Source organism: Dryobates pubescens, chromosome 27 (assembly GCF_014839835.1).
Source record: "Dryobates pubescens isolate bDryPub1 chromosome 27, bDryPub1.pri, whole genome shotgun sequence".
Taxonomy (NCBI): Eukaryota; Metazoa; Chordata; class Aves; order Piciformes; family Picidae; genus Dryobates; species Dryobates pubescens.
Window position 1 is genome coordinate 486744 of NC_071638.1, and position 118538 is coordinate 605281.

At 46.6% G+C, this 118538-nt stretch overlaps 2 protein-coding genes across 2 annotated transcripts; both read left to right on the plus strand.

The window, feature by feature from the left end:
• Nucleotides 1-3401: 3401 nt before the first annotated feature.
• Nucleotides 3402-40752, plus strand: STK38L (serine/threonine kinase 38 like). Its single transcript, XM_009896104.2, has 13 exons — nt 3402-3542; nt 5698-5749; nt 10903-11025; nt 11552-11635; nt 15784-15907; nt 16407-16561; nt 17988-18090; nt 23434-23495; nt 28255-28372; nt 29163-29286; nt 33620-33715; nt 36913-37004; nt 40431-40752. The coding sequence occupies exons 1-13, from the start codon at nt 3409-3411 to the stop codon at nt 40556-40558; spliced, it is 1395 nt and encodes a 464-aa protein (XP_009894406.2). The 5' UTR covers nt 3402-3408; the 3' UTR covers nt 40559-40752.
• Nucleotides 40753-59892: 19140 nt separating this feature from the next.
• Nucleotides 59893-111218, plus strand: BMAL2 (basic helix-loop-helix ARNT like 2). The gene is made up of 17 exons (XM_009896105.2): nt 59893-60085; nt 74805-74952; nt 76946-76981; nt 84216-84254; nt 87712-87869; nt 91706-91785; nt 93232-93324; nt 95179-95296; nt 96679-96822; nt 99458-99698; nt 101446-101552; nt 102520-102670; nt 103887-103942; nt 105171-105279; nt 106315-106402; nt 107386-107494; nt 110707-111218. The coding sequence occupies exons 1-17, from the start codon at nt 60025-60027 to the stop codon at nt 110841-110843; spliced, it is 1875 nt and encodes a 624-aa protein (XP_009894407.2). The 5' UTR covers nt 59893-60024; the 3' UTR covers nt 110844-111218.
• Nucleotides 111219-118538: the final 7320 nt, after the last annotated feature.

Genomic DNA, 118538 nt, shown 5'->3' on the forward strand with positions numbered 1-118538 from the left:
AGCAGCTGCATATCTGGCAACAAATCCATTACTGTCACACCAAATCCAAGTAAAAATCAACAAGAGAAAAATGCTGTCCTGACAGAGGGCAGTAGGCAAATCCAAACCCAAGATCCTGGAGCGGAGTTAAGCAATCTGCTTGTCCTGACATGGAGGTGCAAGTTTGCTTCTGGTTGAAGGTTTTAATTGGCTCACCTTAGGGTGTACTCAGAGATCATAAACCTCAATTGGCATTTGTTTTCCTCAAGATAAAGCCTCTCCCACTGGTGAAATGGAAGGATTAGATAAAAAATCAGAAGGAGGCGTGTGTACTTCTGTGTCATTTTACAAACCAACTCCACAGCAACCCCAGGCAGAGCTACAGGCTGGGGTCAGAGTGGCTGAGAGCTGTCAAACAGAGAGGGACCTGGGGGTGCTGATTGACAGCTGGCAAAACATGAGCCTGCAGTGTGCCCAGGAGGCTAAGAGGGCCAATGGCATCCTGGCCTGCATCAGGAACAGTGTGGCCAGCAGGAGCAGGGAGGTCATTCTGCCCCTGTACTCTGCATTAGTTAGGCCAAACCTTGAGTCCTGTGTCCAGTTCTGGGCCCCTCAGTTTAGGAAGGACATGGAGACACTTGAAGGTGTCCAGAGAAGGGCAACAAGGCTGGGGAGAGGCCTTGAGCACAGCCCTGTGAGGAGAGGCTGAGGGAGCTGGGGTTGTTTAGCCTGGAGAAGAGGAGGCTCAGGGGTGACCTCATTGCCTTCTACAACTACCTGAAAGGTGGTTGTAGCCAGGAAGGGGTTGGTCTCTTCTCTCTAGCAACCAGCACCAGAACAAGAGGACACAGTCTCAAGCTGCACCAGGGGAGGTTTAGGCTGGAGGTGAGGAGAAAGTTCTTCACTGACAGAGTCGTTCGTCATTGGGATGTGCTGCCCAGGGAGGTGGTGGAGTCCCCATCCCTGGAGGTGTTCAAGAGGGGATTGGATGTGGCACTTGGTGCCATGGTCTAGTCATGAGGTCTGTGGTGACAGGTTGGACTTGATGATCTTTGAGGTCTCTTCCAACCTTGGTGGTACTGTGATACTGTAAACACAGAGACTGACATGTAGTTACTCATGGCTTCCTGCTGTGAGTCTCCCTTTCAGTGGCTCAACCCACTTCAAGGGTTGGGTTTGGAACACAGCCCTATGAGGAGAGGCTGAGGGAGCTGGGGTTGCTTAGCCTGGAGAAGAGGAGACTCAGGGGTGACCTTATTGCTCTCTACAACTACCTGAAGGGAGGTTGTAGACAGGCAGATGTTGGTCTCTTCTCCCAGGCAGCCAGCACCAGAACAAGAGGACACAGTCTCAAGCTGTGACAGGGGAGGTTTAGGCTGGAGGTTAGGAGGAAGTTCTACACAGAGAGAGTGATTGCCCATTGGAATGGGCTGCCCGGGGAGGTGGTGGAGTCACCATCACTGGAGGTGTTCAGGAGGAGACTTGATGGGGTGCTTGGTGCCATGGGTTAGTTGTTTGGGTGGTGTTGGATTGGTTGGACACGATGATCTTGAAGGTCTCTTCCAACCTGGTCTATTCTATGTATTCAAGGCTGAGCATGAGGCCTACAACAAACTATGCCTTTTGGTTTTTTAATTTCACTCCACTTCCCTAGACCAGCTGCAAAGGACTCAGGGCTGGCCTAAGATGTGGTTTTCCAGCATGAGAAGCCTTGTTCTAGTACATCCCAGTTCTTTGGGTTCAAGATGAAAGTGATCAAAGAGAGCAGCTTTTCATCTTCCCTCTTTCTTCCTGGTTTTTAAGGATTCAGTGACCATGTGCACTGACCTAGAAGTACTTTGTCTGTATGGGTAACATGTCTACAGCTGCACAAGAATATTTTGGCTGGGTGGCTGTGTCAGTCTGCTAGAGGGTAGGGAGGCTTTCCAGCAGAACCCTGACAGGTTAGACCAATGGACCAAGGTTACTTGTACAAAGTTCAACAAGGCTAAGTACCAGGTCCTGCACCTGGGTCACAACAACCCCATGGCAGTCTACAGACTTGAGAATGTGTGGTTGGAAAGCAGAGACTTGAAGAGGGACCTGGAAGTTCTGGTTGGCAGTCAATTAAATCTGAGTCAGTAGTGCCCACATGGCTAAGAAAGCCAATGGCATCCTGGCTTGGGTTAGAAACACTCTGGCCAGCAGGAACAGGGAGGTGATCATTCCCCTGTGCTCAGTGCAGGTTAAGCCACATCTTGAGTGTTGTGTTCAGTTCTGGGCCCCTCCCTAGAAGATGGGCATTGAGGTTCTGTAGCATGTTTAGAGAAGGGCAATGAGGATTTTGAAGGGCCTGGAGCACATGGCCTATGAGAAGTATCTAAGGGAGCTGGTGTTCTTCAGTCTTGAGAAGAGTCTGAGAGGAGACCTGAAGGGAGGTTGGAGTGAGGAAGGGGCAACCTCTTCTTGGTGTCAAGTGATAGGACCAGAGGAAATGGTTTCAAGCTGCCCTGGGGGAGGTTCAGGCTGGGTGCTTGGAGATACTTCTTCACAGAGAGGGTTATGAGACGTTGAAACAGGCTGCCCAGGGCACTGGTCAAGTCACCAGCCCTGGAGATGCTTAAGCAGAGTGTGGACCTGGCACTTAGGGATGTGATTTAGTGTTGACGCTTCGGTGTTTGATCAAAGGTTGGACTGGATGATCTTTGAGTTCTCCTCCAACCAGATGTTTTCTGTGATTCCCACTGCCCCAAATTTGAGAATCCAATCACAGAGAGCTCTGTAACAAACAGCTGTTCCAGAAAACACTCTGTTCCATAGCAGTGTGGCACAGAGGTGGTTGTGTAATAGCCTTGTGGTGGGGAAGGGTTTTCTATTCTTGGTGGTTGATTATTGCTTTAAAAAAAAAAAAGCAACTGAACAGGGAAAAGCAACAGAAGCTTTCCACTTAAAATATGGCAATTACAATATTTCATTTTCATGTGGTGATTATCAGAAATCTCCCCAACTGCCCCCATGTGATTTAACTGCGTGGCTTTAAATTGCAGAGAAGTTTGATGGCTGTCATCCGTCCTTGCAATAGTTTGCCCTCTGGGTTGGATTAGGGGTTTTGTCCATTTACTTTTTCATTTTATCTTGTCCTTTGGGCAGCATCTAGAATTTCTGGAGTCTGACACTGCCATTGAGTTGTGACATATCCAGCTGTGGGAGCTGTCTGGGCCTCTTGTTGCTTCCCCCGTTTCCTTTCCACAGGCTGCCAAAGGTACATTCCCCTCGTTTAGGGACAAGCGCTGCTGGATGAGCTGCCCACAGCCTGCATAGCTCTTTCCTGTGATTCACCCCTTGTTCTGCCAGTTTGCTGGCAGAAAACCCCACCCAAAATACAACCAAATCTCTTTTAATTTGCCAGTGAATGATGATGTGATATGCTCTGTTTCAGTACATGTTACCATGGCGATGACTGCAGGGACTACAACTTCCTTTCCCATGAGTAACCACACCCGGGAGAGAGTGACGGTGGCCAAACTTACGCTGGAGAACTTCTACAGTAACCTAATTATACAGCATGAAGAGAGAGAAACCAGGTACCAGCTCTGCTGCCTCTTCCCCATCTTGAGCCTGTCTCAGCTTTTGGCAGTCTTTGCTCAAGGACACTTGGATCCCTGTGCACGAAGCAGTTTTCAGATGCTTTTCTTAACAGCAAAGGCCTAATCCCCAAAGGGCACAAGCTACCTTTCAGCTGCTGGCTGTGCTGGTAGACCTGTGAACATTCCCTGCTACTGCACAAGGAAGTCAGGGAGTGACTGAGGACCTCTGCTTTTAACTTCTCATATGATTTACCTTCTCATCAGATTATTACTACCTTGTTGAAACTGCTCTGTGCAGGGTCTTGCTCTGTAGCACATGAGGTTCATGACCTCTGATTCCTCCTATGTGTGACAAGGAGTAAAATCTACAGAGGAAGATGCTGCATAGCTGCTTATAGGAATTAACTTGGTTTTCTGGAAGGCAGTGTCTCGTGGTGTCTGTTGGTCCTTTGTAGCATGGAGCTCGTGCCAAGACTCATAAACCCTGTGGAAGGGAGCATATAGGAGGTAGGGAAGATGACATAGATGAGGTGTTAAATGTGATGATGGAGTAAGGAGAGGAGGCAGAGAGATGGTGGTGGTAGAAATAAGGAGCAGTAAAGAGCATAGGGCTGGTGATCATAGAATAGTTTTGGTTGGAAAAGTCCTTCAAGATAATTAGGTCTGATCATTCTCTAACTACCAAGTCTGCTGCTAAACCATGTCCCTCAGCACCACATCTGCATCAACACCTGTAGGGATCGGGATTCAACCACCTCCCTGGGGAGCCTGTTTGAACCTCCTTTCAAGGAGATGAAGAGAGAAATCTCAGTCTCATTTTCACCCCAGTTCCCTCAGCCACAAGTCACCAGACCTGTTTTCATGGCCCTTGACTATCTTTCCAGGCCTTCTCTGGATGTGCTTCAGCACTTCAGTGTCTTCCTTGTAGTGAAGGCCCCAAATCTGAACACAGTACTGAAGGTGATGAAAAGTTTGAGAGGTTCTTGGGTGGGCAGAATGTATTTTGAGGATAATGCAATACCCACCTCTAAATGATCTCTGAATGATGCTGACTGGTACTTTGAGTATGTGTTGATCATCTCCATTTTAACTTTTCTCATCAGTTCTCAGTTCTGCCTGTGATGTGGCCAAGTGCTACTTGAATTAAGTGCTAAGGCATCCAGCATTTGATTGTAATGAATGTTGTTTCAAATTGTCATCAGCATGTGAAATTATCATTGCACTGATAATATGTTTTTAATGAGGGGTTTTCTGTTGGGCAGCAGGGTTTCTCTCTTCATCATGTTTAGTTGTTACTCCATATAATTGAGTTGCTTCTAGTTAGAAGAATGGACTGTCTACCAAGGGCCTTTAATTTAGGGGATCCTGCTGTACTTCCTGGTACAAGAAGACACCAAGAGCCTGGCACCCAGCCTTCCAACTCTTGTCTTCTGCTAGTGGGTAACCAGCATTCTGAAAGCAGCACCCTGACAGTCATGAAGAAGCATCCTAGGGATGGAGAAAGAGAGGTCTAGTGGATGGGTTGCCATGTGCTGACCCTGCGTGCTCTGTGGGGTACTCTCAGGCTTCACTCAGGCCTTTCCAGCCTGGCAAGGCAACAACTGGAGGAGCCTTGGGACTGGTGAGCCTTACTTCACAAACACTGGTAGAAGATGGTGATGAATCCAGGGAGGGTGGAGCTAGTTGGTATGAGAGTAAAGGGAGCAGGACCAAGTGCGTGACCAAGGAGAGGTCAGCAAGGCTAGGACTGGGAGTGAAAGGTGGAGCTGGTGGAGGTGTAGGAGGTAGAAATGAGATTAAAATAGTGAAAAATAACAAAAGCTTGCTCTGATTCATTATCCTAATTGATAAAAAAAGCCTTGCTTCAGCTAGGTTGTAAGAAGAAATACAAGTCATTAGAGTGATTATACATTTGGAGCTGTAATGCCTAGTTTTGCAAAGATGGGTGCTTACATTTGCTTGTTTGCAACAGCTTGGGTCACTTTTATAAATGAGTAAATGGAGGGGAGTGCACAGGAAGTCCTCAAATGTCTGTCTCAGGCAAATTCTCCCACATCTGGAAAACATGAAGTAAAGGTATTGTCTTGCTGGAGTGTTAAATTTGGGTTTAATAGTAAAACCAAAATTGGTCTCCTGTTTCTTCCCTTTGCAGGCAGAAGAAGCTAGAAGTGGCTATGGAAGAGGAAGGCCTTGCAGATGAGGAGGTAAATACTCCTTAACCTCTAAAGACACTACTGTGCTTTGCACCCCTTCAAACTGGCATTTGAGGAGCTTACAGAAGGAGTTAGCATGACATGAAGTTTTAGTTTGTAAATGAATGCTAAATAACTTGTTTATTAGGGAATATACTTCAATGGTACTGGAAGTAGCTAAGGCTTTTCATTTTCTCTTGGTCCTTTGAGACATATGGCAGCAGCAAGTATATAGATCAAAATCGTTTGCCATGGTATTTGGCAAGGAAAAAAGGTGAGATATTACTGGAAGAAGTGGTTAGAAAGCAAAATGCTGAACCATTCTGTCTTGATTTGAACAACAAACTGGGCAGACCTGTGCTCCCTGTGGAAGTGATGAGGATGTGGTGATCTCTACCTGAGTGGCATCTCTCAGAACTGTAGTCAGTAAATTGCATTTCTGAAGTCCATCACACTGGGACTGCCTGTACTGCCTTCAAAACCACAGAGTGTGAAGAACTGTCCCTGAAGAATTGCTGTGAACCAGTCAAAAGCTGGTGGATAAGAATTAGAGACCAAGGCAGCAAAGGGAACCTTGTGGCTGGTGTCTGCTACAGACTACCTGATTAGGGGGAGCCCACTGGTGGAGCCTTCCTACTCCAGCTAGATGTGGTTTCATGCTTGCAGGCTCTTGTCCTGCTGGGGGACTTCAAGTGCACCAACTTCTGCTGGAAAAATATCAGAGCAAGCTGTAGGCAATCAAGGAGACTCCTGCAGTGCCTCGATGATAGCTTCCTGAGCCAGATACTGGACAGCCCTACCCGATGGAATGCAATACTGGGCCTGGCAGTCACAAATGCAAGTGAAGAACTCATCACTGATGTCAAGATTGGGCTGCAGTGATCATGCACTGGTGGAATTTGCAGTCCTAAGGGATACAGGACAGACAGGGAGTGTAGTCAGGACTCTGAATTATAGGAAGGCAAGCTTCCGGCTCCTTAGGGAGTTGGACCCCGAAGGACCCCCTGGGAAAGGATCCTCAGGGACAAGGGAGCAGAGCAGAGCTGGCAGATCTTTAAGGGCATTATCCTTGGAGAGTAAGAGCTCTTGATGCCTGTGTGTAAGTTTAGCGACGACGGAGAATGGAGTCAATACATCTGATCAATATGATCTAGTATTGTCCTTTATTGCTTCAGTATTGCAGGCCTATGGCTCAGGCCTATGGTGAAAGCATAGAATACATAGAATAAACCAGGTTGGAAGAGACCTTCAAGATCATCGCGTCCAACCCATCAACCAATCCAACACCGCCCAAACAACTAACCCATGGCACCAAGCACCCCATCAAGTCTCCTCCTGAACACCTCCAGTGATGGTGACTCCACCACCTCCCCAGGCAGCCCATTCCAATGTGCAATCACTCTTTCTGTATAGAACTTTTTTCTAACATCCAGCCTGAACCTCCCCTGGCGCAGCCTGAGACTGTGTCCTCTAGAAAGCATGGTACAGAGCAGACAGTAGGGCTGACAGGCTCGTAAGAAGCATGGAGGAAAGTGCGCAGTAAGAAAACTCTTAGAACTTACATCAACTCGGAGGGCATTGCTGGCATGGCTTCATTGGCCCCTCACGAGTGACCACACACTATTACTATAGATTATTGGTTAAACCAGTAATAACAGGCAAGACTGTTGATGCAGGTGTGTGTCCTGTTATTCTGAGATAACTCTCTGTGTTTATAGGTACCGGTGTCCTGCTTTGGTTACACAGTGCAGGCACAGCACTATTCTGCTATGCTGCTGGCTACTTCTGCACCCATGCTGGGCACGGCCTACCACCGTGTCAGGCTCTAGGCCTACACTGCCGGATTGCTCACACTGCTTATTGCAACCATTACCACATGTAAGAAGTTGGGCAAGGAAGGAAAGGGACCAGCATGGCTGAATAACCTGCTGGTGAAAATGAAGAGTAAGAGGGACCTGCACACACAGTGGAAGTAGGGACAGGAAACTTAGGAGGAGTGTAGGAACACCCGTTTACGAAAGCAATGAGGTCAGGGAGGCTAAGGCACACCTAGAGCTGAACCTGGCAAGGGATGCTAAGAAGAGGGCTTCTGTAGGCGAGAGACCTGGTGTCAACAGATGAGAAGGCTGAGGTACTGAAAACCATTTTTGCCTCAAGCCTTCACTGGCAATTTTGTTCCATCCCTGTCCTGAGTTGATGGACCACTAAGTGCAGACCAGTGAGGTAAAGCCCCTTCCACTGTAAGGGAAGATCAAGTTCAGGATCACCTGAGGAACCTCAACATACATAAATCTTTGGGACCTGATGAAATGCATCCCAAAGAGCTGAAGGAATTGGCTGATGTAGTTTCAGGGCCATTCTCCATAATCTTTGAAAAGTTCTGGCAGTCAGGTGAAGTCCTTGGAGGCTGGGAGAAGAGAAACATTGCACCCAGTTTTAAAAAGGGTTAAAAACCAAGATCCTGGAAATGACTGACCTGTCAGCCTCACCTCTATGCCTGGGAAGATCATGGAGCAGATCCTGTTGGACCAGGTGGAGGACAGGGAGGGTGATTTGAGACAGCCAGCATAGCTTCACCAAGGGCATGTCCTGTGTGACCAACCTATTACCTTTCTACAATGGAGTGACTACATCAGTGGATAAGGGATGACCTGTGGATGTCATCTATCTGGACTTTTATAAAGCCTTTGACTCTCTTTAAGCTGGAGAAATACAGATTTGATGGCCAACCTGTCCAGTGGATAAGGAATTGTCTGGATGATTGCATACAAAGGGTAGAGCTCAATGTCCAGATGAAGACAGGTGGCAAGTGATGTCCCTCAAGGGTTTGGAGCAGGGTAGATTTAGGTTGGACATAGAGAGGAAATTCTTTACAATTAGAGTGGTAAAATCCTAGAAGAGCGTGCCCAGTGATGTGGTTGAGGCCTTTGTCCCTGGAGACATTCAAGGTCAGACTTGATGTAGCCCTGGACAGCTCAATCTGTTTGGAGGCACCCCTGATGACTGCAGGGAAGTTGGGCAAGATGACCTTTGAGGGTTCCTTCCAACCCAATGCAATCTGTGTACAGCATTTCATTCATTCCAGGAAACCACCAACAGAACAAGAAGACACAGTCTCAAGCTGCACCAGGGAAGGTTTAGGCTGGCTGTTAGGAAGAAGTTCTTCACAAAAAGAGTGATTTGCCATTGGAATGTGCTGCCCAGGGAGGTGGTGGAGTCACCATCACTTTTAGTGTTCAAGAAAAGACTGGATGAGGTACTTGGTGCCATGCTTTAGTTGATTAGATGGTGTTGGGTGATGGGTTGGACTTGATGGTCTCTAAGGTCTTTTCCAACCTGGTTAATTCTATTCTGTTTCTGAGTTTGTGTCACTGCCATAATTTCTAGAAAGAACAAAAAGTGAGTGTGGGCACATAATGCCATCTTGTGGCTGCAAACCCATCATCCTAGTACCAAATCTGGTAGATGCCTAATGGATGGCTCTCCTTTAGCAGGCACTTAGATCTCAGTGTCTTTGGCAGCAGAGGTTGGTGTTTTTGTCTGCTCTCTAGGTGAGGCCCATTGATGTTCTTGTAGAGCAAAATATATGACAGTGTCTGAACAGGTTTTTTCCAAACACAGGTGTTTGTGTGCCAAAAGGCAAGTTGAATATCTGCTGCTTGTTAGGCTCCATGTGGCCTGTCTTTGCTTTTTTCATGGGGTACAAATTTAAGCTTTTATTGATCCTTCTCACTGCCCAGAAATAGAAGTGTTTGTCTCAATGACTTTGCCCCTAAGACCAATGTGCTGGGAGCCAGCATGATTTTTTGTTTCTTCATTATTTTTTATCACTGGCTTTTTATAACTCTTGTAGCAAACAAACAAAACTCCAAAAAAGTGAAACTAGACCTGAGGCCTCTGTATAAAACACCATCCTACTGTATAAAACACCATCCTGCTGGATTAAACTTTGAATAGAATAGAATTAACCATGTTGGAAAAGACCTTCCAGCCTAAACCTCCCCTGGTGCAGCTTGAGACTGTGTCCTCTTGTTCTGGTGCTGGCTGCCTGGGAGAAGAGACCAACCCCTTCCTGGCTATAACCTCCCTTCAGGTTGTTGCAGACATTAGTAAGGTCACCCCAGAGCCTCCTCTTCTCCAGGCTAAGCAACCCCAGCTCCCTCAGCCTCTCCCCACAGGGCTGTGCTCCAAACCCCTCACCAACTTTGTTGCCCTTCTCTGGACACATTCCAGCAAGTCAACCTCCTTCCTAAACTGAGGGGCCCAGAACTGGACACAGGACTCAAGGTGTGGCCTAACCAGTGCAGTGTACAGGGGCACAATGACCTCCCTGCTCCTCCTGGCCACGCTATTCCTGATGCAAGCCAGGATGCCATTGGCCCTCTTGGCTGCCTGGGCACACTGCAGGCTCATGTTCAGCCTACCATTGACCAGCACCCCCAGGTCCCTCTCTGCCTGGCTGCTCTCAGCCACTCTGACCCCAGCCTGTAGCACTGCATGGGGTTGCTGTGGCCAATGCGCAGAACCTGGCACTTGGATGTGTTCAGTCTCCTGCCCTTGGACTCTGCCCATCTGTCCAGCCTGTCAAGGTCTTTGTACAGAGCTCTCCTACCCTCTAACAGATCAACATCTGCCCCCAGCTTAGTGTTCTCTGAAAATTTACTGCTGATGGACTCAACCCCCTCATCCAGATCATCAATAAGGATGTTAAAGAGTATGGGGCCCAGCACTGATCCCTGGGGCACACCACTGGTGCCTGGCTGCCAGCTGGCTGTGGCACCATTCACCACCACTCTCTGGGCTCAGCCTCCAGCCAGTTCCTAACCCAGCACCTTACATTGCCCAGTGACAGGACCAGGAGCAATGGGTGGAAGTTGAGGCATAGGAAGTCCCATGTAAACACAAGGAACAATTTTTTCCCTGTGAGGGTGACAACAGTGGAGCAGGCTGCCCTGGGATGTTGTGGGGTCTCCTCCTCTGGAGGTACTCAAAGCCCACCTGGGTGCATTCCTATGTGATCTGGTATCGGTGAGCCTGCTCTGGCAGCGGGATGGACTCTGGATGATCTTTTGAGGTCCCTTTCAACCCCTAACGTTCTGTGATTGTCTGTGGACTTTCTACTGTCAAATGACTTACAATTTTTTTTCCTCTGTGTGTCTCCTTAGAAAAAATTGCGCAGGTCACAACACGCTCGCAAGGAAACAGAGTTTCTGCGACTGAAGAGGACTAGACTTGGCTTGGATGATTTTGAGTCTTTGAAAGTTATAGGAAGAGGAGCATTTGGGGAGGTTTGTCATTTTCTTGCTTGAACAGGATACTAAAATTTGTCTTGAATGTTAAAATGGAATATTTAATTACAGGCAAAAAGTTCCAGCTAGAGATCTTGATGGCAGAAGAATAGCCGTTTGACTTTCCTCCCGTGGAAAGGCCTTTAGTTTCCCCCTGGCTTCCCAAACTAATGTTGCTCATGTGAGTCCCTGAAATAACGGACTGGCAGTTGTGCAGCTCCTCTCCATAAGCCTTCTGCCTGCCCTGTGTCACACCACAGTTGGATCTGCTTCTGCATTTTGGAGTACACAATCTCCCAGCTACCTGGAACGTGCCTGCCTAACCTAAGGACTGTTTCAAAATACCTGTTCATCATTAGTATTAGTGCTGTGTTCTGGAGAAATATTCCTGTTCTGTGTTTGTTTGGGTTTTTTTAAGTGTTTAAAAACTTTTCCATGCCCAGCAATTTTGAGCCTTCCAGTAGATTCCATGCTTGGGTCTTGTTTCTGAGGTAGAGAAGACTGATAGGGTTGTTTCTCGTTGTAGGTACGCCTTGTTCAGAAGAAGGATACAGGTCATATTTATGCAATGAAGATACTGAGAAAAGCAGATATGCTGGAGAAAGAGCAGGTTTGTGCTTGTCTAAGTGCCCAAGATTTCAAACTTACGCTGTCTAGAAGATTGCAGTAGATACTACTCGGTCATATTCTCCCTGTTGAAAGTCCCAATCTCACAGATCAGAGTAGCTACACAAAGAACAAGGAGAAGTTAGGAAATAAGGTCATGACCCTATTTTAACCATGTATTTTATTTACAGTTGATTTGTAAAAGTTTTACTTACTGATTTTTAATTTCTTTTTTATTATAGATTCATAGAATAGGTTAGGATAGATCATCTAGCTCCAATCCCCCTGCCATGGGCAGGGACGCCTCCCACTGGACCAGGTTGTTCAAGGCCTCATCCAACCTGTCCCTGAACACTTCCAGGGAGGGAACATCCACAACCTACCTGGGCAACCTGTTCCAGTGTCTCACCACCCTCACTGAAGAATTTCTTCCTAATCTCCAGTCTAAATCTGCCCTCTTCCAGGTCAGAGCCATTGCCCCTTGTTCTATCTGCCTCTTGTCCTATTTCTGCCCCTCTGCCCTGGACCGCGTTTGTGAGGAGGAGGCAGGTGATTTAACAGGCACACTTTCCTGTTTGTATCAGGTGTTTTGAAAGAAAAATACTGGAAAGAGGGGAAAGAGCCAAAACTTCCTTGTGTTTAGATTTGTGCAATGTCCTCTGCCATGATTAGTGCTAAAACCAGGTTTACTATGCTTCTTCCCTCCTTTATCAATGCAGATACAGTACTTCATCTGTCCAACTGCTGCTCAAAAAGTAGAACTATGCCAAAGTTTAAAACAAAACCATCTTTGGATGGCTCCACACCAACAGAGGGCACATCGTTCAGGGGCTTTGTTTCCTTTATTTTTCTCTTTAGTAGGGTCCTGTGTTGTTTTGGTTTTCTTTGTGTTTGTTAGTTTGGTTGTAATGTTTAGTTCCCAATTCAGTGTGAATGCTGAAAGGACGCAGCAAGTACTTCAGCACAACTCCAGAAATCCAGTGTGGCTGTCTCAAGCGAAAGGGCAGACTAAAGGGGACTTTTCCTCACCTGTTCAAACCTTACCCATTGTTTCCTTTTGTATTACACTGCCCTGCAGTGATCCTCTATTTTTTTTGTTTTCTCTTCAAGCCCTAAATTGTAGGGAGCCAGAGAAGCAACATGTTCTGCCAAGCACCCAGAGGGTGTATGGCCCCGTGTTTGAAGCCCTGCCACATTTTATGACCCGATAGAACAGGCACTGGTTAGGCCACACCTCGAGTCCTGTGTCCAGTTCTGGGCCCCTCAGTTTAGGAAGGAGGTTGACTTGCTGGAGCGTGTCCAGAGAAGGGCAACGAAGTTGGTGAGGGGTTTGGAACACTGCCCTGTGAGGAGAGGCTGAGGGAGCTGGGGTTGCTTAGCCTGGAGAAGAGGAGGCTCAGGGGAGACCTTACTGATGTCTACAACTACCTGAAGGGAGGTTGTAGCCAGGACGGGGTTGGTCTCTTCTCTCAGGCAACCACTAACAGAACAAGAGGACACAGTCTCAGGCTGCACCAGGGGAGGTGTAGGTTGGATGTTAGGAAGAAGTTCTCCACAGAGAGAGTGATTGCCCATTGGAATGGGCTGCCTGGGGAGGTGGTGGAGTCCCCATCACTGGAGGTGTTCAGGAGGAGACTTGATGGGGTGCTTGGTGCCATGGGTTAGTTGATTAGGTGGTGTTGGATGATAGGTTGGACGCGATGATCTTGAAGGTCTCTTCCAACCTGGTTTATTCTGTTCTATTCTACAGCCCATGCAGCAGAGGTAGCTCAGACTCTCAGTTTTTTCTGTCGCAGCAATCTTCCCTGGAGAGTATTTATCTGCTGTCATTTTATTCCCTGGTTTGTTCAGTAGAAAGCAACCCAGAACATCAATGCAACAAACGTAAGGTGCTTTTCTCAGTGTGTTTTTTTATTGTCTGTTTTTTCCTCCCTGAAGCTTGATGGCACTGGAAAACATCCTATCTGTTTTTAAACAAGGTTTTAATACTCTAGTTTATAGCTACATTGAAGAGTGGAGGGTGGAAAGAAGTCTTTTCTAACAGGAACAGATAGAGTAGGGATATTATTTGGACTTGATGATCCCAAGGGTCTTTTCCAACCTGAATATTTCTGTGATTCTGTAATTAAATTGAAGTTGGAGTGCCTGATGCAGAGAGAAGACCCATTGCCCTGTGGTGAAGGTGCTGTTGGCCAGCAGAACAGAAGAGATGGACTCTGCTTGAGGGAATTAGTCCTTAAAACTAGGATAGCCATAATTTATTTATTTTTTTTCCCCAGAATTTGCTTTCTGCTACATGAATAATGGAAATCTTACAGCTGTCAAGAAATACAATCACAGAATCACCAAGGTTGGAAAAGACCTTAGAGATCAAGTCCAACCTATCACCCAACACTATCTAATCAACTAAACCATGGCACCAAGTGCACGTGTCTGAACTTGCAGTAGGCTCTGTGACTGTCAGCTCTGTATGCTTTGCCTTCCCCCCCCCCCCCATCCCCCAAGCTTTGTTCTTCCCAAAAAAGGCCTCAGCTTCATAAGCTGTGCTTTGTGTTTATGGAGATGTGCTTCTGTAAAACTGTGTGAGTGGATATTGGGTTGACTTTTCTCTGGGTTTCTAGGGGATATTTTTGGGAGGCCTTTGTAGGATTTGGTAAAAAAGTTCTAGAATCATAGAATCATTTGGGTTGGAAAGGACCTTTAAGATCGAGGCAGAATTAAACAATGGTTTAGAATAGAATAAACCAGGTTGGAAGAGACCTTCAAGATCATCGTGTCCAACCCATCAACCAATCCAACCCATCTAAACAACTAACCCATGGCACCAAGCACCCCATCAAGTCTCCTCCTGAACACCTCCAATGATGGTGACTCCACCACCTCCCTGGGCAGCCCATTCCAATGGGCAATCACTCTCTCTGTGGAGAACTTCTTCCTAACCTCCAGCCTAAACCTCCCCTGGTGCAGCCTGAGACTGTGTCCTCTTGTTCTGGTGCTGGCTGCCTGGGAGAAGAGACCAACCTCTGCCTGTCTACAACCTCCCTTCAGGTTGTTGTAGAGAGCAATAAGGTCACCGCTGAGTCTCCTCTTCTCCAGGCTAAGCAACCCCAGCTCCCTCAGCCTCTCCTCACAGGGCTGTGTTCCAAACCCCTCACCAACTTTGTTGCCCTTCTCTGGACACCTTCCAGCAAGTCAACCTCCTTCCTAAACTGAGGGGCCCAGAACTGGACACAGGACTCGAGGTGTGGCCTAACCAGTGCAGTGTACAGGGGCAGAATGACCTCCCTGCTCCTGCTGGCCACACTGTTCCTGATGCAGGCCAGGATGCCACTGGCCCTCTTGGCTGCCTGGGCACACTGCAGGCTCATGTTCAGCCTACCATCAACCAGCACCCCCAGGTCCCTCTCTACCTGGCTGCTCTCCAGCCACTCTGACCCCAGCCTGTAACTCTGCATGGGGTTGCTGTGGCCAATGTGCAGAACTTGGTACTTGGATGTGTTAAATACTGGGTTGACTTTTCTCTGGGTTTCTAGGGGATATTTTTGGGAGGCCTTTGTAGGATTTGGTAAAAAATTCTAGAATCATTTGGGTTGAAAAGACCTTTAAGGACCTTTAAGATCGAGGCAGAATTAGACAATGGTTTGACAAGTCTGGTGCTAAACCATGTCCCTCAGCACCACCTTCCTGCCTCTTTTAAACATCTCCAGTGATGGAGATTCAACCACATCCCTGAGGAGCCTGTTTCAGTATTTGAGAACCCTCTCAGTGAAGTTTCTTCCAATATCCAACATAAATCTCCCCTGGTGCAATTTGAGGCTGTTTCTTTTCCTATCACTTGCTACTGGGGAGAAGAGACTGACACACACCTGGCTCCAACCTCCTTTCAGGGAGTTGTAGAAAGCCATGAGTTCTCCCTTCAGCCTCCTTTTCTCCAGACTAAAAATCCTAGTTTCCTCAGCTGCTCCTCAGAAGAGCTGTTCTCCAGACCCTTCACCATTATGAAAAACATGATTTCTGAACAGAGTGTGAAAAGTAGTTTGTTTGCTAAAGAAGATGGAAATACATTGTAGGACTGGGAACATCATACAGTGCTCCTTGTTGAAGTGTTGAAATTGCCCTTTTAATAATAAGTACTTTAAATATGCATTTTAGGTAGCCCATATCCGAGCAGAAAGAGATATTTTGGTTGAAGCAGATGGAGCCTGGGTGGTGAAAATGTTTTACAGCTTTCAGGATAAAAGAAATCTTTACCTGATCATGGAGTTCTTACCTGGAGGTAAGCTGTTTGCTGTGGTGTGGGGTGATACGAGTACTGTGTGATTTGGGATAACAAAAAAACCCCATTGTTTGAAAACTCAGTCACAGGGATGTAACCCTTCCTGATTTGTTTTGGGGGTTTTTTGGGCAAGGAGAGAAAGGTTATTTGGATTAAATAATAATAATTCTATTCCAGTGTTCTGCTTTTTTTTACTACTAAAGTTATTAACACAAACCCCGAGTTGTTAAAACAGTTTATTTGTGCATGACACATCTTGAGTGTTAAAAGTCACAGTACCTCCCTGGGCTATCCAATTACAGTTTCTGCTTATGGTTTTCAAGTTTTAAATCCAGTTTGCTCAAAAAGTGTTGCTGGGTTTGTAGGTCCTTGCAGTAACAGTTTTCTAATGAGTAGCTCTAAGGCCCAGCTACAAGGTTAAGTTGGGGGTTTCACATAGAATTAGTCTCATGATTCACATGTTCTGGTTTCAAAGCTGTATGTTCTTCTCTTTGATTAGGTGACATGATGACTTTGCTAATGAAGAAAGATACCTTATCAGAAGAGGAGACACAGTTTTACATTTCTGAAACTGTGTTGGCCATAGATGCTATTCACCAGCTGGGGTTCATCCACAGGGATATTAAGCCAGATAACCTTCTACTGGATGCTAAGGTGTGTAGTGTGCATGTAAACTGCCTATGCTTTAAACATCAGTCTGCAGATAATGCCATTTATAGTGGTGCTAATCAGTGAGAACCAGTAGTGACACAAGAGTGACTGATTTACACTAGCTAGAGTGAAGGGCAGAAAACTGTCACTATCTTTTTTCCTTCTAGCACACCAATATACTTAAAGCAAAACCACCCTTGTCATTTGTTGGAAAGCCTTTCAAGTGAGAAGATCCACTTAGGAGGTCCAGATGCTGATATTCATCACAGTATCACTAAGGTTGGAAGAGACCTCGAGGATCATCAAGTCCAACCTGTCTCCACAGACCTCATGACTAGACCATGGCACCAAGTGCCACATCCAATCTCCCCTTGAACACCTCCAGGGACGGTGACTCCACCACCTCCCTGGGCAGCACATTCCAATGGCGAACATTAGAAGTTTATATAGTTAGTTGCTTCAAGACAAATGAAAGCATGAAACACTCAGACAACACTAATAATCACTTCAATTCCTGCAGTTGTCTAATTTTTTTATTGCCCACTCATGGGTGGAAACTGTTAAGTTGACTGTAGCAAGCCATGAAAAGGACCCAGTAAGCATTATACACAAGTCTGTAAGACTATCTAGCACTGATGTCTGGAAACCTGATTGAAACCTGGTTACCATTCAAGAAGAACAAGGGAATTCTGCCCTGGAAGCATCCTCAGTCTCATAGTATACTTTTGGTAGGAAAAGATCTTTAAGATTACTGAGTCCAACTATTACCTAATTCTGCCAGGTCTGGTGCTAAACCATGTCCCTCAGCACTACATACATCTGTCTCTTGTAGACACCTGCAGGGATGGGGCTTCAGCCACCTCTCTGTCTTTCAGAACCTTTTCAGTGGAGAGACTTTTTCATATAGCCACCCTAAACTTCCCCTGGTGCAACTTGGAGCCATTTCCTTTTTTCCTATCCCCTGTTACTAGGGAGAAGAGACTGACCCCCACCCGGCTCCAACCTCCTTTCAGGGAGCTGTATGGATCAAGGAGGTCTTCCCTCAGTCTCCTTTCCTCCAGACTAAGCAGCCTCAGTTCCCTCAGCTGCTTCTCATAAGACCTGTTCCCCAGCTTCTTTGCTCTTCTCTGGACCTGCTTAATGTCTTGCAGTGAGGGATGTCTCAGTGATATCCACTTCACAGCACAATCAAACTAACTGCCCTCAGCTGTTGCTGAATTCTAGCTGTAACCATTTCCAGTTTCCTCACAGTATAACAACATTCAGGCATTATTTGCCTCCTTGCCCTGGACTAAGTAGTTCTGTCCAAGTCTGCCATGGCCTGGGAAGACATGTGCAGTTATTAAACCCTTTTGTCAATCATAATCTTTCTAAATTGTTTTCTTTGATTTTTTTTTTCTTTTTGTTCCTTTTAATTTTTGTTTTTTAGGGTCATGTAAAACTGTCTGATTTTGGGCTATGCACAGGTTTAAAGAAAGCTCACAGAACTGAGTTCTACAGGAATCTCACACACAACCCACCAAGTGACTTCTGTGAGTATAAGCTGTTCTCATTCAACATTGAAATCGTTCGGAGTTGAAGCTAGGCCACATCACAACTCCTTTCTGCTGTGGCAAACAAGATTGGTCAGGCTGATTGCATTGAATGGGAAACTGGAAATGCACCTTCCCTTCCCCCACTCATGGAAGCATTTAATGGGAAAGAAATCATTAATTTTTGGTAACATGAGTGTGGTTTTGCTCATTTGTACATGGACACAAATACACTACCATTGTAACAATCTTAGTGAGGTTACAGGAACACTTGCAGAAGCGACATGGTTTTCATGTGCTGACTCAGTGAAGCTGGTAACAGTCTCATGATGCTTTTCATAAGAGTTAAGTTGCTCATCAGTGTGCCTCCATGTGACTGTGTTATAGAATAACAGAATTGGTTTGGTTGGAAAAGACCTTTAAGATTCTGGAGTCCAACAGTTAACAACCTCTACCGAGCCTCATGCCAATCTGTGTTCTTCAGCACTACATCTTTTCGTCTTTTAAACACCTGCAGGGATGGGGATTCAACCACTTCCCTGGGGAACCTATTCCAGCATTTGAGAACCCTTTCAGTGAAGAAGCTTCTTCTACTAGCCAACCTAAACATCCCCTGATACAGCTTGAGTCCATTTCCTTCCATCCTGTCTCTTTTTGATAGGGAGAAGAAACCAATCCCTACCTGGCTCCAGTTCCTTTCAGATAGTTGTGGAGAATGAGAAGGTCTCCCCTCAGCCTTCTTTTCTCCAGACTAAAGAACCCCACTTCCCTCAGCCACTCCTCACCAGACCTATTCTCCAGTCCCTTCACCAGCTTTGTTGCTCTTCTCTGCATCCCCTCCAGGACCTTGTCCCGGGTTGGAAGGCCAGCTCCTCTCTTACCTCCCACCGGGGCAGAAAAAAGAGAGACTCTCACAAGTGGATTGCAGAAGTGATGGAAAATTTAAATGGGAAAGCAGTAAAGTGTTTTACAGAACCTACAAGCATAGTGACAAAGATCCCAAAGCATACAAAGTCCCTCACAGCATACCCAGAAGCCTCCCAGCACTCCCCTGCTCCCTACCTGACGGTATACCCAAAACCCCCAGGGCTGTTTCTTCCCCTGCTCTCCACTGTTAGGCTAATCTCAGCTGGCCAGATCTGAGATTGCCCTTCCCCCTTCTCATTCTGGCATTAGGCCTAGCCAGGCCCAAGAGGCCTTGAGATACCTCCCCTTCCATTACCAGATAGTGCTCCCAAGGGAGCAGCGAGGGAAGAAAGAGGAAGTGTGAGACCTTGCTGATAGATTTATAGGGATCGGGACATTATGGGCATGAAAGACACTCTTTCCTGTGTCCACCCACTGGGCTGGACAGTCAGGGCACCAGAGGTGTATCTTGTGTGGCAGCAGCAGGAGGCACCCAGCCTAAACTGCCACAGACCTCAATGTCTTTCTTGTAGTGAGTGGCCCAAACCTGGACTCAGTACTCAAGGTGTGGCTTCATCAGTGCTGAGTACAAGGGGACAGTCACCTCCCCGGTCCTGCTGGTCAGGTATAGTGGTAGGTGGGATGGGCCAGGATGCTGTTGGTTTTCTTGGCCACCTGGGCACACTGCTTACTCATATCCAGCCTGCTGTTGATTTAGTCTACAAATGTGAAGTGCCTTTGCAGTTCTGCTTGGATTCTTCACTTGTTGCTTGAAAAACCCATCACCAATATCTGAATATATGCTGCCAGCTGCAACAAGTAGTGCTGCTGATCTCACATCAGTCTGCAGAACCTTTCTAGCAAGTTTGAATTTAGAATTGCTTGTGTTCTACTTACAAGAGTTTCAGCTGCAATTTGGCCTCTAGTTACTCATTATCATTTCCCATCTCCAGTTATAATTGTTGTAGTTTGAGCTGGGTGCCCCCCTGGTGCATTCACTTCCTGTGTCCAGAAGTCCAGCCCAGAGGGATGGACACAGGAAATTGTGTATTTCCTACCATAATTCTTTGCACCACTATAAGATCCAGTGCGGAGTCTGGCACTTCCTCTTTCCTTCCCTCTCCGAGACTTGGTAACTGGGGGAGAGATCTCCCGGCCATGGGCCTGATTGGGCCCAAGGCCACAGGGGGATGGGCAGTCTCAGGCCTGGCCAGCTGAGACTAGCCCAGCAGAGGGAGGGGGAAGAAGGAGCCCTGGGGGTTTTTGCATGCACCCTCAGGTGGGGATGGGATCTTTCTTTGTCACTGCGCTTTGGGTTTGCTGTAACGTTCACTGCTTTCTATTTAAACTTTCATCACTTTTGCAATCCGTTTGCCTGAGTCGTTATTTCTGCCTGTGGTGGGGAGGGGATCTGCCCCAACCCATTACAATAATCTTATGCCTGCTTGTGACACACAGTGGGGCAGCACAGCAGGAGCAGAGGGATGGAGTACTAGTAAGGCCTCTCAATGTGTTGCCCTGAGGCAAGACAGGAACAATGCACCAAGACAGCCCAAGAGAATCAAGGGGGATTTTGCCTGAGAGGGTGGCAAGGCCAGCCTAGCTGAAGTGCCTCTATGTGAATACACACAGCTTCGGCAATAAACAGGATGAATTAAGGGCCACTGTGCTGCTGGAAAGCCATGACAGAGTGCCTATTACTGAAACTTGATGGGGTGATTCCCATGATGGGAACATAGATGGGAGCAAGCTCTTCAGGAAGGACACACAGGGTAGGAGGGAAGGAGGTGTTGTGCTCTACATCAGTGACCATCTGGAATCATTGGAGCTCCACCTGGGAAAGGAGCTGGTTGAGAGCATCTCAGTGAAGATTAAAGGGAAGACAGGGGAAGGTGATGTTACTGTAGGGGTCTGCTACAGGCCACCTGACCAGCAGAACCAAGTAGATGAGGCCCTCCACAGGCAAACAGAAATGGCTTCGTGTTCACAGGCCCTGGCCCTCATGGGGGATTTCAGTCACCCTCACATCTGCTGAAGGGACAACACAGCAAACTGGTGGGTTGGAAATTCTATCACACAAGGCACCAGCAATTCAAGATGTTCCTGGAATGCGTAGATGACAACTTCCTCTTCCAAATGGTGGAGGAACCAACAAGAAAAGATGCTATGCTGGACTTTGTTCTTGCTGACAGGGAAGGGCTGGTGACCAATGTGAGGCTCAAGGACACCCTTGGCTACAGTGACCATGAAGCAAAAGAATTTAAGATCCTCAAGACAACTAGGGCGGGCATATTCTAAGCTTGCAACCCTGTACTTCAGGCGTGCAGACTTGGATCACTTCAGGGATCTGCTGGCCAAAGTATTGTGGGACAAAGCCTTAGAGGGAAGAGGGGCCCAGGACAGCTGGTCAGTGTTCAAGGATCACCTCCTCCATGCCCAGGAGCAAAGTATACCCACAAAGAGGAAAGCAGGAAAGAATGCTAGGAGCCCTGCCTGGATAAGCAAGGAGCTCCTGGACATGCTGTCACACAAAAAGAAACTCTACAAGGAGTGGAAGAAAGGACAGCCAGAATGGGGGAGCATATAAGGAAGCTGTCTAAGCAGTGAGTGACCTGGTTAGAAAAGCCAAATCTCAGTTAGAATTAAATCTAGCCTGGGAGTTCAAGGGGAATAGCAAACGTTTCTCTAGGTACATTAATGGCAAAAGGAAGACTAAGGAAGGTGTGGGCCCCCTCAGAAAGAAGTGGGAGACCTGGTGACTTCTTCGCCTCAGTCTTCACTGGCAAGGGCTCCAGCCACACTCCTGAAATCACAGAAGATAATGGCAGGAGCTGGAAGAAGGATCTTGTGAGTGAAGATCAGGTTTGTGACCATCTGAAGAACTTGAGAGTGTACAAGTCCATGGGAGCTGATGGGTGCACCCACAGGTGCTGAGGGAACGGGCAGACAGGGTCACTAAACTGCTCTCTATTATATTCCAAAAGTCCTGGCAGTCCAGGGAAGTCCTCACTGACTAGAAAAGGGCAAACATACCCCCCCATTGTCAAAAAGGGAAAGAAGGATGATCCAGGGAACTGTAGGCCACTCAGATCCTCCTGGAGGTACTGCTGAGGCAAAAGAATAACGAAGAGGTGATTGGGCACAATCGGCACAGCATCACCAAGGGCAAATCCTGCCTGACAAACCTGGTGGCTTTCTATGACAAGGTCACAACATCAATAGACAAGGGGAGAGCAGCTCATGTCATTTATCTGGACCTGGGCAAAGCCTTTGACTCTGTCCCATACAACATCCTGGTCTCCAAGCTGGTGAAATATGGGTTTGATGGATGGACCACTCTGGATAAAGAACTGGTTTGATGGCTGCTCCCAAGGAGTGGCTGTCTGTGGGTCCGTGTCCAAGTGAAGGCCAGTGAGAAGTGGAGTCCCTCAGGGATCAGTCCTGGGACCAGGCTTGTTCAACATCTTTGGCAACATGGACAGTGGCATTGAGTGCACCCTCAGTGAGGTTGCTGATGACTCCAAACTGTGTGGTGCAGCAGACACACTGGAGGGAAGGGAACCATCCAGAGGCATCTGGACAGGCTGGAGGGCTGGGTCCTCTATCTGGGTTGGGGCAGTCCCATGCACCCATATAGGCTGGGCAGTGGCTGGCTTAAGAGCAGCCCTGAAGAAAAGGACTTGGGGGTGCTGGTGGATGAGAAGCTCAATATGAGCCACCAGTGTGCACTTGCAGCCCTGAGAGCCAGCCAGATCCTGGGCTTCATCAAGAGAAGTGTGGCCAGCAGATCAAGGGACATGATTCTCCCCTTCTACACTGCTCTCATGAGTGGTGCATCCAGTTTTGGAGCCCCTATTATAAGAAGGATCTGGATGTGTTGGAACGTGCCCAGAGAAGGGACACAAGAATGATCAGAGGGCTGGAGCACCTCTCCTATGAAGACAGGCTGAGAGAGTTGGGATTGTTCAGTTTGGAGAAGAGAAGGCTCTAAGGAGACCTTGTAGGCCCCCGTTCAGATATTGGAAGGACACAATAAGAAAGCTGGAGCGGGACTCGTGGGGTGTCATGTAGTGATAAGACATGGGGGAATGGAGCCAAGCTAGAGGAGGGGAGGTTTAGATTAGACATTAGGAAGAAGCTCTTCACTGTGAGGGTAGTGAGACACTGGAACAGGATGCACAGAGAGCGAGTGGAAGCCTCATCCCTGGAAGTTTTTTAGGCCAGGGTGGATGTGGCTCTGGGCACCCTGATCTAGCAGGAGGATTGGAACTGGCTGGTCCTGGGGGTCCCTTCCAACCTTGACAGTTCTGTGGTTCTATGATTTCTTTCTAGACTAAAGCATTCTAAAGACACAAACCAGTTAGTCTTTGTGAACAGACTGTCGACCTTTTACTGTTAAAAATGCATTTATTACCTAATAAATATTTTGTACATTAGCATTTCAGAACATGAACTCCAAGAGAAAAGCAGAAACGTGGAAGAAAAACAGGCGACAGCTGGTGAGTTCATAAAACCTTCTTCTTTTTTAGTTTTTTGTGCTTCTGTTTGTGGAAAATGTGGAATAAAAACTCAACACTGCTGCTGCTGGTTTGTACAAACTATGAGGTCCTCATCCTTTACAGATGCCACTCCCTTCAGGTTTTCAAAATGGCTAATAACTGGAAAGAAGGGGGTCCAGTGATTCCAGTAGTAGGATAGCGTGAGATCAGGCTTTCTTTGTTTGCTTCCAGAGCTGTGGCTAGCAAGACCTTGCTCTTCTCCATGCCTTTGTTTCCCTTACAAGCATCTGGGCTAAGCTCAGGTGTCGTGGTTTGGGAGACCAATTCTCCCCCCACAGGCAAAAATAACGACTCGGACAAACGGATTGCAAAAAATGGTGGAGAGTTTCAATGGAGAAACAGGAAAACAACAATGAAAGTTTTACAGAGAGCCACAAGCACTGTGACAAAAGAGAGATCCCAGAACATACCCAAGAACATCCCATCCCCACCTGCAGGTACACCCAAAACCCCCAGGGCTCTTTCTCCTCCCCGCCCCCAGCCTTGGGCCTGGGCAGGCCCAAGGGAGGCAGCTCAGCCATTGTACCTAGGCAGCAGCGGGGGACAAAAAGAGGAAGTAAGGACCCCGCGTGGGTGTTTTATAGAGCAAAGGATTGTGGGTGAAATACCTGGTTTGCTGTGACCACCCAGTGGGCTGGACCCTTTTGGGACCTCCCAGGTGTGGTCTGTGCAGTGGCATCCGGGCCAGCACCCAGCCTAAACCACCACGTCAGGTTAGTCAGCAAACACTTAGCTAAGCTGTATCTTGAGTTTGCCTCCTAGGCTGACCTAGTATTGACAGTGTGTTTAAGCTCCTGGTGTTCAGATTTGATTTGATTTCATTCCTCCAGTTCAGTATCACAAGATGCATAGCCATTTGTTTCTTAGCTGTTTGGCTCTTTTTTCAGGGAACTGTGAGGAAAACTTGTTTGCCCTTCTGCTGTAGAGTTAGGTAGTGGTTGGACTTGGTGATCTTAAAGGTCTTTTCCAACCCAAGCCGTTCTGTGGGAGTGTCTGTTGGCCACGAAATATTAGAATTCTAGCCCTGTAGCAAAAAAAAAATTGCAATTCTCAAATTCTGGGACTTTTCACACTTTGTTTTAATGAGATTTGCTGCACTATTCCCATAAAGCTTTTGGGTTGTCCTTTCTTTCCTCATGAGACATAATGAGATTACATTGGAGTCAGGTTGCCTGGCAGGGGCTGTTTTGCACACCCTTACTCCTGCTTGGAGTTAGATCCCCACAACGAGTGCACCAGCAAAGACTGATATGGCAGAGCTATGTGGTGAAGCTAGGCCAAAGAATGAGACAGTTCATCAGTGTAGTAGGTTGAGAGACCAATTCTCCCACCACGGGCACAAGAAAAGCCTCAGACAAACGGATGGCAAAAAATGGTGGAAAGTTTAAATGGAAAAACAATGACAGTTTTACAGAGAACCACAAGCACTGTGACAAAAGAGAGAGATCCCAAAACATACCCAAGAACATCCCACCCTCAGCTGGGGGTACACCCAAAACCCCCAGGGCTTTCTCCCCCACCAACCCGGCCTTGTCCCTAGCCAGGCTCAAGAGAGGCAGCTCACCCCATTACCCAGGCAGCAGTGAGGGAAGAAAGAGGAAGAGAGGACCCCCTGCTGATGATAGGGGAGCAGGGCATTATGGGATGAAATACTTGGCTTCCTGTGCCCACCCACTGGACTGGATCCTTTTGGGACGTGCCTGAACCACCACACGCCACCCCGTATTCTATACCATAATCCCTGCACCCAAAACGTATCAAATGAGAACTCTTCTGATGATGTGTCTAGCAGAAGTCCATGTCTTTGTCTGGGCATCCTTCCACACAGTCTCTAATTCAGGCTCAAGTATTAGTCCATTCCAGTTCTTCCTCATCTGGTGGAACCTCCCAGGGACGCAGAGTCATTCTTCTGCAGTGTGAATTCTTCATGGACTCACTGGACATCCTGGTCACCTGGAAGAACCTCACAACTTCTCAGCCAAACCTGTATTTGCATCTACATTTCCTCAGGGGCTTTTTTCCACCCCAGGGGCAAGCCAGTCGGGACAGTCGGGCTCCACGACTGCTCTTTCTCCATCCCTCCAGGGAGCCACGCGTTGAGCCTCGCATAAACCTGCACAGGCCTATCCCAAGCCCAGCGCCGACCGCTTCCAGCCACCATCTGAGGCTATACAAATGCACATCGCAGGTACACCGCCCCCCACTGGGCGTTCACGTACCGAGGCATGACAGCATCCGGTTACACTGCCCTCCCCTGGAAGAGGGAGCAGCTGCACCATAACCCACTGAGAAGAGAGGAGGAGGAGCCAGGTGCTAGGTGCTATTTTCGGAGCATATCCAAAAACCAGGGAAGAGATCTACAGCAGCTGCTGCCACCTGAATACAGCATGGCATGGGCAGGACCGCCACCGCCACTCGGTACATGACACGGCACAGGCAGAGCCACTGCTGCCGCTCGGTACCTGGCAGGGCTCCCGCCATCTCTATCGCTGCAATGCAGAATCAAAGTCACCTCCACCCCTTAGGGCACTCAAACAGCTTTTCCAGCCAAAGCCATGAACGCGTTCCCAGAGCCTTTGAGAACAGCTTTCCAGCTGAAGTCTCCACTCACCTTCTCGGGTTTCGGGAGCGATCGCTCGTCCACTCGCCACGGGTGGCCCCCCCCGCAGCGACAACGGGCCTGACTCCGGTCTGCTTGCTGCTGGCCCTCCTCCTCTGCGCTCCCTGCCGCCTGCCGCTCCGCAGAGAGCAAGGGGGGAAAAGCAGGTCTCGCATTCTCAAGCTGCCCCGTGCCCATGGCCACCGCAAGAACCACCCCTCGCTGTTTACAAACAACAGGAGGGATTTCCGTGCCATCGGCCTCTCGCCAGGTGTCCCCCTGCAATCCACAAGAAGCTCACACAGTTGCCCCAGCAAGAAAACTTGGGCCAGATCTGACTTTAAACTCTCCATCTTTTGCAATCCAATCTGCAGTGTGCCACAACAACCCTAACTCCTGCCTGGCTACGCCATTAATGTGGTAGGTTGAGAGACCAAATCTCCCACCGCGGACAAAAGAAAAGCCTCAGACAAACAGACTGCAAAAATGGTGGAAAGTTTACATGGAAAAACAATGACAGTTCTACAGAGAACCACAAGCACTGTGACAAAAGAGAGAGATCCCAAAACATACCCCAAAGCATCCCACCCCCACCTGCGGGTACACCCCAAACCCCCAGGGCTCTTTCTCCCCCCCCAACCCGGCCTTGGGCCTAGCCAAGCCCAGGAGAGGCAGCTCACCCCATTACCCAGGCTGCGGTGAGGGAAGAAAGAGGAAGAAAGGACACCCTGCTGATGTTTTATAGGGCAGCAGGGCATTATGGGATGAAATACCTGGCTTCCTGTGACCACCCACTGGGCTGGACCCTTTTGGAATGTGCCTGAACCACCACAATCAGAGAGAAGAAAAAGTTCAAGTGACAAGTTGTCTCGGTACTGTTTGAAAAGCAGCCTTATTCTTGCCTTTCCACTTGGTCCAAAATGAAACATTTGTTTGTTAAAATGAAGTATTTTTGTTTCTAGTCAGGCAAATCACAGAATCAGAGAATGGCTTGGGTTGGAAGGGACATTAAAGATCATCTAGTTCCAACCCCCTGCCATGGGTAGGGACACCTCCTACAAGACCAGGTTGCTGAAGGCCCCATCCAGACTGCCCCTTAACACTGCAAGGGCTGGAGCCTACACAGCTCCCCTGGGCAACCTGTTCCAGTGCCTCACCACCCTCATGGAGTACAGGTTCTTCCTAATGTTTAATCTAAATCAATCGTCTTCCAGTTTGAAGCCATTACCACTCATCCCTACATGCCATGGTAAACAGACCCTCTCCATCTTTCCTCTAGGCCCCTTTTAAGTACTGGAAGGCTGCTCTAAGGCCTTCCTGGACCCTTCTTGTCTCCATATTGAACAACCCCCACTCTCTCAGCCTGTGTTCATAGGAGAGGTGCTCCAGCACTCTGATCATCTTCGTGGCCCTCTGCTGTCCCTGCTTTAACAGTTTCATGTCATTCCTTGTGTTGGGAGCTCCAGAGATCACAGTATCACAGTAACTAAGGTTGGAAGACACCCCAAGGATCATCAAGTCCAACCTGTTCCAACAGACCTCACAACTAGACCATGGCACCAAGTGCCACGTCCAATCTCCCCTTGAACACCTCCAGGGACGGCGACTCCACCACCTCCCTGGGCAGCACATTCCAATGACGAATGACTCGCTCAGTGAAGAACTTTTTCCTCACCTCGAGTCTAAACCTCCCCTGGCACAGCTTGAGACTGTGTCCCCTTGTTCTGGTGCTGGTTGCCTGGGAGAAGAGACCAACCCCCTCCTGTCTACAACCACTTTTCAGGTAGTTGATGAAGATGACTATCCCTCTAGCATAACAAAGCCATACTCAAAATACCAATCACCATTTCCATGCTGGCAAAACTGATGTTGCAATGGGGATATTCTGTGATTTTACCACATTTAGGAGGATGATTTCCATTTACTTTCAAGGTTCTCTGTGGTTTTTGTGTAAAGGGGAAAAAAAATGGTCTTGGGATTTTAGATAGTGTGAATTCTCAATTTAAGCATTCCCATCCATCCCAAAACCAAGATCCAATATGTGAATCCCCAGGAAAGGGCTTTGCAAAGTATAAAAATATTTCTTCTTCTTTTTTCCAGGCATATTCTACTGTTGGAACTCCAGACTATATTGCACCAGAAGTATTCATGCAGACTGGGTACAACAAGCTGTGTGACTGGTGGTCTTTGGGAGTGATTATGTATGAAATGCTAATAGGTATGTTAAAGACCTCAACTTAAGAAACATTTAAAGGCTTCAAAGATAACAGGGTCCAGTAGTTCACCAAGTCTGATCTCCCCTGCATAGTGGAAGTACCAGAATTTCATTCAGTTCTACTTGAAGAAAGCCTCAAATTCAGCTTCTAGAGAACTCTTAAAGCCCTCCCACCTTTCCAGGGAGACACTACAAGATAATATCTCAGCTGTTTCAGTAATTATTTCAGTTCATTATTAGATGGTTTTGAGACTCATTAATTGGAAGTAACAAAACAACCTTGAATGTTGCATTGCCATAGAGAAAACTTCTGGCTAGTACTAATTGTTGGCTTTGGGAGCCATCATAATAATAATAAACCAGGTTGGAAGAGACCTTCAAGATCATCGTGTCCAACCCATCAACCAATCCAACACCACCTAAACAACTAACCCATGGCACCAAGCACCCCATCAAGCCTCCTCCTGAACACTTCCAGTGATGGTGACTCCACCACCTCCCCAGGCAGCCCATTCCAATGGGCAATCACTCTCTCTGTGGAGAACTTCTTCCTAACCTCCAGCCTAAACCTCCCCTGGCACAGCCTGAGACTGTGTCCTCTTGTTCTGGTACTGGCTGCCTGGGAGAAGAGACCAACCTCTGCCTGTCTACAACCTCCCTTCAGGTAGTTGTAGAGAGCAATAAGGTCACCCCTGAGCCTCCTCTTCTCCAGGCTAAGCAACCCCAGCTCCCTCAGCCTCTCCTCGCAAAAGGAGAGGCACAGCTCACTTTGCTCTTCTATTTTTTTGTGCAGGGTATCCACCTTTCTGCTCAGAAACACCACAGGAGACTTACAGAAAAGTTATGAACTGGAAAGAAACATTGGTGTTTCCTCCAGAGGTGCCCATTTCAGAGAAAGCAAAGGATTTAATTCTAAGGTCAGTAATGAAAGCCCCCTTCTGACACTCATCCAGACAGTCATCTTCCAATAGGTTAACTTTCTGTTCTGCAGGAGGGAAGATTGAGGTTGAAAAGAAAGTTGTTTTCCTTTGTGTTGCCATTCTTGATTGGATGATTATTTGTTTTATTTTTTAAGTTATTTTTCCTTTTGCCATTTGTTTAGCATGAAGGAGGAAGCTGTCATGATCAGATTGTACCATCTGTCAGGAGAAAGGGAGAAGACTAGGGAAAAAAAAGCAAAAGCAGAAGAGGGGGAAAAGTGGTGAACACTTTTCTGTTTTCTTTGTTCTTGAAGGGAATTAGAAAATGGCTACTTGCCAGCATTTAATGCTCTGAACAGAAACCTTTGGATGGTTTGAATGTACTCAAAATGTCATTTCTCACAATGACAACTTCTAATCCATCCAGTTTTGCAGCGAAGTCTTTGCAACAAGCTTTGGTGTCGCTGTCAGGCAGAGAGGCTCTCACAGTATCACTAAGGTCAGAAGAGACCTCAAGGATCATCGAGTCCAACCTGTCACCACAGACCTCATGCCTAGACCATGGCACCAAGTGCCACATCCAATCCCCTCTTGAACACCTCCAGGGATGGTGACTCCACCACCTCCCTGGGCAGCACATCCCAATGATGAATGACTCGCTCAGTGAAGAACTTTCTCCTCACCTCGAGCTTAAACTTCCTGTGGTGCAGCTTGAGACTGTGTCCCCTTGCCCTGGGATTTTTGGAAGGACTTGTTGCTTTTGGATTTGGTTTTTATTTTGTCACCCCAAAATATGACAAGGTTACATAGATGATCTGTTACAGGCAAAAAACAAAAGGAACATTTTTCCTAGGCAGAGCAGAGAACTAGGCTTTATTCCAAGCAGTGTTTCAGTAGCATACAACAAACAGCTCTTAATCAGTTACTGCAATAGTAACAGTTCAAATTATTTAATTCTAGCTAATCCTCATTAATAACTTTGTCTAACAGTTTTATGCTATCTTCAGTGTCCATTTCTGTAGTGTGCTGCTTAACCTTTTCTTGTGTGTTGTCAGCATCCTGAGTTCTTTTCTGCAAAGAACACATTGATGCTGCTGAGTGAGGACTCCTTCCTCAGTCTTGCCTGTGTTTGGGGCATTTTTAGCTACTTCAGGCAGTTTCTTTGTTCATATGCAATGACTACTTGAAGTCATTAGCTTGTCTCCATTTATGAACTTTTTTGTTACAGTTTAGTAACAGAAACACTTTGCCCCTCACAGCTTAGACAGCTTAGGCAACATATATTTCATCTTAAAAGAAGTTGCAGATTAAGTTTCTTTATTTTAATGGAAACAAATCAAAGCAATAAAGATTAAGTTCAGAAAAAGCCTGAGCCTTGTCTTGGCTAAACATTGTTACAAGGTTTGAGGTCTATTAGTACTCAGCATCAACCAACTGTCTGGGCTGCAGTAGGAATATAAACAGGTTTGGTGTGGTTTGGTTTGTTGTTTGGGTTTTTTTCCCCCCTAAGTGACAGTCACCTACAAGTAAAAGATCACTCCAAGCTGTAACTGGAGACAGTTTATAGCCTAACTTGCTGTATTACTGAATTTCCTGCTGAAGTGTCCCTACCCTCCCCCCATTTTTTTTTTTAATATCAGTGTGTTGATATAAAATAGAATAGAATAGAATAGACCAGACCAGGTTGGAAGAGACCTTCAAGATCATCGTGTCCAACCCATCAACCAATCCAACACCACCTAAACAACTAACCCATGGCACCAAGCACCCCATCAAGTCTCCTCCTGAACACCTCCAATGATGGTGACTCCACCACCTCCCCAGGCAGCCCATTCCAATGGGCAATCACTCTCTCTGTGGAGAACTTCTTCCTAACCTCCAGCCTAAACCTCCCCTGGCACAGCCTGAGACTGTGTCCTCTTGTTCTGGTGCTGGTTGCCTGGGAGAAGAGACCAACCTCTGCCTGTCTACAACCTCTCTTCAGGGAGTTGTGGAGAGCAATAAGGTCACCCCTGAGTCTCCTCTTCTCCAGGCTAAGCAACCCCAGCTCCCTCAGCCTCTCCTCATAGGGCTGTGTTCCAAGCCCCTCACCAACTTTGTTGCTCTTCTCTGGACACGCTCCAGCAAGTCAACCTCCTTCCTAAACTGAGGGGCCCAGAACTAGACACAGGACTCGAGGTGTGGCCTAACCAGTGCAGTGTACAGGGGCAGAATGACCTCCCTGCTCCTGCTGGCCACACTGTTCCTGATGCAGGCCAGGATGCCATTGGCCCTCTTGGCTGCCTGGGCACACTGCAGGCTCATGTTCAGCCTACCATCGACCAGCACCCCCAGGTCCCTCTGTACCTGGCTGCTCTCAGCCACTCTGACCCCAGCCTGTAGCACTGCATGGGGTTGCTGTGGCCAATGTGCAGAACCCAGCACTTGGATGTGTTCAGTCTCATGCTGTTGGATTCTTCCCACCTGAAAACTGCCTGGCAAATCTGAATGATGTGATTGTGTGGAGAGATTGAGTTCAGGATAACTAAATTGACAACCAGAGATTGTGTTCACCTAGGCAGACAGGATTTCATTTAACAAAGGCCAGGTGCCTTTTAGAGCAACAGCCCACGTTCCCCTGCTACCAAGTACCACCCCTCAGATGATTCCACATCTGGAAGGACCAAGCTTTTTGTTTGACTTGGGCATATTTTTTGTCCTGTTTTGTAAACCTTCCTCTTTGTGTCACTGTTGACACATTTTGCTACCCTCAAAGAGACTGCAAGGACAGTGTAAAAAAATACAATGCAGTTATAGCTTTGCTAGCTAGGATCTAGTGAACTCCTAGGCCAAGTATCACTGTATTCACCAGGCTCCTTGATAGGATGCTTCAGCAGTTTTTCTAGCCAGGCCCAGACTGGCATCAGTCCAGGGGAGAAGGGAATTGCCCAGAATAAATGCTTGACTTGCTGTCAGAATAAATCCTTAACTGGCTTTCACTTCCCTGTTTTGATCATGTAGGATTTTATAGTTTTCCTTCTTGGTGTTTTTCCTCCAGGCTACTTCAGCATGTAAGTCCCCATGTCAACAATCCTATCACTGTCTCTCAGACTTACCTTTTTCTTCCACTCCACAGATTTTTTTTAGAGCTGTTTCTCATAAATTGGTAATTTCTTCTGGAGTCTGACCCAAGGTTATGCAGCTGGGTTTTATCAGAAGCAGGCCTTGGGTCTTGGTACCACCGTCACCTGGACCCCTAAGGAGAGGGAAGAGTAGAGTGATAGGCAGAACAGGCATGTTTTGAATGTCTGGCTCATTGTAGTTCCAAACTGCTACACTTGTGAGCAGTCCTGTTTGACTGAGTGTATCTGTTCCTATCAGCTCAACTTTGAAACATGGATTTTAGATAATGGTGAACAGGTAGAGGGATGTTCAGTGTTAAGGATTTAAGCTTCCCTTCCAAACTAATCTTACAGGGCTAGAACTTGCAGCAGCTTTTCACAAATGTGGTGAATTGAGAGAAGGCCTAGCTCTCCCTCCCCCACAGAGAAAGAAACCACAGCCAACTCAGTTGGAGAAGCAAAGCTATATTTATAAGCATATATGGAATGCAGGTTATATATAACACAATATATACAGTATTTACAATATATACAGAAATATACAGCAAAGGAAAATAACACAACAAAATTCCCTCCTCCAGACAGAGGAGCATTTCCCCCCCTGTACCCTCCTCTCTCCCCCTACCTCCCTTTTTCCCCAAAAAGGGGTTAGAGAGAGAAAGAAAGGCAGTTATTAAGGAAGAGAGTTCTTATTAGGCTTCAAAGCACATGCAGGGATTAGTTTTGCTTATCTCAAGGTCATTCTGGCTAGTTTGCTGAGAAGCAGACAGGCTGGAAAGGCAGAACAGGCTGGAACTGAGAAAAATTCCCACTGCACTAAAACTTAAAGCTGCATTCTGCCAATCTACCAATGAAATTCATTTAGAATATCTGAGTGTTTTCATTCTACACCAAAGCATTCAGCCAGAGTGTCCCAGCACTGTCCCATTCTTAAGGGCACAGCCTCAAATGGTCACAACAAACCTTGAAGACAGGGCTTCAGCAGTTGGAGCAAAGTGTAAGTTACTGTCATCATAGCTGCTTTGGTTTGGGACTCTTGATCACATTCTGCTTCTACTCTCTCTCTTCTCTCCTAGATGCAACAGGCTGCTTTTATGTCATGCCAAGTGATGGAACAATTTGAAAGGACTTGCTCAGATTCCCACAGCAGCTCTATTTGCTGTTGCTTCTGTCTGCATTTATTGTAACACTTCCTTTGCTCTCCCCCCACCCCCCTCTCGCTTTTTCAGGTTTTGTATCGACTCGGAGAATAGAATTGGTAGTAATGGAGTAGAGGAAATAAAGAGTCATCCCTTTTTTGAAGGAGTAGACTGGGGGCATATCAGGTGTGTATATATATACATATGCATACTTCATAGAGAGAATAAAAGCCACTAAAGCAAGAATTTCATGCACTCTGATGTCAAGGATAATTATTTCAATGTATCTTTGATGTTGAAAGGCAGCTCCTGGCAGTAGGTGGATGACAGAAGATTCTTAGGCTTCACTGACATTCATCGATCTGTTTAACTCTCTTGAGATGCCTCTGATGGCCCCAGAGTGCCCAAGAAAGAAAGAAGCTGTGGTCAAGTGATCATGTTATTCCTGATCTATGCTCTGATCTCAGCAGAGACCACCTCTTCCCATAGTAATGGGCTCTGCAGCTATTGCTTTCATTGACTTTTTTGTAATGGGAGCACAAGAAAAGCAAACACTGTTCCAAAAAATGCAGGGGAAGTAGATGAATGAAGAGAGACAGCAAGTAGGAGAACACAGGGGTATGACTTTATTGCATGCTGCAGATACTACACCCATGTTTGCAGAGTGCTGGGCAGAGGTACTGACTTGCCTCAGTTGCAGCCTCTGTGGCCAAATCCTTCTGGGCCAGGCCTGAGTAAAGGGCCTGGCTGAGGCAGCCAAACCAGCTCCAGCCTGAGCTTGTGCCTGCAGATGCTGAGCTACCTTTCACAGAATTATTAAGACTGGAAAAGACCTCTGAGATCATCAAGTCCAGCTTATGACCTGACACTGTGACATCAGCTAAACCATGCCACATCCAATCTTTTCCTAAAGACCTCCAGTGATGGCAACTCCACCACCACCCTGGGCCGTCCATTCCAGTGCCTAATCAGCTGTTGCAGGGACCCACAGTGGTAACACCTTTAGAGCAGACTTTGAGTTGAGATGATGGCTGCTGTTCAGCCTCTTTTTAAGGTAGGCTGCTGTTTCAGTGGTTCTGTAGTTCTCTACATGAAAATCCATCCTGTGGGCATCTGATTGTCTAGCTCTTAATTTCCTCCAGTGCAGAAAATCTGCTTTAACTTACCTTTCAGTGTGGGAGGCATTAATAAGCCCCGAGAGCAGTAACAGATCTGTTCATGCCACATTTGGCAACCTGGCAAAATGGTTTCCCTCTTCCACCCCTAAGTGGATTTAATTGTAATAATGACACTTGTAACAAATTACACAAGTGTAAATGAATGACTTTCCCACAGTGCCATATTCCAGTTTGAAGGCTTTTGTGGGAGAAATTACTTAAGCCACTTTGAATGCCACCTTAACATTTCTTAAAGGGCTGCCTAATTGTTGAGCTGCAGGGGTCACAACCCCAGACAATGCACTGGGCTTGGAGAAGAGTGGCTGGGAAGCTGCCCAGCAGAGCAAGACCTGGGGGTGTTGGTTGGCAGCTGTTTGGATATGAGCCAGCACTGTGTTCAGGCGTCCAAGAGAGCCAATGATGTCCTGACTTGTATCAGAGTGTAACAAGCAGGACTGAGTACAGTCCGTGGATACACTGGTGAGGCCACACCTTGAGTACTGGCTCCAGTTTTGCAGCTTTCACTACAGGAAAGAAATTGAGGTTAATACATAGAATAGACCAGGCTGGAAGAGACCTTCAAGATCATTGCCTACAACCCATCAACCAATCCAACACCACCTAAACAACTAACCCATGGCACCAAGCACCCCATCAAGTCTCCTCCTGAACACCTCCAGTGATGGTGACTCCACCATCTCCCCGGGCAGCCCATTCCAATGGGCAATCACTCTCTCTGTGGAGAACTTCTTCCTAACCTCCAGCCTAAACCTCCCCTGGCACAGCCTGAGACTGTGTCCTCTTGTTCTGGTGCTGGCTGCCCAGGAGAAGAGACCAACCTCTGCCTGTCTACAACCTCCCTTCAGGTAGTTGCAGAGAGCAATAATGTCACCCCTGAGTCTCCTCTTCTCCAGGCTAAGCAACCCCAGCTCCCTCAGCCTCTCCTCACAGGGCTGTGTTCCAAACCCCTCACCAACTTTGTTGCTCTTCTCTGGACTCATTCCAGCAAGTCAACCTCCTTCCTAAACTGAGGGGCCCAGAACTGGACACAGCACTCAAGGTGTGGCCTAACCAGTGCAGTGTACAGGGGCAGAATGACCTCCCTGCTCCTGCTGGCCACACTGCTCCTGATGCAGGCCAGGATGCCATTGGCCCTCTTGGCTGCCTGGGCACACTGCAGGCTCATGTTCAGCTTACCATTGACCAGCACCCCCAGGTCCCTCTCTACCTGGCCGCTCTGTGGCCACTCTGACCCCAGCCTGTAGCTCTGCATGGGGAGCAGGTCCAGAGAAGAGTGATTAAGCTGGCAAAAGGTCTGAAGAACAGGTCTGGCGAGGAGCAGCTGAGGGAGCTGGTGTTTAGTCTGGAGAAAAGAAGGCCAAGGGGAGACCTTCTCATTCTCCACAACTACATCACAGAAGGTTGGTGTGAGGTGGGTCATGGTCTATTCTTCCTAGTAACAAGTTATAGGATGAGATGAAATGGCCTCAAGTTGCACAACAGAAGGTTTAGATTGGATATTAGAAGAAGCTTCTTCACAGAAAAGGTTCTCAAACCCTGGAACAGGCTCCCCAGGAAGGTGGTTGAATCCCCACCCCTGGAGATGTGGTGCTAAGGGACACGGTTTAGCTTGATAGTTTGGTAACGGTTGGACTCAATAATCTTAAAGGTCTTTTCCAACTGAAAGAATTCTGTGATTCTATTTTATGGTTCTACAGCAGAGCCATGTCAAAGCCAACCAGTTTGGGATGAGAGAGACTGGTGAGCAAGTGTCAGAAAAAGGAGCTACAGTTGAAAGGTATTTGGCTGAGGTCCAGGCTGCTGAGCACTGGAATGGTAAAGCAATACCTCTGATGGCTCTAGATGCAAGTAGAATCCTGCTCAGCAGGGTAGGCTGGGTTTATGAAGCAAGGCAACCACAGTGGTTTTCAGTGACAACCATGATCACAGTGATACCTCCATGGCAGGTAAGTGTGGGTTGCTGTTTCAGTTAATGGGGAAATTGTTTGCCCCAAGTTTCCCAAGATACTGATGCTAGATAGGAAACCAGTAACTCTCCCAATGATGTCAACAAACCAGGCAAGTCAGATGCATCTCTGATGGACTCAGTGGAACTTCTGTGCTTCAAAGGGGTGTTTTAACTGTAAAAAGCTGAGTTAAGCAAAACTGGAACTTAATGTCACTCTTGCTAGTTTTCACTGTTCTGGCATTTGTTTCCCTTTGCAGAGAAAGACCAGCTGCCATTCCTATCGAAATCAAAAGTATTGATGATACTTCAAACTTCGATGAATTTCCTGAATCAGATATTTTACAGCCAGGTGAGACTGTGTGGCAGTTTGGGGTGGGTGCCTCCTGCTGCTGCCACACGGGGTGCACCTCTGGTGCCCCAGGTGTGCAGCCCAGTGGGTGGACACAGGAAGCTCTGTATTTCATACCCATAATGTCCTGCTCCCTATAAATCCCTCTGCAAGGTCTCACACTTCCTCTTTCTTCCCTCGCCATTCCTGTGGGAGATGCTCCCTATCTGGTAATGGAAGGGGAGGTATCTCAAGGCCTCTTGGGCCTGGCTAGGCCTAATGCCAGGATGAGAGGGGGAAAGGGCAATCTCAGATCTGACCAGCTGAGATTAGCCTAACAGTGGAGAAGAGGGGAAGAAAGAGCCCTGGGGGTTTTGGGTATACCCTCAGGTAGGGAGAAGGGAAATGCTGGGAGGCTTCTGGGTATGCTATAAGGGACTCTGTATGCTTTGGGATCCTTTTGGTCACTGTGCTTATAGTTCTCTGTAGAACACTCACTGCTTGTCCAGTTAAACTTCCCAGCACTTCTGCAATCCATTTGTCTGAGTCTCATTTCTTTTCCTGCCCCAGTGGGAGGCAAGAGAGGATCTGCCTCAAACTGGGACAGACTGCCACTGAAATTTGGAATTTACAATTGGTGACATGTCACAGTACTCCACAGATGCTGCTTCTTGTTGTTCAGTTACATTTTTCTGATACCATAACCAGGGTAACACACAAACTTGATCCAGAGACTGACTTTCAGAGTCATAGAATCATTTTGGTCAGAAAAGACCTTTAAGGTCATCAGGTCCAACTGTTCTCTAACTCTGGTGCTAATACCAATGTAAGCCTATAGTGTCTTATAGATGCTATATCCTTGTAGTGGTTTGAGCCTGAGCTGGGAGTTAAAAGCCCAGATGGGGGAAAGGCTGAGAATCTCTCCCCCACTCCTCCCTCCTCCTCCCAAACAGAGAGGGGAAAAAAAACAGTAAGGAGCAAATCCACTAAACGATAATCTGGAGTCGGCTTGGAAGTAGAGAGGTGAAGAATTTTCTTTAAACAATATATATATATAACAATAACAGGAAAGGTTCACAAGGGCAAGGAACAAGGATGGATGGGAGGGGGACAAGAAAGAGTAATACAAAACCAGTCTCTCTCTGAGGAGGTGCAGAGGCAGCAGGGAGAAGGATCAGGTCCGGCCACATGGCTGAGGAGCAGGAGGGCAGCTGCAGCAGCTCTCACCCAGCAGAGGCAGGAGCCAAAAGGAAGGCCAACAGCTACGATGTCCTGCTTTTGATACCCTAGCTGGGCAGGGAGGGGGGAGTGGAGCAGACTCAGCTTCCTAGGGGAAAATGCCCTGAAGGGAGGGCAAAGTGCCCTCAAGCCCTCCCCCCTGCTTTGGTTTTTTTGTTTTCAGACAAGGGCGTTAACCCACCACAATCCTTAAAACTTAGGAGGGGGAGAAAAACTGTTAAAATCTTGGTGCTTTAGGAAAAAATAAATAAGTCTACTTTTAAGAAAGGTTTGGCTATATAGGGATGCCAGAAAACAGCACATTTCTTCTAACTAAATTCTAGTTGAACTCGCACTGATTTGCTTTGGGTACTTAAGAGTGCTTTGTTTCTTGCCAAGCGTAGATGTTCACACGTTGGTGGGCAGGAAGTTTTGGAGTGGTGATTGTTTCACATGGTGATTTATGAACTTCAGTGGTTCTGCAAGTATTTAAGGTTCACACCTGGAGTATTGTGTTCAGTTCTGGACCCCTCACTACACAGGAAGGACACTGAGCTTCTATAGTGTGTCCAGAGAAGGGCAACGAGGCTGGAGAGGACCCCTGAGGAGCCTCTGAGGGAGATGGGGTTGTTCAGTCTGGAGAAGAGGAGGCTGAAGGGAGACCTCATTGCTCTCTACAAGTACCTGAAGGGAGGTTGAAGCGAGGAGGGGGCAGCCTCTTCTCCTTGGTGGCAAGCGACCTGAGTAGAGGAAGTGGTTTCAGGCTGCACCAGGGCAGGGTTAGGCTGGATGCTAGGAAATACTTCTCCACAGAGAGGGTTCTCAGACATTGGAATGGTCTTTCCAGGGCAGTGGTGCAGTCACTGTCCCTGGAGGTGTGGACCTGGGGCTTAGGGACATGGTTTAGTGTTGACCCTTCAGTGCTGGGTTGAAGGTTGGACTGGATGATCTGAGGTCTCTTTCAACCAGATATTTTCTGTGATTCTGTTGTGGTTTAAATTTTTATTGGCAAGTAGCAGGAAATTGTAATACCTTCCAAAGGCTTGATTCTCTGACATGGCAATTTCTCTGAGCCCACACTGGTTTCAATTGATTATTAATGGCTTAAAGACAGGGGCACCATCCCTGGAAGTGTTTAAGCCCAGGCTGGACGAGGCTCTGGCCAGCCTGATCTAGTGTGGGGTGTCCCTGCCCATGGCAGGGGGGCTGGAACTAGATGATCCTTGTGGTCCCTTCCAACCCTGACTATGATACCCTATACTATGATACCCTATACTATGATACATATGTTCAAATGATGAGTTGATACATCTAGATGTGCTAACACCCATAGAAATATCAAGATGCTGGGTTTGGCCATTGTTTGGGTTTTATTTTTTCCTGCAATGGCTTTTATTTAATGGCAAGGAAATGTTGTCCCTTTAATGCAAGAGTAGTCAGTCTCCAGTGCCGAAGGTAAGCCGTTTAAGTCCACATTTAGATTATGCCACCTACGTTTGTATTGCTTTTAGCATTTCAGGCTTGCTGGAAATGTTACTGTGTCTCTACATGCCTAAATACAAAATTTTCTGTCAGTGTGTTTTGCATCTTGAGTTGAAAATACTGCTCTAGATCTCTAAAAGCAGCAGATGGAGAGCTCAGTAGAGAAGGCCACTGCAGTGAGGATCCATGTGCAGCGTGGCCGGCTTGTTTGGTCCTCCGTAAAACAAAAGGAGGCTGTAGAAGCCTCACGGAGGCTACAAGCAGGGAGGGAGGCCTAGGAGAGTACTGTGTAGCCATCTGTAGTTGTCTTGGAATAATTTGGATATATCTTCTTTTTCTGTCTATGGGGAGGATTATACCATGTGTACCCAGGAATTTGTGCATGGAGCATTCTACATGTTACATTCTTCATAGCTCTCTGGGTGTTTCAGAGCTTCCTGCCAAGGTATGGAAGCCTGCTGTGTGCAGACATGCTAAGAAAAAAAGAAGAGGGGGGGTGGGGGGGAAAGTTCCACTTCAGACATGTGCTGAAATGATAACTCTTTGTTCATGGAGAGGGGGTGAGGAAATTTCAACCCACCACAAGACCATTGCCAAAAGGTAGCTGACAGGATGCCTTCAAGGAGCTTCTGCTGCTTAGGGAAATAAGATCTCGGTGCTGTCTATATAGGTGTTCTGTGAAAAGCCCCTCTCAGAAGCAGCACCAGTTGTAACTGGTTCGGTGTTCCTGTTGTTTCTGAATTGCAGTGCCAAACACAACGGAACCTGACTACAAATCCAAAGACTGGGTTTTCCTCAATTACACCTACAAGAGGTTCGAAGGGCTGACACAGCGTGGCTCCATCCCTTCCTACATGAAAGCTGGGAAGTTGTGAGGCAAGCACACAAACCCACGGAGGAAATAACAATACAAACCTCAGGTAGCTGCATCACCAGACCTGCTTGGTGTTACTAATCACTTCACTGACTCTGCACATCAATTTCACAAGGAAATTCTACAGGATTAGGATTTCTGAGACTACTACAGGAATTAGTTGGCAGTGCCAGCTGGCTTTTCTTTTGGTTTTTTTGCTTTTTTTTTATATTTGAATATTTTTGTTAACTTTATTATACCAAGGTACTGGAATAAAAGGAGAGTACATCCCTGGAGTTGCACTGCCTGTGTGTGTGTAACGGTTAATTATGCCTCTCTGTACTGTGGCTTTGTTTGTACTGTAAACCATCTCATCCACCCGGGAGTAAAACATGCCATGTTATGCAGCATTGGTATTACACTGCTTACCTGCTGGGTTACTTAACAACAAAACCAAACAAAACCAAACAAAAATACCAACTCCAAAGCGTTGCCCACATTGGCAGAATTCTCTGAGCAGCTGCTCAGTGGTGTTCCAGCTGTGGTCTGCTGACAGCCCCTGACAGCACTGAGTTACTTAAAGCAGCAGTGTCCTGTGGCCCTGATTGTACTCTGCCTACCAATTCCTCTCTACACTGGGGAGCTTTATCCTGATCACTCCTTCTCCTCTTCCATTTTCCACTCTGTTTGGTGGTGAGTGACTCTGTCATCTCTTAGTGGTATTTCTGCTTTAAATGCTAGCTGGGTGGATATTACTGTTTGAAATGATGATGCCTTCTGGCAGCTTTGGAAATCAAAAGGAATCTGAATAGAAGATTATTTTTTTTTAACAGAATGGAAACTTTTTAATAAGGAAACTTTCTAATGCCAAGTCCTGAAGAGATGTCAGTTTCCAGGACTGCATTCCTAGCTTTGCTGTAAAGCAAGGAGATCTTTTTGCTCCTAGTAATTCAAACAGCCTTTTCTCTGTGCGAAATGTATTCTAGAGAAGGGATCAAATTGCTGCTCTTTCTTTGTCTCCCAAGAACTTGTAGGCAGAGGGGATCCTGCTCTAGCCTTTTTTGGGGTTTTTTTCCCCTCCCTGAATAAGCACAGCAGCCTCTGCCAGGCTAGAGTAACGGAGCCCTCCATTAGACTGAGGCTCTTCTGTGGGCTCCAGCCTCTAGTATCTCCATCTAACGCAGACCATGGGATTACCGAGTCTGCATCCCGGTTTACAAGCATCACAACCATCTAGGACTGAATTGGGCTGTTCTCCCCAGTCTGAACAGTGCTGACAAACTGACAGCACAGGCAGGTCATGTTTCTCCTAGGGCAGGGAAATCAAAGCAGAAATCCCTCCATATCTCTTCCATGCTGTTTTGCTGCTCAGCCCAGCAGTGGTTTGGGACTGAACCATACTCCTTGAACACTTTGCAATTACCTGACTGCAGTCAAGTTTATCTGTAGCTTTGCTTGTCCTGGCATATTATTTACAGTAACTTGAATCTGTCACAATAGAGACTTCTGTAACCAAAAAATGGCATCAAAGATTTAGAGTGATGAAGGCTTCCCCAGTAACTGAAAAAGCAGCGCAAGTATAAAAGCATTACAGAAATATTTCTTGTTTTCAGTGCCGTGGTATCAGCTGTCCAGAATGATTTATATGCTTTAAAAACACACTGGGGTGTTCAGCTACTGCACAGACCACCTGCAGGATTTCTGTTTATCAATAACTGACCCAATAACTGTTAGGCTTCTGAAGGGCTTCAGTGATATCTTTCTTCCAATACTTGGTCTCGAAGCATTTAGCATTTGTTACTTATGCTGCACTTCTACAAAGAATTCTAGTCTGCAGCTCCTCAAAGAGGAGCAGCCAGTGCCTCAGAGCCCATCCATCATCTGCAGTGTTATATCAGAAGAAAATGGCCATGCTAACATTCTGCCTAAATGCTGGACTTCTGTAGGAACAGCTCATTGCTCTCCCAGTTTTCCTTTGCAGACCTCACACTAATTATCATCTCTTTACTGCCACTGAGGCCAGATCCCTCACTCTCCAGTCTTGCTCCTAGCATTGTCATCGTAGTGAAGCTCAAGCTGTATCCATCCTGCGACTGTCCAAAAGCAACCATCACTTCAATCCACCTTTATGCTTTCAGCCTTCATTCTGCCAGTGCTCTGGCAGCTTCTGAGGCTTCTCAGGAAAGGGAATTCCTTTTTTTAAGGCATTCACTCCAGGCTACTGCGACAGAGGAACTTGGGCAGAAAATCTCTGAGATGCAAACTGGGCCTCAAAAGACACTGCTAGTCAAAAGAGAATTATTTGTCCTGATTCCCAATCTTATTCATGGGGCACTCTGTGCACCAGGAGTGGAATTCCTGCAAACGCCACATTTCAAAAGGCCACAGTGATGCTATTTGTGTCACAGTCCAAAGAAACCTTTGCTTGAACGTGCTGAGGCAGGTTTCATGGAAACCACCAATACTCAGTCATATTTGTGATTATTTGTGTTTGCTGTAGGATTTGGGGAAGGAGAGATAAAGACAGACTTAATGTAAAGCTGTCTCTTAATCTGTACATCACACTGACTGGCTTACAAACCTGGGGAAAAGCTCACCCTTTATATTTGTGGCACTAAAGACAATACTCATTTAAATAAGCACAGATGATTTATCATATGTGTGCTCACAGAGGAGGTATATCCAGAGGGAAGCAGCCTGCAGTCTATTTAGCACAAACTCCTGTATTGTGGTAGTGGATTTGGTTGGTTTTATTTGTTTTGGGGTTTTTTTTAATAGAGCATTCTTTTACTTAGCAAGTCAAGTTAAAATATTAACCAATGCTTTCAAGAAGGTTTTTTGGGGGGAGGGGTTGTTTTGGTGGGGTTTCTTTGAGGTAAAGCTGTGACGCTGTAATGAATTAAAGAGGACAGGAGGTTAACCTACACTGGCTTTTGAAAAAGAGGAAGTTTCAACATATCTTGTTTGGGGTTTGTCTCATTCCTTTGGATGGTTTTGTGTTTTCCCTTTGGTGATGTTTGCCACTGTGCCATTTATTTTTTCTTATTGTTGGTGTACCAAAGATCCTGAAATGGCTTGATGAGTGCAACCATGTGAAAATTTATTCCCTGGAAGGATGCTTTGTTACCTTTAGTTAAAATGTGGACTGAGGTATGCAAATTGTTATCAAGGCTTGCTGGGAAGTTAGCCTATTCCAGCAGGGAAAACTTGAGTGCATCAAGGGCAGTGGTGATCCTGAAGCCAAATTTGAGCTGAACGCCCTGAAACTGGGCAGGTAGCATGGACTGGGAAACAGCTGAGCTTCTGCACTTTTGTTCTAACTCCAAGCAGCATGAATGAGTGGCCTTAGGTACAGGACATCAACAGAGGTGGCTGCATGTGCAAAAGGAGTTAAAAAAAATTGCCAGCATTCAGAAATCAAATCTTGTTGATACTGCATTTGCACTGTTAACTTTGCCTTGCTGGAGAGTTATAGAAGTGTTATTTTTATAGGTCAATTGTTGAACACCTGAGCTGCTGGATACAGTATGGAATAACAGCATCTGTCATGGGTGGATTCACCTCAGTGCAAAGGGGCTTGGCCAGAGCTCTCCACACTACTTGGATAACTGGGCATAAGCAGTACCAAGGGTATTGGGTTGGCTCCTTGTGAAAAGGTGACAGCAAGCAGGGAGTACTGCAGTTGCTCCTGGTTATACTCAAACACTGAAGTGCTCTCGCTTTCCCAGTAACACAAGCAATTACAAGCATTGTAACATACTGTACCTTGTCATTTTAACGTGGATATGTTCCAGCAGCTCCTTCTCAGAGTCAAAATGGCAACTGCTCTATTTTGTTTTATTTTTCCTTGACTCTTTCATTAGTTGTGGTTGGGAAAGTTACCTAGAGAAGCATTATAAAAATTTATATGAGGCTTTTTACAGCACTTGAAAATAAAAGTAGCATTCTTTTTGTAAAGTTGCTGGGTTTATTTTTTCCCATCAGTGGACTGGATTTGTTTAGCTCCTGGAACAGGAGATATCAAAGGAATTGAGACACTATTTTGTGTGTGCTCATCTTGAATTCCAAGGACAACGGAAACCCCCGCTCTCGCCACTCTCAGTCAGAAAGTGGAGACTACAGGCTTATGAAAAGCTTTTTCTAACTGGCTGTTGCTCTTCACAAGACACTTCTTTCCTCTAGACCATCATTTACTCAAGAAAGGCCTCCCTGAGCAGTCGTGTGCTTCGATCCGTTGTAGAAACAACTAGAGAAACCACGAGCCCGCTGTGTGCCCCCACGTCCAAGAAGGCAAACTATTCTGGGGTGCATTAAGATGAATGTGGCCTGACCTCTGCAGGTTCAGGGATGTTCTCCTTCACCTCCAGTTTGCCTTGGCAAGGCCTCATCCGGAATGCTGTGTCCAGTTGTAAGCTCCCTAGATGGAAGAAAGGCAAGGAACCGCTTGAAAGAGTCCAGCAGAGAGCCACTAAGGTAATCTGGGGACCAAACATCTACCTTCGGTGAAAGGGCTGAGAGACCTGGGGCTGTTAGCCTGCAGGAGAATGAGAGGGGATTTCATTAATGCTCATCAGTAGCTAAAGGGTAAGTGTCAGCAGGATGTAGCCAGACTCAGTAGTATCCAGTGACAGGACAAGGGGGAGTGAACACAAACTAGAACACAGGAGGTTCCACATAAACAGAAGGAAAGCATTCCTCACTTTGAGAGCGCGCTGGGACAGGCTGCTCTGAGCACAGAGCTTGCGTTTCTCTGGAAATGGGGTATGTAGGCTTGAGCCTTCTGATGTTAAGAAGGGATATTAGCCCAGGTTTCTCATTTCCCAATCAAGTCAGAGCTCTTCTAGGAACAGTTTGTTTCTGATCTGAACTGACCCTCAATGCCGTATCTTGTTTCCATATCAGCTGCTTTAATCTGTTTCTAGGGAGCCACCATCTGCTGCTGCTTACACCCTCTGTGGGATGCACATGCTCTGTGTGTGCTGTCCCTGGGCACCCCACCTCCAACTGGTAGCAGTTCCTTTCCCCCAAGGTGTCTCTGCACATCCTCTGACCTCCAAGAATAAAATCTGCCCTTGCCTTTGCATTTCCTGCTCAGGGAACAAAATGATACTGAGAGGACAGATAGCTCCTCATCAGAGTAAGCACTGTGACCTTGAAGCTGATTGTGTAAAAGCGTAAGGACAGCCTCTGCTCTACCTTTTGGAACAGAGGTGGCAGCTCCAGATAGCAAGAGTTAGATACACACTTGTGTGACACCTTGTTTGCTTTCAGGGCTGCAGGCGCAATCTGCCCCTAAGGGACCGGAGATGGGGACTGGAATACAAAGAGGGTGATAGAGCCCTCAGCAGAAGCAGGTTCCAAGACCTTCCCCTGGGAGATTCTTGTGCACATGTGGCCATCCTTAAAATTCTGAGATTTGAAATAGGAGAACTGATTTGAATTTTCATCTCAAAAACTGGAGGGCTCTGCTGGTCTTGAACACTTGATTTCCCTACAGATTCTGCGCCTGACTCCAATGTACCTTTTCAATAACAACAAATCGTTAGGTAAGAACATCAGTGGCTTTTGGATCATGATGGAGTGAGTCACTGGTAGAACTCCAGACTTCAATCCAGCAGGCTGATGTTAGCAGAAGATCCCTATCTAAAGCCCACAGAATCCAGTGAACAGGTAGAGTATCAAAAGCAAGCTCTCTGCCAAGGCTGTGCTTCTCCATTCTTCACCAATGAGATTCTTCTATAAATACAAGTCAGTTCACCAAAAAGCAGGACATGGAAGAGGTGATGTCTTTTGGCTTCAAATAAAATGGTAAGAAACTTGCATAAGACTTCTGCTGTTCCAGAAGAAAATAGTATTTCCCATTTTCTAATAAACAAAGGGAATGTCTCAAGGAAACTTTGCAGAATGCCCTTTTCTCCAATGGCAGAATACACAATTGGGCCCCAGCATGGACTGGGTGTACTCCAGGCAGCAGCCAGATCAGCAAGACTTCTGGATTTTTGGAGTTCACAGGCAGTGAACAATGAAGGGATGTTTTCAATTAGCAGCATTTTGCTGAGTAAGGGTAGGCAGACATATGGGCCCAACTCTGCAACAGTCACTGGGTTCCTCTTTGCCCTTATTTCTGCCTTGACTCAGTGGCACAGAAGTGGGGTTGTTTAGTCTGGAGAAAAGGAGGCTGAAGGGACTCGTCCCACACTCTACAACTCCCTGAAAGGAGGTAGGAGTGGTCTGGGGTTCACTCTTCTCGCTGGTGGCAGGATGGGAGGAAATGGCCTCAAGTTGCACCAGGGAAATTTAGGTTGGGTACTAGAAGAAAATTTTTCCCTGAAAAGGTTCTCAGACACTGGAACAAGCTCCCCATCCCTTGAAGTGTTTAAGAGGTGTGGTGCTGAGAGACATGGTTTAGCAGCAGACTTGGTAGAGGTAGGTTAACAGTTGGACTCGATGACCTTAGAGTTCTTCTCCAACTGAAACCATTGTGTGATTGAAGGTGGTTCACATTTCTGTATCTTTGCAGCATTCCTATACCAGCTGCTTCATACCAAAATGTTAACACCTGAAAAGATCAGGAATGTGTATCACAACTGGCAAGTCTGCCTTAACAGTTCCAAATAGTGATGTAATCTGTTGTCAGGACCTTTGCAAGCAAGAGGGCTGGGACGATAGCAGCTTGGAGGTTCACAGACTGGTTATATGAAGACCCAAGAAAAGGTGCTTTGTCCTCAGAGATAGATAACAAAAGCAGATTTGAGGGCAGCCTATTAGCCACAGCTGAAAAGGCAGGGGGTAGAATCTTGCTGATCCTAGAGAGGCAGGACTCATCTTGAGGGATGCCACTTGTGTACCGCGGGCAGGTTTCAATTGCTTTCCAACAGACCTTCCTCCTAAGCAGCTTTATTGACTCCTGTGTGGGGATCTGTAAGAGCAATACTGGCTTTCAGAAACATTAAGCTCTTGGTAGGTGCTCAGAAACCAGCAGTTTCTGCCAGGGATGAAAAGGCTATTTAAAAACTGCAGATTATTTTAGTTTTAGATTGGAAGTGGCACCACCAAACTGAGAGACTGTTAGGTAGGAGATTGGCAAGCAAGTTAATGACTTTGTGGGCACAAACCTCCCCAGCCAGGACTCCCAAATGAAGAGGTCACTTTGGAAAATGCCCAGCTTTTTGACTTGATTTGATTTGGTTAGAAAACCACAAAGTGGCTGGAATCCCGAGTTTAGAGAAGGAGAGCAAGTAGGATTTTAGCCTCTCGAGTTCAACTTGTTTCATCACATAAGGAATCTGTCTGTAGATTCACTGATCACAGATATATCCCAGTCCAGTCTGACAGATGTCCTGCATAACATAAAGAGATGCACTGTCACTCACTGTACTGTGCCAGCATAGCACAGCTCCTGGCTGACAGAGCCTTAATTCTTTTCTGCAGGCCTTCTTTGAAGGGCTTCTGTATCAATTATGAAGTAGAAAACTTTAAAGAGCCTAATTTTCTTACTGCCTGATTTCAGCAGAGTTATGCTATTTAGATGCATTTTTGGAAGCAAAAGATTCTCTGATTTGGGGGAGAGCTTTTCCTTTAAGATGATAGCAGACTTTACTAATGACTTTATAGAAAAGTCAACAAGTTGCTTGTGGTGCCCTTAACAGTAATCCAATGGCTTTCAAGCACAAAGCACAGGATACCAGACTTAATTGTTTTAAATAGTAGTGGTTCCTCAGCTATCCTGTTCACATCTGCTCTGTAAAAATTCACTGGATTCTAGACAGGTGTGGTTTTCCTTCCATTCTTTTGAGCTGTGTAATAACCACGATCTGAGGGGAGACTATAATAAACACTGCAAACAAACCTGTATTGAGAGGTCTGCTGAGTGACCTCAGTTTACTGCTATTAGGTTTCAGTAGAGAAAATTTAGTTAGGTCACTGTAACTATCTTTTTATGTGAAGCAATACAAGTGATTAATAGGATGTAGTGGCTTGGTGTTCCTTCAGAGGAGACTGCTTTGGTTCAGTCACTGTCAGCTTCTGAAACAGGTCTCTGGAGCATGGTGTGTATGGAGCTAACTTGGCCTCTTCACATACACAAAGGAAATCTGCATCCTCTTCAGGATGGTATCTCAGAGACCTGCTGAGCAGATGCTCCTCATGTCCTGTGTAACCTCTAAGACAAACTACACTTTGAATGTCATGAATCATTTACAGAAAAGGAAAGTGAGTACTAATACAGACACCTTTCTTTAAGTGTTTAGTCTTAGGCTGTTATTTAACTGCTCTGAGGTTTGAAGGATTGGGGTTTTTTAACCCCTTTAGCATGTTGTTGTGTAAGTTGTTTGGGAAAAAAAGAGGCTGCCCATTGCTTACATAAAGCATTCTCTTCTCTATTTTATAGCTGAAAGCTGCTCAAGAGGAATTGCTCACATAAAAATGGGGCAAGCATGTGGGGCAAGCATGGCCTAGGCGAGACCAGTGCCTTACATAAACTGGGATCCCACTCTGGCAATTCTCAAAGCTAGCTCTATTCCATGAACAGCAGTTTCTGCGATGTATACAATGTAGGAAATGCTCAGTGAAGATATCACTCATCACTCTGAATAATAGAATACATTAACTATAAAACCTGTGTTAATGAAACTGCAGCAAACTGCTGGCTAAGCTGTCAGCTCGTGGCTCGGACAGCAGCACTCTGTGCTGGGTTAGGACCTGGCTGGAGGCTGAGCCCAGAGAGTGGTGGTGAATGGTGCCATAGCCAGCTAGCAGCCAGGCACCAGTGGTATCCCCCAGGGATCAGTGCTGGCCCTGTGCTCTTTAATATCTTCACTGATGATCTGGATGAGGGGGTTGAGTCAGTCATCAGCAAGTTTGCAGATGACACCAAGTTGGGAGCAGATGTTGGTCAGTTAGAGGGCAGAAAGGATCTGCAGAGGGATCTCGACCGACTGGACAGATGGGCAGAGTCCAACAGGATGGCATTCAACAAATCCAAGTGCCAGGTGCTGCACTTTGGCCACAGCAACCCCATGCAGAGCTACAGGCTGGGGTCAGAGTGGCTGGAGAGCTCCCAAACAGAGAGGGACCTGGGGGTGCTGATTGACAGCCACCTGAACATGAGCCAGCAGTGTGCCCAAGTGGCCTAGAAGGCCAATGGCATCCTGGCCTGCATTAGGAATAGTGTGGCCAGCAGGAGCAGGGAGGTCATTGTGCCCCTGGACTCTGCACTGGTTAGGCCACACCTTGAGTCCTGTGTCCAGTTCTGGGCCCCTCAGTTTAAGAAGGACATTGAGACACTTGAAGGTGTCCAGAGAAGGGCAACAAGGCTGGGGAGGGGCCTTGAGCACAGCCCTGTGAGGAGAGGCTGAGGGAGCTGGGGTTGTTTAGCCTGGAGAAGAGGAGGCTCAGGGGAGACCTCATTGGCCTCTACAACTGGTCTCTTCCAGCCTTAGTGATACTGTGAAATGGTAGCACATTTATAAGCACTCTCTTACTGCCCAGAGATGTGACATTGATTGTGGATGAGAAATATGCAGAAGTTTTTTTGAGACTGATTTGGTGACCTGGACATATCATAAAGTGCCAAAAATGTCTAGATCAGTCTGCAAGGAATTCTGTTGTTGCACTAAAAATAGCGTAAATGCAAGGTGAATCAGGCACATTGGCTCCGTTTCTAGTGAACCAGGCTAAAAAATACTCAGTATCACAGGATCACAGTATCACCAAGGCTGGAAGAGACCTCCCAGATCATCGTGTCCAACCTGTCACCACAGACCTCATGCCTAGACCATGGCACCAAGTGCCACATCCAATCCCCTCTTGAACACCTCCAGGGATGGTGATTCCACCACCTCCCTGGGCAGCACATTCCAATGGTGAATGACTCTCTCAGTGAAGAACTTTCTCCTCACCTTGAGCCTAAACTCCCCCTAGTGCAGCTTGAGACTGTGTCCCCTACTTTTTTGAAGTCACCCCTGAGCCTCCTCTTCCCCAGGCTAAACAACCCCAGCTCCCTCAGCCTCTCCTCACAGGGCTGTGCTCAAGGCCTCTCCCCAGCCTCGTTGCCCTTCTCTGGACACATTCAAGTGTCTCGATGTCCTTCCTAAACTGAGGGGCCCAGAACTGGACACAGGACTCAAGGTGTGGCCTAACCAGTGCAGAGTCCAGGGGCACAATGACCTCCCTGCTCCTGCTGGCCACACTATTCCTAATGCAGGCCAGGATGCCGTTGGCCCTCTTGGCCACCTGGGCACACTGCAGGCTCATGTTTAGGCAGCTGTCAATCAGCCTACTCAACCTGTTCCATTTTGAATGTCCTCACTGAACGTTACCATATGTCCAGAGTTCGAAGTTAAGAGCTGTTAAGCTGTTAAGTTTGTTCACACAGCTGTCTGGGACCATTCAGGTCCTGAGCTCCTTGAGCTTTAGAACAGCCACCGTCAGGTTCCTGTGGTTCCGAGGCTCGGCGCTGCTTTCAGGCAACACGTGACTCATTCTGCTGAACGCTGCTCAACATTTGACTGTCCACTGATGATGCAAACCTGGAGGTGTGAGCTTCGAGCTTCAAAACTGGGGCAGAAGAGTACTTTTGCAGAGCCAAACGTGACATCTGTGCATTAGTAGCAAGCATTTTTCCAAGGTGGCAACACTAACTCCTGCTTTTTATCTCTTCCTACTGCTTTTTATTTCATTTAGAATCACAGAATTGTTTTGGTTGGAAAAGACTTCTGAGACCATTGACTCTGTCTGTTATTAACTCTGCCAAGACTGGCGCTAAACCATGTCCCTTAGCACCCTAAGATCTGTTAAACACCTCCAGGGATGGTGATTCAGCCACCTCCCAGGGGAGCCTATTCCAGGGTTTGACAACCCTTTAAGTGAAAATGTTTCTTCTCCTGGCCAATCCAAACCTCCCCTGCTGCAACTTGAGGCCATTTCCTCCTGTCCTGCCACTTGTTACTAGGAGAAGAGCCCAACGCCCACCTCACTGCAACCCCCTTTTCCAAGGAGTTGTAGAGAGCAAGAAGGGGTCAACATCAGCCTCCTTTTACCTAGACACAACTCACCAGACCTGTTCACCAGACCCTTCACCAGCTTTGCTGCCCTTCTCTGGGTCTGCTCCAGGACCTTGATGTCTTTCCTGTAGTGAGGGCCCCAAAACTGAACCCACTACTAAAGATGTGTCCTCATCAGTGCTGAGTACAGGGGCATGGTCATTTGTTTGGTCCTGCCTGTCACACTGTTCCCAGTACAGCACTGGATGCAATTGGCCACCTGGGCAATTCGGGGCAGAAGTGATTTGTAATTGCTTTTGTCTGATAGAGATTCTGCCAGCTCAGCTGAAGCCAGCGTGGTGGGACATTGCAACAGCCATCTCATGACACCAGCCATGGGGGGACTACACTTACCTGAAAATTCGAGGGTGAAAAGTTGGATTTCCAAGAAAATAAAAACACCTCATGAATGATTGTTCATTGAGACTGTCAGCTGGTGCTGAAGGCATTTCTTCAGCAACATGCCCAGCTAGAACCCTTTGATTCCCCAGCCAGGGAGCCTCTAGTAGAGCCATGGACCCACTCAGACCCATGCTCAGTCTAACCCTCAGTCTTACCTATGTGCAAGAGGCTAAGCTACCACCTCCCACACAGCTGGGAGTGTTTCCAAGTGGACTGTGAAACATGCTAGAAGCTTCAGAGTAGAAAAGAGCATGAATGGAGTTCAGGACTGCATCTGATTAACCCTTTCACTAGAATGTAGTGTGGCATTTCGGCAAGTAAACTCTACCTAAATATCCCAAGGCCATGAATGAATGACAGCCTTGGGTTTGTAGGGGTTTTCCCCAGCTGTCATTGACTGGGCAAGCTGCTAATCCCCTACCACATTACATGAAGCTCAGAGGTGTTCAAATGGATTTGGCCCATGACATTTGACAAGGATTTACTTTCTCAGGGTCTAAGAATCACACAACTAAAGCATCATATAGGTTGGGAAAAGATCCTTAAGGCCATCAAGTCAAACCATTAACCTAGCACTGCCATGTCCACCACTAAAAGCAGCCCTGAGGAGAGAGACTTGGGGGTGCTGGGGGAGGAGAAGCTCACCAGGAGCTCTCAGTATGCACTTGCAGCCCAGAAAGCCAATCAGATCCTGGGCTGCAGCAAGAGAAGTGTGGCCAGAGGGCAAGGGAGGGGATTCTGCCCCTCTGCTCAGCTCTGCTGAGACCCCACCTGGAGTACTGCCTCCAGTTCTGGAGCCCCTATTACAAGAGGGATCTGGAGGTGCTGGAGGGTGTCCAGAGAAGGGCCAGGAGGATGATCAGAGGGCTGGAGCACCTCTCCTGTGAGGGCAGACTGAAGGAGTTGGGGCTGTTCAGTCTGGAGAAGAGAAGGCTCTGAGGGGACCTCATTGTGGCCTTCCAGTATCTGGAGGGGGCTACAAGAAGGCTGGGGAGGGACTGCTCAGGATCTCAGGGAGTGATAGGACTGGGGGGAATGGAATGAAGCTGGAGGTGGGGAGATTCAGGCTGGAGGTGAGGAGGAAGTTCTTCCCCATGAGAGTGGTGAAGCCCTGGAATGGGTTGTCCAGGGAGGTGGTTGGGGCCCTGTCCCTGGAGGTGTTTAAGCCCAGGCTGGATGAGGCTGTGGCCAGGCTGATCTAGTGTGGGGTGTCCCTGCCCATGGCAGGGGGGTTGGAACTAGATGATTCTTGTGGTCCCTTCCAACCCTGACTGATTATATGTCCCCGAGCATCACCCCTACCTGTCTTTTAAACACAGAATCACAGAAGGGCAGTGGTTGGAAAGACCTCTGGAAATCATCTAGTCCAACCCCCTACTAAAGCAAGTTTGCCTAGATCAGGCTGCCCATGTCCAAGCAGGTTTTGAAAGTCTCTGGAGAAAGCAACTCCACAACCTCACTGGGCAGACTGTCCCAGTGTTTGGCAACCCTTTCAGCAAAGAAATTTTTCCTAATATCCAGCCTAAGCTTCCCCTGGAGCAACGTGAGGCCATTCCCTCTTCTCCTATCACTTGTTACTTAGAAGAAGAGACCAACACCCACCTCACTACAACCTCCTTTCAGGTAGCTGTAAAAGGTTTTCTGTCAAGCAGAAGTGTTTACATACAATTAAAATGAAGACAACACTGAACTGCTGTCCAAGATGGGATGATGGAAGCAGAGAAGCAAAGATTTGATGAGACTTCTGTTTCAGTGTGTTAGTTTTCCCAAGAGGAAATAGGAACTTTCCTACACATGGGGGGGAGGGGGGAAAGGAAAAAAAAAAGGGGGGGAGGGGAATATAAATGGCTATTTTAAACTTCCCCCCCCAAGTATCTCAAGCTATAGTAAGAATCTTTAGTAGGGCTCTTTTCTTTAAGAGAGTCAACAGGCATCAGCCTCTTCTAATTGTATAAATAACCATAATCACCTGCAGGCTTGCCACCAGTGCTGAGAGCCTCAAAGACATCACTACAGAGTGCCTCTACATTGCTTCCACAGCTCCAGCCTCATTGTTGGGTTGCATGTGACTATTCTTTTGAACACAGGAGCCTTTCAGAAAGCTAGCTTTCAAGCAATTTATTGCTGCAAGACCAATTTCATAACCCATAGTTCAGCTTAACCCTTTGCATGCCTGCTGCTTCCAAGAGCCAAGAGGGCCAATGGCATCCTGGCCTGCATCAGGAACAGTGTGGCCAGCAGGAGCAGGGAGGTCATTCTGCCCCTGTACACTGCACTGGTTAGGCCACACCTCGAGTCCTGTGTCCAGTTCTGGGCCCCTCAGTTTAGGAAGGAGGTTGACTTGCTGGAACGAGTCCAGAGAAGGGCAACAAAGTTGGTGAAGGGTTTGGAACACAGCCCTGTGAGGAGAGGCTGAGGGAGCTGGGGTTGCTTAGCCTGGAGAAGAGGAGGCTCAGGGGTGACCTTATTGCTGTCTACAGGTACCTGAAGGGAGGTTATGGACAGGCAGAGGTTGGTCTCTTCTCCTGGGCAGCCAGCACCAGAACAAGAGGACACAGTCTCCGGCTGTGCCAGGGGAGGTTTAGGCTGGAAGTTAGGAGGAAGTTCTCCACAGAGAGAGTGATTGCCCATTGGAATGGGCTGCCTGGAGAGGTGGTGGAGTCACCATCATTGGAGGTGTTCAGGAGGAGACTTGATGGGGTGCTTGGTGCCATGGGTTAGTTGTTTGGGTGGTGTTGGATTGGTTGATGGGTTGGACGTGATGATCTTGAAGGTCTCTTCCAGCCTGGTCTATTCTATTCTATTCCTTTGATCTGGACTGATATTCACATACATATACCTCCCCTCAGCATAATGTAGGCAATGAAAATACTTACTTACATATTCTTGCTTTTATTGAAACCACGCAGCTCTTTCTTGTGTATTTAGCCTCACTTCCTTTTGCACTTTCAGCATAGGATCTTTTTGTTCTTTTTGTCTGAAGAGTAATTTTATCATACCTCCAGATCTGAAAATACAATTACTTGTCTGCAGGTCAAAGAAATAAATCTTAACAACTCAGACACAGAACCATAGAATTGTTAAGGGTTGGAAGGGACCTCAAGGATCAGCTAGTTCCAGCCCCGCTGCCAGGGGCAGGGACACCTCACACTACATCAGGTTGCTCAGAGCCATATCCAGCTTGGCCTTAAACACCTCCAGGGATGAGACTGCTACCACCTCCCTGGGCAACCTGTGCCAGTGTCTCACCACCTAAATAGTGAAGAATTTATTCCTAACATCCAGTCTGAATCTACTCATTTCTATTTTTGTTCCATTCCCCCTAGTCCTATCATTACCTGGCACCCTAAAAAGGCTCTCACCAGCTTTCTTGTATGCCCCTTTAAGATACTGGAAGGCCACAATAAGGGCTCCTCATTAACGAGTAGAACATTAATCAGATGATGAAAGAACACAACCTGCACTGTGAAATATGTTACCTACTTTTGTTAGCTCCAAAGGACCCCCATTACTAGTTACAGTTCGAGGGTAGAAAGGCCCTGCAGAGGGACCTCGACCGACTGGACAGATGGGCAGAGGATGGGCAGATGGACAGGATGGCATTCAACAAGTCCAAGTGCCAGGGGCTGCACTTTGGCCACAGCAACCCCATGCAGAGCTACAGGCTGGGGTCAGAGTGGCTGAGAGCTGCCAAACAGAGAGGGACCTTGGGGTGATGATTGACAGCTGCTTAAACATGAGCCAGCAGTGTGCCCAGGGGGCCAAGAGGGCCAATGGCATCCTGGCCTGCATTAGGAACAGTGTGGCCAGCAGGAGCAGGGAGGTCATTGTGCCCCTGGACTCTGCATTGGTTAGGCCACACCTTGAGTCCTGTGTCCAGTTCTGGGCCCCTCAGTTTAAGAAGGACATTGAGACACTTGAAGGTGTCCAGAGAAGGGCAACAAGGCTGGGGAGAGGCCTTGAGCACAGCCCTGTGAGGAGAGGCTGAGGGAGCTGGGGTTGTTTAGCCTGGAGAAGAGGAGGCTCAGGGGTGACCTCATTGCCCTCTACAACTACCTGAAGGGTGGTTGTAGCCAGGAAGGGGTTGGTCTCTTCTCCCAAGCAACCAGCACCAGAACAAGAGGACACAGTCTCAAGCTGCACCAGGGGAGGTTTAGGCTGGAGGTGAGGAGAAAGTTCTTCACTGAGCGAGTCGTTCGTCATTGGAATGTGCTGCCCAGGGAGGTGGTGGAGTCACCGTCCCTGGAGGTGTTCAAGGGGAGATTGGATGTGGCACTTGGTGCCATGGTCTAGTCGTGAGGTCTACCAAGACAGGTTGGACTTGATGATCCTTGGGGTCTCTTCCAACCTTAGTGATACTGTGAGACTGTGATACTGTAACATACAGACACTCTGAAAGCCCACTGAACAGAACACCTGCAGAAGGAGCATTCTTCATATGTCACCCATCATCCAGCTCCAGCCACACTGGGAAGTGAAAGCAGCTGCACTGTACATATAAGTTCCTTCATACCCAGGCTTTACAGACAGAAGCAGGCACTTGTGCAGCCCATGAGGATAGCAGAGGAAAGCACACACCAGTCTAGGCAGCAGCCTACCTGCCACACCTCCAACTGGAACTGAGCAGGCACATCGTCCGTAAGCAGGATACCCACACTCTGTGTCGTAGAGGTTTCATTTTAGACTAGCACTAGTGGAGTCCACTGGAGTGAATGCCTGCTGGCAGCTGGATGCACATCAAGCTCCTCTCAGTGTATCTGGAAGCCTTTGTACAAAAGGAATACACTTCACACACACTGAGCCCACTCCAGGGTGTGAACCAAAGCATGGTGAGAATGGTGGATTCACTTCAGAAGTGCACTCCTGGTACTAGCAAAAACCACAGCTACAGGCCCTAGCATAACCCAGGTCTGCTAATACCATTTAATACACTGTTAAAAATTAACTCTATTTTTATGCTACTTTGTATTAATCTATATGGCCGTTGCCCTGCTCTGACCATACAACTGGACCAGATGACCCAAAGAGGACTCTGCTAAGATCCCTATTCTTCATCAGACAAGGTGTCTCTTAAGTGAAGTGGGGGGAAATTTAGTAAGAGATGAACCCCCTTGCATTCTGAGTCCTCAGAGATTAGAGGGGCTAGGGGCAGCTGGATTTATGTCTTAATAAGGATGCCAGTTTAGGGTGAGTTGTTACAGGTATGACACCAGACACACTGAAAGCCCAGGTTTGCTGTGGTCTTGTTGCAGTCAGACACATGAATAACATGGTTTGTTTACACTTGCAACATATGCAGCAATCTTCATGATTGCTGGAGATAGGAACTTAACTGCAGAACTTGCTCTGCATCTTTAAGAACATACAGTTGCAATTACACATCTAATAACTCAGGGCAAAATACAGCCAGCAGTGCCAAGGACACAGCTTACCCATCAAAGTGTCCCCAGGGCTGTTTCTTGCCGAATTCTCATCCACACATTGGTTTCCAAAGGGGCTGATATTTACACCTCAGTTTGCTATTGTGTAATGTCTGGGGGTGGGACTGTAGCCCTATCACTGAGTGAGCTTTTTGGCTGCACAAAGTATTGAGTTTGGCTGAGCTGGAGTTAATTCTCCCCAGAGCATCTTTCCAGTGCTGAGTTTTGCAGTGCTGTAGTTGGGTGTTGATAGCACAGCAGTGTTTTGGCTGCTGCTGAATTAGCACCCAGGCTGTGCTTTTGCAACATTTCCCTGCCCCAAAGGTACGCTGAGGGGAAGGCAAGATCTGGGGAGGGGACACAGGCAGGCCAGCTGACCCAAACTGACCAAAAGGGTGCTCCATGCCATATGACATCAGCTAAGATATATAAACTAAGTGAAAGAAGGAGGTGTGGGGACATTCTTTGATGGCATCTGTCCTCTGGATCAAATGCTATGTGTGTCAGGCCCTGCTTCCCGGGAGTGACCCAACACCATCTGCCGATGGGCAGTAGAGGATAACATCTCTGTTTGCTTTGGCTTCTGCACGTGGCCTTTGCGTGGCCTTTGCTTTTGCTTTGCATTATTGAAATTGCTTCTCTCTTATCCCAGGCCTTTTGTTCTATTTCCCCTCTCCCCTGTCCATCTAAGAAGGGCAGTCTAGGGCAGCTTTGCTGAGTATTTGGTCCCCAGCCAGGGCCAAATCCCCACAGACAAAGATTTCTTCACAGCTTTCAAACTTGATGCCTTCTCGGGGCAGGGGAGGGAGGCAGGCATCTTCCACCAGGAAGAGTTAACTGCTGTGCTAAGAAAGACATGGGAATGCCAGGGCCACGCCTGCCTTCAGCAAACATCCCTCTTTCGATCTCACCACCAAACATGGATAGCTGGGCTTTCATCCAGCAGCAGAGCTGGGCTTTCACTCAGTAACAGTACCTGGTTGAGATGTACATGCTGAGCAGCAAGTTACACTTTCCTATTTCCAATACTTGTGCTTCAAACAGGTGTCCTCTCTACAGCACCCTGAAAATGTTAACAGATGAACAGGAAAAGCAATGTGTGGATTTCTCCCCATACTGCAAATGTTGGAAGGGCCCACGACTACCCTGCATCTCCAGCGTGCCCTAAATAAGTAGGTCATTCCCATTATACATCCCACATGCTCTGTCTATGGAATCAGAGAATCATTTCAGCTGGAAAAGACCTTTAAGACCACTGAGTCCAAACATTATCTAACAAGACTGGTGCTAAACCTGATCTATCCCCCAGCACCAGATCTCCGTGTCCTTTATACATCTCCAGGGGTGGGGATTCAACCACCTCCCTGGGGAGCCTATTCCAGGGTTTGAGAACCCTCTCAGTGAAGAAGTTTCTTCTCATAGCCAACCTAAACTTCCCCTGCTGCAACTTGAGGCCATTTCCTCTCATCCTGTCACTCGTTACTAGGGAAAAGAGACCAACTGCCATCTAGCTCCAACCTCTCTTCAGGAAATTGTGGATACTGAGAAGGTCTCCCCTCAGCTTCCTTTACTTCGGCTGATAAAGATCAGCTCTGTGCCTCCAGACTTTAGCTGGCATCTTCAGACCAGAAGTTCCTGTGTTTGCTTGGAGAACTCAGCCCTCCACTAATTAAGAATTCAAGCAGCAGTAAGCACTCAGCAGGGGTGTAAGTGGAGCTCTGCAATGGAGAGGGCTCTCTCCACACAGCTGCAGCCGGGCAGTCAGATCTCCCCCCTCAGACTGTGACTCCATCTAAGGAGTCATCTCCGTGCTTCTTAGTGAACCTATGTATTTGGGGTACTTCTTGGGAGATTTTCCTTTTCTGAGTGTGTCCACATTTTCATTCACCTCTCCCTAGATAGTTTACCCGGTTGTGCAGCAGTGTATGTCCAACTGATTTTAGTTTTACTGTGCCAGCAGAGTAGATTAATAAATCCACGCTTTCCAGGTGGCTGCTGCTCTCTTTTGTGGGTGCGTCTCCAACAGCCCCGTTCTCCAGACCCTTTACCACCTTCACTGCTGCTGCCTGGACCTGGTCGCGCACCTCAGTATCTTCCTTGTAGTGAGTGCCTCAAAACTGAACCCAGTACTCAAGGCGTGACCTCATCAGTGAGTCCAGGGGAACAACCACTGCCCGAGCCCTGCTTGCCACACTACTCCTCGCTCAGGCCAGGATGCCGTCGGCCACGTCTAGCTGCCACGACTACCCTGGCGGGTCACAAAACTCAGGTAAGGCCGGTGCGGGTGTCGCCAGCCGTCACCCGCCTCTCGCTCCCAGCCATCCTCCGCCTGAGGAGGCCGGAGGTGCCCCCGCAAAGCGCAGCTCCCCGACACGGGCAGCGCGCCGCCGCCGCTCAGCAGCGAGGGCGGAAACGTCGCGAGAAGTGCGGTGCCCGCGGCCGGGCGGGGCGGCGGCGGCGCTGCTGGGGCGGAGCCAGTGCGTGTCGGGGGAGGTCGGGTTGGCGGGGCGGCGGGGAGCCCTCCTCCGGTCCCGGCGGGTCGGCCTGTTTTCCCTCACCTTATTTCACCTCCTGCATGCCGCCGCTGCCGGGGGCGCTGTGGAGCGGAGCCCGGGCCGCCCGCCATGGCCGAGGCAGGAGCGGGAACTGCCGAGGGGGTGGAAGAGGAGCGGCGGGCCACTGAAGGTGAGGGCGAAGGGAGGGGGTCGTTTGCGGGGGGGAGAGGGAGCAGACCCCAGACCGTGGCAGTGGGTGGTGCGTTTGTACTGCGCGTGGGACGATCGCGGCTATGGACTGGGGGAGAATCTGCTCGGCTCTCGGTCTGTCAGCCTCCGTGAAGTAGGACGAGCCAAGCCTGCGGTGTTGTTGGCAAGTCGGTGCGGAACCAGGGGTGCGTGTCGCCAGGCTGTATGCGGGCTGCAGCCCTTCTGCGAGGGCACTTGGCCTGAGTCCTGTTCCAAATATCGCTCTGTGGTGGTGGGCTCGGTGTTGGTTGTTTAATTGAAGCTGTCCTGCACACGCTGACCCAAAGCGTGACCTGGCCGCTGCTAACTCCTTGCTTCCGCTGGAAACTCAGTGGAGGTACGCGGCGGGATGCAGTGGCTTTACGTTGTGCACTGGCAGAGAAAGCCCTGCTTCCCTAGGTCACTCTGCCTCTCTTTATTGCTGTTAACGATGTGCCGTGGGTTTAGGTTTGGGGCTTTCTGCTGTGTTTGTTTCGGGTTTTTTTGGGGGGGGGTTAGGGGGTTTTGTGTGTGTTTTGTTATTTTGTTTTAAACTTACCGTGTGTACTTGACAGTTTCCCATACACAGTTAGCCTAATACCACGGACGCACAGAAGGGCAGGGGTTGGAAGGGACATCTCAAAACCGTCTAGTCAGCCCTCCCGCTGGAGCCGAATCCCTTATATGCTAGTATGAATTTTTAATATACTTTTTTGAATGGAACTGTAATTTGGTGGCTTAGGTACGGTGATTGTTGGCTTCTCTATGTGTGTGTGTGTGTGCGTGCGAGCGCCCGCTCGCATGGTGACCACGGCTTGATGTTCCTTCCTTGTTCCTAATCAGTAGTTTCTGGGATTAAAGCAAGGTTAGTTTAAACCAGTAGCCGCTGCCTGTGCTTTCCCTGCTTTTGAGCGAGTGTGTCGCTTCCCCTCTCCGAGGAGAAGGAGGTATTTTGGGAAATAGAAATGAGCAAATCTCTCCTAAGGCATCGTTGCAGATCTGTTTATCACTATTCTTAAAGGTGTCGTTTTCTGAACGTCTGTTGTGTCGTGTGTATTCTAATCTGCATGAGGATCCTGGTTGTCTAGGATAATTGGTAGGTATGCTTTTACCACTGCTAATTTTACAGCAAGTAATCTAGTGTTGGAAAACAAAGTGAAGGGTTTGGCCCTGGGGGATTTTAGAGTTTTTGCTGTCTCTTAAGTTATGCCTACAACAAGGATTTGCTGTTTCCATGTCATGCACATAGTGTAAGGAGAGGAACAAGTCAAAAGAAAGGAAGTCTCAAATATGCAGAGCTATTTCCATTTACAATAGATTTAGGAAAGCAGTGAACCATAGGTGTTCGTGTTTTATTGGGGAAAGAACCCCCCCCTGCCTAGGTTTCTTTTGTTACCCATATGGATGTTGAAGAAATGTTGGTTTGGGGTTTTTGCCCTATTTTTAAAAAAAACATTTCCTTTCTGTGGGCTGGATCCACAGTAAGGTGAGCTGCTCAATATTGGTTGTTTTCACTTCAGTGTACATGTTATTGTTGAGATACTTGCACATTAGGAAATCCAAACTGTAAACTGGACAGTTCACATCAACTGAGAATCAAACTGCTTGTAAAATTGTTCAAAATAATTGGGTGGCTCATTGTGGGAAGTGAATCATAGTGAGCACTCTGCTCAAAATCCCCTGTCTAGATTCCAGGAAGTTTTGCAGGTGGATTGATGGCAATCATCATTTTACAATGAGTCAAAAAGTTAGAAGAGTGCTGGGCCCCATCCTCTTTAATATCTTCACTGATGATCTGGATGAGGGCATTGAGTCAGTTATCAGCAAGTTTGCAGATGACACCAAGTTGGGAGCAGATGTTGGTCAGTTAGAGGGCAGAAGGGCTCTGCAGAGGGACCTCGACCAACTGGACAGATGGGCACAGTCCAACAATGACATTCAACAAGTCCAAGTGCCAGGTGCTGCACTTTGGCCACAGCAACCCCAGGCAGGGCTACAGGCTGGGGTCAGTGTGCCTGGAGAGCTGCCAAACAGAGAGGGACCTGGGGGTGCTGATTGACAGCTGCCTAAACATGAGCCAGCAGTGTGCCCAGGGGGCCAAGAGGGCCAATGGCATCCTGGCCTGCATTAGGAATAGTGTGGCCAGCAGGAGCAGGGAGGTCATTGTGCCCCTGGACTCTGCATTGGTTAGGCCACACCTTGAGTCCTGTGTCCAGTTCTGGGCCCCTCAGTTTAAGAAGGACATGGAGACACTTGAAGGTGTCCAGAGAAGGGCAACAAGGCTGGGGAGAGGCCTTGAGCACAGCCCTGTGAGGAGAGGCTGAGGGAGCTGGGGTTGTTTAGCCTGGGGAAGAGGAGGTTCAGGGATGGCCTCATTGCTCTCTACAACTACCTGAAGGGTGGTTGTAGCCAGGAAGGGGTTGGTCTCTTCTCCCAAGCAACCAGCACCAGAACAAGAGGACACAGTCTCAAGCTGCACCAGGGGAGGTTTAGGCTGGAGGTGAGGAGAAAGTTCTTCACCGAGCGAGTCGTTCGTCATTGGGATGTGCTGCCCAGGGAGGTGGTGGAGTCACCGTCCCTGGAGGTGTTCAAGAGGGGATTGGATGTGGCACTTGGTGCCATGGTCTAGGCATGAGGTCTGTGGTGACAGGTTGGACTTGATGATCCTTGGGGTCTCTTCCAGCCTTGGTGATACTGTGAAGAAAGCAGCTCTGCTCAGTCCCTGTAGCAGTATCTGATCAGAGAGGCCTTTAGTTGGCTCTGTGTGTTGGGCGGGTTTGGGTGTTCTTCAGTGACCAGCTTTGATGCACGAGACTCTCGATAGCTGTCGGTGACCTGGTTTGAGCTTGAACGTGACTGCAGAGGCAGTTGTACAAGAATAGTTTGGTCAGGTATTTGGTGTTGGAAATGTGTTAAGTAAATGTGTTATTTAATTCTGAAGTTGTGATTATTGACTACCTAAAGTGGGGAGATTAAGTAAAATAGAGACAGAAAGTAGTTGGTTGCCTGTGTTGTAGTTCATTAAATGTCTACAATTTGGCACGCTGTAATTTTCCCTTGAATCATTTTGTGGGGTTAAGAACAAACCCAGTGTTAACTGTAAGAGGTTAAAGTGTCAGAGCTTATTGTCTGCCTAGTGTTGTTCATAACATGGTTTCATTACTAAGGTCTCTGTGTCTCGTTCCTGCCTTGTGCTTTCTTACAGAAGTGGTGAAAAATCCCTGGTTTAGACGGTGCATTTCTCCTGTTTTCACTAACTCAAAACCTCTTGGACCTGGCTTTCAGGACCTGAAAGTACACAGAATACACAGAATGTCAGGGGTTGGAAGGGATCTCAAAAGATCATCTAGTCCGACCCTCCTGCCAGAGAAAGATCACCTAGAGACACATCCAGGCAGGTTTTCAATGTCTCCAGTGGACTCCACAGACTCTCCAAGCAGCCCAATCCAGTGGTTAGTCACCCTCACAATGAAAAAAAATCTTCATCTGTTCAGGTGGAACCTCCTGTGCTCCAGCTTGCACCCACTGCCTCTTGTCCTGTCATTGGACATCACTGAGAAGAGCCTAGCTCCTTCCTCCCAGCACTCGCCCTTCACATATTTATGAACATTAATGAGGTCAGCCCTTAGTCTCCTCCAGGCTAAGAGCCCCAGCTCCCTCAGCCCTTCTTCATAAGGGAGATGTTCCACTCCATCATCTGGCCTCTTTCAAGCAGTTCCTTGTCCTTGACCTGAGGGGCCTGGAACGGGACACATTCCAGGGCAAAGCAGAGGGGTAGCAGAGCCTACTAGCCACACCCCTTCTAATGCACCCCAGGATACCGTTGGCCTTCTTGGCCACAAGGGCACATTGCTGGCTCGTTGTCACCCTTCTATCCACCAGAGCTGCCCCAGCTCCTTCTCCAACCTGTACTGGTCTATGGGGTTGTTCTTTCCCTGATGCAAGACTCTACACCTGGCCTTGTTGAATGTGATTGAATTTCTCCCTGCCTAACTCTCCAGCCTGTCTTGGTCCCCCTCTGAATGGCAGCACTAAGTAGAGTCTTTGCCAGGGAAGCTTGCAGGAATATAATACTTCCTTTAAAAGCACAATAGCATTCCTCAACTACATATAGCCTCTATTTTAGTTACATTTAACATCTCAAACCTCAGAGCAGAGGCAATTCCTGAAGACTGGCATTCAAAAGGAAAGTTAAGTCATATTTTTCCAGTGAAGGAGTGAAGCAGATATTTTCAAGGTTTGCATATCACAGCACCTATAACTTTCTTCCACACACAGTACTGTGTGTACGTAGGCTACAGACACAGACTGCCCATTCTCTGATGAAAATCTTGCATAAGAGTTAATAGAAATAATTTTAGGAAAATAAATCCCCTTTCCATGGCAGTGATTTGGAATTACTTGTCCCTACAGCTTGGCTGCGTGTGCTGCAGGTGTGGGTAGATGGCTGTAATTGCTTAGGCAATTGGAGTCAAGTTATCCAAAACAAAACTACCATGTCTCTTGTGACTGAACTGAAGACTCCAACTTGATGTCTTGAGTAGTGGGAAGGGCAGGTCCTGCCTGACCAACCTGATCTCCTTCTATGATCAGGTGACTGCCTGGTGGATGTGGGGAGGCTGTGGATATGGTCTACCTGGACTTCAGCAAGGCCTTTGACACCGTCCCCCACAGTAAACTGCTGGCTAAGCTGTCAGCTCGTGGCTTGGACAGCAGCACTCTGTGCTGGGTTAAGAACTGGCTGGAGGCTGAGCCCAGAGAGTGGTGGTGAATGGTGCCACAGCCAGCTGGCAGCCAGGCACCAGTGGTGTGCCCCAGGGATCAGTGCTGGGCCCCATCCTCTTTAACATCTTCATTGATGATCTGGATGAGGGGATTGAGTCAGTCATCAGCAAGTTTGCAGATGACACCAAGTTAGGAGCAGATGTTGGTCAGTTAGAGGGCAGAAAGGATCTGCAGAGGGACCTTGACCGACTGGACAGATGGGCAGAGTCCAACAGGATGGCATTCAACAAGTCCAAGTGCCAGGTGCTGCACTTTGGCCACAGCAACCCCATGCAGAGCTACAGGCTGGGGTCAGAGTGGCTGGAGAGCTCCCAAACAGAGAGGGACCTGGGGGTGCTGATTGACAGCTGGCTAAACATGAGCCAGCAGTGTGCCCAGGGGGCCAAGAGGGCCAATGGCATCCTGGCCTGCATTAGGAACAGTGTGGCCAGCAGGAGCAGGGAGGTCATTGTGCCCCTGGACTCTGCATTGGTTAGGCCACACCTTGAGTCCTGTGTCCAGTTCTGGGCCCCTCAGTTTCAGAAGGACATTGAGACACTTGAAGGTGTCCAGAGAAGGGCAACAAGGCTGGGGAGAGGCCTTGAGCACAGCCCTGTGAGGAGAGGCTGAGGGAGCTGGGATTGTTTAGCCTGGAGAAGAGGAGGCTCAGGGGAGACCTCATTGCTCTCTACAACTACCTGAAAGGTGGTTGTAGCCAGGTGGGGGTTGGTCTCTTCTCCCAGGCAACCAGCACCAGAACAAGGGGACACAGTCTCAAGCTGTGCCAGGGGAGGTTTAGGCTGGAGGTGAGGTGAAAGTTTTTCACTGAGCGAGTCGTTCGCCATTGGAATGTGCTGCCCAGGGAGGTGGTGGAGTCACCGTCCCTGGAGGGGTTCAGGAGGGGATTGGACGTGGCACTTGGTGCCATGGTCTAGTTGTGAGGTCTGTGGTGACAGGTTGGACTTGATGATCCTCGAGGTCTCTTCCAACCTTGGTGATACTGTGAGACTGTGATCTCAGAGAGTTTAGGCTGCCTAGACTTGTGTGTATGTATTTGTCTTTCCATCTATGACTGCACTCCTAAGGACTTTAGATTGAGACCCTTGAAGTCAAGCAAGTAGTGGAAGGCTGGGTGCACATGAGCAGTAGCATTGGTTTGAATGGAATTCCATCATCCCCACTGACTGCTGGTTGGTTTGGTTTGCAAGGCATTTGTGGTATGAATAAACTGGGCTCCTTTAGGAGGAACCTGAACTACAGTTTTACTGTAGCAAGGTTAGTGCTACCCTGGGCAGGTGCCAAACACACTGCAGCTCCAGACATAAGGGTCTGAACCAGTGATTTGTTCTCAGGTGGCTGGAACACACATGCATTGTAAGGATTTTTGGCCCAGTGAGCCACTTAAAAATTAGAAACAGGCCTCTTCCCCAGCTGCTTCTCTCTCCTGACCTGTTGCTGGTAGAACATTGTATTTACTCCTGTCAGAAGAGCCTAATGGCCTGTGTGAGACTTTCAAATGTAGTAACTCCTCTAGTCAGACTGAGGAACACCAATGTGACACTTCAGCTGTGGTCCCTTCCAACATCTTTTTTACTTGCTTCAACTTCTCAGAACTTGGTTTTGTGCCTGCCAGGAGCATACATTTGGAAAATACACATGTTAATAGTCTGTGGCATCTGTGGTCTTAAGAAATTTCAATTCAAAACAGCTTCTTCCTTCTGCCAGAAAATGTTTCAAAGCAGAAATCCTGGAATGGCTTGAGTTGTATGGGACCTTAAAGTCATCCAGTCCCAAGCCTCCTGCTATGGGCAGGGACTCCTTTCCCAGACCAGGTTGCTCAAAGCCATGTCTGGCCTGGTCTTCCAGGGGTAAAGGATCCACAACTTCTCTGGGCAATCCATTCCAGTGTCTCACCAATCCTCAATGTAAAGAACTTCTTCCTAATGTCTGATCTAAGTCTACCCTGCTGCAGTTTAAAACCATTGCCTCTTGTCCTATCACCACATGCCTTTATAAAAAGCCCCTCTCCAGCTTTCCTGTAAGCCCCCTTCAGGTACTGGAAGGCTGCTATAAGATCTCCCCTGAGCCTTCTCTTCTGCAGGCTGAACAGACACAATTTCCTTAGCCTGTCTTTGCAGCAGAAGTGCTCTAATCACCTCTGTGGCCCTCCTCTGGATGCTCTCCAACAGATCCATGTCCTTCTTGCACTGGAGGCTCCAGAGCTGGATGCTGTATTCCATGTGGAGTCTCAGCAGAACAGAGTAGAGGGGCAGAATCACCTCCCTCCTCCCTTGACCTGCTGGCCACACATCTTTTGATGCAACCCAGGATATGGTTGGGCTTTTGGGCTGCCAGCAGCACACACTGGTGTATGTCAAGTGCTTCATCAGCCATCACCCCAAGTTCTCTTCCTCACTGTACTCATTACCCAGTGTCTATTTGTGCTTGGGATTACTCTGGCCCAGAATGTTGTACTTTGCCTCATTGAACTTCATGAGGTTAGCACAGGCCCATCTCTCCAACCTGTCAAGGTCTCTCTGGGTGGCATCCCTTCCCTCCACTGTGTTGACAACACCACGTAGCTGAGGGTGCCCTCAGTGCTGCTGTCCCTGTCACTGGCAAGAACATTAAACAGCACTGGTCCTAGTACTGATCCCTGAAGTACTTTGCTCATCACAGGCCTCCATTTGGACACTGAGCCATTGATAGCACCTCTTTGAGAGCAGCTGTCTAGCCAGCTCCTTATCCATTGAGTGGTCCATCCATCAAATCCATGTCCTTCCAATGTAGATACCAGGATGTCATATGGCACAGTGTTAAACCTTTTACACAGGTCCAGAAAGGTGATGTCATTTGCTCTTCCTTTAGCCAGCAGTGCTGTGACCCTGTGATAAAAAGCCACCAAATTTGTCAGGCAGGATATGCCCTTGGTGAAGCCATGCTGGTTACCACCAGCCACCTCCTTGTTTTCCATGTCTCCTAGCAGAGCCTTCAGGAGGATCTACTCCCTTACCTTGCCAGGCACCGAGACGAGGCTGACTGGCCTGTAGTTCCCTGTGTGTTCCCTATCTCCCTGTATCAGAATGGGAGTTATGTTTCCCCTTTTCCAGTCAGTGGGAACTTCACCAGACCACCATGACTTTTCAATTATGATGGGAAATGGCTTTGCAACTTCATCAGCTAGTTTTCCCAGGTCCCATGGATGGATTTCATCAGGTCCCACAGATTTGTGCACCCTCAGGTTCATTAGATGGTCTCAGACCTGGCCATCTTTTGCAGAGGGCAGACCTTCATTCTCCCAGTTCTTGTCCTTGCCTTCTTCAGCTTGGATGGGGTGTGGGTAGGGCCCTTAGCATTGAAGACTGAGGCAAAAATATTGTTGAGTACCTCAGCTTTCTCCATGTCCCGTGTGACCAGGTCTTTGGTTTCCTTTCAGAGAAGGGCCCACATTTTCCCTGTGCTTTCTTTTGTCCCTTACGCACTTAAAACTTTTCTGTTACCCTTGATGTCCCTAGCCAGCTGTAATTCTGTCTGGGCCTTGCCTTTCCTAACTGATCCCTGGCTGCTTGAACAACTTCTTAGTATTCCTCACCAGGTTACTTGTGCCTGTTTCTACTTTTTGCAGCTCCCAGTGTCCAGGAGCTCCCTGTTCATCCATGCAGGCCTCCTGGAACACTTGCCCACCTTTGTCTTTGTCAGGATGCATTTCTCCTGGGCTTGGAGGAGGTGATCCTTGAATATTATCCAGCTTGTTTTGGCCTTCCAGGGCCCATGGTACCCTAGAGAGCAGGTCCTTAAGGAACTCCAAATCTGTTGTCCTAAAGTCCAGGCTGGAGAGCTTGGCATTATGCATCACTTACAGAAAGCATCTCAGGGTTTCACATTGCCATTCTACCTCTGAGAGCCAGGTTGGTCTACCTGAATACAATTCTTCACCTGTGCTTGAAAAGCAAAGCCCAGATGAGGAGATCTGAGTGAATAAGTGCAGACATGTGAAGCATGGTAGAGAAAGAAAACTATTTTTGAAAAAGAAAGAAGATGGAACAAAATCACTAAGAAAAAGGCATTGTGCTAAGGGTCATGAATTGGACCCTGCCATGGTCCCTTGCAGCCCAGGGTGCCAGGAGCTTCACATTGCTCACCAGGCCCTGCTTGGTGGTAAGAACAAGGTCCAGCCTAGCGCCTTTCCTCCTTGGCTCCTCTGCCACTTGGCAGGAGGAAATTCTTATCAATGCATTCCAGGAACCTTCTGGACTGCTGGTGCCTTGCTGTGTCAAGGAAGCTGTGTTCCTCGTTCTTAGAAAGGTTGTGGCAATATTGGCATTGTTGACTGGAGCAGTTGCAGAGCTGCAGCACGGCTCCGAGCCTGGGGGGGGGGTGTTGTTCACAGGCTGTGAAGAGTGCTGCTCTTCTGTCACAGAATGGTTGGGGATGGAAGGGACTTTTAAAGATCATTTAGTTCCAACTCCCTCACAATGGGCAGTGATACCTTCCACTAGACCAGGTTGGTCAAGGCTTCATCCAGCCTAGCCTTTGGGGAGAGGGCACCCACAACTTGCCTGGGCACCCTCTTCCAGTGTCTCATTCTGTCCCATTGCAATTCCTGCACCAGAGTGACAGCTCCAGCAGTGGGAGCTCCCCAGCCACTTACACAGTCACAGAATCAATAAGGTTGGAAGAGACTTCAAAGATCATCAAGTCCAACCTGTCACCACAGACCTCATGCCTAGACCATGGCACCAAGTGCCACATCCAATCCCCTCTTGAACACCTCCAGGGACGGTGACTCCACCACCTCCCTGGGCAGCACATCCCAATGACGAACGACTCTCTCAGTGAAGAACTTTCTCCTCACCTCCAGCCTAAACTTCCCCTGGTGCAGCTTGAGACTGTGTCCTCTTGTTCTGGTGCTGGCTGCCTGGGAGAAGAGACCAACCCCTTCCTGGCTACAGTCACCTTTCAGGTAGCTGTAGAGAGCAATGAGGTCTCCCCTGAGCCTCCTCTTCTCCAGGCTAAGCAACCCCAGCTCCCTCAGCCTCTCCTCACGGGGCTGTGCTCAAGGCCTCTCCCCAGCCTTGTTGCCCTTCTCTGGACACCTTCAAGTGTCTCAATGTCCTTCTTAAACTGAGGGGCCCAGAACTGGACACAGGACTCAAGGTGTGGCCTAACCAATGCAGAGTCCAGGGGCACAATGACCTCCCTGCTCCTGCTGGCCACACTATTCCTAATGCAGGCCAGGATGCCGTTGGCCTTCTTGGCCACCCTGAGATCCTTGAGTCCAAGCTCCCTGGCAGAGCAGGACCATAGAATCCAGCACAGGTCATGCAGGAGTGCATCAAGATGGGTCTTGAAAGTCTCCAGAGAAGGAAACTCCACAACCTCTCCAGGGAGTCCATTCCTCACAGTGAAGTTCCTCCTCATGTTGAGGTGGAGCTTCCTGTGCTGTAGTTTATATCCATTGCCCCTTGTCCTCTCACAGGGTGCAACTGAGCCTGTCCCTTCCATCTTGGCACCCAGCCCTCAGGCACTTATAAATATTTATTAAATCCCCTCTCAGTCTGCTCTTCTCCAGCCTAAACAGCCCCAGCTCTCCCAGCCTCTCCTCACAGGGCTGTGTTCCAGTCCCTTGATCATCCTCATAGCCCTCTGTTGGACTTTCTTGACTAGGCCCCTGTCCCTCTGGAGCTGGGGAGCCCAGAGCTGGAGGCAGATGTGGCATGCATTTAGAAAATAATCCAGTAGTGGCAAACCCCTCATTCCTTAGTGCCCTGCATGTGATTTGCACAGAACCTGCTGTGAAGAGCAGTAGGCTGGGTGTTGTGTGTCCTTCCTTCACGTGCCGCTCCTAGTCAGCAGTGTCATGGAGCTCACTGGCAGTTGTTCACTTCCTTCTCAACGCCCTTGGGGACTGTAATAACATTTTTTGGGTGTGTTTTTCCTTGGAGAAAAGCACAGGAGAGGTTGTAGCTGAGCAGGGTACGGTCTTGTATGTTGAAGTGATGAGAGCTGTATATATGGAGAAGCATTCTTTAAATGCTTTGTTCAGCTGATTATGAAATATAGCAAAGTAAGTGTTGAAATGGTTTGCAGTGGGGTGTTTCTGGTGTGGTTGTGGGGGTTTTGTGGGGGGTTTTAATTTCTGCTGCACTTCCTGGGATTGAGCTGCTTTCCTTACACTGCAATGTTTGGATGACCTTTGCTTTTTCACAGATAGAATGATTACAGTGGGGTGTTGGATTTTTTCCTGTGGTTGGTTGGTTGTTTTTTTTCCCCCAGTATTACTTCATCTGTCCTAATGTACATCATATGTTTTTAAACTACTTTAATATAGATAAGCATAGGTGCTTAATGTTGAGACCCAAGCACAGATCCTAAATAGACAAGTGTATTCAAGGAAATATTCAAGGAAATATTCATTTACCATTGAAATTCAGCTCTCAGTATGCCAAGGCATTAGGAAGACTTTGAAATTAACAGTAATAATTCTGATTTTTAAAAGCATAAAGTTTTGGGCCCTTCAGTTTAGGAAGGACATTGAGACACTTGAAGGTGTCCAGAGAAGGGCAACAAGGCTGGGGAGAGGCCTTGAGCACAGCCCTGTGAGGAGAGGCTGAGGGAGCTGGGGTTGTTTAGCCTGGAGAAGAGAAGGCTCAGGGGTGACCTCATTGCCCTCTACAGCTACCTGAAAGGTGGTTGTAGCCAGGAAGGGGTTGGTCTCTTCTCCCAGGCAACCAGCACCAGAACAAGAGGACACAGTCTCAAGCTGTGCCAGGGGAAGTTTGGACTGGAGGTGAGGAGAAAGTTCTTCACTGAGCGAGTCGTTCGTCATTGGGATGTGCTGCCCAGGGAGGTGGTGGAGTCACCGTCCCTGGAGGTGTTCAAGAGGGGATTGGATGTGGCACTTGGTGCCATGGTCTAGTCGTGAGGTCTGTGGTGACAGGTTGGACTTGATGATCTTTGAGGTCTCTTCCAGCCTCAGTGATACTGTGATAACTTCTCCATTGGGATTTTATTTGACTTGCAAACCAGAGTAGTGTAAGAAACAGCCTCAGGGGTGGGGAAACAAAATATCTTTAGTTGAATTAAGCTGTTTCTAGTAGTTTTAAAATGATTTAATGGACATAGTTTCTCAGGAAAATAAGCTTTTAATAAAGAATGGTCTTTCTGGATACTGTTTGCCATGAAGTAAGAGTGCTGTGAAATTGGGACACATTTAGTTTTGCTTTACATGCTCTTAAGAGTGTTTGGGTTTGATGTTAATGGCATGAAAGCATTCAGAGAAATTGATGTATGGTGTGCAATTGACAGGTAATAATCCTCCTCATGGAAGCACGCCCTAGTTATTGGGGTGAATTCCAACTCCTCTTCTTTTTGAGCACAGAGGTTTTTAAAGCCTTGGTGCAGCTTTTCCAAAGTGGGATAACTGAAGACTAACAAAGTCTTTCATCCGAATACAGGAGGTTAAGGTGCTCTTTAGAGAGGGAATAAGTACCTTGGAATCATAAAAGAGTGTTGTTAGGAAATGCAGAGGAGATAAGTGCAGCATTCAGAATTTACTGCCTGTGTGTGAGAGGGGGGAAAAAAATCATTATTTTGGTACTATGAAGGATAAACTGGAAAAAGCTGCAAACAGAGTCAGAGCCCGATGCATTAGATTTTGTTTCTTAGGAGGAAATTGATTTAGAAAGCAGGCTAGCCATCTGTCTGCAAAGGAGTATTTAGGTCAGTGGGTCTGTCCTGGCCTGCTTTGTTTCAGGATGAAAGGCTCTGTGGTGCTGTAGGCATTCTTGTCTCCCCAAGTAGGTTTCTGTTTAGGAAGTGTTCTTTCCTGAATAGTCATGAAGTATCATTATGCTTCAATAACTTAACTGAGTAATTATAGGCACCTATGACCTAAGTGAATTAAAGCTGCTCTTGATAAGTGAAGAGTTCATTTGGAATTTAGGGGGGGAGGGGTTGTGTTGTTTGGTAGTTACGTGGATCTGCAGCAGAAACACAAACTGAGACTCTTAGGAGGAACACCATAAAAACAAGCCTCTGCTCTTTGTGCCCTTGTAGTGTTTATGAAGGCATAGAAAAAAAACGTTTTTAATCTCCCTAACTTGAATGTGTTGTCTATTTGAAGGTAAGCAAATTTCCTTGCTGTTGCAGATGCCTAAAGCTGTTCCTGTCAAGCCTTCACTGATTGTTGGAGTTTACTCCTCTTTCTTTCTTGGAACTCCTTGCATGACCTAAGGCGTTAAAGAGCTTCCTAAAATAAAACAGGGGCTGACTCTGTGTAGTCTGACTCGGTAGAGAGAGGATTAGTGGAAGACCAGGCAAGCTGTTTTTCAAGTATTAGCCTATTTTCATTTAACTCTCCAGAGTCATTTTCCAGCAATAGGGGAAAAAAAAAAAGAGACCCTAAAAGGTATTCTTTGTGGTGCAAGATGTGTTTACACCTAAGAGGGAAAAAACACCTGTGGATAGTTTTCCTTACACCTTTTTGCCTACCACTTGCAGACAGCACAGGTGCTAAAGTAAAGCAAGCTTGCAGTAAAGTATCCAGGTATTTTTCCTGCTGTGTTTTGAGAGCACTGACCTTGGGTTTTACCTCCTGCTAGAAGCAGGAGATGCTCACTTCTCTAAATGTTGTCTTTCAGTCTGTTGCTTCTGGTAGCCTAAAGGAATGCCTGCCTGCATTTGCTGAAACATGAGTTAATTCTGATCCATTACCTGGACATGAACGGGGTGATAGCTTTGCATTGAGACAGAAATAGTGCTTAGATTCCTTGGGAAGGTTTTCCTTTCCCAGTAAGTTGCAATGATTTTGTCTCCTGACTTCTCTTCTGTCCCTCTCTGAAACAAAGCAGTTTTCCTTGAGTGAAGGGAGCTTTGAGGTAGAACTTGACAAGCTCTCAAGACTCTTCCAGGTTACATGACCAGCATTACGTGTGCTTGTAGGCAATTTTATGTCAGAAACAGTTATGTCAAGCTTCCATCTTTTGTATGTCCATCTTGTTTAGAAGACATCTTTAATGTAGTGGAATTCATAGTATCACAGTATCAGTCAGGGTTGGAAGGGACCACAAGGATCATCTAGTTCCAACCCCCCTGCCATGGGCAGGGACACCCCACACTAGATCAGGCTGCCCAGAGCCTCATCCAGTCTGGGCTTAAACACCTCCAGGGACAGGGCCCCAACCACCTCCCTGGACAACCCATTCCAGGCCTTCACCACTCTCATGGGGAAGAGCTTCCTCCTCACCTCCAGCCTGAATCTCCCCACCTCCAGCTTCATTCCATTCCCCCCAGTCCTATCACTCCCTGAGATCCTGAGCAGTCCTTCCCCAGCCTACTTGTAGCCCCCTTCAGATACTGGAAGGCCACAATGAGGTCACCTGGGAGCCTTCTCTTCTCCAGACTGAACAGCCCCAACTCCTTCAGTCTGTCCTCATAGGAGAGGTGCTCCAGCCCTCTGCTCATCCTCATGGCCCTTCTCTGTACACCTTCCAGCACTTCCATATCCCTCTTGTAATAGGGGCTCCAGAACTGGAGGCAATACTCCGGGGGGGGGGGGGTCTCCCCAGAGCTGAGTTGCAGTGTTTTGATCTGCTGGCTAGTGGCACCTCTTGTGATTTTGCAGCAGGGTGTGTGAGGTGCTGGAGAATTCAAGTGTGGTCTGCTCAGATTGTTTAAGGAGGGGAATGGGTTTCTTTTATCTTGTGTTGGTGTGTAGATTGGGTTGATGTGATGCTTACAAGACTGTGAGAAGACAGCACACTTCTCTCTGTAACTTAGGTTGTCGCAGAGCAACCTTTGTGTTTTTTGTGTCAGAGGCATACAAGCTGCCCACAGACTATTTATCGTTTTTCCCAAATGAAAATCAGAATGGACACACCTCTTAGGGGACCCTGAGCCTTTTTTCTCATTCACAGATAACTTCTCAATAGATGGCAACTCGTGCATCTCGTCTGGAGTGCCCAGCCTCACCAACCCGATAACGAAGCCTGCTGCCACCACGCCTTTCAATGCTTGCACGGCTGAGACTCCAAGGAAGCGCAAAGGAAGTGATTCTGATAACCAGTAAGTGTATGGATTCTCTATGTACCCCAACAGAAATTTGAGTATGTGTAGACTTCTTTAATGCTGTTTCCTTGCCTGAAGTGTCTGGGTAATGTGCCTCTGATTCAGTCCTGAGTAATTTGGTTTTCACTTCCTCTTCTTCACCTGCAGCTGAAGTTCTCTTTGCGGCACGATGATCTCGACTTGCTTAACGTCTCACAGGTGCACACAGAGTATCACCTTAAAGCTTGTAACAAGATTATACCTCTTAAAAGTTCTTTGATCTAGAACTGTAGAATCAGAACTGTTCTTCAGCAACCAGGGCAGTCCTATACTTAAATACCTAGACAGAGATGTGACTTAAAAATGAGGGCTGTCCTACAATGATTCTCAGTCTTTTTAAGTGGGTTGTACTTGACTACTGAGATCACAGTGTTAACTGGTTCTCCTTTCTTCTAACAGAGGCCAGTTCACCAAATAATCATTTAGCTGGAATGATTTTTTAATTAACTTATTCTAAGCTACATTAATCAGCTGAAAGGGGCACAAGTCAGCCTGCAGATCTAGTGCATTAGAATAGAATAAACCAGGTTGGAAGAGACCTTCAAGATCATCGTGTCCAACCTACCATCCAACACCACCTAAACAACTAACCCATGGCACCAAGCACCCCATCAAGTCTCCTCCTGAACACCTCCAGTGATGGTGACTCCACCACCTCCTCAGGCAGCCCATTCCAATGGGCAATCACTCTCTCAGTGTAGAACTTCTTCCTAACCTCCAGCCTAAACCTCCCCTGGTGCAGCCGGAGACTGTGTCCACTTGTTCTGGTGCTGGCTGCCTGGGAGAAGAGACCAACCTCTGCCTGTCTACAGCCTCCCTTCAGGTAGTTGTAGAGAGCAATAAGGTCACCCCTGAGTCTCCTCCTCTCCAGGCTAAGCAACCCCAGCTCCCTCAGCCTCTCCTCACAGGGCTGTGTTCCAAGCCCCTCACCAACTTCGTTGCCCTTCTCTGGATTCATTCCAGCAAGTCAACCTCCTTCCTAAACTGAGGGGCCCAGAGCTGGACACAGGACTCAAGGTGTGGCCTAACCAGTGCAGTGTACAGGGGCAGAATGACCTCCCTGCTCCTGCTGGCCATACTGTTCCTGATGCAGGCCAGGATGCCATTGGCCCTCTTGGCTGCCTGGGCACACTGCAGGCTCATGTTCAGCCTACATTAGGGTACCTCCAGACTAGTGTGGAAAATCCACATCTGAGAAAAGGGAAAGGAGGTAGGATTTGACACAGATTTGTGATTATTGCAGCATGAAGAGGGACTTCCTCACTGTGAGGGTCACAGAGCCCTGGAACAGGCTCCCCGGAGTGGTTGTGGAGTCTCCTTTTCAGGAGACTCTCAAGGCCCATCTGGATGCATTCCTGTGCGACCTGCACTAGATTCTATGCTCCTACTGTGGCACAGGGTTGGACTCAGTGATCTCTAGAGGTCCCTTCCAACCCCCTAACCTCTGGTGATTCTCTTTAATCACTGCTTCTTCCATAGGTAGTCCATTGCTCTGCAGTATGGAGCCATACTGTGGATGTTGATTTCATTGTCAGCTGGGACGTTCCAGTGAACCCTGCAGATCCCTGCAATCCCCAGAAGCACCTCAGTCTCTCAGAGTGAAGGCTCTGTTCTTTTTCAGTATAACTTGTTGATTCTTACCTGTTCAGTAAAAGTGCTTCAGTAGGGTTTCTCTGAAGTTTGGATGTCTTCTGATTTCATGACACCTCAGTCATGGAGGGGGAAAAACAGAAGAGTCACGTCTGAGTCAAAATACTCATTGAAAAAGCAGTATTTCAGAACAACCACTTTCTGAAGAAAGAGTTACTGAAGCACAATGGTTTTGCTGAAAACAACTAATCCAGTGGGAGTTTCCACTAAAATGTTTCTGTGACATTTTCCATTGGATGTATCAAGGTATCTTTTTGTGCTTGGAATTGCATTTTGCTTACTGTGTTATCTGTCTCTGCAGGGATACAGCTGAAGCTGATGGTGATCCTCAGAAAAGGTACAGTTGTGCAGAGGAATCCATTTCTATTTTTGGTGCTATTAACTTGTCACATTGCCCTGTTTGGCCTGTGTGCTTTGCCCTAAGGAATGCTTTGTCTAAGGGCAGGCCTCTGTACAGCACAAGGTGATAAACTCACAGGTATTTAACAGAATGGAGAAGGCCATCCAATGTTAAGGGTTTGTGAGCCTGCTTTGTGCCCAGGCAGCCAACAGGGCCAATGGCATCCTGGCCTGCATCAGGAACAGTGTGGCCAGCAGGAGCAGGGAGGTCATTCTGCCCCTGTACACTGCACTGGTTAGGCCACACCTTGAGTCCTGTGTCCAGTTCTGGGCCCCTCAGTTTAGGAAGGAGGTTGACTTGCTGGAAGGTGTCCAGAGAAGAGCAACAAAGTTGGTGAGGGGTTTGGAACACAGTCCTGTGAGGAGAGGCTGAGGGAGCTGGGGTTGCTTAGCCTGGAGAGGAGGAGACTCAGGGGTGACCTTATTGCTCTCTACAACTACCTGAAGGGAGGTTGTAGACAGGCAGAGGTTGGTCTCTTCTCCCAGGCAGCCAGCACCAGAACAAGAGGACACAGTCTCAGGCTGTGCCAGGGGAGGTTTAGGCTGGAGGTTAGGAGGAAGTTTTACCCAGAGAGAGTGATTGCTCATTGGAATGGGCTGCCCGGGGAGGTGATGGAGTCACCATCACTGGAGGTGTTCAGGAGGAGACTTGATGGGGTGCTTGGTGCCATGGGTTAGTTGTTTAGGTGGTGTTGGATGGTAGGTTGGACAGGATGACCTTGAAGGTCTCTTCCAACCTGGTCTATTCTATTCTATATTTCTTTTTTAAGGAGACACTCCAGTTTACTTACAGCTTTGCAAGACTTATTGGTATTGAAGTTAAGGTAAGAATGGGAGCAAATAATAAGTAACAACTGAATAAGGCTAACGGGGTCAGAGTATCAACCACCTCTCTGCAAAGCCTGTTCCAGTGTTTAACCACCCTCTCAGTAAAACAAAGTTTCCCAGGGTCCAGTCTAAACCTCTCCTGGCACAGCTTTGAACTTCCCATGTATCTTATCACTGGATACCACGGAGAGGAGCTTAGCACCTCTGTCTCCCCTTTCCCTCCTCAGAACGCTCTGGAAAGCAATGAGGTCACCCCTCAGCCTTCTTTTCTCCAAGCTAGACAAACCTAGTCCATAACCACTCCTCAGAGGATGTTCCTTCTAGCTCCTTCAGCAGCTTTGTTGCCCTCCTCTGGATGCATTCAAGGACTTTCACATCCTTCTTAACTTGTGGGGTCTGAAGTGCAGACAGTATTGAAGGTGAGGCTGCTCCAACACTAAGTGCAGCAGGACCATCACCTCTTTGGATTGGCTGGTTTCACTGTGTTTGACGCACCCCAGGGAATGATGTGTCCTTTTGGCTGCCAGGACTCACTTCTGACTCATATGAAGTCCCTTTCTGCAGGGTAATCAGTGGCTTCCTGGGATAGTATAAAAAAGTCTTACTTTAGGGGTAAATTGGTTGTTGTTTGTAGATACTGTTTTTTCCATGATGGTGGATCCCTGTTACAGAAATGGGGAAGTACCTTTAATAAACCAGTTGAGAAATTAGAGGAGAAGGTGGTATTTATCTTTTTTCCCTGGTGAATACAGATGCCATTCCTTCTAGTACCAATCAATTCTATTTACATTGTAGCCATGAGGAGGAATTTCACCTTATCATAGTATCAGTCAGGGTTGGAAGGGACCACAAGGATCATCTAGTTCCAACCCCCCTGCCATGGGCAGGGACACCCCACACTAGATCAGGCTGGCCAGAGCCTCGTCCAGCCTGGGCTTAAACACCTCCAGGGACGGGGCCCCAACCACCTCCCTGGACAACCCATTCCAGGGCTTCACCACTCTCATGGGGAAGAACTTCCTCCCCACCTCCAGCTTCATTCCATTCCCCCTAGTCCTATCACTCCCTGAGATCCTGAGCAGTCCCTCCCCAGCCTTCTTGTAGCCCCCTTCAGATACTGGAAGGCCACAATGAGGTCACCTTGGAGCCTTCTCTTCTCCAGACTGAACAGCCCCAACTCCTTCAGTCTGTCCTCACAGGAGAGGTGCTCCAGCCCTCTGCTCATCCTTGTGGCCCTTCTCTGGACACCCTCCAGCACCTCCAGATCCCTCTTGTAATAGGGGCTCCAGAACTGGAGGCAGTACTCCAGGTGGGGTCTCAGCAGAGCTGAGCAGAGGGGGAGAATCCCCTCCCTGGCCCTGCTGGCCACACTTCTCTTGCTGCAGGTAACTTTAATCTAGCTCCTTACATGAGTAACCACCCAGCTATTAGGACAGAGACTATACAAATCCATTGAAGGCTGTGACTAATTGTGTAATTTGTTCTAGATTCTTCCCCAAGCAGAGCTCCTGAGAGAAAAGGAGGAATGATTGCTAGGTCACAGGCTGCACTGCAGTTGGTCTGGCTTCCCCTTACCTCTTCTGTTACAGTCAGCCAATGTAACTTCTGTTGGATTTCATAGTACATGCTCCTTTCTGGTAAAAAATTATTTTCAAATGAAAGAAAAAGATGAGTTATTGCCAATTCTGAAGCAGCATGATTGTGTGCCCAGCCTACACCTGTGCTTGGGCTCATTGAACTGTCTAGAAGATTCCCAAGTTCCCATGAGATCTCAGGTTGCAGAGCAGGATCTCTGAATCACGTGTTGTCTCTGGCTGCTTGGTCCCTGCAGGGCTCAGTGCTGAGTTACAGGTGGAAGCAGCTTTGGGGATCTTTCCTGAACTTGTAATCTCGTCCTGAGAGGCTTGTAGATGCCCCTTCCCTGGAGATGTGTAATGGGTTGGGGCAGACCCCCTCCCCACCACGGGCAGAGATAACAACTCAGACAAACGGATTGCAAAAGGCATGGAAAGTTTAAATAGAAACCTGAGAGTGTGTGCAGAGAGCCAGAAACACAGGGACAGACCCCAGAACAGACCCCAGCATGGCCCAGCCCCACCTGGGGGCAGCACAATATCACTAAGGCTGGAAGAGACCTCAAGGATCATCGAGTCCAACCTGTCCCCACAGACCTCACGACTAGACCATGGCACCAAGTGCCACATCCAATCCCCTCTTGAACACCTCCAGGGACGGTGACTCCACCACATCCCTGGGCAGCACATCCCAATGACGAACGACTCGCTCAGTGAAGAACTTTCTCCTCGCCTCCAGCCTAAACCTCCCCTGGCACAGCTTGAGACTGTGTCCTCTTGTTCTGGTGCTGGTTGTCTGGGAGAAGAGACCAACCCCTTCCTGGCCACAATCACCTTTCAGGTAGTTGTAGAGGGCAATGAGGTCTCCCCTGAGCCTCCTCTTCTCCAGGCTAAACAGCCCCAGCTCCCTCAGCCTCTCCTCACAGGGCTGTGCTCAAGGCCTCTCCCCAGCCTTGTTGCCCTTCTCTGGACACCTTCAAGTGTCTCAATGTCCTTCCTAAACTGAGGGGCCCAGAACTGGACACAGGACTCAAGGTGTGGCCTAACCAGTGCAGAGTCCAGGGGCACAATGACCTCCCTGCTCCTGCTGGCCACACTGTTCCTAATGCAGGCCAGGATGCCATTGGCCCTCTTGGCCACCTGGGCACACTGCTGGCTCATGTTTAGGCAGCTGTCAATCAGCACCCCCAGGTCCCTCTCTGTTTGGCAGCTCTCAGCCACTCTGACCCCAGCCTGTAGCTCTGCCTGGGGTTGCTGTGGCCAAAGTGCAGCCCCTGGCACTTGGACTTGTTGAATGCCATCCTGTTGGGCTCTGCCCATCTGTCCAGTCGGTCGAGGTCCCTCTGCAGAGCCTTTCCACCCTCTAACTGACCAACTTCTGGGTACACCCAAACCCCCCAGGGTTCTCTCCCCCCTCCCCCAACCCAGCCCTGGGCCTGGGCAGGCCCAAGGGAGGCGGCTCAGCCATGTTACCTAGGCAGTAGCAGGGGATGAAAGAGGAAGTGAAGACCCCGCATGGATGTTTTATAGAGGAGCAGAGAATTATGGGTGAAATACCTGGTTTGCTGTGACCACCCAGTGGGCTGGACCCTTTTGGGACCTCCCAGGTGTGGTCTGTGCAGTGGCATCTGGGCCAGCACCCAGCCTAAACCACCACATGATGTTCAAGGCCAGGTTGGGTGGGGCCTTGAGTAACCTGGTCTAGTTAAGAGGTGGCCCTGGCCATGGCAGGGAGGTTGGATTAGATGATCTCTAAGGTCTCTTCCAGCCTAGGCCATTCTATGATCTCCAGCTGTCCTTCCACTTCCTGCTTCCATTTCCTCATAGGAAAGAGCTGCCGACTGATGAGTTTGTCTCCTCACAAACAAATGTGGTGCAACGTATGCCTTGGCATAGGCTAGCAGGTCTGTGCCCTGGAATGGAGTTGAGTACTGCATGAAATGTTCCCACTGCTGAATTAAAAAAAAGCTGAAGAACTGCTGTAAAAAGAGTTGTGTCAATTTGTCCTTCAAAGAAAATGGTAGACAGTATTTAGAATAGAATAAACCAGGTTGGAAGAGACCTTCAAGATCATCGCGTCCAACCCATCAACCAATCCAACACCACCTAAACAACTAACCCATGGCACCAAGCACCCCATCAAGTCTCCTCCTGAACACCTCCAGGGATGGTGACTCCACCACCTCCCCAGGCAGCCCATTCCAATGGGCAATCACTCTCTCTGTGGAGAACTTCTTCCTAACCTCCAGCCTAAACCTCCCCTGGCACAGCCTGAGACTGTGTCCTCTTGTTCTGGTGCTGGCTGCCCAGGAGAAGAGACCAACCTCTGCCTGTCTACAACCTCCCTTCAGGTAGTTGCAGAGAGCAATAATGTCACCCCTGAGTCTCCTCTTCTCCAGGCTAAGCAACCCCAGCTCCCTCAGCCTCTCCTCACAGGGCTGTGTTCCAAACCCCTCACCAACTTCGTTGCCCTTCTCTGGACTCGTTCCAGCAAGTCAACCTCCTTCCTAAACTGAGGGGCCCAGAACTGGACACAGGACTCGAGGTGTGGCCTAACCAGTGCAGTGTACAGGGGCAGAATGACCTCCCTGCTCCTGCTGGCCACACTGTTCCTGATGCAGGCCAGGATGCCATTGGCCCTCTTGGCTGCCTGGGCACACTGCAGGCTCATGTTCAGCCTACCATCAACCAGCACCCCCAGGTCCCTCTCTGCCTGGCTGCTCTCCAGCCAGTCTGACCCCAGCCTGTAGCTCTGCATGGGGTTGTTGTGGCCAATGTGCAGAACCTGGCACTTGGATGTGTCCAATCTCCTGCCCTTGGACTCTGCCCATCTGTCCAGCCTGTCCAGGTCCCTCTGCAGAGCCTCTCTACCCTCCAGCAGATCAACTCCTGCCCCCAGCTTGGTGTCATCTGCAAATTTACTGATGATGGACTCAATGCCCTCATCCAGATCATCAATGAAGTTGTTAAAGAGCACAGGGCCCAGCACTGATCCCTGGGGCACACCACTGGTGCCTGGCTGCCAGCTGGCTGTGGCACCATTCACCACCACTCTCTGGGCTCAGCCTCCAGCCAGTTCCTAACCCATCGCAGTGTGCTCCCATCCAAGCCATGGGCTGACAGCTTGGCCAGGAGTTTGCTGTGGGGGACAGTGTCAAAGGCCTTGCTGAGGTCCAGGCAGGCTACATCCACAGCCTGCCCCACATCCACCAGGCAGTCACCTGATCATAGAAGGAGATCAGGTTGGTCAGGCAGGACCTGCCCTTCCTAAATCCATGCTGGCTGGGCCTGGTCCCTTGGCCATCCTCTAAGTGCTGTGTGATGGCACTCAAGATGACCTGTTCCATAGTCTTGCCTGGCACTGAGGTCAGGAACTGCCTCTCCAAGTGCCAAAGCACTTGTACTGAATGAGCAAGGTAACTATTAGGCCATGTTCTGAAATTGTTAGTAGATGATGGATGAAGAATATCTGTTTGAATCATCCTTCATATTTTCCTGCTGCTGGGTATTTATTGGGATACCGATGCTCTGGTTGTCTTTTGGTTGCAGTTATATCACATGGAGTTTCCAGTCACTGCTGTATAATGTGGGAAAATACTTATTTTTCTTGTTCTTCTGACCATGAGCAATTACTCTAAGATGTTCTTGCTTTTTTTCATTACTTGACTCAAGTTTTCAGAAAGGAAAACTTTAAGAGCACAGAGGAATGAGACTCCAAACTCTGACAGGGGGAGATGCCTCCTGGGGACACACATGCTGCTGCTCACTCCCTGTTCCATGCTGCTTTGAAACCATCTTCACAGGCAATTAGAACCTGAGGCCAGGGTACTGAAACGTGGGACATCAGCTCATGGGTTCAGGGAATGCTCTGGGTGGGAAAGGACCTGGAACATCATCCAGTTCTAATCCCCCTGCCATGGGCAGAGACACCTCCCACCAGCCCAGCTTGCTCAAGGCCTCATCCAGCCTGGCCTGGAACACCTCCAGGGAGGAGACAGCCACAGCCTCCCTGGGCAACCTGTGCCAGAGTCTCCCCAGCCTCACTGGAAAGAATTTCTTCCTCCTCTCCAGTCTCAATCTGCCCTCCTCAAGCTTCAATCCATTCCCTCTCATCCTATCACTCCCAGCCCTCCTCAGAAGTCCCTTCCTGGCTTTCTTGTAGCTCCCTTCAGGTCCTGGCAGGCTACTCTGCGGTCTCCCTGGAGCCTTCTCTTCTCCAGGCTGAACAGCCCCAACTCTCTCAGCCTGTCCCCACAGGGGAGGTTCTGCAGCCCTCTGAGCATCTTGGTGGCCTCCTCTGGACCCCCTCCAGCAGCTCCAGGTCCTTCAGACATCTCTGAGACACCAGAGGAGAAAAAAAAAACACACAGAATTTATTGGTTTTTTTCTCACTGTCTCAATGTCCAAACTTTCAGGCTGCCCTTCTCAGCATGCTGCCAGGCTCAGGGAACATGTCCTGTTAAAATGCAGATTAAGAAGCTCCTTCAGAAAGAGCAGCTCCTCTGGAAGATAAGATCCTGCTCACTGACAAGCACTCCTCTGCTACTGTTCATTTCATTTCCTGCTTCTGGACCGGAGTTGTGTCTTGGTCTCTTTCAGTTGTGCCCCACTTGCTAGATCAGATTTTGGTTTAGGAGCTTTTGTGGATTTGCTTTTGTTTATGCCATAGCAGCTTTGTAGTATTTGCTGTATCTTCTTGAATTCATGGGTGGAAAGAAATGCCTAGCATTTAATGTGTGATATAAACCTCTTGTATCTTGTTTTCTCTAGGAGTGAAGACGAAGAGCATGTTAAAATCAAAGATTTCAGGTATTCATTTACAATCAAAGTGCATTTTGCTAGTAAAAGCTAAGATTTACAACAGTGGAATGAGAGCTTGTGGGCAGTGTTCATTAGGACTGCCAAAAATGTAAGAGTAAACTTTTCCTTTTCCCCTCTGAATTCTTAGAGCCTCCTTGAGGATTTCAGTCTTTATTTAATGAAAGTTGTGTTGCAGGATTTTCAAGGTGAGAATTAAACACAGTGAGCTCAAGTCCTGGATAAAGGGGGGAGCTGACCCTGTGTGTATGAAGTCAAGGATTGTTTTTGCTAGATTTGCCTGCAGTTGGAGCTATTGAAAATGTATCCCACATGAAAATGGATTCAAGGAAAACATGAGAGAGTTCTTGTTCTGGAGCAAGTTTGCACAGAGTGAATGATTGAAGGGTTGCCATTGCATTTATCCTGAATCCAAACAAATTCCCATGGAGCACTTGGGGCAGGTCACATCCAGTGTGACTGTCACAGTATCACTAAGGCTGGAAGAGACCTCAAAATCATCGAGTCCAACCTGTCCCCACAGACCTCATGACTAGACCATGGCACCAAGTGCCACATCCAATCCCCTCTTGAACACCTCCAGGGATGGTGACTCCACCACCTCCCTGGGCAGCACATTCCAATGGTGAATGACTATCTCAGTGAAGAACTTTCTCCTCACCTCCAGCTTAAACTTCCCCTGGCACAGCTTGAGACTGTGTCCTCTTGTTCTGGTGCTGGTTGCCTGGGAGAAGAGACCAACCCCTTCCTGGCTACAACCACCTTTCAGGTAGCTGTAGAGAGCAATGAGGTCACCCCTGAGCCTCCTCTTCTCCAGGCTAAACAATCCCAGCTCCCTCAGCCTCTCCTCACAGGGCTGTGCTCAAGGCCTCTCCCCAGCCTTGTTGCCCTTCTCTGGACACCTTCAAGTATTCTATGTCCTTCCTAAACTGAGGGGCCCAGAACTGGACACAGGACTCAAGGTGTGGCCTAACCAATGCAGAGTCCAGGGGCACAATGACTTCCCTGCTCCTGCTGGCCACACTATTCCTAATGCAGGCCAGGATGCCATTGGCCCTCTTAGCCACCTGGGCACGCTGCTGGCTCATGTTTAGGCAGCTGTCAATCAGCACCCCCAGGTCCCTCTCTGTTTGGGAGCTCTCCAGCCACTCTGACCCCAGCCTGTAGCTCTGCATGGGGTTGCTGTGGCCAAAGTGCAGGCATTCATGAGCCATTCAAACAACTACTTTAAACTATAAAGCTTGTTTATAAGGTGGTTCTAAAGACAAAAGGGCCTTCCATTTTTTCCCTGTGAGCAGAGATGTCAAAGCAGAAATACATAATGCACTCTGCTATAGAGTGCTATTCATGCAGTATGCTAACTAATAATGATGAAGTGTTCCTGTAATTTAAATAAAATGGAAGCAGTCAAAGTCCTTCTAAAGGTCTTTCCTTTTTTCCACTCCAAAATCCAGCTTTCTTTGCCAACCTTCCCATAATGGTGTATGAGATGCACATTGCTTTAACTTTCATGTTGTTTTGTAATTCGTTTTTTTCCTTAAGTTTTGAGTTGTTATTCTGGGGGCAAAAAATACTGGAAGACTCTTTGCAGGTTTGCTGAACAGTTGTCTCCCTCCAGTGCTTTTTCTCTCAAGCTTAATGGAGAGCTTGCTTTTCTCCTTTCCCCTTTGTAACTGGGGAGTGTGACAGAGGCTTTTTGAATCATCCAGTCATCACCTGAGTTTCTACTTCCACCCTTTCAGGTTTCTATGACTTCTTATTGACTCTTAGAGATGTGGCAGATTGTTCTCTTTCCCCAGATGCTTGTGTTTGTCTTCCTTGGGTTCACAATTCAAGAAGCATATAGCCTGTATTTCTTGATTGTTCCTGCTAGGTATGGCAGAAAAGTTCAGCGCACCTGTACAGCTCAGGGTAACTGGTAACATCCCAAAAGGCTTTGGAGAGGGAAAAGGTTAGAAAAGGTTAGGAAAGGCCTTTATGATTAAGTAACCTGACTACCAAGACCACTAAAGTATATCCTGCAGCACCACATCATACACACCTCATCAACACCTAATTGTTTGTATGAATGGCACAGAATTATTTCTGTGGAGAAGGGACTTTTCTTCTTCATTGGAGAAATAAAAACAGTAGAGGACTATGTCTTTAAAACTGTGCTTTGTTCTCCTCAGGTCAGGAGTAGTTGAGTTCATAACTTTTGATACCTTCTGTTAGAATGTGCCTGACAGATTTTTGGAGTCAGCTAACTAAAACTTCTTGTCCCTCAGTTTTGCTGCCTCCCACTGTGTCTGGCCTTAATCAGACAGGGAAATAAAGCCTAATTTAATAATTGAGTGGCTAGGTTGTCTTTTGGGCAAGGGGGGAATAGAATGAATTATCAATGTGCTGGAGTATGTTAAAGGGCAGGAGATCAGCTAGAAAAGCCAATGTACTCCAGTAGAAAGAGTTAAAGAAAAGGTGACCTGAGATGTATTTGTGATGTACACTGTCATGTTCCTTAGGAGAGGCTATCTGATTGAAAACTCTGCAAGAGAATCTCTCTTTTCTTGGACAGAGGCTTACCAAGAGGTGAAATCTGCCACACAGGTTTTCAAAGGCTGAAACTTTTTCTATCACCTTACCAGGTGAAAATACATCTGGTGACATTGCCTGAGGCATAGCTTTTGCTTTGTTTTCACTCTCTCTTGTATAAGTGCTTATTACCGTGCTTGTTATTGCTGTACAGTTTATCAGTGGTTGTGTTTGTGTCTTTGTTCCATCTGGGTGATTTTTAAGGTAGTGAGATAAGAAGACATTGCTCATCTTGGGTTATTGTGAGTCTGCATAAAATAATTCAGAGATGCTTTAGTAAAGGGCCAAGAGCATTCTTCTTTCTTTGTTTCTTGGTTGGTTGGTTGGTTTGTTTTCTGTTCTTTTTCCTTCTCTTCTGTTTTTTTTTCCCTCCTGGTTTTTCCCTTCCCCTTCCCCCCCCACTTTTTACTTTTCCCTTCCCTCTTTAAGAAAAAAAAAGTTGCAGAATGAATGTAACATATTAGTTACACAGACCAGGTGTAGATAGGGCCAAGGAACAGAAGTGTCTTGCAGTGATTACTAATGAGATCAAAAGCTGTCTGGTATGCAAGGAGGTGTCAGGGCGTTCACTCGGACATCAAGGCTCACAAGAAGCATTTAACTTTAAGTCCTCATAGATTTTTGTTCCTTCCACATATAATGAAGCTGTTGCTAGTGAAATACTGAGGGGAAGAATATCACACCATTGTTGTGACCACTTCTGCTTTGTTCAAGTGAATCCAATTCAACTGATGTATATGTAGTGCAAGAGAAACAGTTTCAGCTCAGCAGTACCTCTGGTAGTATGTTCCATTTCCAAAACTGAGCTGATGAATGTTGTTGAGGAAAATCATGTGTTCTGTGCTTTTGCTTAGTATTTTTCCCCTCCCCCCACCAGGGAGGCTCACAGTCAAACAGAGAAACGAAGAAGAGACAAGATGAATAATCTGATAGAGGAGCTGTCTGCTATGATACCTCAGTGCAATCCCGTGGCACGAAAACTGGACAAGCTGACGGTGTTACGGATGGCTGTGCAGCACTTAAAATCCTTAAAAGGTGGGGTTTGGGAAACTAACCCTGAAAGGCTTTATCCTAGCAGGAATTAGGCTGTGTATCTTCTTGGATGCTAAACAAAGACATTATTATTGATTTTGCACTTCCTTGCTGAATTCAGTTCTGAGTTTGTTCTCCATTTAAATCTGTTTGTAGCGTCCAGAACTTCCATTTTTACTTTTTGCTTAGATTGGCAGGAAAAGAAAAAAGCCACCCTTCAGTGTCTGATATTTTATAAGTGTTTGCATGGCAATGGAGTCACTCCTTGTTTCTTCTAAAAAGTTACAACTATCAAGCATGTGTCATTATTTTCCAGCCTCCAAATTAAATCCTGTGTTCCGTGATCTCTCCACTGATGTGACCTAATAGTGGAGAGATCACAGAGCTCTGCGCCTGCTAATAGAGAAGCAAATGGTCTTCATACTCTTATTCCTAGGGTTATGATTGAATTTACCTCTTGTTTGGGAGTTTCATGTGCATTTGTTGACTTTAAAATTTGCAACATGATGGTAAGATGTGGTGGATTGAGAGAAGGCCTAGCTCTCCCTCCCCACAGCTAACTCAGTCGGAGAAGCAAGCTATATTTACAAGCGTATATGGAAAAGCGGGTTATATATAACACAATATATACAGTATTTACAATATATACAGATATATACAGCAAAGGAAAATAACACAACAAAATTCCCTCCTCCAGACAGAGGAGCATTTCCCCCCCTGTACCCCCCTCTCTCCCCCTACCTCCCTTTTTCCCCAAAAAGGGGTTAGAGAGAGAAAGAAAGGCAGTTACTAAGGAAGAGAGTTCTTATTAGGCTTCAAAGCACATGCAGGGATTAGTTTTGCTTATCTCAAGGTCATTCTGGCTAGTTTGCTGAGAAGCAGACAGGCTGGAAAGGCAGAACAGGCTGGAACTGAGAAAAATTCCCACTGCACTAAAACTTAAAGCTGCATTCTACCAATCTACCAATGAAATTCGTTTAGAATATCTGAATGTTTTGATTTTGATACCAAAACATTCAGCCAGAGTGTGTCAACAGTGTCCCTTTCTTAAAGGCACAGCCTCAAACGTCACAGAAGACTATTAAAAAAACCCTCAAAATCAACCAACCACAGCAACAACAACAACACCACCCAGGAGAATAACACAGTCAAAAAAATCAGCTACAGCTTGGTAAGACTTTTAAGGTGATGGCCAAGTCATTTGTAAACCACCAAATACTTCTGATGAGGTTTGTCCAGTGTGAGATGAGGAAGAGAGTTTCCTCCACCTGAAGAAACTGATGTAAGTAGTTGCAGTGGTAGGGAGCACAGAAGTTTCACTCCAGTAACAGATGAAGTCTTCCACAGTCTAACTTCATAATACTAAAGACAAAAGTATGATTAGACATAGTCATCTTTCAATCCTTGGTTTTGCCTGCAAGAACAGTCAAAAGGAATAATAATAATAATAAACCAGGTTGGAAGAGACCTTCAAGGTCATTGTGTCCAACCCCTCAACCAATCCAACCCACCTAAACAACTAACCCGTGGCACCAAGCACCCCATCAAGTCTCCTCCTGAACACCTCCAGTGATGGTGACTCCACCGCCTCCCCAGGCAGCCCATTCCAATGGGCAATCACTCTCTCTGTGGAGAACTTCTTCCTAACCTCCAGCCTAAACCTCCCCTGGCACAGCCTGAGACTGTGTCCTCTTGTTCTGGTGCTGGTTGCCTGGGAGAAGAGACCAACCTCTGCCTGTCTACAACCTCCCTTCAGGTAGTTGTAGAGAGCAATAAGGTCACCCCTGAGCCTCCTCTTCTTCAGACTAAGCAACCCCAGCTCCCTCAGCCTCTCCCCACAGGGCTGTGCTCCAAACCCCTCACCAACTTCGTTGCCCTTCTCTGGACTCGTTCCAGCAAGTCAACCTCCTTCCTAAACTGAGGGGCCCAGAACTGGACACAGGACTCGAGGTGTGGCCTAATCAGTGCAATGTTGCAAGACAAAGAATGGCTGATGACTCTGATTACATTAAGCCTTAAACACCTTGACATTTTAGACTACCAAGAAAAATAGTTATCAAAAATAGTCAGGTAGCAAAATTAATCATGGATCTCAGTGAATGGTTCAGTGTTGGAATCAAACCAGAATACAGTCTATCTTCTCCTTTTGCTGGGTTTGGAGAGGGGATTTTTCTGCTGCTCAACTGTATCAGTGTACAAGTTGTATATTGCATGGCCCATCAGCAGCACACAAGATTTCAGGGTTTTAGCAGTGAAGTTTCAGGATAATTGGTAAGCAAATATCAAAACACTGCCTTGCAAAAAAAACCCAAGACATTCTAACAGTCTCTAGTAAGAACCCCAACAGTCATAGTCAAAGGAGAGTAATAAAAGGAGTAATAAAATCACAGAATAATGTAGGTTGAAAGGGTTTTCTGGAGGCCCATTTTACAACATGAAATAATGTGACAAGTTATCAGGGCACAAATTGCACTTGCAGTTTTAAGATGCCTCTAGAAGAAGTCTTCAGCTCAAAAATTTGTATTTTAATAATAGGGTATGAAAACTGAACTCTATCCAGCAGTTATTAGAAGTACCTTCAAAAGCTTTAAGAAAGTCCAAGGCACTATGTAGAATTACAGTGACTGTTGGAATTTGCTGGAAGGTTCAACCTCAAAAAATGTCCAGGAAAAAGCTGTGAAAATGCTTGGAATGGCTGAAAATTACTTTAAAGTCCTTGCCACAGGTGTTAAACTAATGAATGTACTGAGTCTCTTAAGTGAGGCTTTATCAACTAGAGTAGAGTGGCTTCTGGACTGTTGGATATATAATACTAATGAAGCATTGTTCATGCCAGTCTCACAGTATCACTAAGGTTGGAAGAGACCTCAAAGATCATCGAGTCCAACCTGTCACCACAGACCTCACGACTAGACCATGGCACCAAGTGCCACATCCAATCCCCTCTTGAACACCTCCAGGGACAGTGACTCCACCACCTCCCTGGGCAGCACATTCCAATGACGAACGACTCGCTCAGTGAAGAACTTTCTCCTCACCTCCAGCCTAAACTTCCCCTGGCACAGCTTGAGACTGTGTCCTCTTGTTCTGGTGCTGGTTGCCTGGGAGAAGAGACCCACCCCTTCCTGGCTACAACCACCTTTCAGGTAGTTGTAGAGAGCAATGAGGTCACCCCTGAGCCTCCTCTTCTCCAGGCTAAGCAACCCCAGCTCCCTCAGCCTCTCCTCACAGGGCTGTGCTCAAGGCCTCTCCCCAGCCCTGTTGCCCTTCTCTGGACACGTTCAAGTGTCTCAATGTCCTTCCTAAACTGAGGGGCCCAGAACTGGACACAGGACTCAAGGTGTGGCCTAACCATTGCAGAGTCCAGGGGCACAATGACTTCCCTGCTCCTGCTGGCCACACTGTTCCTAATGCAGACCAGGATGCCGTTTGCTGTTGCCAAAAGACAGTTGATAAATTTGGAATTGCTCAGATTCAGCAAATATTAAAGATTCTGAAATAAGCCTACAAAATATTTCTAGAGATTCAGTTTTCATAATCCTGCTTCTCTAGCAGCACCTTGAAGGTATCTAAAGATAAGTTTGTTTCTTTTTCCATGAGTAAAGGACAAGAAAAGCCATTTTCTGGGCCATTATTCATTACCACTGTAAGTTTAGGAAGGGGCGGGGGGGGGAGTTTAGTTTTAAATGTTTTTAGGATGTTTACATTATTTGCTTTTTAAAGTCAGGTGCTGTGCTTGCAAAGAAAACTTATAAAATAGAAACCAGTTATATTTCTGTTAAAAGTCAGTTTACAATGTAACTTTTGACATTGTTGTCTACAAATGATCTCTTCTACAGGTTCAACCAGCTCCTACTCAGAGGTCCGGTATAAACCTTCGTTTTTAAAGGATGATGAGCTCCGACAGTTAATCCTTAGGGTGAGTGGTAGGAAGTTGTCAGTTAAGTAGTACCCCTTGTTAAAGCTTGCCATTAACTTGAGCTTTCAGTTGAACAGTGCTTTTTCTCCCATCTTTTCCTTCAAGCAGGTGCTTTGATGTACTTGCTAAGTCCTGGGCTTTAAACTGTACACTCCACAGGCTTTTTCACAAAGGGATGCAGAAGATTTGTGAGTGTGGCAGACAGCAGCCCCTGCAGTTGTAATAAATCTGTGTACAATCTGCAGGTTTAATACTTTTTTTTAATGTGGACATCAAAGTCTGCATGCTGAGCCAGCAGGGTGTCCAGATGGCCAAAAAGGCTAACAGCATCCTGGCCTCTATCAGGAATAGTGTGACCGGCAGGACCTGGGACATGACTGCCTGAACTCAGCACTAGAGGAGTCAAGGTGTGCCCTCACTAGTATGAGGAGTCCCTGCCCATGGCAGGGGGGTTGGAACTAGATGACCCTTGAGGTCCCTTCCAACCCTAACAATTCTATGATTCTATGACTAGGGGGGTCAGTTTTGGGGCCCTCACTACAAGAAAAACTTTGAGGTGCTGGAATGTTTCCAGTGAAGGGCAGTGAATCTGGTGAAGGATCCGGAGAGCAGGTCTTGCAAAGAGCAGCTGAGGGAGGAGCAGTGAGGAGAAAAGGAGGCTGGAGACCTCCTTGCCCTCTACAACTCTGTGAAAGGAGGTTGTAATGAAGTGGGTGTTGGTCTCTTTTTCCCTAGTAACAAGTGATAGGATGAGAGGAAATGCCCTCAGCTTGCATCAGGGGACGTTTAGGTTGGCTATTAGATGAAACCTCTTCATGGAAAAGGTTCTCAAACTCTGGAATAGGTTCCCCAGGGAGGGGGTTGAATCCCCATCCCTGGAGGTGGTTGAAAGAGGCAGAGATATGGTGCTGAGTGACATGGTTTAGCACCAGTTTTGGCAGAGTTAGGTAATGGTTGGACTTGATGCTCTTAAAGGTCTTTTCCAGTTGAAAAAATTCTGTGGTTCTATGCAAGTATCAAGAATAGTTTTCTTTACTCATAAATAAACCTGCAGTTGTTCGCTGTCCTTCAGTCACATTTTTAAAGATCTGCTTGAAAAACAGATGTACACCCCAAAACAACAAAAAACCAAGCACACACCTTTACCCTCTCTTATTTGCAACTGTTTTTCTTTGCTGCAGTAGGGGACTTTGCCAAGATCTTTAAGAGTAGTCCCAAGTTAAGCTGTTTAGTGGCTACCATTTCTTTTCCCCAAGCTATGTTTAGCTCTCTGTAAGTGATGGTCTGATTTGGTCCTTGCACTCTCAAATGCTTTTTGGTGTGATTAATAGCTTATTTACTTAAAAAAAACCAACCCAGATTTAAATGTGTGCTTACTTGCAGTCATCAATATCCATGGTATATTTTATGTATGTGTTTTTAAAGCTAATGTCTTTATATTTGCAGGCTGCAGATGGATTCTTGTTTGTGGTTGGATGCAACAGAGGAAAAATTTTGTTTGTCTCGGAATCAGTTTGTAAAATACTGAATTATGACCAGGTGGTTACAGCTGAGTCTCTTGGTTTGCTTCTACTTTGTATTTTCTTAAGTTTCTAAACTTTGACAATCCATGTTACTAAAAGACAGTCTTTGCCTAGTATTTCTTGGGTTTTCTTTGATTTAATCTGCTTCAGAGTGAGGCTGAATATCCTGGTACAAAGTATTTGCAAGTAAAGTCAGTTTTCCTGACCTGAGTAATTACACCAGACTTCAGTTAGCTGTGCCTAAGAAAATTACTAGTCTAAGAGGAAGAGATCATTTGAAGGTGTTCTAATTTCTCTCTCCATGATATCTTCTTTTTAAATGGTGAAGGGAGTTTGGGTGGTGTTTTTTTTTAGGCCAGTATAAATTGGTAGTTCAGCAATGGAAATTAATTAAAGGTTTCCTTTTACTCTCAGATGCACTACATGCATACACCTCACCCACAGTAACGATCCATGTGCATGCTCTTAATTTGAAGGGAGCTGAGATAGTGTCAGTTAGCTTAGCCTTTAGAATAAGAGAAATAGAGAAACTGGAAGCACCTTTCTTTAATTGACATTTGGCATCATGGACAATTGCCACAAATGGGACCTGCTAACTTGGTCATGAATCTGTGACTTCTGTTCCAAAAACTGAACCCAGTCCAGTGCTTCCATCTGTCTACTTCTCTCACTTTGAAGCCATTTGTGCTTAGTTAGTTTTCTTCATAAACAGAAGGGTAATTAAAGAACCCCCAAACTCTCTTTAAATAAAACATTTAAAATAATCTTATGATTATATTTTATTAATATATATGACATGCATTATATTATGATCAAGCATGAAGTATGGGAAGGGGTGGTGTTTCTCTTTTTCTTTTAAAAAACTTCTACACTGAATTTACTGAAGGACTAAGTAATACCTTTGGGAGTCTCTCACATCATCACACATACCTACTTCCAGACTCCTAGATCTTCACTATTCCAGCCAAAGAGTGTCAGAGAGCATGACTGACTTAAGCCATGAATTTGTGAGCTTATTTGGGAATCATCCTGCATTGTGAATCCCATCTTGCAGCCTAATCCATTTGTTACAGCCATTATTGGCCTTTCTCAGTGGCACTCAGGTTTTTGACATCTGCATTAGGGTTAGGTGGGGGCCAGGCTGGTGAAAGAGGCTGCATGTTTATGCTGCTTTCTTACAAGCTTTTCATTAAACCCATTACTGACTCTGGCTTATTGGAAAAGTGCAGTGATCACGTAGCAAGTGGCCTGGGTCTAAAACGAGGTTGCACTTGACTCTACAATACTTGTCAAAATAGCTGCTTTCAACATACTCTTGTGATCTGCTGTGGTGAAGCCAAGCAATGAAAAAACCCAGACTAGCCCACTTCTCTAAGAACTCCTTCCTGTTTCAAAGGTAGTTCTGCCTGCAGTAGTGCAGCAGGCCAGTTGCTCTGAATCAGCAGATTGAATGAGTCCCAGCTAGATAGATTGCTGTAAAAATGCCCTAGTAAGGATTGCTGAAGTGAGCTGCTTCTAGGCAGCCCCATGGCTTAGTGGTGCCATTTTGTGGAAGCAGATTTGAGCTCAGAATCATTAGGTATTATGAACATTTCTATTTCCTTACTCTAACCTCCTCCTCCCCCCAGTAATGTGCGAGTAGAGTTACTTTGTGCATGACCTTCTTTGGCTGGGATCAGGAATCATGTTATGTACATCAATAGAACATGGGTTTGCAGGAACTCTTTAATATCCAACTAAAACTGCTATTTTTTAAGAGGCATAGAAAGTGTTTTTTCTGACATAAGTAATGCGTGGTGTGCTGTTCTGAAATGATGTGGTTCTTACTTCTTTGGGGTTTTCTCTTCATTGTTTGTTTGTTTTTAAACAGGCCAGTTTAATTGGACAAAGTTTGTTTGATTACTTGCATCCAAAGGATGTTGCAAAAGTGAAGGAGCAACTTTCTTCTTCAGATATCTCTCCTAGGGAGAAGCTCATAGATGGGAAAAGTAAGTTAGATTTGCATGTGGGTTGTTTTGGTTTTGCTTTTAAACAGATGTTATTAAATGATCAGAATCGCACTGCTGTAGTATGGTAAGTGGGGTAATGCATACTGACCACAGTAGCTGGTGTGATATATAGACTGAGAGACTGGGTAAGGATTTGAGATGTTGAAGCTTTGAGCAATGCAGATGGTCAGTGGTGCAAATCAGTCTATAATGCAGGAGAGCCTGGAAAATGGATAGAATTGCATAATCATATGAGGTGAAGATAGGTAGACTCTTACTGCTCCTTTCCAATAGGATGAATGATTCAGGGTGGGAAATTGGATCCTTTTGTCAACATATTGAATTCATTGTTGGGCAGTATGTGCATTTGTGTATCAAGATGCGCCAGGGAAGGTTTAGGCTGGATGTTAGGATGAAGTTCTTCATAGATAGTGATTGGCCATTGGAATGGGCTGCCCAGGGAGGTGGTGGAATCACCATCACTGGAGGTGTTTAGGAAGAGACTGGATGGGGTGCTTGGTACCATGGTTTAGTTGATTAGATAGTATTGGATGATAGGTTGGACTCGATGATCTCAAAGGTCTCTTCCAGCCTGCTTAATTCCATTCTAAATGTAGTTGTTATGCAGGACATACTCAGGTTCTTATGTGTGTATGCACTTGAGGCATAACTTTTTGAACCAAACATTAGAATGCTTCTCATCTGCTTAAAGTGCACTTAGAGTTTAAAAGCTAGCCCAGAAAAGAGAATAATTTGTTTTAGATAATAAGAATTGCTGCAATTTGCGTTGTTTTGCATTTACCAAGATGTGGTCTGACGTTCTTCCTACCAGGCATACTACTTTTTTTTCTTGTATTTGCTAGGTCTTGTCAGTACAAAAGACCTGATGTAGTCGAACATGGGATAAAATACTTCAATATCAAGAATCCCTGTCTTCTCTGAAAATGCTAAGTGTCAATCCTAATTTAACCGAATCGCCTTTGCTTTACAGTTAGTGCTAATACGGAAAGCATTATGTACTGTGCAGCTCATGACTGTTTCCTAGCTGGTTTTGATAAGGATCTTTGCAGTTCTTTCTTGTACCCAATAGGATTTGAAAGCTTTATAAAGTATATTTGTTAAAATAACCCTTCAAAATACCAGGAAGAGTTTCAAAAGTAGTTTGGTAGCTCCTTGTAGCTTTGGGATCTGTGTGACAGTTTGTTGCCTTTGCCCTGTTTAAGTTATTAGACTTCTTTTAATTGGAGGGACAAACTTCAGGCAACTAAACAGGAAGGAGAATGTACTGAAGCAAAAAATAAAATGAAGAAAAGGCCTTCTATTCTGAAGTTTTCTTACTGGAATTTTGATTTTTTTTAACTACTTCACTAAATTTTTGTAAGCTGGCTTGCAAGTCCACACAGATTTTCAAGCTGGACCAGCTCGACTGAATTCTGGCGCTCGCCGTTCCTTCTTCTGCCGGATAAAATGCAGTAGGAACACGGTCAAAGAAGAAAAGGAGTGCTTGCCCAACCCAAAGAAGAAAGGTATTCAAATGGTGGAGATGACCTGGGGGCTTTCTGGTTTGAAACTTGATGTATTTTAAGTTCTGAGTTGAAACTTGATGTCATACTGTGATACTGTGATTGTAAGTTCTGAGTCAGTAACGTGACCCACGTAGCTATCACTGCCTTCACAAAGTAGCAGTAGAGCAAGGATAAATATGTCCTGGAGGTGCATGTTGTGAAACAGTCTAAATTGTACTTTTTATCCCCTCTGCTCACTCCTGGGGAAAAAAAAGGGAGGTAGGAACCCACCTGAGTTACAGTGACTGTTTTAGGAGTCCATCATTTATTGGAGTAAAATTTTTAGAAGCCTCACAGGTCGTTTTGAAAGAACTGGAGCAGATCAAAAGAATGAAACTTCTGATAAGGCATCCCTAAATGTTTCAAGGCATACATGAATGATGTGAAAATGCTGTGCAGATAGCAGTATGAATAAGACCTGCAAAATCCACTGTTTTGAAAGGGGGGAAAAAGCCAAGCAGACCTTTTTTTAAAGCTCCAGTGTACTTACACGGATGGATTTTGCTTTCCTTTTTCCTTCTTAAATACTAACTTACCAGTTAGTTTTTCCTCTCATTTTAATATGGTTAATATTTTGGTGTGCCTGCACAGCACTCCACTCTTTTCACGTTTTCTAACAGTTAAAAATGTCATCTCCAGCTTCTGTTTTAATACCTGAACATTGATTAATTATTTTTTTTTCCAGATGTGTGTTGAAACTGACCCCAGGAAAAAAAAAATAATCATGAAACTTAAAAAGTTGAATCTGTTATTGTTGAGAGATACCATAAACCAGGAACTAGTTGTAAAAGTTATTAATTGCAAGAAAATAGAATTCAGTCTTCCTTGATGTCCCAAATAATGTAGTGAGAGAAGGATTTAACTGACATGGATGTTTCTTAGGAAAGCAGTGTTGAAGGAAGGCACCTGACCAGTCTCAGAAAACTGACAAAGTCACACCAGGTTACACATTCTTTTCATTCTACGGAGTTGATACATGTTTTGTGTAGTTGCTAGACAGTCAAAGCCTATCAAGCATAATTTGTTCAGGACACAAGATAACAAGAATGCTTAAGCAGTTCTGTGGTGGTGAGAGAAAGTTCAGTTCTCCCCCACACACAGAGAAAGCACTGCTAACTCAGTCAGAGAAGCAGAGATGAATTAAAGCTATATTTACAAGCAGGATGAGGTGCAGTGAATGTATACACAATATACAGTATTTACATTATATACAGAACTGTACAGCAAAGAATGTAGTACAGCACAAAACTCCCTCCTCCAGCCAGGAGGGTCCCCCTGCCCTGTGCCCCCTCTCTCCCCCTATCTCCCTTTTCTCCCAAAAAGAGTTAGAGAGAGAAAAGGTAATTATTAAGGAGGAAATTCTGTTAGCTCAAAGTGTATGCAAGAATTATTCTTATCTGTTAGTTCAAGGTTAACTCCATCCAGCAGCTGTTGCTCAGAGAGAGACGGAGGCAGACAGGCTGAAAAGACAGAACAGAACTGACTGAGGCTCAACCAGAACTAAAACTTAAAGTTGCATTCTACCAATGGAATTCATTTAGAATACCTTGTGAGTAAAAAGTGGCTCAGTGGGTAGCGTGTAAGACCCTTCATGGGAGAGTCATGAGTTCAAGCCTGCAGTGGGCAGTAGTGTCCTCCCTACTCTAGTCATGAGGTCTGTGGTGACAGGTTGGACTCGATGATCTCTTCCAACCTTAGTGATACTGAATCTTTGTTTTTCCAAACATTCAGCCAGAGTGTTCCAGCAGCTGTCCCTTTCTTAAAGGCACAGCCTGACTTGGGCACAAGTTCTTTGAAAGATGCACAGTAACAGTAAGACGCAGCAATGTCATCTCTGTGCCCTGATGCTTGTGGGGGTATTTGCATGTTATAGAGACATCAAAAAGACTACCAGCTGTTGGAATAAATGACAGTGCATAATGAAGGAGATTTGTGTGAGAAATTCACAGACCTCAGATGAAAAAAAAAATAGGCTGGCTTGTTTTGGGTTGTCATCTCCATTGATATTCCCAGCAGTTGTATAGAGTGACTGACTGACTGAATCACCTGGTTGGAAAAGACCTTAAGATCATCAAGTCCAACCAAAGCTAACATCTCCCTGTACACAACTGCTGGGTCCTCCATAATTTATTTGCTTTCCCAACTGATTTCTGTTCCCCTCCACGCACAGACAAGAGCAAGGATTTAGTACTAATGGGAATAAAACAGTGTCTGATGTGAAGGGCCACAAGGGTGAGCAGGGGGCTGGAGAGTCTCCACCCGTTGAGATTAATTGTGTTTGCGAGAAGTGAATCGATTTAGAAGATACAGAGTGCATCTCCAGTTTCATTTCTAATACATATGCAACCATACAATGATCTGTGGGTTCCTGGTCTGTTGATTTACTTTGTGTTTACATAGGGTTAGAAGTGCTCTCCCAGGTAAGCCAACATTAAGTAAGACAACATGAATTAATAAACACCCCGTGAAATGATCGGTAGCCTCGTAGCGGTGTTGTAGGTAAGCATGAAAATCTTGTTGCTGGTCTCATGGCAAACAGGTCATTCAGTTTACTCTTTGAACTTTAACTGCTGCTTATTTCATTTCTTTTTATTAGATCACAGAAAATACTGTACCATTCACTGTACTGGGTATATGAAGAACTGGCCTCCTAATGAGGTGGGAGTAGAAGAGGAAAATGATGTAGAAAAGGACAGTAGTAACTTTAACTGTCTTGTTGCAATTGGGAGGTTACACCCTTACATTGTTCCACAAAAGAGTGGAGAGATAAAAGTCAAAGCAACAGAATTTGTTACACGGTTTGCCATGGATGGAAAATTTGTTTATGTAGATCAGCGGTAAGCCTTTTGTTCTTTAATGAAGAGAAAACGCAAATCACACCACTACTTACATTTCCTAATGCCTTCTGTCAGAACTGCCCTTTCTCCAGCAGGTTACATTTCCTCGGGGCTGTATGCAGGAAGCAGCAATTCATTCAGAATCGATGATTTTTTGCATGTGATGTGCAACAGTGAAGTGTATTGTTCAGCAGGAAAAGCTGAGCAAGCACCATGGAAATGTGCCGTAAAACGCACCCTATGAGGAGAGGCTGAGGGAGCTGGGGTTGCTTAGCCTGGAGAAGAGGAGACTCAGGGGTGACCTTATTGCTCTCCACAACTACCTGAAGGGAGGTTGTAGACAGGCAGAGGTTGGTCTCTTCTCCCAGGCAGCCAGCACCAGAACAAGAGGACACAGTCTCAGGCTGTGCCAGGGGAGGTTTAGGCTGGAGGTTAGGAGGAAGTTTTACCCAGAGAGAGTGATTGCCGATTGGAATGGGCTGCCTGGGGAGGTGGTGGAGTCACCATCACTGGAGGTGTTCAGGAGGAGACTTGATGGGGTGCTTGGTGCCATGGTTTAGTTGATTCGGTGGTGTTGGTTGCTAGGTTGGACACGATGACCTTGAAGGTCTCTTCCAACCTGTTTTATTCTATTCTATTCACTTGTATGCTTACTCCTAAAGAAACATCTCCAGTTAGATGCTAATGCATATGACATAGGTGATAAATATTTAACCAAGACAATAGTATCACAGTATCACCAAGGTTGGAAGATCATCACGTCCAACCTGTCACCACAGACCTCATGACTAGACCATGGCACCAAGTGCCATGTCCAATCCCCTCTTGAACACCTCCAGGGACTGTGACTCCACCACCTCCCTGGGCAGCACATTCCACAAATGACTCTCTCAGTGAAGAACTTTCTCCTCACCTCCAGCCTAAACTTCCGCTGGCACAGCTTGAGACTGTGTCCTCTTGTTCTGGTGCTGGTTGCCTGGGAGAAGAGACTAACTCCCTCCTGGCTACAACCCCCTTTCAGGTAGTTGTAGAGAGAAATAAGGTCTCCCCTGAGCCTCCTCTTCTCCAGACTAAACAATCCCAGCTCCCTCAGCCTCTCCTCATAGGGCTTGTGCTCAAGGCCTCATTGCCCTTCTCTGGACACATTCAAGTACTTAAAATCTTAGCATGTGGATCAAATTTGCTATTATCTAAATGAAATACCAAATGGTTTCATTAGAAGGAAAAGCTAAGTTCCTATTTTTCTGCATTTTTCCAAAACCCAAGTTTTTGTTCACTACAGAGACAAGTTAGCCCTTTGTATTTTAAAATGTCATTGTGGTCACCCAAAGTATTTTATTGGTTTGGGTTGCCTTGTCTTTCACCTACAAGTGAGTTTAAGCCTATTCCTTAGAGCTGCAGAGCAGAAGTCAATGACAGAGGTATATATTTTTTTAATGACTCCTTATATGTGACCAATGCCTGGACTGGCTAGTGGCAATACCTAATGATAATCAGTGTCTTGCATCTATGTGTGGCTTGCACATTTAAACACTGTTGGTTTTCCTCTGAGTTACCATTCATTGCAAGGGAATCATTTGCAGCAAATACTGCCTTTTGGTTTAGAGCTATAGTAATGCTTTTTCCTCAACTCTGAACACAAGCATCTCTTTCTTTAAATACTGATTCCCTGCTGTATTGGATAGTGAATCAAATGAGCTTTGCAAGTGTTTGAATCCGCTGTAGTTCATGTTTTTATTTCTAACAGTGCCACAGCAATTTTAGGGTATCTGCCACAAGAGCTTCTGGGAACTTCTTGTTATGAGTACTGCCATCAAGATGATCACAATCATCTAGCTGAAAAACATAAAGAAGGTACAAAATAATTGGTCCTCCTAGACTGCTTACAGCTATGTGTCACTGCTGTGTGGTAACACTACCCATAAAAGTATCAGCAGCAGAGAGAAAATAGGCAATGCTAGGATTGCTTAGTTTGGTTTGTGCATCTGCAGTAAGGCAGGCCCACGGGGTGCTTGTAACAGAAGCAGGGAGAAACTTCTGTGATCTTGGATCCTAGTACGGTGCTTTAATTGCAAGGGAATAATGTTAATGCTTCTTTCAACCCTCTGCGAGGAGTCTCATGAGGAAGGAATCCTGAAGAGCAAATCAGTGCCTAATCATATCATTGAGGACTCTGATTAGGAAAGTTCACCAAGTCAGGAGTCTCCCTACTTGTGGTTTGCAGAAACTTAGTACTGGGGGGTTAATTCATGATTTAAAACACTGCTGAAGCTATAGTCTGATGTTTAATAGAGGTCCTGTCTGTCATTGAGGAGTTGGGGCTGTTCAGTCTGGAGAAGAGAAGGCTCCCAGGTGACCTAAGTGTTGCCTTCCAGTATCTGAAGGGGGCCTACAAGAAGGCTGGGGAGGGACTGCTGAGGATCTCAGGTAGTGATAGGACTGGGGGGAATGGAATGAAGCTGGAGGTGGGGAGATTCAGGCTGGAGGTGAGGAGGAAGTTCTTCCCCATGAGAGTGGTGAAGCCCTGGAATGGGTTGTCCAGGGAGGTGGTTGAGGCCCCATCCCTGGAGGTGTTTAAGCCCAGGCTGGATGAGGCTCTGGGCAGCCTGATCTAGTGTGGGGTGTCCCTGCCCATGGCAGGGGGGTTGGAACTAGATGATCCTTGTGGTCCCTTCCAACCCTGACTGGTACTATGATTGAATTTGTATTTTTGGCCATCAAAAACATTTTAGTTTCATGATGCTATGAAACACATGATTTTTTTTGAGCTTTATTTTTTTAAGTATAAATACAGTGATTGCAACTTTCCTTTCTCCTCCAGTGTTACAGAATAAAGAAAAAGTCTTTACAGACTCCTACAAATTTAGAGCAAAGGATGGGACTTTCATTACATTAAAGAGCCAGTGGTTTAGTTTCATGAATCCGTGGACCAAAGAACTGGAATACATCGTGTCAAACAACACTGTGGTATTGTAAGTAATTCTTATAAATACCCAGGTGATTTTTTTTTGTCTGAACTACAGTCAGCATTAACAGAAAGCAACCTATTTAAGAAAGAGGACAAGGCTAGAAAGTATCAACACTGCACAAAAAGGGGTTGAGTAAGCTGGCAAACCTTTGTTGTTGTTTGCCAGTTATTTTCTTGGGGGAGGCTTTGACTCTGAAAACTCTGCTATTTCTTAGTAGAGGGAAAAAAAAGATGTGAAAGAGGTTCTTATTAAAGGAGGAAGGAAAGGATCTTTTAAGAAAAGTAGGTATGAATAAATGGAAATGTGAAGTTAGCTCTGCTTTTCCTTCTGAGCTTTACAAGACAGCATGTGCCAGCTGACCTTATTTTGTGTGCTGCCCAGCCTACCATCTGTCAGACCGTGGAGAAGCGTAGCTGATAGATGGTAGAAGTGCATGGCAGGACAAAAAGATGCTCTCCAAACTGACTGCAAGGGAGGAGCTTGTGAGACAGCAAATGTGTGTTTAATTCTTCTTTTCTTCTTTTTCATGATTTTTCTTTTCTCCATCCTTACAATGGAGCTTTAACTCTGATTGTTCCAGTGATGCCAAGGGTCTATGATAGTGACTGGGGTTTTGAGAGGGGGGAATGAAGGGGATTTTATTCCTCTTAAACCCAAGCTGTCAAGGGGGCCTTTTACCCCATTCTATACCTGGTTCATGTCTGAAGTCAACATCACCCACCTATTGTACCCATGTCCTTTTTCCTCAAGTAGACAGTGAAGAACAGTCAGGCAGCAGCTATAGCTGCCCAGCAACAAAGGCCACTTTTCCCTCCCCTGGAGACCTAGGCATCTGCAGATGTCTGGAGGAGGGCAGGAAGGCAGCAGCTGCTGGCAAAAGATAGCCACTGACCTGTCCTTGTAGCAGTTGCTTCTGGTCTCCCTCCTAGTAGTAAAAATGGAAGCTTTGTTCTGTAGAACATAGACAACTCTATTGGCCTTGCTTTTTTATTTGGAGAGCAAGGAGAAATTGGTATTTCACCCAGTGCTTCACCAGCACTACAAAGGGTTGAGCACTGACAGTTTTTTACTGCTTTGAGGATGTTAGTTTTTACTACTTTGAGGATGTTAGTTTTTGCTGTTTGTTGAAGTCAAACATAAATTTGCTGGGCTTTGCCTTTTGAGAGCAATTGCTGACTTGTTTGGTGTTTCTGTTTTTTAAAACCTGTTTGAATGTCAGAGGTCATCATGAGTCAGCTGAAGCACAGGTCCTCTACAGCTCCCAGCCTGCAGAAGGTAAGTGCCTCTTCTTGCAATTACCATAGGTGCATCTCCTGATTAACCACTACAATTTTAGCTTTATTCAATCCAGGGATTGTTTTTTTCACTCTGGATGGTTGTGCAAGAAAGGATTACTTTGTTTGTGAAGCTAATTCTGGTGGCAGTTTCTAGTTACAGCATTGTAATTCATGTAATGTGCACAACTGTAATCAGAAAGGCTTACAGCATGTCTTTTCCTTGCAGCAGCCTCTGCTGTAGGCAGGATTTTCATATGCTGCCTGGTTTTCTGAAGCAAGGCAATTGCACTCTAGGAGTTTACCCCTAGCACATAGGGTAATACTGATAGTGAGCTATATTCTGGTAATATTTTTCAGCTAATCACAATCAGGTTGTGATTTCTACATGGTTTATAATCTTGCTAGAAAGTTGGGTTTCTTTTTTTGCCTTTGAAATTTTTCTGTTGAATAATTCAGTTTGAAAAAAATCCAAGGGTTGTATTTTTTTTTCCCCCCTCATGTGTTTTGTGTTGTCTGTAGGAGAGACTGTAGGTGGTAATGATTAAAGATGATTTCCCCACTGGAAATCAGTAATCTTCACAAATGTATTATTGACTTGACTACATATTTCCAATGGGACTTCCAACCCTCTCCCCTCTGAGTTAAGTGTTTCAAAGAATGTCAGTTCTGAAAATAAGAGATACAGGGGGGGAAAAACTGCTTTAAAATGAATCCTTGAGATGATGGTTTTTCCTGAAGTTGGTGAGGGGTTTGGAACACAGCCCTGTGAGGAGAGGCTGAGGGAGCACGGGTTGCTTAGTCTGAAGAAGAGGAGGCTCAGGGGTGACCTTATTGCTCTCCACAACTACCTGAAGGGAGGTTGTAGACAGGCAGAGGTTGGTCTCTTCTCCCAGGCAGCCAGCACCAGAACAAGAGGACACAGTCTCAGGCTGTGCCAGGGGAGGTTTAGGCTGGAGGTTAGGAAGAAGTTCTCCACAGAGAGAGTGATTGCCCATTGGAATGGGCTGCCTGGGGAGGTGGTGGAGTCACCATCACTGGAGGTGTTCAGGAGGAGACTTGATGGGGTGCTTGGTGCCATGGGTTAGTTGATTAGGTGGCTTGGATTGGTTGATGGGTTGGAGGCGATGATCTTGAAGGTCTCTTCCAACCTGGTCTATTCTGTGTATTCTATGTAATGAAACTGCTACAAACTTAAGGTCTGATTTTGTTTTGTTTTTAACTATTAGATGCTGTAAAGCAGCCTTTAGTAAGTGTACCTGGAATGTCCTCTGGAACAGTTCTTGGTGCTGGAAGTATAGGAACTGAAATTGCAAATGAAATACTAGAATTGCAAAGGTAATAACCACTTGACATCATTCACTATGCTTTTAAGTAAAGATATGGGAGAGTTGTACATAATGATGTGAGGATTATTGAAGTTTCATTTTTATTGTTATATGTATAAAAGGTTCAGCCAGTGGCATTATGAGGTACCAGTTACACCCTGACGTTAGTCTTGTGTGTGGCAGAACACATCACTGGTCTTGATAAATGGTTTTGTTCTGGGCATGCAGTTTCCATAAACCTGTTCAAAGTGGAGTTTCTGTCCTGGCTTTTAGACTTGGCAGTACTGCTTATCAAGTGGTGCATTGGATATTGGGATGTAGGGAACTTATATTCCATGCAAATAACTCAATTTCCTGAAGATAGGTCATTTCTTCACCCATCTTCTCTCTTTCCTTCAATTCCTTATCACATTTTGGATCTGAGGCAGAATCCAGAATGGCTCAGTTCTTCTGTAGCCTTGTCCTTTGGGAGCTGGGAAGAGTAGGGGGCTATGAGAACAAGCTGTCCAAAGGACCCTGGTTCTGGTATTTTCACTGTAAGTTTCATATCTGGCATGTTTGGTGAGGGAGGAAGAGCATCTCAGAGAATTCCAGTAAGAAACAAGGAGTCCTTATTTTTAATTGGAGTTTCATGAACTTTTGGGAAAGACAGGTAAAATAACAGCACAGGGAGCACTAGAAGGATGTGTCCTTTCCCCTGCCACGTTTAGCAGAGCTTCCTTATGTTGTGTGTGTTCTGTGTGTATTTGAAATGTAGCCATTTGTCTCAGTGTGCTTAATTCTGAAACCTGTTACTCTTTGGTCTGTCATTGTTTGGTGATTCAACAGAAAGATGGAAGTGTGCTGAAGTGATTATGACCCATGGTCTTTATTGATCTCTGCTGCTTTATCTAGTGTGAGAACTTGCAGCAGGAGAATTAAGACATCGCCTCAGATTAGCTGGCACGTGCATGTGAGAGGGGCCTGGTGGGTTCTGCAACATAGGCTGTTTTCCAGCTTGTGATTGATGTGAGTCAGTAAATCAATTAAACATGTACTATTTTAGGTTGCATTCTTCACCGTCTGGGGAGCTAAGTCCATCACATCTCCTGAGAAAGTCACCTTCTCCAGCTTTGACTATAAACTGCAGCAACGTGAGTAGCTCACTGCCTGTAAAAGTCCATTTAAACCTTCCATTACTCTCCAATCCATTTGTGTGAGAATTACTCTTTTGCCCCTTTTGGAGCAATAGAGCAATCTGTCCTGCTCTAGACTAGGACAGTTTGATGTTCTTGCCTTTTTTTAGGATCAGTTCTCCCCTGCCTTACCGCAGGTCACTCTCTGTAAGAGCTGCTTGACTTGTATATATTGAGCTCTAAATCATGCAGCATCTCATCATAAGGGTAACAGAGCTGTATTAATGGAAGGGTTTTCTTTTTGTTTTGTGATGTGATTTGGTATCCCATTTGTTGCTAAAATGCTTTGTTAAAGCATTTCAGCTTTATTAGTTCCCTGGTAGAATGTACACGAGTCAGGCAACAGGAAACAAACAGGAGGTAAAAAATGTTTGGGTTACTGTGACTTCAGTCTTTAGTGTTGCTAACCTCCTTTTTGGGAAGTGCAAGAAGTAATTTAAAACTGCTTAGATGATTTTTTTTTTGCTTATCATCATTATGCTAACAAGATGCAAAGGAATAGAGAAGAGATCTGCTTAGAATGCACATAGAACACGAGAGCTATGAGGGGCTTTGTACCTTTTAGCTGGAATATGTCAACACTGACAAACATGATGTCACTGGGAATTTATAGTTGATGGTACTAGACAGGGAAAGTGTATGCCAGTACAGTTTGTTGTGCTACATTTCTTTGCTGAGCCCATAAGAGGCCTTCAGTAAAGCAGATACCATTACTGTGACAGATGTGTAAGTAAGAGCTTTTATTTAAGCCAAGTCCAATACCATGTGAACTTACAAAATGAATTATTTCTAAGTGCAGTAGATCTGCCTGCTGAATCATGGTTTTGATTTACTCTTTTTAGTTAATACTTTGACAGCAATGCATAATGTTTCTGTAACACAATAGTTCTGACTAAACTGAGAATTGAATTCTGTCCCTTTTACTACTACTGCTCTTTCAGGTGCCAAATAAAGATTTGATTCAATTATGCCCTTTGGAAACAGAAGGCCTAGAGACTTCAGAACAAACCCAGGGTGCTATTCCATTTCCCAGTAATGAACCTCTCCTCAGTAAGTTGTGGGGTTTTTGGTGGGTTTGTTTGGGTTTTTGTTCTTCTCATGTGGATATTTTGAGGCTTGCAGGGGAAGACATTCCTGATAAATGGTGTCATTTTTGAGTGCTCCACTTTACAGTCAGGTTGGACTTGATGATCCTTGGGGTCTCTTCCAACCTTAGTTACTGTGATACTGTGATACTGTATAAGTTGTAGTCAGATCTGTCTTGCCTGCCTGAAGAGGAGAGGTCTAAAGCAGATGTGTTATCATGGGAAGGCAAAAAGCAATATTTAATCAGTGATTTAATCCCATGACAAAACTAATGTCCTGTAACAGAACCACAGAATGACAGAGGTTGGAAGGGGTCTCTGGAGATGCTCTAGTCCAATCCTCCAGCCAGAGCAGGTTGCACAGGAGAACACAGAAACATTCAGCTTGGAAAAGACCCTCAGGATCCCCAAGTCCAACCATTAACCCTACTCTACAAGGTTCACCCCGAAATCATGTTCCCAAGCACCACATCCAAATGACCTTTAAACACATCCAGGGTTGGTGACTCAACCACCTCCCTAGGCAGCACATTCCAATGCCTGACCACTCCTGCTGTGAAAAATGTTTTCCTAATGTCCAGCCTAAACCTACCCATTTGCAGCTTGAGGCTATTCCCTCTTATCACTAATCACCTGTGAGAAGAGACCAGCACCAGCCCCTCCACAATGTCCTTTCAGGTAGTTGTGGAGACACGTTTACTCTTGCATTCTTGCATGCCACAGTTTTAATTAGGTGCTTGTTAGTTCACTCTCCAGAATAGAGAGGTGGGTAAGGAGGAGTATTTCAGGACAGTGTAAAGGAGCTGGTTGTATTTTGTGAACAATTGTCCTTTTAGCACTTTTATCTCCTTCTTAACTGCAAGCTGAAAGAAAATGCTGGTTTTTTCCTCACTCCAGCCTGCACTGAGGCAGCACTTTGTCAGGATTTAGCCTGGAGAAGAGAAGGATCAGGGGTGACCTCATTGCCCTCTACAACTACCTGAAGGGTGGTTGTAGCCATGAAGAGGTTGGTCTCTTCTCCCAGGCAACCAGCACCAGAACAAGAGGACACAGTCTCAAGCTGTGCCAGGGGAGGTTTAGACTCGAGGTGAGGAGAAAGTTCTTCACTGAGCGAGTCGTTCGTCATTGGGATGTGCTGCCCAGGGAGGTGGTGGAGTCACCGTCCCTGGAGGTGTTCAAGAGGGGATTGGATGTGGCACTTGGTGCCATGGTCTAGTCATGAGGTCTGTTGGGACAGGTTGGACTTGATGATCCTTGGGGTCTCTTCCAACCTTAGTGATACTGTGATACTGTGACTTGGGGGTACTGGTTGACGGCAGCTGAGGGAGGTGGTGGAGTCACCATCCCTGGAGGTGTTCAGGAGGGGATTGGATGTGGCACTTGGTGCCATGGTTTAGTAGTCATGTGGTCTTGGGTGATAGGTTGGACTTGATGATCTTTGAGGTCTTTTCCAACCTTATTGATTGTATGATTGTATGATTTAAGATTCCCTGGCCCTGGAAGAGGAGAGTGCCATTGTATTTTTTCAACATAAAAGGCAAAGTGCCATAACAGCAATCTTTATGCTTATCCTGTCTTTAGCTCTTGGAAGCTTTTCTGTCTCCCTCTTTTGTTTCAGTTAAGATCATAGTATCAGTCAGGGTTACTATAGCTTTATAGAAATTAAAAAAAACCCCACCACCGTCACAACATCAACAACAACCAAAAAACCCAACCCACCAGGAAAAAACCAACACCCACTAAAGAAATAAAAAGCTCACCCTTTAAATAAGGGTTTGAAAAACACCCAATCAACCAGTAAAGTGTCTCAGATGAGAATGGAGGTCCGTGGTTGTTTCCCAGTAAAGTAGAAAGCAGTTTTCTGCTGTAGTGCCATGAACTCTGGAAGGATCCAAGAGTTATTAGCTAGCAGTTGAAGGCAGTCCAGTAGGTTGGCCAGATGAAAGTTTGCTTCTTAAATCAAATTATGTATGTGCTCAGAACTGTGTCTGCTATTATTTCTATTGTGTGATTAGATTAGCATTGAAAGGTAAACATTTACCTTGACTTCCAAGGAAAGAAAGGTGCTGGTTAAAAATAAATATGTTTTGGAAGTTACCATAAGCTAAAATATCTCACCATGAGACATGGAAAAATCGATGTGGGTGTTTCTGTATGACTTGCACTGTTCTGTATGCATCCTGACCTCTATCAGGAATAGTGTGACCAGCAGCACCAGGAAAGTGATTGTCCCCCTGCACTCAGCACTGATGAGGCCACACCTTGAGTACTGGGTTCACTTTTGGGGCCCTCACTGTAAGCAAGACATGGAGGTGCTGGAGTGTGTCCAGAGAAAGGCAACAGATCTGGTGAAGGGTCTGGAGGACAGGGCTGGCGAGTTGTGGCTGAGGGAACTGGGGTCGCTTGGGCTGGAGAAAATGGCCAAGCACTCTATGTTAGGAAGAAGTTCTTCACAGAGAGATTGCCCATTGGAATGTGCTGCCCAGGGAGGTGGTGGAGTCACCATCACTGGAGATGTTTAGGAAGAGCCTGGAGGGGGTGCTTGGTGCCATGGTTTAGTTGATCAGATGGTGTTGGGTGGTAGGTTGGACTCGATGATCTCAAAGGTCTTGTCCAACCTGGTTAATTCTATTCTATTCTTCCACATACAATAATCCCTGGTACTGGGTTCAGTTTTAATCTGTTGTTACAAGGAAGACATTGAGGTGTTGGAGCAGGTCCAGAGAAGGGCAATAAAGCTGGTCAAGGTTCTGGAGAACAGGGAACTGGGCTTGTTTAGTCTGGAGAAAAGGAGGCTGAGGGGAAACCTCCCTCTCTACAACTCCCTGAATGGAGGTTGTAGTAAGATGGGGGTTGGTTTCTTCTCCCTAGTAACAAGTGAAAGAATGAGAGGAAATGGCCTCAAGTTGCACCAGGGGAGGTTTAGGTTCGCTGTTAGATTAGAAGAAAATTCTTCACTGAAAGGGTTGCCAAACCCTGGAACAGACAGCCCATCCCTGGAGGTGTTTGAAAGAGGCAGAGCATTGTGGTGCTGAGCGACATACTTCAGCACCAGAGCTGGTAGAATGAGGTAATGGTTGGACTCCATCCTGAAGGTCTTGCCATCTGAAACAATTGAACAACTCTGTATTTGTCATGCTTTATAGGGCTTACATTAATGTTTCCATCATGTTACAGGTGGTAATTCTCATCTGGACTTCGATGCCATCTGTGAAAATGAAGACACTGCTATGACAGCTCTTATGAATTACCTGGAGGCTGATGGAGGCCTTGGGGACCCGGCTGAGCTCAGTGATATCCAATGGGCTCTCTAGGTTTGCTTTCCCTCCAGGAGCAAGACTGCAAAGTCCGTACTGCACAACCACCATACACCCTCAGTACTGTATTATATTTTTGTAAGATGTCATTTGAATTTGTATTTACTGTCTACCTATTTTTAGAGACCGAAACCTTGTTCAGAGAGAGAGAGAGACATTTTCTGCTGCACCTCTGGGAAAATGCAATATTTTTTTCATGATGGGGGAACCTTGAAATTTTAATATGGAACCATCTGTAACTGGAATGCTTAAAGCATATTCCTCTATTTTTGCTAAGAAGCTTTAACCAAAAGGTACTATATCATGTACAGCAGTGGGGGTTTTTGTTTGGTTTTCTTAGTTTTCTTCAACTGCTATTTATTTGGTGTCACATGGTAGAATACGGATTAACCACCTTGCTTGCTGCAGAACCTCCCATACTTCCATGCAGCTTAAGAGCATTTGCAACTGCTAAATTGCGTTGCAATGACGATTTGCACACACAGCAGTCACAAAGCAACATCTTGTAAATCTGAAGTGATGCCATTGGTGATTCCTTCCCCTGTTCAGAAGCACAGCTGGGGGAGTCAGAAGGGAAAACAGAGCGTACGGTTTGGGCAGCAAGGGTTTGAACTGGATCTCCATAACAGTCAGAAGAGAATATCTGGAGACAAATAATCACTTCTCCAGTATGCAAGCAAAATCTTAATTCCAGGTTTGTTTTATCTGTGATGTGAGACTAGAGGGGCAGTGCCTGGAAGCTAGGAAGAGCAATGCTAAACCGTAGTAATGCTAAACGTTTGGCTCTCATGGCTAGGGGCGTTGGCATAGATTGTCTTGTCACTGTCTATTAGCAGAAAAAACCCACCTTAAAATTCTATAGTAGCCTTCATAATCTCTGTGGGGGATTTTTGGGAGAGATTAGAGTGATTTTTCTGTTGCTTGAGCCTCTGACTGTAAAATATTTGTGTGACATGGTCCTGGCTACAAGTAAATGGCACATAGCACAATCTTTTGGGGAACAGCTTTTCTGCAAGAACTCTGTCACAGTTACAGCAAATTACTCCAGACCAGGGCACTTAATAGGTTGTGTTAGCACAATGATAGCGTTAATATATAAAGTAGATATTTTTATCTCTGGTATTAAAGGTTTGGAAAAGCTTTTGCATTGTTTGTATATCATAAAAGCTTACTTTATTCTGGTGGTTTTTGTTCGCTGTTGGGTCTTTACTGTGGGTAAAGGAAAGTATCTGAAGACACTTGATACGTGTGCATATTTTTATACCCCTGTTCAAACACAGATGCCAACATCAGCACTACTGCGTCTGTGTTATTAAAACCATAGGTGAGCAGTAGGCAGAGTGTTTGTTAGAGCTGTTTTGAAGGCAGCCGAAGCGGGTGAATGAACACACATCGCTGCCACTAGATGTCACAGTTCTGCTACCGGACGACTGCCCTTGCTGGCATCCCCGGCATTATTTCCTCAGGCACCGGTTTCCTGTGCTTTGACAGCAGCTTTGTATCTTACAAACACGAAGTGTTTGGCAAAATGTGTTGATGACACCTTGTCTTGTTGGGTTCTTTCGTTTCTTTTTTTCGTTTCTTTTTTTTTTTGCATTTCACCTGCATGCATTTCCTACATTCAGAAGTTTTGCTCTGTAGGCATGGGGCCAAAATTATCTGTTCTCTAGCTTTACTAGAGTAAACTTTTCTTTACAGGAAATAAAGTACAGAATCATTTAGAAAGCTTTCAGGATCATTGGGTCCAACCATTATCAAACTTGAATGAATGGAAATGAAGGAAAGCAAGGGAAAAAATAAGTACTTTCTGAGAATTCATCCAAGTCCTGGGTTCTGCACATTGGCCACAGCAACCCCAGGCAGAGCTACAGGCTGGGGTCAGAGTGGCTGAGAGTAGCCAGGCAGAGAGGGACCTGGGGGTGCTGGTTGATGGTAGGCTGAACATGAGCCTGGAGTGTGCCCAGGAAGCCAAGAGGGCCAATGGCATCCTGGCCTGCATCAGGAACAGTGTGGCCAGCAGGAGCAGGGAGGTCATTCTGCCCCTGTACACTGCACTGGTTGGGCCACACCTTGAGTCCTGTGTCCAGTTCTGGGCCCCTCAGTTTAGGAAGGAGGTTGACTTGCTGGAACGAGTCCAGAGAAGGGCAACGAAGTTGGTGAGGGGTTTGGAGCACAGCCCTGTGAGGAGAGGCTGAGGGAGCTGGGGTTGCTTAGCCTGGAGAAGAGGAGACTCAGGGGTGACCTTATTGCCCTCTACAACTACCTGAAGGGAGGTTGTAGACAGGCAGAGGTTGGTCTCTTCTCCCAGGCAGCCAGCACCAGAACAAGAGGACACAGTCTCAGGCTGCACCAGGGGAGGTTTAGGCTGGAGGCTAGGAAGAAGTTCTCCACAGAGAGAGTGATTGCCCATTGGAATGGGCTGCCTGGGGAGGTGGTGGAGTCACCATCATTGGAGGTGTTCAGGAGAAGACTTGATGGGGTGCTTGGTGCCATGGGTTAGTTGTTTAGGTGGGTTGGATTGGTTGATGGGTTGGACACGATGATCTTGAAGGTCTCTTCCAACCTGGTCTATTCTATTTCTATTCTATTCTGTTCTATTCTATTCTATTCTATTCTATTCTATTCTATTCTATTCTATTCTAATTGAGAGAAGTCTCTTTGTAGAAATGAAACCTGAGAGTTTAGGCATTTGCCACGGTAAGGTGTTTTTTTTTCCTTACTATTTTAGTCTAGGAATCTATTCCAAATAAAACCTCAGCCATCCTAACATAGGTCAATGAGGAAAGAAGTTAAAATTACACAGGCTTTCCACAGCCTACTCTCTTCTTTCAGGGAAGTATTTGCAAATGGTGCAGATGTTGTTACTGAAGGAACATTTTGACTCTGTCATGAGATTTGCATAACCCTCCAGAGTCAAATCACTATTTTTTGATTCTTCTTGGATTTCCCTAAAAATAAATACCCTCCAAAAAATATGTAACTGTAACTTGGAGTCTTTCACAGTCATTGATCAGTCTCCTGGCTCTCAATTCATCAATTAGATTCTCTCTTTACTATTTGTGATTTATGATTTTCTTTTTCCTGGTTTAAAACAGTTTCACAAAGAAAAGTGTCACTTGTAAATATGAGTGATGAAATCAATACTTTGTAGTCCAGTTGAGATGGTTTGTGCTTGTTTCTGACTCCATAACAGTACAATTCTAACAAGCTCTGGACAGATTGTTTGAATTTTCTTTTTTTTCAGAGGCTGTGGTTAAATCAGGTGAATAAAATGTTTGGGTTTTTTTAATGCACTGCTGTTAGTCTGCTGACAATTAATACTGGAATTAAATGTGAAATACTCCCAGAATTGTTTCCTAAAAATGGAAATTGGCCACAACAACCCCAGGCAGGGCTACAGGCTGGGGTCAGAGCAGCTCAGAGATGCCAAACAGAGAGGGACCTGGGAGTGCTGATTGACAGCTGCCTAAACATGAGCCAGCAGTGTGCCCAGGTGGCCAAGAGGGCCAATGGCATCCTGGCCTGCATTAGGAATAGTGTGGCCAGCAGGAGCAGGGAGGTCATTGTGCCCCTGGACTCTGCATTGGTTAGGCCACACCTTGAGTCCTGTGTCCAGTTCTGGGCCTCTCAGTTTAGGAAGGACATCGAGACACTTGAAGGTGTCCAGAGAAGGGCAACAAGGCTGGGGAGAGGCCTTGAGCACAGCCCTGTTGGTCTCTTCTCCCAGGCAACCAGCACCAGAACAAGAGGACACAGTCTCAAGCTGTGCCAGGGGAGTTTAGGCTGGAGGTGAGGAGAAAGTTCTTCACTGAGAGAGTCATTCGCCATTGGAATGTGCTGCCCAGGGAGGTGGTGGAGTCCCCATCCCTGGAGGTGTTCAAGAGGGGATTGGATGTGGCACTTGGTGCCATGGTCTAGGCATGAGGTCTGTGGAGACAGGTTGGACTCGATGGTCCTTGGGGTCTCTTCCAGCCTTGGTGATACTGTGATACTGTGAAAATAGAAATGGGGAGATTGAACTAATGTGGATTTTGGTAGCTCAAGATGATGCTCCCTAGCCAGGGCAATTCTGTAACCCAGCATGCCTTTTCTAGGTACTGAAAGCTCCTAACACTGCAGCTTCATTGGGCTGTCCCTGGAAAGCGGAGTACCCACAGGCTGAACCAGAGCCTGTTTCATCAGAAGCAAGCAGAATACAAGGTTCTGGTTCCTAGGCAGTCTTGCTATGAGCAGGTATGGTTAGTGATAAAGCAGATGTCAACAGGTTCTTAAAATCTTCAGTAGTTACCGAAGTTGTGCTTGGAGGAGGATCAACTGATTTGTTCCTACAGGCACATACAGAGTTAAAGGCAAGAAAAGCTTAATGGGAAGGAGCTCTGATACAAACAGCAGTTTATTTGGGAAGCCAGTTCCTGTGTTGACAGCAAAACACAAGAGAATTATTTTCAACATTAGGAACAAGGAATGAGAATGTGGTAGAGACAAATACCATCTGGGTGTTGTTGGAATGAGGGAGGGATCTGGCTGGGTGGAGGGTAATGGCTGGCTATCACCAGCCTCAGTTAGATCAGAGGCAGACTGTAGAAGGGCCTGGATTGTCATGTGGCCCTTCAGAATACCATCCAGTGGTACATACCATACAGTGACAAGTCATAAAGATGTCAATACCTTAAACCTTACCTTTTGCATTTCCTGTTGCACTGTTTCACAGTTCTGTGCTCTGCACTGTGCTTCGGATTCACTTGTGGAGGTTGGTCAAGTACAGCTTGGGTCTAAAGCAGAACTTCCAGTCCACGTGGTGCATTGTAGTCCTGGTCTTGTCTGTATATTTTACACTTGGAGTATTGGAAGATTTGGTTTCCCTACAAGCACAAGGCACTAAAGTTAGTCATTTTAGTGGTTGCACACAGCAGAGTCATCCTGTTTATAATCCAAACTGAGTTATGCTGCTTCTCCCCAGACCTGACTCCTGGCCTCTCGCACTTAGTCTTTTGCTTCCTTTGCCTGGGTTGACATGTATCATGTAGATTCATCAAAGGTCTCATGGAATTTCAGCAAGTAGTCATAAGCTGTAAAGCTTTGTGGCATTTAGGACTTCTCTGAAGGTGACAATTTCATTCCCTATCCCTGATAAGAATTATTTGTTCTGTGTAAACACAGAGCTTGAGAAGGTATTTGAGGTTGGGGGTTCTTGCAGATTAAAAGATACAAAACCACGTTTCAGAGACGCAGAATTAGAGGATCCAGGAGAAAAAGACAAGTGATGAATGAGCTGTTGAAATACAGCTGCTGCTGCTGCAGCATATTATGTGTGTATCTCATTTCTGGAAGCTTGATCTAGATTGCTTCCCGTCACTGTGACAGATGGCTGTCATGACTGCATTTTCTGGGTTATTCTGGGTTAAATGCCAGAGAAAAGGGAACAAAGTACCTCAGCATGCCTGATTTATTAGAGGGCAACTTCACATATGTAGGCAGGTACTACACACAACTTTTTATTCTTCATTTGTTTTCATGTCAAAGCCTCTAGAAATAAGCACACAGTCTTTGGCAATCACAAAAAGCTTTGTGGAAAAGACCTTTTTGATCATTGCTCTTGCAGTGCTGGGCCTGTCTGGGTGGTAGGTTGTCTTCCCTGGCATTTGCAGATCCCAAGTGTAGGTGACCTGACATAGAGATCTGTCATGCCAAATTCAGGGAGCTTGGGCACAGCTGAGAGAAAGTAACATGACCAGTTGTCTCTCTTGCCACGATGAAATATATTGTTGCATATCTACAAAGGCCTGTGCAGCAGAACTTTGAACTATTGACTAGACTAGAATAGACTAGAATAGACTAGACTAGAATAGAATAGACCAGATCAGACCAGGTTGGAAGAGACCTTCAAGATCATCACCTCCAACATATCATCCAACACCACCTAATCAACTAAACCATAGCACCAAGCACCCCATCAAGTCTCCTCCTGAACACCTCCAGTGATGGTGACTTCACCACCCCTCCAGGCAGCCCATTCCAATGGGCAATCACTCTCTCTGTGGAGAACTTCCTAACCTCCAGCCTAAACCTCCCCTGCACCCCTCAGGTGCAGCCTGAGACTGTGTCCTCTTGTTCTGGTGCTGGTTGCCTGGGAGAAGAGACCAACCTCTGCCTGTCTACAACCTCCCTTCAGGTAGTTGTAGAGAGCAATAAGGTCACCCCTGAGTCTCCTCTTCTCCAGGCTAAGCAACCCCAGCTCCCTCAGCCTCTCCTCACAGGGCTGTGTTCCAAGCCCCTCACCAACTTTGTTGCCCTTCTCAGGACACCTTCCAGCAAGTCAACCTCCTTCCTAAACTGAGGGGCCCAGAACTGGACACAGGACTCAAGGTGTGGCCTAACCAGTGCAGTGTCCAGGAGCAGAATGACCTCCCTGCTCCTGCTGGCCACACTGTTCCTGATGCAGGCCAGGATGCCATTGGCCCTCTTGGCTTCCTGGGCACACTCCAGGCTCATGTTCAGCCTACCATCGACCAGCACCCCCAGGTCCCTCTCTGCCTGGCTGCTCTCCAGCCACTCTGACCCCAGCCTGTAGCACTGCCTGGGGTTGCTGTGGCCAATGTGCAGAACCTGGCACTTGGATGTGTTCAATCTCCTGCCCTTGGCCTCTGCCCATCTGCCCAGCCTGTCCAGGTCCCTCTGCAGAGCCTCTCGACCCTCCAGCAGATCAACTCCTGCCCCCAGCTTGGTGTCATCTGCACATTTACTGCTGATGGACTCAATGCCCTCATCCAGATCATCAATGAAGATGTTAAAGAGCATGGGGCCCAGCAATATCTCAGGTAATATATACACAATAAATCAAACTTCAAAGCCTGATACTTCCCTAAACCTTACTGACAGGGCTGTACTGTAGAGAAGACAATGCTGCTGGGGCTTCAGTCTTTTGACAACGTAATTTGTAATTTGTAATTTGGTTTAGACTCGAGGTGAGGAGAAAGTTCTTCACTGAGAGAGTCGTTCATCATTGGGATGTGCTGCCCAGGGAAGTGGTGGAGTCACCATCCCTGGAGGTGTTCAAGAGGGGATTGGATGTGGCACTTGGTGCCATGGTCTAGGCATGAGGTCTGTGGTGACAGGTTGGACTCGATGATCCTTGGGGTCTCTTCCAGCCTTAGTTATACTATGAGACTGTGCTAGCTTCACTTGCAGGTTACTACCTCATCTATGGATTGTTGCTTCTGGTACTGGAAGAGACAGCAAACAGTTGTTTGTTCTGTCTTTGTGCTGCTCTTGACTTGTAACTGGTAACAATTCTTTGATGGGAGTGGTTCCATTTGTAGATTTTTGTCTTGTCAAAATAAGGTGATAAGCAAATTGATTTCTTTAATCCCTTGTATTTTATACACATTTGATTTGCCCTCCCTGCAAATACAGCTGCAGTATCAGATATTGTTGTTATCATTGAAGAGATGATACATCCCCTTTTAAACAATAACACCAACAGAAACCACAAAACAGGCAGGGCAATTTGTTGTTGTTTTAGGAAGATGCAATCAGCTGCTGAACAGTTCTGAAGGGCTCCATTCTGGTTGCACTTCATTCTGCATGGAACTTAAGAGCAGCTCTGGTGTTCAAAACTGCCCATGCTGTAGTGGGAAGTAATGGACATGAGCCACCCCCTAAAGAGTATGTTCCAAATAGGATAAACAGAGC

Bases quoted from the DNA above. Each gene is read 5' to 3' on its own strand.
- STK38L (XM_009896104.2), top strand. From the start codon at position 3,409: ATGGCGATGACTGCAGGGACTACAACTTCCTTTCCCATGAGTAACCAC. The intron at 16,562-17,987 runs GTGTGTAGTGTG...TTTGTTTTTTAG, and splicing joins ACCTTCTACTGGATGCTAAG to GGTCATGTAAAACTGTCTGA. The intron at 23,496-28,254 runs GTGAGTTCATAA...TCTTTTTTCCAG, and splicing joins AGAAAAACAGGCGACAGCTG to GCATATTCTACTGTTGGAAC.
- BMAL2 (XM_009896105.2), top strand. From the start codon at position 60,025: ATGGCCGAGGCAGGAGCGGGAACTGCCGAGGGGGTGGAAGAGGAGCGG. The intron at 60,086-74,804 runs GTGAGGGCGAAG...TCTCATTCACAG, and splicing joins GGAGCGGCGGGCCACTGAAG to ATAACTTCTCAATAGATGGC. The intron at 74,953-76,945 runs GTAAGTGTATGG...CTGTCTCTGCAG, and splicing joins GGAAGTGATTCTGATAACCA to GGATACAGCTGAAGCTGATG.